Below are 144,179 nucleotides of genomic sequence, written 5' to 3' on the forward strand. Positions count from 1 at the left end.
GCAATCTGAAAGGTGGGTGCAGAGGACTCCCAGCAGTGGACAGAGACATGGGGGTGGGTGCATATGACAACCAGCAGTGGCCTGCAATCTGAGGGGTGGGTGCAGAGGACTCCCTGCAGTGGACAGAGACATGGGGTGGGTGCATATGACAACCAACAGTGGCCTGCAATCTGAGGGGTGGGTGCAGAGGACTCACAGCAGTGGACAGAGACATGGGGTGGGTGCATATGACAACCAGCAGTGACCTGCAATCTGAGGGGTGGGTGCAGAGGACTCCCAGCAGTGGACAGAGACATGGGGGTGGGTGCATATGACAACCAACAGTGCCCTGCAATCTGAGGGGTGGGTGCAGAGGACTCCCAGCAGTGGACAGAGACATGGGGGTGGGTGCATATGACAACCAGAAGTGGCCTGCAAACTGAGGGGTGGGTGAAGAGGACTCCCAGCAGTCAGTGGACAGAGACATGAGGGTGGGTGCATATGACAACCAACAGTGGCCTGCAATCTGAGGGGTGGGTGCAGAGGACTCCCAGCAGTGGACAGAGACATGGGGGTGGGCGCATATGACAACCAGCAGTGGCCTGCAATCTGAGGGGTGGGTGCAGAGGACTCCCAGAAATGGACAGAGACATAGGGTGGGTGCATATTACAACCAACAGTGGCCTGCAATCTGAGGGGTGGGTGCAGAGTACTCCCAGCAGTGGACAGAGACATGGGGGTGGGTGCATATGACAAACAACAGTGGTCTGCAATCAGAGGGGTGGGTGCAGAGGACTCCCAGCAGTGGACAGAGATATGGGGGTGGGTGCAGAGGACTCCCAGCAGTGGACAGAGATATGAGGGGTGGGTGCATATGACAACAAGCAGTGGCCTGCAATCTGAGGGATGGGTGCAGAGGACTCCCAGCAGTGGACAGAGACATGGGGGTGGGTGCATATGACAACCAGCAGTGGCCTGAAATCTGAAGGGTGGGTGCAGAGGACTCCCAGCAGTGGACAGAGATATGGGGGTGGGTGCAGAGGACTCCCAGCAGTGGACAGAGACATGGGGGTGGGTGCAGTGGACTCCCAGCAGTGGACAGAGACATGGGGGTGGGTGCAGAGGACTCCCAGCCGTGGCCTGCAATCTGAGGGGTGGGTGCAGAGGACTCCCAGCAGTGGACGGAGACATGGGGGTGGGTGCATATGACAACCAGCAGTGGCCTGCAATCTGAGGGGTGGGTGCAGAGGACTCCCAGCAGTGGACAGAGACATGGGGGTGGGTGCAGAGGACTCCCAGCCATAGACAGAGACATGGGGGGGTGCATATGACAACCAGCAGTGGCCTGCAATCTGAGGGGTGGGTGCAGAGGACTCCCAGCAGTGGACAGAAACATGGGGGTGGGTGCATATGACAACCAACAGTGGTCTGCAATCAGAGGGGTGGGTGCAGAGGACTCCCAGCAGTGGACAGAGACATGGGGGTGGGTGCATATGACAACCAGAAGTGGCCTGCAAACTGAGGGGTGGGTGAAGAGGACTCCCAGCAGTCAGTGGACAGAGACATGAGGGTGGGTGCATATGACAACCAACAGTGGCCTGCAATCTGAGGGGTGGGTGCAGAGGACTCCCAGCAGTGGACAGAGACATGGGGTGGGCGCATATGACAACCAGCAGTGGCCTGCAATCTGAGGGGTGGGTGCAGAGGACTCCCAGAAATGGACAGAGACATGGGGGTGGGTGCATATGACAACCAGCAGTGGCCTGCAATCTGAGGGGTGGGTGCAGAGGACTCCCAGCAGTGGACAGAGATATGGGGGTGGGTGCAGAGGACTCCCAGCAGTGGACAGAGACATGGGGGTCGGTGCAGAGGACTCCCAGCAGTGGACAGAGACATGGGGTGGGTGCATATGACAACCAGCAGTGGCCTGCAATCTGAAAGGTGGGTGCAGAGGACTCCCAGCAGTGGACAGAGACATGGGGGTGGGTGCATATGACAACCAGCAGTGGCCTGCAATCTGAGGGGTGGGTGCAGAGGACTCCCTGCAGTGGACAGAGACATGGGGTGGGTGCATATGACAACCAACAGTGGCCTGCAATCTGAGGGGTGGGTGCAGAGGACTCACAGCAGTGGACAGAGACATGGGGTGGGTGCATATGACAACCAGCAGTGACCTGCAATCTGAGGGGTGGGTGCAGAGGACTCCCAGCAGTGGACAGAGACATGGGGGTGGGTGCATATGACAACCAACAGTGCCCTGCAATCTGAGGGGTGGGTGCAGAGGACTCCCAGCAGTGGACAGAGACATGGGGGTGGGTGCATATGACAACCAGAAGTGGCCTGCAAACTGAGGGGTGGGTGAAGAGGACTCCCAGCAGTCAGTGGACAGAGACATGAGGGTGGGTGCATATGACAACCAACAGTGGCCTGCAATCTGAGGGGTGGGTGCAGAGGACTCCCAGCAGTGGACAGAGACATGGGGGTGGGCGCATATGACAACCAGCAGTGGCCTGCAATCTGAGGGGTGGGTGCAGAGGACTCCCAGAAATGGACAGAGACATAGGGTGGGTGCATATTACAACCAACAGTGGCCTGCAATCTGAGGGGTGGGTGCAGAGTACTCCCAGCAGTGGACAGAGACATGGGGGTGGGTGCATATGACAACCAACAGTGGTCTGCAATCAGAGGGGTGGGTGCAGAGGACTCCCAGCAGTGGACAGAGACATGGGGGTGGGTGCATATGACAACCAGAAGTGGCCTGCAAACTGAGGGGTGGGTGAAAAGGACTCCCAGCAGTCAGTGGACAGAGACATGAGGGTGGGTGCATATGACAACCAACAGTGGCCTGCAATCTGAGGGGTGGGTGCAGAGGACTCCCAGCAGTGGACAGAGACATGGGGGGTGGGCGCATATGACAACCAGCAGTGGCCTGCAATCTGAGGGGTGGGTGCAGAGGACTCCCAGAAATGGACAGAGACATAGGGTGGGTGCATATTACAACCAACAGTGGCCTGCAATCTGAGGGGTGGGTGCAGAGTACTCCAAGCAGTGGACAGAGACATGGGGGTGGGTGCATATGACAACCAGCAGTGGCCTGCAATCTGAGGGGTGGGTGCAGAGGACTCCCAGCAGTGGACAGAGATATGGGGGTGGGTGCAGAGGACTCCCAGCAGTGGACAGAGACATGGGGGTGGGTGCAGAGGACTCCCAGCAGTGGACAGAGACATGGGGTGGGTGCATATGACAACCAGCAGTGGCCTGCAATCTGAAAGGTGGGTGCAGAGGACTCCAGCAGTGGACAGAGACATGGGGGTGGGTGCATATGACAACCAGCAGTGGCCTGCAATCTGAGGGGTGGGTGCAGAGGACTCCCAGCAGTGGACAGAGACATGGGGTGGGTGCATATGACAACCAACAGTGGCCTGCAATCTGAGGGGTGGGTGCAGAGGACTCCCAGCAGTGGACAGAGACATGGGGTGGGTGCATATGACAACCAGCAGTGACCTGCAATCTGAGGGGTCGGTGCAGAGGACTCCCAGCAGTGGACAGAGACATGGGGTGGGTGCATATGACAACCAGCAGTGACCTGCAATCTTAGGGGTGGGTGCAGAGGACTCCCAGCAGTGGAAAGAGACATGGGAGTGGGTGCATATGACAACCAACAGTGCCCTGCAATCTGAGGGTTGGGTGCAGAGGACTCCCAGCAGTGGACAGAGACATGGGGGTGGGTGCATAGGACAACCAGCAGTGGCCTGCCATCTGAGGGGTGGGTGAAGAGGACTCCCAGCAGTCAGTGGACAGAGACATGAGGGTGGGTGCATATGACAACCAACAGTGGCCTGCAATCTGAGGGGTGGGTGCAGAGGACTCCCAGCAGTGGACAGAGACATGGGGGTGGGCGCATATGACAACCAGCAGTGGCCTGCAATCTGAGGGGTGGGTGCAGAGGACTCCCAGAAATGGACAGAGACATAGGGTGGGTGCATATTACAACCAACAGTGGCCTGCAATCTGAGGGGTGGGTGCAGAGTACTCCCAGCAGTGGACAGAGACAATGGGGGGTGGGTGCATATGACAACCAGCAGTGGCCTGCAATCTGAGGGGATGGTGCAGAGGACTCCCAGCAGTGGACAGAGATATGGGGGTGGGTGCAGAGGACTCCCAGCAGTGGACAGAGACATGGGGTGGGTGCATATGACAACCAGCAGTGGCCTGCAATCTGAAAGGTGGGTGCAGAGGACTCCCAGCAGTGGACAGAGACATGGGGGTGGGTGCATATGACAACCAGCAGTGGCCTGCAATCTGAGGGGTGGGTGCAGAGGACTCCCAGCAGTGGACAGAGACATGGGGTGGGTGCATATGACAACCAGCAGTGACCTGCAATCTGAGGGGTGGGTGCAGAGGACTCCCAGCAGTGGACAGAGACATGGGGGTGGGTGCATATGACAACCAACAGTGCCCTGCAATCTGAGGGGTGGGTGCAGAGGACTCCCAGCAGTGGACAGAGACATGGGGGTGGGTGCATAGGACAACCAGCAGTGGCCTGCAATCTGAGGGGTGGGTGAAGAGGACTCCCAGCAGTCAGTGGACAGAGACGTGAGGGTGGGTGCATATGACAACCAACAGTGGCCTGCAATCTGAGGGGTGGGTGCAGAGGACTCCCAGCAGTGGACAGAGACATGGGGGTGGGCGCATATGACAACCAGCAGTGGCCTGCAATCTGAGGGGTGGGTGCAGAGGACTCCCAGCAGTGGACAGAGATATGGGGGTGGGTGCAGAGGACTCCCAGCAGTGGACAGAGACATGGGGGTCGGTGCAGAGGACTCCCAGCAGTGGACAGAGACATGGGGTGGGTGCATATGACAACCAGCAGTGGCCTGCAATCTGAAAGGTGGGTGCAGAGGACTCCCAGCAGTGGACAGAGACATGGGGGTGGGTGCATATGACAACCAGCAGTGGCCTGCAATCTGAGGGGTGGGTGCAGAGGACTCCCTGCAGTGGACAGAGACATGGGGTGGGTGCATATGACAACCAACAGTGGCCTGCAATCTGAGGGGTGGGTGCAGAGGACTCACAGCAGTGGACAGAGACATGGGGTGGGTGCATATGACAACCAGCAGTGACCTGCAATCTGAGGGGTGGGTGCAGAGGACTCCCAGCAGTGGACAGAGACATGGGGGTGGGTGCATATGACAACCAACAGTGCCCTGCAATCTGAGGGGTGGGTGCAGAGGACTCCCAGCAGTGGACAGAGACATGGGGGTGGGTGCATATGACAACCAGAAGTGGCCTGCAAACTGAGGGGTGGGTGAAGAGGACTCCCAGCAGTCAGTGGACAGAGACATGAGGGTGGGTGCATATGACAACCAACAGTGGCCTGCAATCTGAGGGGTGGGTGCAGAGGACTCCCAGCAGTGGACAGAGACATGGGGGTGGGCGCATATGACAACCAGCAGTGGCCTGCAATCTGAGGGGTGGGTGCAGAGGACTCCCAGAAATGGACAGAGACATAGGGTGGGTGCATATTACAACCAACAGTGGCCTGCAATCTGAGGGGTGGGTGCAGAGTACTCCCAGCAGTGGACAGAGACATGGGGGTGGGTGCATATGACAACCAACAGTGGTCTGCAATCAGAGGGGTGGGTGCAGAGGACTCCCAGCAGTGGACAGAGACATGGGGGTGGGTGCATATGACAACCAGAAGTGGCCTGCAAACTGAGGGGTGGGTGAAAAGGACTCCCAGCAGTCAGTGGACAGAGACATGAGGGTGGGTGCATATGACAACCAACAGTGGCCTGCAATCTGAGGGGTGGGTGCAGAGGACTCCCAGCAGTGGACAGAGACATGGGGGGTGGGCGCATATGACAACCAGCAGTGGCCTGCAATCTGAGGGGTGGGTGCAGAGGACTCCCAGAAATGGACAGAGACATAGGGTGGGTGCATATTACAACCAACAGTGGCCTGCAATCTGAGGGGTGGGTGCAGAGTACTCCAAGCAGTGGACAGAGACATGGGGGTGGGTGCATATGACAACCAGCAGTGGCCTGCAATCTGAGGGGTGGGTGCAGAGGACTCCCAGCAGTGGACAGAGATATGGGGGTGGGTGCAGAGGACTCCCAGCAGTGGACAGAGACATGGGGGTGGGTGCAGAGGACTCCCAGCAGTGGACAGAGACATGGGGTGGGTGCATATGACAACCAGCAGTGGCCTGCAATCTGAAAGGTGGGTGCAGAGGACTCCAGCAGTGGACAGAGACATGGGGGTGGGTGCATATGACAACCAGCAGTGGCCTGCAATCTGAGGGGTGGGTGCAGAGGACTCCCAGCAGTGGACAGAGACATGGGGTGGGTGCATATGACAACCAACAGTGGCCTGCAATCTGAGGGGTGGGTGCAGAGGACTCCCAGCAGTGGACAGAGACATGGGGTGGGTGCATATGACAACCAGCAGTGACCTGCAATCTGAGGGGTCGGTGCAGAGGACTCCCAGCAGTGGACAGAGACATGGGGTGGGTGCATATGACAACCAGCAGTGACCTGCAATCTTAGGGGTGGGTGCAGAGGACTCCCAGCAGTGGACAGAGACATGGGAGTGGGTGCATATGACAACCAACAGTGCCCTGCAATCTGAGGGTTGGGTGCAGAGGACTCCCAGCAGTGGACAGAGACATGGGGGTGGGTGCATAGGACAACCAGCAGTGGCCTGCCATCTGAGGGGTGGGTGAAGAGGACTCCCAGCAGTCAGTGGACAGAGACATGAGGGTGGGTGCATATGACAACCAACAGTGGCCTGCAATCTGAGGGGTGGGTGCAGAGGACTCCCAGCAGTGGACAGAGACATGGGGGTGGGCGCATATGACAACCAGTAGTGGCCTGCAATCTGAGGGGTGGGTGCAGAGGACTCCCAGAAATGGACAGAGACATAGGGTGGGTGCATATTACAACCAACAGTGGCCTGCAATCTGAGGGGTGGGTGCAGAGTACTCCCAGCAGTGGACAGAGACAATGGGGGGTGGGTGCATATGACAACCAGCAGTGGCCTGCAATCTGAGGGGATGGTGCAGAGGACTCCCAGCAGTGGACAGAGATATGGGGGTGGGTGCAGAGGACTCCCAGCAGTGGACAGAGACATGGGGTGGGTGCATATGACAACCAGCAGTGGCCTGCAATCTGAAAGGTGGGTGCAGAGGACTCCCAGCAGTGGACAGAGACATGGGGGTGGGTGCATATGACAACCAGCAGTGGCCTGCAATCTGAGGGGTGGGTGCAGAGGACTCCCAGCAGTGGACAGAGACATGGGGTGGGTGCATATGACAACCAGCAGTGACCTGCAATCTGAGGGGTGGGTGCAGAGGACTCCCAGCAGTGGACAGAGACATGGGGGTGGGTGCATATGACAACCAACAGTGCCCTGCAATCTGAGGGGTGGGTGCAGAGGACTCCCAGCAGTGGACAGAGACATGGGGGTGGGTGCATAGGACAACCAGCAGTGGCCTGCAATCTGAGGGGTGGGTGAAGAGGACTCCCAGCAGTCAGTGGACAGAGACGTGAGGGTGGGTGCATATGACAACCAACAGTGGCCTGCAATCTGAGGGGTGGGTGCAGAGGACTCCCAGCAGTGGACAGAGACATGGGGGTGGGCGCATATGACAACCAGCAGTGGCCTGCAATCTGAGGGGTGGGTGCAGAGGACTCCCAGCAGTGGACAGAGATATGGGGGTGGGTGCAGAGGACTCCCAGCAGTGGACAGAGACATGGGGGTCGGTGCAGAGGACTCCCAGCAGTGGACAGAGACATGGGGTGGGTGCATATGACAACCAGCAGTGGCCTGCAATCTGAAAGGTGGGTGCAGAGGACTCCCAGCAGTGGACAGAGACATGGGGGTGGGTGCATATGACAACCAGCAGTGGCCTGCAATCTGAGGGGTGGGTGCAGAGGACTCCCTGCAGTGGACAGAGACATGGGGTGGGTGCATATGACAACCAACAGTGGCCTGCAATCTGAGGGGTGGGTGCAGAGGACTCACAGCAGTGGACAGAGACATGGGGTGGGTGCATATGACAACCAGCAGTGACCTGCAATCTGAGGGGTGGGTGCAGAGGACTCCCAGCAGTGGACAGAGACATGGGGGTGGGTGCATATGACAACCAACAGTGCCCTGCAATCTGAGGGGTGGGTGCAGAGGACTCCCAGCAGTGGACAGAGACATGGGGGTGGGTGCATATGACAACCAGAAGTGGCCTGCAAACTGAGGGGTGGGTGAAGAGGACTCCCAGCAGTCAGTGGACAGAGACAAGAGGGTGGGTGCATATGACAACCAACAGTGGCCTGCAATCTGAGGGGTGGGTGCAGAGGACTCCCAGCAGTGGACAGAGACATGGGGGTGGGCGCATATGACAACCAGCAGTGGCCTGCAATCTGAGGGGTGGGTGCAGAGGACTCCCAGAAATGGACAGAGACATAGGGTGGGTGCATATTACAACCAACAGTGGCCTGCAATCTGAGGGGTGGGTGCAGAGTACTCCCAGCAGAGGACAGAGACATGGGGGTGGGTGCATATGACAACCAACAGTGGTCTGCAATCAGAGGGGTGGGTGCAGAGGACTCCCAGCAGTGGACAGAGACATGGGGGTGGGTGCATATGACAACCAGAAGTGGCCTGCAAACTGAGGGGTGGGTGAAAAGGACTCCCAGCAGTCAGTGGACAGAGACATGAGGGTGGGTGCATATGACAACCAACAGTGGCCTGCAATCTGAGGGGTGGGTGCAGAGGACTCCCAGTAGTGGACAGAGACATGGGGGTGGGCGCATATGACAACCAGCAGTGGCCTGCAATCTGAGGGGTGGGTGCAGAGGACTCCCAGAAATGGACAGAGACATAGGGTGGGTGCATATTACAACCAACAGTGGCCTGCAATCTGAGGGGTGGGTGCAGAGTACTCCAAGCAGTGGACAGAGACATGGGGGTGGGTGCATATGACAACCAGCAGTGGCCTGCAATCTGAGGGGTGGGTGCAGAGGACTCCCAGCAGTGGACAGAGATATGGGGGTGGGTGCAGAGGACTCCCAGCAGTGGACAGAGACATGGGGGTGGGTGCAGAGGACTCCCAGCAGTGGACAGAGACATGGGGTGGGTGCATATGACAACCAGCAGTGGCCTGCAATCTGAAAGGTGGGTGCAGAGGACTCCAGCAGTGGACAGAGACATGGGGGTGGGTGCATATGACAACCAGCAGTGGCCTGCAATCTGAGGGGTGGGTGCAGAGGACTCCCAGCAGTGGACAGAGACATGGGGTGGGTGCATATGACAACCAACAGTGGCCTGCAATCTGAGGGGTGGGTGCAGAGGACTCCCAGCAGTGGACAGAGACATGGGGTGGGTGCATATGACAACCAGCAGTGACCTGCAATCTGAGGGGTCGGTGCAGAGGACTCCCAGCAGTGGACAGAGACATGGGGTGGGTGCATATGACAACCAGCAGTGACCTGCAATCTTAGGGGTGGGTGCAGAGGACTCCCAGCAGTGGACAGAGACATGGGAGTGGGTGCATATGACAACCAACAGTGCCCTGCAATCTGAGGGTTGGGTGCAGAGGACTCCCAGCAGTGGACAGAGACATGGGGGTGGGTGCATAGGACAACCAGCAGTGGCCTGCCATCTGAGGGGTGGGTGAAGAGGACTCCCAGCAGTCAGTGGACAGAGACATGAGGGTGGGTGCATATGACAACCAACAGTGGCCTGCAATCTGAGGGGTGGGTGCAGAGGACTCCCAGCAGTGGACAGAGACATGGGGGTGGGCGCATATGACAACCAGCAGTGGCCTGCAATCTGAGGGGTGGGTGCAGAGGACTCCCAGAAATGGACAGAGACATAGGGTGGGTGCATATTACAACCAACAGTGGCCTGCAATCTGAGGGGTGGGTGCAGAGTACTCCCAGCAGTGGACAGAGACAATGGGGGGTGGGTGCATATGACAACCAGCAGTGGCCTGCAATCTGAGGGGATGGTGCAGAGGACTCCCAGCAGTGGACAGAGATATGGGGGTGGGTGCAGAGGACTCCCAGCAGTGGACAGAGACATGGGGTGGGTGCAGAGGACTCCCAGCAGTGGACAGAGACATGGGGTGGGTGCATATGACAACCAGCAGTGGCCTGCAATCTGAAAGGTGGGTGCAGAGGACTCCCAGCAGTGGACAGAGACATGGGGGTGGGTGCATATGACAACCAGCAGTGGCCTGCAATCTGAGGGGTGGGTGCAGAGGACTCCCAGCAGTGGACAGAGACATGGGGTGGGTGCATATGACAACCAGCAGTGACCTGCAATCTGAGGGGTGGGTGCAGAGGACTCCCAGCAGTGGACAGAGACATGGGGGTGGGTGCATATGACAACCAACAGTGCCCTGCAATCTGAGGGGTGGGTGCAGAGGACTCCCAGCAGTGGACAGAGACATGGGGGTGGGTGCATAGGACAACCAGCAGTGGCCTGCAATCTGAGGGGTGGGTGAAGAGGACTCCCAGCAGTCAGTGGACAGAGACGTGAGGGTGGGTGCATATGACAACCAACAGTGGCCTGCAATCTGAGGGGTGGGTGCAGAGGACTCCCAGCAGTGGACAGAGACATGGGGGTGGGCGCATATGACAACCAGCAGTGGCCTGCAATCTGAGGGGTGGGTGCAGAGGACTCCCAGAAATGGACAGAGACATAGGGTGGGTGCATATTACAACCAACAGTGGCCTGCAATCTGAGGGGTGGGTGCAGAGTACTCCCAGCAGTGGACAGAGACAATGGGGGGTGGGTGCATATGACAACCAGCAGTGGCCTGCAATCTGAGGGGTGGGTGCAGAGGACTCCCAGCAGTGGACAGAGATATGGGGGTGGGTGCAGAGGACTCCCAGCAGTGGACAGAGACATGGGGTGGGTGCATATGACAACCAGCAGTGGCCTGCAATCTGAAAGGTGGGTGCAGAGGACTCCCAGCAGTGGACAGAGACATGGGGGTGGGTGCATATGACAACCAGCAGTGGCCTGCAATCTGAGGGGTGGGTGCAGAGGACTCCCAGCAGTGGACAGAGACATGGGGTGGGTGCATATGACAACCAGCAGTGACCTGCAATCTGAGGGGTGGGTGCAGAGGACTCCCAGCAGTGGACAGAGACATGGGGGTGGGTGCATATGACAACCAACAGTGCCCTGCAATCTGAGGGGTGGGTGCAGAGGACTCCCAGCAGTGGACAGAGACATGGGGGTGGGTGCATAGGACAACCAGCAGTGGCCTGCAATCTGAGGGGTGGGTGAAGAGGACTCCCAGCAGTCAGTGGACAGAGACGTGAGGGTGGGTGCATATGACAACCAACAGTGGCCTGCAATCTGAGGGGTGGGTGCAGAGGACTCCCAGCAGTGGACAGAGACATGGGGGTGGGCGCATATGACAACCAGCAGTGGCCTGCAATCTGAGGGGTGGGTGCAGAGGACTCCCAGCAGTGGACAGAGATATGGGGGTGGGTGCAGAGGACTCCCAGCAGTGGACAGAGACATGGGGGTCGGTGCAGAGGACTCCCAGCAGTGGACAGAGACATGGGGTGGGTGCATATGACAACCAGCAGTGGCCTGCAATCTGAAAGGTGGGTGCAGAGGACTCCCAGCAGTGGACAGAGACATGGGGGTGGGTGCATATGACAACCAGCAGTGGCCTGCAATCTGAGGGGTGGGTGCAGAGGACTCCCTGCAGTGGACAGAGACATGGGGTGGGTGCATATCACAACCAACAGTGGCCTGCAATCTGAGGGGTGGGTGCAGAGGACTCACAGCAGTGGACAGAGACATGGGGTGGGTGCATATGACAACCAGCAGTGACCTGCAATCTGAGGGGTGGGTGCAGAGGACTCCCAGCAGTGGACAGAGACATGGGGGTGGGTGCATATGACAACCAACAGTGCCCTGCAATCTGAGGGGTGGGTGCAGAGGACTCCCAGCAGTGGACAGAGACATGGGGGTGGGTGCATATGACAACCAGAAGTGGCCTGCAAACTGAGGGGTGGGTGAAGAGGACTCCCAGCAGTCAGTGGACAGAGACAAGAGGGTGGGTGCATATGACAACCAACAGTGGCCTGCAATCTGAGGGGTGGGTGCAGAGGACTCCCAGCAGTGGACAGAGACATGGGGGTGGGCGCATATGACAACCAGCAGTGGCCTGCAATCTGAGGGGTGGGTGCAGAGGACTCCCAGAAATGGACAGAGACATAGGGTGGGTGCATATTACAACCAACAGTGGCCTGCAATCTGAGGGGTGGGTGCAGAGTACTCCCAGCAGAGGACAGAGACATGGGGGTGGGTGCATATGACAACCAACAGTGGTCTGCAATCAGAGGGGTGGGTGCAGAGGACTCCCAGCAGTGGACAGAGACATGGGGGTGGGTGCATATGACAACCAGAAGTGGCCTGCAAACTGAGGGGTGGGTGAAAAGGACTCCCAGCAGTCAGTGGACAGAGACATGAGGGTGGGTGCATATGACAACCAACAGTGGCCTGCAATCTGAGGGGTGGGTGCAGAGGACTCCCAGTAGTGGACAGAGACATGGGGGTGGGCGCATATGACAACCAGCAGTGGCCTGCAATCTGAGGGGTGGGTGCAGAGGACTCCCAGAAATGGACAGAGACATAGGGTGGGTGCATATTACAACCAACAGTGGCCTGCAATCTGAGGGGTGGGTGCAGAGTACTCCAAGCAGTGGACAGAGACATGGGGGTGGGTGCATATGACAACCAGCTGTGGCCTGCAATCTGAGGGGTGGGTGCAGAGGACTCCCAGCAGTGGACAGAGATATGGGGGTGGGTGCAGAGGACTCCCAGCAGTGGACAGAGACATGGGGGTGGGTGCAGAGGACTCCCAGCAGTGGACAGAGACATGGGGTGGGTGCATATGACAACCAGCAGTGGCCTGCAATCTGAAAGGTGGGAGCAGAGGAATACAGCAGTGGACAGAGACATGGGGGTGGGTGCATATGACAACCAGCAGTGGCCTGCAATCTGAGGGGTGGGTGCAGAGGACTCCCAGCAGTGGACAGAGACATGGGGTGGGTGCATATGACAACCAACAGTGGCCTGCAATCTGAGGGGTGGGTGCAGAGGACTCCCAGCAGTGGACAGAGACATGGGGTGGGTGCATATGACAACCAGCAGTGACCTGCAATCTGAGGGGTCGGTGCAGAGGACTCCCAGCAGTGGACAGAGACATGGGGTGGGTGCATATGACAACCAGCAGTGACCTGCAATCTTAGGGGTGGGTGCAGAGGACTCCCAGCAGTGGACAGAGACATGGGAGTGGGTGCATATGACAACCAACAGTGCCCTGCAATCTGAGGGTTGGGTGCAGAGGACTCCCAGCAGTGGACAGAGACATGGGGGTGGGTGCATAGGACAACCAGCAGTGGCCTGCCATCTGAGGGGTGGGTGAAGAGGACTCCCAGCAGTCAGTGGACAGAGACATGAGGGTGGGTGCATATGACAACCAACAGTGGCCTGCAATCTGAGGGGTGGGTGCAGAGGACTCCCAGCAGTGGACAGAGACATGGGGGTGGGCGCATATGACAACCAGCAGTGGCCTGCAATCTGAGGGGTGGGTGCAGAGGACTCCCAGAAATGGACAGAGACATAGGGTGGGTGCATATTACAACCAACAGTGGCCTGCAATCTGAGGGGTGGGTGCAGAGTACTCCCAGCAGTGGACAGAGACAATGGGGGGTGGGTGCATATGACAACCAGCAGTGGCCTGCAATCTGAGGGGATGGTGCAGAGGACTCCCAGCAGTGGACAGAGATATGGGGGTGGGTGCAGAGGACTCCCAGCAGTGGACAGAGACATGGGGTGGGTGCAGAGGACTCCCAGCAGTGGACAGAGACATGGGGTGGGTGCATATGACAACCAGCAGTGGCCTGCAATCTGAAAGGTGGGTGCAGAGGACTCCCAGCAGTGGACAGAGACATGGGGGTGGGTGCATATGACAACCAGCAGTGGCCTGCAATCTGAGGGGTGGGTGCAGAGGACTCCCAGCAGTGGACAGAGACATGGGGTGGGTGCATATGACAACCAGCAGTGACCTGCAATCTGAGGGGTGGGTGCAGAGGACTCCCAGCAGTGGACAGAGACATGGGGGTGGGTGCATATGACAACCAACAGTGCCCTGCAATCTGAGGGGTGGGTGCAGAGGACTCCCAGCAGTGGACAGAGACATGGGGGTGGGTGCATAGGACAACCAGCAGTGGCCTGCAATCTGAGGGGTGGGTGAAGAGGACTCCCAGCAGTCAGTGGACAGAGACGTGAGGGTGGGTGCATATGACAACCAACAGTGGCCTGCAATCTGAGGGGTGGGTGCAGAGGACTCCCAGCAGTGGACAGAGACATGGGGGTGGGCGCATATGACAACCAGCAGTGGCCTGCAATCTGAGGGGTGGGTGCAGAGGACTCCCAGAAATGGACAGAGACATAGGGTGGGTGCATATTACAACCAACAGTGGCCTGCAATCTGAGGGGTGGGTGCAGAGTACTCCCAGCAGTGGACAGAGACAATGGGGGGTGGGTGCATATGACAACCAGCAGTGGCCTGCAATCTGAGGGGTGGGTGCAGAGGACTCCCAGCAGTGGACAGAGATATGGGGGGGGGTGCAGAGGACTCCCAGCAGTGGACAGAGACATGGGGTGGGTGCAGAGGACTCCCAGCAGTGGACAGAGACATGGGGTGGGTGCATATGACAACCAGCAGTGGCCTGCAATCTGAAAGGTGGGTGCAGAGGACTCCCAGCAGTGGACAGAGACATGGGGGTGGGTGCATATGACAACCAGCAGTGGCCTGCAATCTGAGGGGTGGGTGCAGAGGACTCCCAGCAGTGGACAGAGACATGGGGTGGGTGCATATGACAACCAGCAGTGGCCTGCAATCTGAGGGGTGGGTGCAGAGGACTCCCATCAGTGGACAGAGACATGGGGGTGGGTGCATATGACAACCAACAGTGGCCTGCAATCTGAGGGGTGGGTGCAGAGGACTCCCAGCAGTGGACAGAGACATGGGGGTGGGTGCATAGGACAACCAGCAGTGGCCTGAAATCTCTGGGGTGGGTGCAGAGGACTCCCAGCAGTGGACTGAGACATGGGGTGGGTGCATATTACAACCAACAGTGGCCTGCAATCTGAGGGGTGGGTGCAGAGTACTCCCAGCAGTGGACAGAGACATGGGGGTGGGTGCATATGACAACCAGCAGTGGCCTGCAATCTGAGGGGTGGGTGCAGAGGACTCCTAGCAGTGGACAGAGATATGGGGTTGGGTGCAGAGGACTCCCAGCAGTGGACAGAGACATGGGGGTGGGTGCAGAGGACTCCCAGCAGTTGACAGAGACATGAGGGTGGGTGCATATGACAACCAACAGTGGCCTGCAATCTGAGGGGAGGGTGCAGAGGACTCCCAGCAGTGGACAGAGACATGGGGGTTGGCGCATATGACAACCAGCAGTGACCTGCAATCTGAGAGGTGGTTGCAGAGGACTCCCAGCAGTGGACAGAGACATGCTGGTGGGTCCATATGACAACCAGCAGTGGCCTGCAATCTGAGGGGTGGGTGCAGAGGACTCCCAGCAGTGGACAGAGATATGGGGGGTGTACATCATTATCATATGACCACACCTACATGGTCGTGTGTACGCATCCCTAACTTTGGACTATGATGACAGTGCTATAACAACACATCACTGACAGCAGTGTCCAACTCCCAGGAGGATGGATGTCTTTCACCCACTGCATGACACACCACATGTGGGTGTGAGGACGAATAACACATGCATACCCACACATGGCGGATGCAGCACAATACACACCCTGATATCATGCCACAAGACTGTATAGTCATGTAACTGCCTACAAAACTAAGATAGCCAAAGGGAACACACACTGTCACGCACATCCCAGGACTGATAGGAATGTCCAGGTGCTGGTCCAGCCACCAAGATGTTGTCTCACATGGAATAGGGTGGAATTCCCCTAGACACAATGCCCACAATTGTGAGTCAGGTACCCAAATACCCTGCATAACAAGTACCATTTGTGTGATAGGCTGTGATTACACACATGCATAGTGCTGAAAAGGGTGAATTTGTCCCTGAAGGCATTTCGACATACTCAAAACACAAGTACAGTGATTAGCAAGGATGGCACAGACGATTCAGCAGGAGACATCGGTGAGCAGGGATGGCCATTGTTGAAGGCATCTGTCACCAACAAAGGAAATGTTGACACAGGTCAGCACAACAATTGTGCAACTGTTTGCAAGGAAGATGTCAGGTGCCACAGAGGAAGGAACACTCCTTGGGAGAATGTCACAAAACACACACTACCAATGATTCTTTGCAGAGACATTGTGATGGCACACACGATACCATGGTCCACCTCATGACCATCATACAAAAACATTTCTCAGAACCCTAACACATTACCAGAACACCAACTCCAGGAGCCTCATCACCAACATCAAGTACCTGAAATGCAATAGTGTTGAAAGTAAGAATAAAGGCTTTATTCAGCACAATTTTTTTTTTTTTTAAAATAGGCTATTTACAGAGGCCATTGGCCAGTCCATACGTAAAGTCCAAGGGGGGACGTAGTGGACCGCGTCTACCCCTAGCTTGCCTGCACAAATGAACCTCCAGGTTCGTCGGCCGGGGAGGCATCATCTGTGGCAGTACCAGGCACCGCAGGGACAGGAGGGGGAAGAGTAGGTGTGGTGGGTGCAGGGGTGGATGTCTCCACCACAGGGGGTGGGGCAGCGCCGAAGGTGGAGGCGAGCTCGGTGCTGCACACCGCTGCCAGTACGTCCATCCGAACCCCTGCACCTGAGGATTCCCCAGGGTCAAGGGAGGGTGTGGTGGGCGAGGGATGGGGTGCAGCACTCCTGGGGGAGGGCGTTGATGTGGTGGGGGACTCAACTCCCGTGCCCGGGGACTTCCTCGCCCGCTTGTGTGGTGGTGGCTCAGTGGGGGCGAGGTCCAGCCCACCCAGAAAGATCTGCTTGGGTGAGCATTTGTCAGGGGAGCCAAGGTGAGTGGTTTTGGAGGGACAGGGTTGTGAGGACTGCGGACTGTGACTGTGGCTGCGTGTATGTCGTCTGTCCCCAGACCCTGGGGTTATGCCTACATCCCACTGAGTGCGCGTGCCAGGAGGTGTGCGCTTTGCCTTACTTGGGGGTGTGCTGCCTGTGTCTGGTGGGGTGCGTGATCGTGACTGTCTGGGTGTGCGTTGGACAGGTATGGGAGAGGGAAGTGTGGATGGGTCTGGGGTAGGGGGGGATGGAGCGCTGCAGGAGAGTAACTGCTGCCATCAGGGAAGAGTCCATGGACCGCAGAATCCTGCGTTGGTCAGACATCGTTGCTGACATGCCCTCCATGAACGACACCATCTGTGTAAGCAGTTTAGTGATGCCATAGAGGACATTCAGCACCGATGCCTGCCCAACCTGCAACTGCCACAGTATGTCCACGGACTCTTCACTGAGGGCAGCAGGGGTGACAGGGGAAGGGGGTGCGGTGCCTGGGCCGAAGGAGACATGGTGGGCCTCTGCACGGATAGAAGGGATGGGAGCAATTGGGAGGGCAGAGATGGTAATGGAGGAGTCGGGGACAGATGTGGTGTTGCAGCCTCCGCCTCCTCGAGGAGGTCAGCATCGGACCCGTCGGCGTCGTAGCTGGTATCGCCTCCAGACTGGTCCTTGGACTGACTCCCCTCGCCCTCCGTGCCACTGGCTCCTTCTGACTCTACAGCACTGGTGGTACTGTCACTGGGTCCCTCCTCCAGGTCCGTGCAGGTGTCTCCTTCGGTTTCCAATGATGATGCTGTGAGCAAGGAGAAGAAACAGAAATGCATCAGTCACCTGTACACATCTGACACATGAGCACAAAAACAATAGGTCACAGTGCATATCAGGCAATGCTTCATGAGTAACAGCTAGATTACTCCGCACATATGTAAGCCCTGTGCTGCCCAGTTGGTAGACCCACTATGCCACTTGGACACAAGGAAAAAAAGAACACACCAGGCCACAACTTGAATGAGAAATACACTGGGAAGCTAGTGTCTGTGAACAGGTGAGCACAGCAATACAATGAAGTCATGCCACCTCTTGATTACTCTGAAAGAAACAGTAGTGGTGCACCCAACGTAAACTAACACACCTCACTACTCAAGGTGTCACCACACTCAGAGACCTGTAAGTACTTTGGAACACAAAACGAAACAATTTTGTTACCTTGGAACTGACAATACTTTACACAATCAACATGTATTGAATGTGGCAATTCGCCATTTCGTGAAAAGAACACTCATGTGCCTGCATGAAAGATGTCTCCCAAGGAAGTGCACACAAAACTACATTGGCACACGTTAGTTTGTATCACCAACAACAAAGGAGTTTCACAAACTCAAGACCACTCTGCGAACATGTATATGGAGAATCTGCAACACCATTTAATTCGAACACTGGCTACTTTGAAAAGTTGCCAGCGTGTTCCATGAAAGTGGAAATGTTGTTTGTTGTGCACTTCCTTGGGAGACATCTTTCATGCAGGCACATTAGTGTTCTTAACACAAATCATCAAATTACCACATTTAAAACATGAAGAACTGTCAACAAGTGCTGTGAGTGCCAAGGTACAAACATTTTTGACTAACAACTTGAATTATGTCAGTTGTCACATGGCCATCCGTTACCTGATGACACAGTTAGCTACACATATGACCCACTGCCTGTCATGTAGAGTGGCCCACATGTCCAAACCCAGGACAATGCATAAGCTAATGGGCCTGCAATTGTGTTGTAAAAAAACATAGCTGTACTGTGGAGACACCCTCATGGCAAGCCAGAATGTCCACACAGATGTCAGCACACAAAGACCAAACTGCATTGCATCTGAACCACACACATATGCCAAAAATGTATGAACAGTAATCATGTTTTTACAAAAATGACACAGGCTGCAAAGCACGAACATTAAGCACTGCACAGTGATTCTTTGTACAGCAAATTCTCACACACAGGTCAGACCTGGCAAGGAGAAATCAGGGGTGCCCATGTAGGCCTCTTCCGCACCCCCCCCCCCCCATATCTGAGTCAATGTGATTGATACAGATCAAGAAGTGACACCTCTTAATCAGGGTTTCAAAAACTGTGCAGCAACAATTGCTAAATTGACCCAACATCACCTCGTGGGGCTGGCAACACATATTTGAGACAAACAACCATCAACAGATTGTTGTGAATAGCCACACAGGCACTGCCCAGTGTGAGTATGCACAAGCCAAATGGTGTATCCCTGTCCAGTGGACACATGTAGCACACATTGGAAAAATACAAACTAGGCCAGGAAACAATGCCACAAAGGCAGACCTATGCAGAACCCACAGAGAATGTGCACAGTGTTGGATGACACACATGATTAGGAGGCCAGGGTGTCTCAGGGGATTGTAGTGGGCACACTGCTCCGTGTTCCTGGAATGAGCTGACTGTACCATGAGCAACCGTCATGGCACTTTGCATATCTCCCACTCATGCACATCATGTCTGAGGCCACAACATTTGTCATGCATGGTGCAAGGGTGTTCAGTTGAAACCTCACACTCCTATGTTGAGACTCATCATCAGTGCCAACAAATATGGCCCCCCAACATAGTGAACAGGTCATGGCACAGGCAAGGTACCAACACATGTCTCAGACCACCCTCCCACATGATGCGGAAAGCAATGTGCACTTTGATTTTCTGACACCCTAGATGAGCATGTGCAAATGTGATTACACACAGACCAGGGGTCACATGTCAAGGAGGGGAAGGGATGAAAAAGAGCACCAGGTGACATTGGGGAACAGAAAATGCACTGCACATATAAACTATGGGAGTTTATGCAGGCTACAGAGCACTTCCAAAAGCTGGTGACACATACACAACAAACAGCCATGTATCTCCCCCATCCTTGCTGCAGTCTCTCCTGTAACTGCCTATCGAGGTCAAGGAAGATCACCGCCAGGACACGGGTCATGTGGAGGGTCAGGCGTCGGCACGCGCCATGGGGGCGAGGAGGGTCGAGCCCCAGCTGGACCCGGGCGATCCGCCGGGTCCAGCACCGGATGTCCTGCCACTGTTTTCGGACCTGTGTTAGGCGCCGACTGTGATCCCCCGCCGATCTCACGGCCCTGACGATGTCCTGCCAGATCCCCATCTTCTCGTAGGCAGTTACCTGTCAGGATGACAAAGTGAGACAACATCACTACACCTGCTCCATGTCCCAGAGACACACATTTGAACATCTTTGATATGTTGAACAGGGCATAGGATGCTGACAGGAATTTCATCATTCTCATTGAGAAATTGGCCTGTGTGCAAGCCCCACTGCACTACATGGCATTGAAAGTCAACAGGTGGCATAAGGGGTGCGACACACTCACTGATCATGGAACACACTGTGCAGCACATGCAACAGCAGGCTGATGGACAGCACGTGCCAAGCAGTCACATGTCCCACTCCACTGATGCACCCTCAGCAGACTAGACAGACACACCCAGGCACAGATCACTCGCCTGTTAGTGACAACAGTGGATTCAACCCTCACTCTGCACATGTGCCACTTGCCTGTGGGATGTCACAGGTGTTGTGCTAGCTCTGCTAGTCAGACACACAGCACGGCTTACTTGTCACATCAGATGGGTAGAGCTGTTGCCTCCTCCATGCAGCTGTGGTGCAACACTTCACATAGACACTCACCCACATGACAAGGAACATTCACACACATCAATGTCCATGAGGTCGTACACATCATTTGGACACTCTCACCACAGGTCCACTCAACTCATACACATCTGTGGGTACAGTCACCTGTCACACCGGGGGGACCACTAAAACACCTCAGGACAATAGTAAAAAACCACCAAGGATTTACCAGGCTGAATGTGTCATGTACTATGCAGTGAATGTCACAGTAAGCACAATGCAAGTGAGGAGTGCACACAGGAACTACCTCATGCTCTGCATGAGAGACATAAGCATGTCTCCCCCCGGGACCCACTCTAAACAACTGTGCATGTCTGTCACACCTGGACACAATGCCAGAAGTGACAGTCACACAACAGGTGCATAGGGAAAGGTAGTGGAGTCGGCACTCACCTGCTCCCCTGGTCTCCCATACAGCTTGGGGTACTGTGGGAGGAGGACGTCCAGCAACGCCTCATTCTCCTCTAGGGTGAATGGCTGGGCCCTCTCCACAGTACGCGACATGGTCCAGAGGAAGCAGAGACAGCAGCAGTGTGGTCGACTGGAAAGTTGTGCTGGCAAGTGCCCTCTCATGGGTTCTGGCTGCCTTATATCTGTCTTGCTGAGGCATTAATTTAGAGGAGTACATAGTGATTGGTCAGACTCATTCGCATCATAAGTTTACTCCAATCCCTTTAAACATACAACAATGACATGGATTGCATTGTTAAAATTTTGAGCATCATGTCAAGTCAACAACCACTTTGCAACATTGTATTATTTGGCCAACTGACTGTTCCAGGACACCTGATGGACAAATGAAAACTCTGTATCCATGACAACCAGCATGCATTTTGGGCCTAATACTTGTCCCCTATGTAATTTTGAAATCCACACACATGTACGGTGCGTTTCACACGTACCCGTACGGCACCAGTAGGACAGTGATACGGACCGTACACACGCAATGAATGCGGGTGTACGGTGCGTTTCACACGTACCCCTACGGCACCAGTGCAATAGTGATACAGACCGTACACACGCAATGAATGCAGGTGTACAGTGCGTTTCACACGTACCCGTACGGCACCAGTAGAACAGTTATACGGACAGTACACACGCAATGAATGCGGGTGTACGGTGCGTTTCACACGTACCCGTACGGCACCTGTAGAACAGTGATACCGACCGTAGACACGCAATCAATGCGGGTGTACGGTGCGTTTCACATGTACCCCTACGGCACCAGTACAATAGGGATACGGACCATACACACGCAATGAATGCGGGTGTACGGTGCGTTTCACACGTACCCCTACGGAACCAGTACAATAGTGATACGGGCCATACACGCGCAATGAATGTGGGTATACGGTGCGTTTCACACGTACCCCTACGGCACCAGTTGAATAGTGATACGGACCGTACACATGCAATGAATGCGGGTGTACGGTGTGTTTCACACATACCCGTACGGCACCAGTAGAACAGTGATACGGACTGTACACACACAATGAATGGAGGGCTACGAGTCGCACAAGGTTGTCCATCAAGTACTTGCCATCGAATACTTTCATGTGCAGTCCCTAGGTGTGTTGGCCAGAGATATTGCACAGCTCATCTCATCTAGTTGCACAATTGATGTGTGATGACCTATGTACACATGTCATGTGTGATGGGGCACTATGTGGCACACATCACCTTGCCACTTGCCACATGTGTGTCTGTAGTCCAACTGGGTCATGCACAGCAGCAGAGGGATAGCACAGTCATCACCACCCGCACCTGTCTCCTGATGCCAGGGACAGGGACACTCTATCAACTGACATGTCAGATCAGCGTGCCCCTATGTGACTATGTCAGGTGTGTGTCATGTGTTCCCATGAGCTTGCTGTTAGTGTTCTGTCAACTGCATCTGCTGTTGGTGCATCCAACATGGGTCTGTGTGGAGATGGGCATGGCACACATCTACGCACACCATGCCACATGTGGATTCCCACGGCTGTAGGGTCTGAGTGCATTGGACATCATATTTTCCCAGGCATACATGGCTGCGTCGACTGAATGGCTGTGTTTATTTGTTGTCACGTGTACCTCTTCATCGCAATGTGTTTCATATGTACATTTAACATTCCATGTGACCTGTGTGTGTGCCTTGCAGTCAACTGTCTGGATGAGATGACATCCTTCCAATGCAGCTATGTGGATGTGTGTCACTCCGGTGATATCTCTGGCTGTTCACTCAGACTTGCCCCCAGCTCATTTCAGGGCATGTCATGTAGACTTGACAATCAACAGGTGTATCTGGCTTTTCGTAGGAGTGCCAGCAAGCTGGCATATGTGTCCTGGATGTATTGCACACACTAGACTCCATAGTTACCTGATGTTTAGTAGCAGTTTAGCATGTGCTATGTTCATTGACATTGATGTTGGCAGACTCTCAATCTTCATTATTCCTATCAATGTCTTGCAGGGCACCGCCTGTCCCAAGACCAATGCCAGACTTGGCTCCCATGAGGGATCGTGCCTGCATCCAACGTTACAGATTCATTCGACAGTTGATTGAGGACTTGACTGACAAGCTGGCACCACACCTCCAACCGCGACACAGGTATCCTACTGCGCTGACCCCCAAGATGAAGGTGATGGCAGCCCGATATTTTTTTGCCACAGGTACGTTTCAATTGACCAGAGCTGATGTTGGTGGGATGTCACAGACAATGTTCAGTCGTGTTCTGCGTGATGTTTTGGCAGCCATGTTGGAGCACCTTGATGAATTCATCAAATTTCCTACTCCTGAGGAGTTGACAGATGTCAAGGGTGAGTTATATGCCCTGGGAGGGATTCTCCATGTCATTGGGTCCATTGATGGGACACATGTGGCTTTGGTACCACCACAGGCACAGGAGCAAGCCTATCGCAAACGTAAGCATTACCACTCAATAAATGCACTTGTGGTGTGTCTTGCTAACATGCTGATTTGCCATGTCTGTGCACGTTTTCCAGGATCAGCACATGATGCCTACATCATGAGGCGTAGCAGGGTGCCACAAATGCTGCTGCGGCTGCACAAGGAATGAGCATGTCTTGTTGGTGGGTATACTCTGTTTGTCCTGTGTGTTGCGGTATCTTTGGCTCTTACGGCATCTCCTGACCCACTTATTTACATGATGTTTCCATGTAGGGGACTCTGGATATCCCAATGTGCCATGGCTAATGACACCTCTCCGCAACCCAAAACAGCTGCAGATCACCGGTACAACAATGCACACGGGCAGACCAGGCGAGTGATTGAGAGGATGTTTGGCCTCCCGAAGAGCCGATTCCGGTGCCTTGACAAGACAGGTAGGTCCCTCCCATGTGCACCGGAGAAGGTGTGCAAAATCTTCATTGTGTGCTGCATGCTGCACAACATGGCCGTTGAGAGGGCAGTGCCACTCATCCTTGATCCTGATGAGCAGCAACATCCACCCGTGGAGGATCCAGGGCTTGGTCACGAGGCAAGTGATGAGGAGGAGGAGGATGATATCCGGAGTCAGCTCATACGCAACTTCTTCTCATAATGGTGAGTCACTGGGTATGAGTGTGCAAGCTTGTAGCATTGAGTGGCGTGTGTTGCAATGAGTGTGTCCAACTGACTGAATGCAAATTGACTTTGATGTGTGTACTGATGTGTCACTCGAGTGATGATGTCATGCCACACAGTTTTGCTGAGAGACTTTCTTTGAAATTTGCATGTGTCCAACATTGTTCATGTTTCGTAACTGACCATGTGTGCGGCGAGATTTGTTTTAGGTGACTTCTTGTGTGTCTGTCATTCCAAGGTTTTTGCGCCTGTTGTCTGCTTGTGTCATCTTTGTCCTCCTGCTATTCCTCATGAGGATTGCAACGTGTGCTGAATCAGCGTTCCATGCACGCACATGTGGACATGTCAGTTTGGGTAAGGGTTGCAGCAAGGCTTTTTGGTGGTGGTACGGGTTGGGAATGTGTGGGGACTGCTTCTGTGCATGTTGTGGTACCATGCATACATGTCTTCTCACCATGGAGCATATAACATGTAGCATCACTCCCCTGACATGATAGTCACCCTTCTTGACAGTCATCTGTAGTGGAGTGTGGAATCTGATGAAGGCATCAATGTGCGTAAATCTTGCCTCTGAAACATTGCGGATGCTACGGGTGGACATAGTGTGGGACATCACAACAACAGGCTCTATGGTGAATTGCAGCCTCTCCGTGTGCAGCAGGATGTGTTTGGCTCATCCCCTTAACTTGTGTGCCAGTTCATTGGGATTTACAACATCCGTGTTGTGAAGGGGGGGTCCAGCGTATGTCCCACATGTCCTGTCAACTGACCTGTGAGTCTGTTCGTATGGATGCATTTCCCTTTGTGTGAGTTTGTGCAATAAAGGTGTTCAGCACAATCCAAAGTGCCTCATCTCTGTCACTGCAGATCTCTTGCCAGTTTGCATGCGTCATCTATGGGATAATTGTCAAAGATTGAGCATATGAGTGTATGTGTACTTCGGCAACATGCATGCATTTATTCATGGCTAATAATCTCTATTGTGCATGAAGTACCTTGGTGTGTATGTATTTGTGCAGGTTGCTCCCCACAACGGGACGTCAATGCCTGCTGACAGTGTGTCTCCTGTGCTCAGCTCCGCATTTTGTTGCCTGATCCTGTGGCTGTCATTTTTGTTGATTCTTCATACATTTTCTCGGAGTGACCCATGAGTAACCTGACACTCCTTCCTTTACATACACCTGTTGCACTGTGCCTTTCTGACCTCCTTGTCTCTGTGTGCTACTTTTTGCCTAGTTTCTCACCCCTTCCGCCTGCTGCATCCTCACCTGCGGCACCACCCCACCGAGTGCCCTGATTCTGAAACCCACACGCCTCCAAAATGTTCCTCCCTTCCCCCCTCTACCCATTCTTAATGCAGCCAGCAGCTTGTCTGTGCCACTGTTGCGCCAACGCCGTGCCAAAGGCAGGACCATCTGCGCCTGCAACGTGCACAGTGCACGACCCTCTGGTCCTTGCATGACCCACGTCACACAACAGGCTCATGCTACAGCCACCCTCCAAGCAATGTCCACCAGACAAGCAACCGCCTGCTATCAGGCAACCCCTAAGTGCACACACAACACCTTTGCATGCTGAGTGTGCTACTCCAACTGCCTACACAGCGCTGCCCCACCTACCAGACCCTGTCAGAACAACCAGGTCATGTGCCTCCTACTCCACACCCGCTCTGTCCACCAGCACGCCATTGGACTCTGTTAACTCCTCAACACAACAGCCCCACACATCACCTTCATGACAGTAACCTGGATAAAAGCATCCTCAGCACACAACTTATTCATTTCCATCTCTGACGGACACAAGATCACCCGCAGGGATGGCACCAACAATCCCGGCGGATGACTTGCAATTTATTCACAAGTACACCCTCAGAGTCACAAATCCGGTTTTGCACCAACCCCCTGGCAACCCTCAGAGTAACTCTCATCTACAGATCTCCAGGCCTACATCCACAAATCCGCAAAGCCATCAACACGTACATCTGCATGCACACCCTCACCTCCACAGGCTACATGTGGCTGGGGGCCAGTAACTTCTTGCTGGAGGAGAACCAAACCACCATCCATCATTGGTCCATCAACATTTGCATCCACGTCTCCGACAAGCAACACACTGCCCCACACCCTGCTACCGATCCCCCAAAGATGCTTGATGTAAGTCACCACAGACAAGCTGTGTGGGACACTCGAACCAACACCCCCGCCACACCCTGCAACCTCACACACTGGATCAGCAACTGATCCAACAATCTTGCCACATTGACAGACTTTCCTGTGAAGCACAACAACAGTTAAGCCACCTGGGACAAGGCAGACCTACTGGACTCATACAGATCTAGCCCGACTCTTGTGCAAACCTTGCAACACAAAGAACCATCAGTTACCTTACAGCCCTGGAAAACGCCACACACAGCCATCACCATATCATCAGCAAGGACAAGTAGAGATCCTTCAGATAGGGCAGAGGCACCAAAACACACGACACAAAGGAGCTCATCAGCATTATGAGTGGACTGACAGCAGCTCTCCATCCAAAAGACACCCCACCCTTGTAAGGCAGATCAAATCCCTTGCAACTTTCTACCACTGCAAGCTCATGGACATACACGACAGCCTTGGCACACAGAGGCAGACAGCACTATTATCCGTGGGAAAAACCCCCTCAGGTTCTGGACTCCCGTCAGCAGCAAATACACCACCTGGCTCATGTGCACCATCCACTCTGGCTCTCCATCAGGCCCCTTCCCACACAACATCTCAACCACATCATTCCCCATCCTTGAATCCCACGTCCAGCACGTCATGAATGTCTCCTTTGAGTTTGCCACATTCCATGGGAGCTGGAGGCATGCAGAGACCCAGGCCCTTCTTACACAACGGACGGCCGTACCACAGGAACTCCTGGAACATCACCCTGCTTCCCCACCCAGCAAATGTCATCAGGAAGACACTCAATGAGCAACTGACAAACTTCCTCCACGCAAACAGCTCCAGGCAACCGGCACCAGACCATCTTCCACAGTAATCACACCACTGCAACCGTCATAATTGCCACCACCAACGACAACTTTGCCCTGCTTAACAATGGTGAGACCACCCCCCTTGACGTCTCAACGGCATTCTACACCATGTGCTACCACACTGTCAGCTCACACATCTAAAACACTGGTATCCAGAGGAGGGCCCAGGATTAAATCAACAAGTAGATCACCAGCAAGGCCCAGGGAGTCGGCATCCACCCTTTCGCATGTGGTACACAGGGGTCATCTGGCCCATGCCCCAGGGCTCATCTCTCAGCGTGACGATCTTCAATGTCTCCAGGACCCCCCTCTCCATCATCACATGCGCACACGTCCTCATCATCATCACGTATGCCATTGACACCCAGCTGCTCCTCACCCTCACCAAAGACCCAGCCATTGCCAGATCCAACCTTCCAGAAGGCATGAGATCCATTGACGAATGGCTGAACATCAGCCACCTGAGGTTGGACAGGACTGAGGTCATCATCTGAGGATTGTTCCCTTATGGCTGGGTCAACTTCTTGTGTCCCACCGGCCTGGGCACCGCACCAGCACCCAGTGGCCACGCACGCAAGCTGGTGTTCATCATGGACTCATCGCTCACAATTACCATGCAACTCAACACCATCTGTACCTCATGCTGCAACACCCTCCGCATGCTGCAAATGATCCACAGATAGATCCACTCCAAGGCAAGACAGACCATCCCCCAGGTCCACGACACCAGCAGGGTCAACTACAGCAACGCCCTCTACGGAGGGATGACAGCAACACTGCAGGAGAACTTGTCCACGTCCAGGGTGCATCCGCACACCTCATTTTCAACATCCCCAGCCACATCACTGTCCACCTGAGATAGCTACAATGGCTCACTGTCTGCTGCAGTCCACAACCCCAGACCCAAAACCGACCTTGGACGTCTGTCATCCAACACCCCGTTGGCCCAACTGTGTGCAGACAACCTTGCCCTGGCCACCATTCATCACATCCACAGAACAACTGCATGCAGGAGATAGTTCTACCACCTCGCCAAACAGACCTGGGACTCCCTCCCCGGGCACCTCCACATGACCCATGACCTCTGCGCCTTCATGATACTGTTCCAAATTGGTCTGTCCGAGCAGTATTGCAAGCCCCCCCTCAGCAGCTTGAGGCCATTACGGGTGAGTATTGGGCTCCATGTCTGTATTTGATGATACATTGTGACCCATGTGTGTTCTCGACCGGACTCAGATCGCAGTTTATGGATGGCTGGAGTTAGTTCCACACTTAGGCATACTTTGACATATCCCCACACTTATGTTTTGGACTCATGCGAAATGACTGCAACATCAAATTTTTTTTATTTTTTATTATAGGTCTGGGGCATGATTTGTGCAAGAAAAAGGTGCAATACAGGGACCATAGAATCCAAAGTTCCCAGGGGGAGATGGGACCCTTGGCATTTGCAAGCAGCAGAGTCCAGACCACAGTGTTTGGCATCATTGGTCAAACTGTGACCAGCAAGTCCATGTGGCAGAGAATGTCAGTCAATGAGGTGATGCTGTTGCACATGAAGGCAAGGTGCCAGGCCAGGTGACCTAGGAGATGTGGATGTGTCGCTGCCTCTCATGGTCTTTTCCGTGGATGACCCACCTTCCTCGGGGGACCCTCAGATGCAGGCTTTGACGATGCTTGGGACGCTCCGTCGGACAAATCCTCCTCCTCCTCCCTCCCTGTGGCTGGTGGTGGTCTTCGCCTGGTGTCACAGGGAGGGTTGCCCATGTTATCTGCGATCCGACAGAGTGAATGGCTTATGTCCCTTTGCACCGCCAGGAGCTCAGCCAGTCTTGCCTCCATCCGTCCTTGGTGTTCTTGTTGTCTGGTGTGTTGCTCGGCCTGTTGGTTCTTCATCTCTGTGATGGTCACCTTTATCTCTGTGAGTGTCCCAACTACCTGGCTGATCTCCATGGTGTCACGCCGGTATGCCATGATGTTGTGTATGTGTGACATACTGGTCTCTGCATCTGGCTGGTCAGGTTCTCGCCTCTGCCTGCCTCCACTCCCACCACCCCTGCCCACACGAGCCTGGCCTGCCATTGTGGGCACATCGGGTCTACGGGACCCCTGAGGGATGGCAGTGGTGATGTTGTCTGCCTTCTCCTGGTTGCCCGGCGAACCTTGTCCATCCTGGTCAGACTGGCTCAGTTGTTTACTGCGGGCAGGGCTCCTCGGTGTCTCCTGGGATGTGGCAGGAATGGGGGTGGTGGTTGGCACAGATGTTCCTGAACCAGGTGCTGCAGGGGCTTGGACACCAGAGGGAGCAGGTCGGTTGGGGTCATCCGTGGAGTGTTGGGAGGCGTCGCTGCCAGTGGGATCAGGTTCCTCCCGAGCCTGGGACTGTGATTCTTCTCCCCCATTGTTGGGGGGAGATTCCTCACGTTGCCCTGTGTGTGAGAGACAGACAATGTTAATGCTGTTTTATGCAACATCCATGTTTCATACACATTCTAGTTGGCACTGCTCCTCCAGGTAGTTGTATGTGCCTAGCATTCTCCTCAATGTTCACTTGTGGATGGGTATGTGCGGGGGACAGATTGATATGTGTTCCTGAGTCTTTGACTTGTTGATTTTTGGCTTGGAAGCTTCTTCGGCTATGTATTGGTCTTGTTGTGTTACATGTCCATTGTGACAGTGGGTAAATCCATTGCCTGTCCTGGGGGTGTCTGCTTGTGTAAGGGGTGTGTGTGACAGGGCCTGCTGGTGGGTGTAGTGTGATTTGGCACTGGGGCTCCCAGGTGATGTAGTTGTCTCCCCATGGAGCATGCTGCCATGACAGTGAGTGTGAGTTCCTGTCCTAAATATCTGACCTTGTTGTCTTGGTGTTTGTGTTTTCACTGGTCACAGGAGGGCCTTGTGCTGCCTACACCAGGGCCCAGTGTCAGCTATCTTGTCAGTAGTTTCACAGTCCCTGTGCATTGAGCATGGTGCATGGGTATGTACCTGGGCCATATGGGATGAGGGCAATTGTGTCTTGGAGTTCAACAATGCGTTTTGTGATACCCACCCTCCCAGCATACCGGACATCCATTCTTTGGTTATTGCTTTGTGTAGCATGGGACATAGCATGGCCTTGCTTTCTCAATGGGGCATACACATGTTAGTGGCATTACCTTTGTTTTTGACTGTGGTTCAGGCCAGTGAGTGTTTGGAGGTAGTTGCGTGCATTTTGTGTAGTTGGGGTGTGGCTGCCATTACCCCCATGTTACATAAGTTGTTTGTGTACTCACCAGGCACTGGAACTCCTTGAAGTCCATGTACTCTGACCGGCGGAAGCAGGGCCATCACCTTCTCCTCCCAGGGATGGAAATGTACTGGTCTGCGGGGCACGCCACCTCCAGTGATGTTGCTCTGGGCGTAGTCATCATTCATTTTTCGCTTGATTGCCCTCTGCAGATTGTACCACCTGGCTTGGCATTCAGTCCTGGTCCTTCTGATGGGTGCAACAGCATTCACCCTATTGACGATCCTCTGCCACAGGCGTGATTTTTTGGCTATGCTGGTCTGTCTGACCAATGTTCCAAACAGCTGTAGCTCGACTCTGATGACTTCATTGACAAGGATCTCCAGCTCCTCCCTTGTGAACTTTGGATTCTTGTTTGTGGGCATGGTGTGGGGTGAGGGTGTGGATGGTTGTGGGTGTGTGGGTCTGAATGTGAAGTTGTTTGTCTAAATGTGAAGAGGGGGTATAAGTGAAGGAGGTTGTGTGAAGGTGTATATGTTAAGGTGGATGGGTGCAGCTGTTGGTGTGTGCTCTCTAGCTGCAGTGAATCTGTTGCAAAGGCTCATGGTTTGTGTGTGTGGGCCCTTTTTATTGGTCCATTTGTGGGTGGGCATCAGTTTGAATTTTTGGTGGGTGTGTTATAAGGGGTGGTTGTGAGTTTGGCCCGCTGTTTGCCTATTTGGATGTGGCCAGGTCAGCCACTTCCATGTTTTGTGCACTGTAGACGTGTTTTGTGGTGTTGTGCAAGTCGAATAGACCCTCCTTGTGCTGTTTTACATTGCCCATGTACGGTGCGTACATACGCGATGTTGTTGTGAGGTGCGTACATACGCAATGTTGGGGTACGCAACGTACATACGCGATGATGTTGTTGTAAGGTGTGTACATACGCGATGTTGGCGTACGCACCATACATACGCGATGTTGGGGTACGCAGCGTGCATACACGATGATGTTGTTGTAAGGTGTGTACATACGCAATGTTGTTGTGAGGTGCGTACATACTCGATGTTGGGGTACGCACCGTACATACGCGATGATGTTGTTGTAAGGTGTGTACATTCGCAATGTTGGCGTACGCACCGTACATACGCGATGTTGGGGTACGCACCGTACATACGCGATGATGTTGTTGTAAGGTGTGTACATACGCAATGTTTTTGTGAGGTGCGTACATACGTGATGTTGGGGTACGCACCGTACATACACGAAGATGTTGTTGTAAGGTGTGTACATACGCGATGTTGTTGTAAGGTGCATACATACGCGATGTTGGCGTAGCACCGCACATGTGCGATGTTGTTGTTAAGTGCGTACATACGCGATGTTGTTGTAAGGTGCGTACATATGCGATGTTGAGGTACGCACCGTACATATGCGATGTTGTTGTAAGGTGCGTACATATGCATGGGGGGGCCTGTACGACTCGCACCCCGGGAACTACTTTTCCCGGGATATGAGTCGTACAAAGTTTGCTTCGTAGCGGGTAAAGTCATTCCCCGTGTACGGGACGTTTTCCGTACAAATACTAAATTGGAAAGCCAGTCCGGATCGTACTTGTACGGTCGGACTGTATTTTTAGGATTCGTACGGAAAAGTGTCCGGGTCCGTCTCGTACAACTTTTCCCGATCCAATTTGTACGGATCGGGCAGATCCGTATGTATTTTTCCCGTACGAATCGTACTTCACGGGTGGGACGGGACTTGTATGATTCGTACGGGAAAAATTACGGATACAATATGTACGGAAAAAAAAAATACAGGATCGGAATCGACCCCATAGTGTTAGGGTCCATATGTGCACCAAACACAGAACAAACAATATTCTGACACATACTATCCGGAATACTCTCCCGCTGGTGTGACATACCTTGACTGCTAGTTGAATACTTCAATGTAGTGCTAGACACAAAACAAGACAGATCATTCCCCCCACTACAACAAACTGCTGCCACATCGAATTCTAGGGCCTTAAAGAGTGACTAAACCATTGGCGCCTCATCGATATTTGGAGAACACTGAACCCACAGACACGTCTCTACTCCTATTACTCCCATCCACATGTTCTACATGTCAGTATAGACCGTTTCATGGGGAATAAAACACTCTTTGCAGACTGCATTTGCACAGACTATCTAGGCCACACACACTCAGACCATAACCCCCACAGACTTAAACTGCAAGGGGAGTAAATAGAACAAACCACTCGCTTATGGAGGTTACAACCCACAGCTTTGGAAGACCCCTTTCAGAGATTCATTAGGAACAGTATACAAAAAGGGGGACTGGGGGCTTTTTTCACCAGGTCGAGCATACAAGCCCAGCAATCAATAAATACAAAAAAGGGTATGAAGCTCCCCAAAGGAGATAACAGGTTGTGTGTCTAGACACAGAGGGAGAGGGGGAATCCCTCTTTTCGGAAATAGGACCCTCACACACCCAGCCAGCTACGTGTCATGCTTCATCATTGGGTCTGCTCCTCCTCGGGTCGGCGCTGCAATACCCGATGCAAAAACCAAAGGAAATGATGGACGGAGTGTTGAACATTGCAAACACTCACCCCCAGTCAACTGATCTGGGTTTAATCCATCACCGTTCTTTAGCCCACTCTGCCACTCCAGTTCAGACACGGCCATATGCAAATCAGTCTGACCCTGTGCCTCAAGGGAACAGTCCAGCCCGAACTGCCAAGCCATGTCTTCCCTGGACCGGAAACAAGCTTCCTAGGACCGGTTTCTGGCATTTCAGCCGTCTTCAGCCAGGCTTGCTTGAATCCAGTGGCAAAGTAAGCAAGGGACTCACGCCTGAGCATACCCTGCCAACTTACGGCGAACAAAGCAAAAACCAAAGGAAATAATGGACTGCTAGAGGTTAAGGCGACCATACAAGTGTTTGCAGTGGGCAATGCACCCGGCCCGGACAGGCTTACAGCCGAATATTATAAAACATACCAAACAGTTTTAGCCCCACATCTGCTGTCGCTGTATAATAGCTCACAGGAGGCTGCTATTCCTCCAGAGATGCTTCGTGAATTGTTTCTCACTGCCTAAGCCAGATAGAGACCCTGAATCACTTGGCTATTATCGTCTGCTAGAAATACTGAACATGAACTACAAGATACTGGCCAAAATATTAGCGAACAGACTGGCCCCAATAGTACCACAACTAGTCCACATAGATAAAAATTGTTTTGTATCAGCCCGCTGCACGTCAGGGAACCTAAGGCATTTCTTTCAAGTCACTACTCGAGGCAATGCTGGCTGCACTCAGGCTGCCTGGTGCTCAACCTAGAGAAAACATCTGACACGCTACAGTAGAACTTTTAATTTGCCCCCCTCAACAGGTACGGGCTGGGAACATACTTCCTGGGCCTTGTTCAATTATTATATACCGAACAGGTCCTTTACGTGTCTGAATCAATCCCAATTAGATGTGGTACCATGCAAGTTGTTCACTCTCCCCATTTACATAGCCATCGAACCATTGGCCGAAACTCCATGTAAAACGAAAGAGGAGTGGGGTATACTTCTAGGAGATGGCACACATGCAGTCTCCCTGTATGCGGACGACCTGCTAATATACCTCCAAGACATCTGAGAGCCATGTGAAGCAATAGAGAGGGCCCCTTGGGAATTCGCTTCCCTGTCACCACTGTGACTGAACTGGTAAAAGTCATGCCTATACCGATTTACTGAGAAAACCACCGACCCAACATTAGTGGTCAACGACACACAGGTACATTGGCAACAGTTGGCATTCCACTACCTAGGAATCCGAATCTACCATCAACCGGAAGATCTCTTAGAAGGGAACCTCACACATGCCATAACTGCAGTCAGGTCACAGATGTCATTCTGAGGTACCCTTTCGCTGGCCACTATGGGTGAATTGCGCTCCTGGAAATGGTGGTACATTTTTCGAATCTGCCCCTATATGTTAAACCCTCAATCTTCTGCTCGCTTGAACAAGAAATGCAACACTTTTTATGGCATGGCTCACGTAGTAGGGTCGCATTAGCTAAGCTCTACTTCCCAATAGACCAGGGAGGACTGGCCATACCCAAATGGAACACTACTATTTAGCGGTGCAATTACAATAGGTAGCCCAATGGGCCAGTAACCTGTGCTTAACAGATACCACTACACACCAACCAGGACATACCCATCCCCAAATCATAACCCTGTTTCACTCTGGCAGGAGAGGAGCAGAACCTACCCAACTGATGCTGGCAGTTGCTTATAGCTGTGTTCATCGCAGCTTGTGGCCCACAAAAGCCGTTGTCCCATATGTGCCTTCCCTAACAATACTTGGAACACCCAGACAACATCGCACAATCACTATCACAGAACTCACTTCCTGGGAGCATGCAGAAATACAAACTCTGTGAGATCTGTATCATGACAAGTAGCTCCTACCTTTTGACACACTAGCTGAGGAACAAGAACTACCACGAGGCCAATTCTTATTGCACGCCTCCTTGATACACACACTGTGGACTTTATTGGGAGATATAGCCCAAGAACCCACAACACACCTTACAATTCAATACTTGCATATAATGGGTACTGGTAGACATCTCACAAACTGGCTCTCAGAATCATTACGGGCACATGCAAAGTACCCATTGGTATCACTGAGGCAACATTGGTAAGCTGATCTGCACAGACAAAGCACAGAGCGTGAATGGACGACCATCCTTGAGGGACCAACACACATTCCGAGGAATGCCAGGTTCCGCATAATTCAGTATATTACAAAACAAACAGTGTACATGACACCTGCTAAGATTAACAAATATTTTGGTCTCACTGATGCCCACTGGCCTAGATGTAGACTGGTGGACCTGCACTGCCCTCAGCACTTACTGGGTAACAGTCACAATATACTTATCGCAATGCACTGGCTGTACTGTGGAATGCACTTGGGAGGTTTGTCCCTTGGGCCTATACTAAAGATCCCAAAAACACAGTGACATCCCGATTTATAGATCTCAGGTTAATTGTAGCCAAGCGTCTAATTACCAGGTGCTGCAAAAGACAGCTTGGTTTCAGTCACTAGTGTGCTGGGCGCAGATGGAAATCATAGCACTTCAAAGAGAAGGCACCCTACCCCCTAACTCCCTCCTGCCAATCCCTACCACACCCTACATCCTGCATGTAGCGTATGAACAGTAACCCTGGGCGTAGTTTCCGTAGTAATGCTACGCTACGCTGTTCAAAGTGCACTTCGCACTACGCAAGCTAAGCGAGCTGCGTAGTGCGGTAGGGAAAATGCTGTTTGCAATGATTGCACAGTACCGGATGCTTGTCCGCACTGTGCAATCATTGCAAACAGCATCTTGCACAGTGCATGCAGTCATTTTCTGCCGCTCTAGTAGATTTGTACTCGAGCGGCAGCTTTCTCAACGCGGACTGGTAGTTTCTCATTGCGAGCGCTTGCGAGCATACGCAACCACTTGCACTGAGAAACCTGACCTCCCAACTTTGAGAATCTCTCCGGGAGGTTTATTTTCCACGCTCGCGATCGGCAACTGAACGTGTGTTTTCCGACTGACGCGTACAGCGGTACGAGCACGCAAGCACGATGCGAGAAACACAAAATTGACGACCGAATCGTTTCCAGGTCCGAACCGCTCCGTACGTCTCATCCGTAAGCAAACCGTGCTGTGCAATGGAGGTGATTTCTGACCGAGCCAGTACGATGCCCGATTCGGACAGCCGGATCAATTCGGAGCCTCCGACAAGTAAACGCTCTGGGAAGCGTACTTCGGGGGTCCACGCCGGCCACCCTTCACCCGTAGCCTTACGAGTCAATCACAGGTCCCCCCTACACGTGCATGTGCGGTGCGGGTGGCACCGACGCGTCCACACTACAGAGGGGGCCCTTTTGCGCAACATACCTTTTTCGACAATGGGAGCCTATGTATGTGTCTTACAACAGGCTCCCATTAACTTCAATGGGGCTCCGAGCGACCCGTGTCTGTCAGAGCTTGTTCGCACCGTACTTGTGCACTCGGAGCCCTGGAGCACAAGGCGGTCGGAAAGCCCTCTGGATCCGAGTCGGACGGTGGCTATTCCCAGCAAGATCGGAATCAACCCCTTAATGTGTATATATTTATTTCCTGAAATACATATGTGTACATGCTTGTTAATGATGCATGTCAAAGTCATACACAAATTTAAACAAAAACAAATGGGGGCAGGGAACCAGTTCATGTTTGGTGTCTTTGGAATAGTAATGAAAATTCTAACTACAAACCCATTTAAACTGGTTCACTGATAGAATATCGATGTAAGAAACATCGATATTCTAAAGATCGACTGCAAAAATATTGACTGTAAAAAAACTCCAATACCTTAACATGTAATAACAAAAATATAGAATCCAAAAAATTGAGATAAAAAATAAATATGTAAAAAATATCAATTAAAAAATATATATAAGATAATTAGTATAATATACATTTTAACTAAATGCAACAAATAAACTTAATTTTAAAAATATAAACACACAAACAAAACTTATATACATATACATATATTTACTTAAAATGTATTTATTAACTATTATCTTTATTTAATTTTTAAACTTTAAAATTATTTACAAATAATACATATATATACAGTGCTTGGAATGGAAAAATAGAAGTGCAGGTACTCTGTAGCAGAGTACCTGCTTGTTTCTGAGACATGGCGGTACTCTCCAATCAAAAGTGTAGCATTTCACTTGAGAAGTGCCGGTACTCTCCATCTCAAAATAAAAAAGTGCCGGTACTCAGTACCGGACAGTACTGGCCCATTTAAAGCACTGTATATATATATATATACATAATTCAAACGTTGGATCTTCCCCACGAGCAGAATTTTTTTTCTCTCTGGGGCTCTTTGCGAGCTGAAAACTTTGCATGAATGTCAGCGCGCATCCATCTGAGGACTGATTAGCATACTTCATCTCCCATAAAGCATCGTAATTCATTCAGATTTGTCCAATTCATGGCGAACTATATTAGCTGAACTACGAGATGAAGATGCCATGCGCTCTGTGTCTGCAGTGCCCCAGTAAGAAGAGGTAAACTCGAAACATGTTGGGAATGTGGACTATGCATGATTAACCGGTGAATGAGACTGCCTGTACCTTTAATTAAAGCTTTTTGGGGATAAAGCTCACCTGTGTCCGAGTGCAATTCAAACGTTGGATCTTCCCCACGAGCAGAACATTTTTTAGCGGCCGTCCTGCCGCTAAATTGCACCACCCCAAGAAGAGGGGGCCACGAGTCTCTGAATAAGGGGCTCAATATGTGGGGCATTGGTGTTGGATTTAGGGCAGCCAAGCTCTCTGGGGCTCTTTGCGAGCTGAAAACTTTGCATGAATGTCAGCGCGCATCCATCTGAGGACTGATTAGCATACTTCATCTCCCATAAAGCTTCGTAATTCATTCAGAGTCGTCCAATTCATGGCGAACGATATTAGCTGAACTACGAGATGAAGATGCCATGCGCTCTGTGTCTGCAGTGCCCCAGGAAGAAGAGGTAAACTCGAAACATGTTGGGAATGTGGACTATGCATAATTAACCGGTGAATGAGACTGCCTGTACCTTTAATTAAAGCTTTTTGGGGATAAAGCTCACCTGTGTCCGAGTGCAATTCAAACGTTGGATCTTCCCCACGAGCAGAACATTTTTTAGCGGCCGTCCTGCCGCTGAATTGCACCACCCCAAGAAGATGGGGGCCACGAGTCTCTGAATAAGGGGCTCAAGGTGTGGGGCATTGGTGTTGGATTTAGGGCAGTCAAGCTCTCTGGGGCACTTTGCGAGCTGAAAACTTTGCATGAATGTCAGCGCGCATTCATCTGAGGACTGATTAGCATACTTCATCTCCCATAAAGCATCATAATTCATTCAGAGTCGTCCAATTCATGGCGAACGATATTAGCTGAACTACGAGATGAAGATGCCATGCGCTCTGTGTCTGCAGTGCCCCAGGAAGAAGAGGTAAACTCGAAACATGTTGGGAATGTGGACTATGCATAATTAACCGGTGAATGAGACTGCCTGTACCTTTAATTAAGGCTTTTTGGGGATAAAGCTCACCTGTGTCCGAGTGCAATTCAAACGTTGGATCTTCCCCACGAGCAGAACATTTTTTAGCGGCCGTCCTGCCGCTGAATTGCACCACCCCAAGAAGAGGGGGCCACGAGTCTCTGAATAAGGGGCTCAATGTGTGGGGCATTGGTGTTGGATTTAGTGCAGCCAAACTCTCTCGGGCTCTTTACGAGCTGAAAACTTTGCATAATTGTCAGCGCGCATCCATCTGAGGACTGATTAGCATACTTCATCTCCCATAAAGCATCGTAATTCATTCAGAGTCGTCCAATTCTTGGCAAACGATATTAGCTGAACTACAAGATGAAGATGCCATGCGCTCTGTGTCTGCAGTGCCCCAGGAAGAAGAGGTAAACTCGAAACATGTTGGGAATGTGGACTATGCATAATTAACCGGTGAATGAGACTGCCTGTACCTTTAATTAAAGCTTTTTGGGGATAAAGCTCACCTGTGTCCGAGTGGAATTCAAACGTTGGATCTTCCCCACGAGCATTTCATTTTTTAGCGGCCGTCCTGCCGCTGAATTGCACCACCCCAAGAAGAGGGGGCCACGAGTCTCTGAATAAGGGGCTCAATGTGTGGGGCATTGGTGTTGGATTTAGGACAGCCAAGCTCTCTGGGGCTCTTTGCGAGCTGAAAACTTTGCATGAATGTCAGCGCGCATCCATCTGAGGACTGATTAGCATACTTCATCTCCCATAAAGCTTCGTAATTCATTCAGAGTCGTCCAATTCATGGCGAACGATATTAGCTGAACTACGAGATGAAGATGCCATGCGCTCTGTGTCTGCAGTGCCCCAGGAAGAAGAGGTAAACTCGAAACATGTTGGGAATGTGGACTATGCATAATTAACCGGTGAATGAGACTGCCTGTACCTTTAATTAAAGCTTTTTGGGGATAAAGCTCACCTGTGTCCGAGTGCAATTCAAACGTTGGATCTTCCCCACGAGCAGAACATTTTTTAGCGGCCGTCCTGCCGCTGAATTGCACCACCCCAAGAAGAGGGCGCCACGAGTCTCTGAATAAGGGGCTCAATGTGTGGGGCATTGGTGTTGGATTTAGGGCAGCCAAGCTCTCTGGGGCTCTTTGCGAGCTGAAAACTTTGCATGAATGTCAGCGCGCATCCATCTGAGGACTGATTTGCATACTTCATCTCCCATAAAGCATCGTAATTCATTCAGAGTTGTCCAATTCATGGCGAACTATATTAGCTGAACTACGAGATGAAGATGCCATGCGCTCTGTGTCTGCAGTGCCCCAGGAAGAAGAGGTAAACTCGAAACATGTTGGGAATGTGGACTATGCATAATTAACCGGTGAATGAGACTGCCTGTACCTTTAATTAAAGCTTTTTGGGGATAAAGCTCACTGTGTCCGAGTGCAATTCAAACGTTGGATCTTCCCCACGAGCAGAACATTTTTTAGCGGCCGTCCTGCCGCTGAATTGCATCACCCCAAGAAGAGGGGGCCACGAGTCTCTGAATAAGGGGCTCAATATGTGGGGCATTGGTGTTGGATTTAGGGCAGCCATGCTCTCTGGGGATCTTTGCGAGCTGAAAACTTTGCATGAATGTCAGCGCGCATCCATCTGAGGACTGATTAGTATACTTCATCTCCCATAAAGCTTCGTAATTCATTCAGAGTCGTCCAATTCATGGCGAACGATATTAGCTGAACTACAAGATGAAGATGCCATGCGCTCTGTGTCTGCAGTGCCCCAGGAAGAAGAGGTAAACTCGAAACATGTTGGGAATGTGGACTATGCATAATTAACCAGTGAATGAGACTGCCTGTACCTTTAATTAAAGCTTTTTGGGGATAAAGCTCACCTGTGTCCGAGTGTAATTCAAACGTTGGATCTTCCCCATGAGCAGAACATTTTTTAGCAGCCGTCCTGCCGCTGAATTGCACCACCCCAAGAAGAGGGCGCCACGAGTCTCTGAATAAGGGGCTCAATGTGTGGGGCATTGGTGTTGGATTTAGGGCAGCCAAGCTCTCTGGGTCTCTTTGCGAGCTGAAAACTTTGCATGAATGTCAGCGCGCATCCATCTGAGGACTGATTAGCATACTTCATCTCCCATAAAGCATCGTAATTCATTCAGAGTTGTCCAATTCATGGCGAACTATATTAGCTGAACTACGAGATGAAGATGCCATGCGCTCTGTGTCTGCAGTGCCCCAGGAAGAAGAGCTAAACTCGAAACATGTTGGGAATGTGGACTATGCATAATTAACCGGTGAATGAGACTGCCTGTACCTTTAATTAAAGCTTTTTGGGGATAAAGCTCACCTGTGTCCGGGTGCAATTCAAACGTTGGATCTTCCCCACGAGCAGAACATTTTTTAGCGGCCGTCCTGCCGCTGAATTGCACCACCCCAAGAAGATGGGGGCCACGAGTCTCTGAATAAGGGGCTCAATATGTGGGGCATTGGTGTTGGATTTAGGGCAGCCATGCTCTCTGGGGATCTTTGCGAGCTGAAAACTTTGCATGAATGTCAGCGCGCATCCATCTGAGGACTGATTAGTATACTTCATCTCCCATAAAGCTTCGTAATTCATTCAGAGTCGTCCAATTCATGGCGAACGATATTAGCTGAACTACAAGATGAAGATGCCATGCGCTCTGTGTCTGCAGTGCCCCAGGAAGAAGAGGTAAACTCGAAACATGTTGGGAATGTGGACTATGCATAATTAACCAGTGAATGAGACTGCCTGTACCTTTAATTAAAGCTTTTTGGGGATAAAGCTCACCTGTGTCCGAGTGTAATTCAAACGTTGGATCTTCCCCATGAGCAGAAAATTTTTTAGCAGCCGTCCTGCCGCTGAATTGCACCACCCCAAGAAGAGGGCGCCACGAGTCTCTGAATAAGGGGCTCAATGTGTGGGGCATTGGTGTTGGATTTAGGGCAGCCAAGCTCTCTGGGTCTCTTTGCGAGCTGAAAACTTTGCATGAATGTCAGCGCGCATCCATCTGAGGACTGATTAGCATACTTCATCTCCCATAAAGCATCGTAATTCATTCAGAGTTGTCCAATTCATGGCGAACTATATTAGCTGAACTACGAGATGAAGATGCCATGCGCTCTGTGTCTGCAGTGCCCCAGGAAGAAGAGCTAAACTCGAAACATGTTGGGAATGTGGACTATGCATAATTAACCGGTGAATGAGACTGCCTGTACCTTTAATTAAAGCTTTTTGGGGATAAAGCTCACCTGTGTCCGGGTGCAATTCAAACGTTGGATCTTCCCCATGAGCAGAACATTTTTTAGCGGCCGTCCTGCCACTGAATTGCACCACCCCAAGAAGATGGGGGCCACGAGTCTCTGAATAAGGGGCTCAATGTGTGGGGCATTGGTGTTGGATTTAGGGCAGCCAAGCTCTCTGGGGCTCTTTGCGAGCAGAAAACTTTGCATGAATGTAAGCGCGCATCCATCTGAGGACTGATTAGCATACTTCATCTCCCATACTTTCATAAAGCATCGTAATTCATTCAGAGTCGTCCAATTCATTCAGAGTCGTCCAATTCATGGCGAACGATATTAGCTGAACTACGAGATGAAGATGCCATGCGCTCTGTGTCTGCAGTGCCCCAGGAAGAAGAGGTAAACTCGAAACATGTTGGGAATGTGGACTATGCATAATTAACCAGTGAATGAGACTGCCTGTACCTTTAATTAAAGCTTTTTGGGGATAAAGCTCACCTGTGTCCGAGTGCAATTCAAACGTTGGATCTTCCCCACGAGCTGAACATTTTTTAGCGGCCGTCCTGCCGCTGAATTGCACCACACCAAGAAGATGGGGGCCACGAGTCTCTGAATAAGGGGCTCAAGGTGTGGGGCATTGGTGTTGGATTTAGGGCAGCCAAGCTCTCTGGGGCTCTTTGCGAGCTGAAAACTTTGCATGAATGTCAGCGCGCATTCATCTGAGGACTGATTAGCATACTTCATCTCCCATAAAGCATCATAATTCATTCAGAGTCGACCAATTCATGGCGAACGATATTAGCTGAACTACGAGATGAAGATGCCATGCGCTCTGTGTCTGCAGTGCCCCAGGAAGAAGAGGTAAACTCGAAACATGTTGGGAATGTGGACTATGCATAATTAACCGGTGAATGAGACTGCCTGTACCTTTAATTAAAGCTTTTTGGGGATAAAGCTCACCTGTGTCCGAGTGCAATTCAAAAGTTGGATCTTCCCCACGAGCAGAACATTTTTTAGCGGCCGTCCTGCCGCTGAATTGCACCACCCCAAGAAGAGGGGGCCACGAGTCTCTGAATAAGGGGCTCAATGTGTGGGGCATTGGTGTTGGATTTAGTGCAGCCAAACTCTCTCGGGCTCTTTGCGAGCTGAAAACTTTGCATGAATGTCAGCGCGCTTTCATCTGAGGACTGATTAGCATACTTCATCTTCCATAAAGCATCATAATTCATTCAGAGTCGTCCAATTTTTGGCGAACGGTATTAGCTGAACTACGAGATGAAGATGCCATGCACTCTGTGTCTGCAGTGCCCCAGGAAGAAGAGTTAAACTCGAAACATGTTGGGAATGTGGACTATGCATAATTAACAGGTGAATGAGACTGCCTGTACCTTGAATTAATGCTTTTTGGGGATAAAGCTCACCTGTGTCCGAGTGCAATTCAAACGTTGGATCTTCCCCATGAGCAGAACATATATATATTTATATATATCAATAACTTAAAATAGAAAAACTATCTATAATAAATACAAAAATTAAACTGTTAAAAAAAATTAAACATACTTTTCCCAATACAATAAGTGCAACATTAGGGAAAGTGTTAAGGGTAAAAATTACTATAGCCACACCAGTGAGTGCAAAAGTAGGGTAAGTGTTGAATAGCAGATGAAATAAATTTACTATTCCAAGTCCTGTGAGTACAACAATAGGGAAAATGTTAGATAGCGGAGGGTTAAAAATTACTAATCCCACTCCAATGAGTGCAACAATAGGGAAAAAGTTGGATAGCGGAGGGACAAAAATTACTATTCCCACTGCAAAGAGTACAACAGTAGGGATAGTGTTAGATAGTAGAGGGGTAAAATTTACTATTCCCACTGCAGTGAGTTCAAAAGTAGGGTAAGTGTTGGATAGCAAAGGAATTAAATTTACTATTCCAACTCCAGTGAGTGCAACAATAGGGAAAATTTTGGATAGCGGTGGGGTTAAACTTACTACAGTAGGAAATGTTTTGTATAGCAGAGGGGCAAAAATTAATATTCCCACTCCAAAGAGTGCAACAGTAGGGAAAATGTTGGATTGCGGAGGGGTAGAAATTACTATTCCCACTGCAATGAGTGCAACAGTAACGATAGTGTTAGATAGCGGAGGGGAAAAAATGACTATTCACACTCTCAAAGGTGCAAGAGTAGGAAAAGTGTTAGATAGCGGAGGGGTAAAAATTCCTATTCCCACTGCAGTGAGTGCAAAAGTAGGGTAAGTGTTGGATAGCGGAGGAATTACATTTACTATTCCAACTTCTATGAGTGCAACATATAAAAAGAACACATATAATAATATGAATTACATATAACAAAAACCTCAAAATAATATATAAAATAAATTAATAAATACATTTATAAACAATAATTATTTAAAAGTACCAAATATTAATAAACGAAAAAATGATTTAAAACATAAATGTATTTATTTTATTTCCTACCCTATAACACCACACCAATAACAAAACACTTCAACATTTTTTATTACATTTATTTCCATAATTAACATAATTAATAATCAATTTTAAAAAGTATTAATAAAAAAGAATAAACATTCATTGAGTACAAATGCTTTAACACTATAATATCCACAACACACACCTAAATTAAACTATAAAATAATAAAACACAATTAAATATTATTTTTAAAAGAAAAACTATTACTATCAACAACTAATAATTAAATATTTTAAAATGTATCTAATACCCACCTCTTACCCCTTTAAAACTAAGAACAACACGCAAAAAATAAACAATTACACAAAATAAATAACACATTTTTAACATTAATTAACAACTATTTAATAATTAATTAAACACCAAATGCTTAAGACCCTTTACTCCTATAAACCCCACAACACACACCTAAAATAATTACACAATTACCATAATTAATTACTAATTAATTAGTTGAGATTAATTAACAACAAATTATTAATTCATCAATTAAAAATAAATTACTTTCCACCCTTCCCACCCTTTACACCTATAAACACCACAACACACACCTAAAATTAATTACACAATTACCATAATTATTAACCATTTAACTAATTAAAAATGAATTAACAACCAAATATTAATTAATTAGTAATACATTACTTTACCCATTTAACACTATGACATCTCAATTAACCAAATAATACTACATTTAAATATTCAATAAATGTAATATAATTAAATTTCTTCCCACCCTATTCCCCTATAAACCCATAACCCATTACGGAACTAAAAATGCCAAAATCAAATAAAAAAGAATTGCTATTTGCTAAAAATGCAACACATATATTAGAAATACAAACAAATCTTATACAAACAAATTACATCACATACATATAAAATATATACTAAAATACATAACAAGTCGGCATTCGACCTTGTCCCCCGTATTAAATTATGGCTTACCTTACAAGAACTAGGGATGCCACCAGAACTCCTGTCTCTGATCATTAGATTGCATGAAGACAACAGCGCAAAAATCAGATCCGGTGGGCAGGTAGAAGTTACCGACTCATTTCTCATTATACACTAATGGAATAGTGGACTACATGAGTTCTACCCCTTCGGATGCCCCAGTATTGGCAGGCGATAAAATGCCAATATTAATGTTCGCCGATGACACGTTGATTTTATCCAAGCCCCTGAGTGGACTTCAAAAAGCCCTAAAAACATTTGAGGGATTTTGTCTACAGCGGGGCTTGGAGGTCAATGTGTCAAAGACTAAACTGATGGCATCTAATCCACATAGGGCCTACAAGGGGGGCATCAGAATGAACAATAGGACGTTAGAACAGGTCAAAGAGTTTACCTATCTACGGGTTAACTTCCAAGATAATATGAAGTGGGACCACCAGATAGATCTAGCATCCCTTAAACATAGGCAACTGTCGGGGGTTCTATACCTGGAACATTGCTCTTCACATACAAAGCCCATTAGCCCAGTTCTAGAAATTCATAACATGAAAGTCATCAGCTCAGCCCTCTATGGTTCGGAACTCTTGGGGTGCGAGAACCTATTAACTCTTACGTCTTCTGAAAATAGGTTCTTGAGAAAAATTACTAGATTACCACAGAGTAACCCAATGTGCCCATTATTATATGATCTGGGTGAGAAAACCGATTGCAGCGGTAGCAAAACTTCGACCTCTTCCCTATTGGCTGAGACTGTGGTCTACGCCGGAACTTGCAGGCTACGCAAAAGGTTTCTCAGAAATAATAAGAGCTGGCACTTTACACCGTATAAAATGTCTATGGGCGGTCAGAGATATATTGTCTAATATTGATATGACCTCCCTATGGTCAGGTCCTGAAAACTCAAGTTTTCCCACAAAGGAGGTTCTGAAGGCTAAGTATTGGGAATGGTCTCAGTATAATACTAACTGATTGAGTGAGCCATCCTCTTTAACTGGCTCTTTTTTGGAACATAAAGTTATTCCGAAGCTGGAGGTATATTGGGACCAAATTACTAAACCGCTAGACCGAAAACTGCGCTTTCAGTTTAGGGGAGGCACACTGCCAGTCAGAGCATTCACCGCCAGGTGGATTAAACCTACTGCAGCTACATGTCCGGTGTGTAAGGCTAGCAACAAATCTTTGGCTCATCTTCTTTTTGTTTGTGCTGGGTATGATGTTCCGCGCCGCGTTTGGTTGCTTCCAATCTGTAAGCTCTTGGGCACCAGGTGGGCTAGCGGAGAGGAAAGAATCTTGCGGACCGATACTTCAGCAACATTTGCTATAGCCATGGCAAAATTCTTAGGGTGGTCATGGATTTTAAGGTCCCACTCAATACGCCTAGATGAGGATAAACAATGATGTGTCCTAGTACAGCCAATTTCTTTTGATCCAAATGATTTTTTATTGTAGAAGGTGAAACATAATAAACTTTAAACCTACTTACAAAACTGTGTTGCGAATTGCACATAATTTTAAATGCTTTTTTATGTCTTTTTGTAAAGTGTTTTATGATAAGCTTAACTATACATTTTTAAATGTTAGGATTGTATGCCCTATCAATTAGTTATATGATATGTGATTCTAAAAATGGCCATAAAAAATGCGTGTATATATTTAAAAATATAAAAAAGGTTCTTTCCTATAATTAGTCCAAATGTATATGTTTTTCCCTTTGGCAGCTGTTTTATCTAATTAAATTTAATTGTTTTCTTGTCAATGCTTTTATGACTTAACTTGTCGAATAAAGCTGTTGAAAATGGAAATAACAACTATATTTTTGCAAATAATATTTCACACTTCGATATTTTTAACATCAATATTTCTGACTCATAATATTTTTAACTCGATATTTGTGTAGATCAATATTTTTTGTTCGATATTCTGTCTCTGCACCACTTAAACGTAAGTAGGTTGTGTCCTGCCTCCAGACAAAGGGCTGCATATACCCTGTAGCTAGTCTGTAGTACGAATCTGGTAGCAGGGCACCAGTGTACTTCAAAGGCTTGCCTTTGGAAGCTTCTCTCCACTTCAAAGGCACAACTAGGTATAAATACTGGACTTCAGACACCTACTCTTCAGTACACTTCTGGACCTGTGGATACTATGATTGGAACAAGGACTATTGTAATGCTGAAATAACTGCCACTCTGCTGGACTGCTGCTCTGTAGGATTGCTGCCCTGCTGTGCTGGTCTACCACCTCCTGCCTTCCTGCCTGGGTGAGAAGGATTGGGCTTGCATCTGTTTAACTTAGGACCCCAAGTGGTTCCAAGTACTAGTTGGCTGGTATCCTGACCTGAACCTCAGGGACAGAAGGATCCAACAACCTTGGACCCAGCTCCTGGGCTCTACCATTGTGAGACAACCCTGCCAAGTGGTGCCATCCCAGTCTTAGACTCTTGGAAGTGGACCTAAGGTGCTCTCTCAGCCTATGTGGGTCCATCAGAACAAATTCATGTCCTATGCTTTGTGGAGCAACCCTGATCCACTGAAAAGACCCACATAACAGCTCATCCGAACCGCTGCTGTTGGCCAAACTCTGCAACACAGCCTTGCAGCTCCTTGGAACCGATGCTTTAACCCTGGTATCACGTTGTACCATCAGTGCCGGACATTGACTCGAAAAGCCTCATTAAAAGTATCCTCGATGATGTTACAGACCCTTGCACCACAGCCTCACCACATATTGGAACCGATGCATCACTTTGGCTGAGCAATGCATCTTTGACGCGGATCCTTGCAATGCTCGCAGAACCAGGATTTAAGTTACTTTGTTCAGCGGGCCTGACTAGGTCCCTGTAGCTGGACTGCACTCCATAACAGCCTGCCTGAAAAATTGCGACTTTGTCCAGTCTGGTGCAACCAGAGATCCACAGTTGCAGCTTTGTGATTGTTGGTGCTATTGCCACTAAAATCTACCATATCTCACAAAAATTACATATCTGCAGGTCTACTGATTTTATTCTTGTAATTTTGGTCTTGTTTTATTTATTGAAGATTACTCTATTTATCTAACTTTTGCTATCCTTTTTGTGTGGTGCTTTTCACTTTGTGACTGTTGCACAAATACTTTACACATTGCCTCTAAATTAAGCCTGACTGCTCTCTGCCAAGCTTCCAGACGGCTGAGCATAGGTTCATTTAGGGTTGGCCTGGGCTCCACCCTGACAAGAAATGTGGTTGTTGCTTGACCAGGGCTCGCACCCAGTCAACCAACAACCCTAATTTCTTACAATACTGCATTGGTGGTTGTACGATAAGTCCAAATCACGTTCTATAGTGCATCTCCAATGGTAATTCTATTTTTGAGAGTCATTTGTATATATTCTTTTATTGTTCTGTTCACCATCTCCACCATTTAATGGCTCTCGATAATGAAGGGCAGTCCTCAAATGCTGAAGATTGATATTGTGAAGGAATTCTTTTTTGTATTCAGCTATATATTGGATTCTATAATTGGTTATCAGGAACTCAGAAGTGCCCCTGTAGATTAACCTGTCCATCAAAATATGTATGAGAATTTTAGTGGTGATCTTATTTCCTACATTGGTTACCATCCACTTTGAGTGATAATCTACAAAGAGAAATGAAATAAGGGTGGGTTGCATACTTTGAATTTGTGACTGTCAGGACAAAGGACAGGCTTAGATTTTGTGTTTGTTCATCTAGTCTAACCTGGGTTACCAATAGAAATCTCTGCCCAAAGTTTTGGTTAGGCTCCTTTCTAGATGACCCTTGTGCGCAAGTTCCGCTATTTTTTCCTGCACAGATTGTGTAGTATAATCTTATCAATCTTCCTCAACCTACTAAGCAACCAAGATGGTGACTGTATAAACCATTTACTCTTCTGTTATACCCCGTTGATCCACCAAATATCCTTGTACGCCGGTGACATCTTCCTACAACATTGCGCTGTAACTATTTTGCTCCTTTCCAGCTCGAAACGGCATTGAAGAGGGTATCTGCACTCGTTCGCTGTTCCACCCTTGTGGTGTGGCCTTATAGTGCTGTGGGGCAGATCTGAAGGACTCTGGCACCGGTCAGGGTGGACTGCTCAACGGGTACATGAAGGGGCTGCATTAGAGTGGATTTTGTCCGCCCCAGGGTGCCCAGGTGTGTTTGTAATGCCTTTTACGGCATGAGGAGGACCCGAGAGAGATATTGCATCCTGTTTGGAGCATGCTGCACAGGGGAGCTGCCGGACAGATATGAGGGCCTATGATGTCATTGTGGGTAGACTGATTACTGGATATACAAGGAAGCCACACCTGTTGTCTGTTCAGACCCAGAATGTCCAGGTGAACGGGTGAATGTACAGCATAGAGCCACCAGGCATTGCAACCACCAATATGCCCTTACTCTGAAACCTAGAAAAGGAGCAAACAGGAAATTGAAAGTTCCACCTTTCACTTATCAGCATAGCACAGTTGAGCACGGCGGCCTTGAGAAATTGATAGGGTTCACCAACAAGAGACTTAAGGAGAGTGCTGTAAATGATGTAACGGTGGCTGTAGCACCAAGACAATTACAGGCTACAGGAGAATGGTTGAGCGGTAACTAGTGATTGTGTTACACATAAATAACATAACGGGCACCACTTATTGCCTGCAGCGCCATTGTTTGTTTCTAAGAGCCTGTTCTGGCCTCTGCAATTGGTGAGGATGAGGTAGATCACAACCTAATTGAACATTTGAAATACAACTGAAATAGCGACCAGTGCACTGAATGGCCCTCATAAATCGGGGACTATTAGAAGAAAACTTTTGTATATGTAATACTGCCTTCTAGATCAGTGCAGTGTCCGTGGCATTTTATAAGTGTCATTTCCAAATAGGAATAGGTAGCCAAATCATGTTTGGTTTCTCTGTAATACAATTTAAAGTCCTAAATTATGGTGAAAGTAGATTTTTTATTGCAATTCTGAAAGTGCCACTTTTAGACAGTTGGAGTTTTCTTGCCTAAGCCATTTGGTGCTGGCAGTCCATCTCTGGGTCACATGGCTGGGTGTGGATGACAGCTGTGCTTTGTGTACTCCTCCTAGACAGCCACACACAATGGAGAGCTTAGGTGTCAGTGGATGGACCATCACTGGCAGGATGGGTGGGAGGAGCTGGTCCAAATCCCACCAACACCTAAATAGGCTGTGTCCTGTTTCCACATAAAGGGCTACATACCCCCTGTAGGTAGCCCGGAGCCGGGGCCAAGAAGGCAGGACCTCCGAGCACTTCAACGGTATGCCTCAAGAAGCTTCTCCCCACTTCAAAGGCACAATTGTGTATAAATGCTGGACCTCATACACCGACTCTTCAGTACACTTCTGGGCCTGTGGACCCTCTGCCGAGAAGAAGGACTGCTGTGCTGTACAAGGATTGATACTCTGCTGGACTGCTGTTCTAAAGGAACTGCTGACCTGCTGTGCTGGCCTGCTGTCTGCTACCCTCTTGCCTGGGGAAGAAGAACTGGACTTGCCACTTAAACTTCAACTCAGAGCGACACCAAGGGTTAGTCTGCTAGCCTTTTAATCTGAGCATCAGGGACATAAAAGGCTGCCCAACCAACTGCTGGACACAGCTTGAGAAAGTGTGTGACACCTAAGTGGCGCCTCTGAGGTCCTGGATCTTTGGTGTGGCTCACAGGTGCTGAAATTAGGTTTTGGGCTCAAACCGGCCTGTTTGAACCAAGATCATTTTGCTTGCACCAAAAACAGTACATGGCACTGCAACCAATCTTTTTGCACTGTAATATCGACCATTCCTGGGGGATTGCCAAAGTGAAGTACCAGCCAGCCTGTCCAAAACTGCTGGCCTGCACTTCTCTCCTCACCAACAGCCTCCTGCGATGCTCTCCTTGCTTCTCATTGCCCTCTCTTTGCAAACGGGACTCCTGGCCCAAACCTTAAGAAGGTAAAACTTCAGTTGGTCTAAAAAGGGCCCAGTTGAGCGTGACCAGATAGCTGTGTTTGGCGTTTTGAGCTTTTAGGCGCTATTTTATACTTAATTCTTTAACAAATCATAACCCCGGTTCTACTAATTGCTCTTGTTTTAGTTCTTAAATTCAGTTCTGTGTTTTTAAGCTGGTGTGGGATTATTTTTTGTTTGGTGTTCTCACTGTTTAACTGTTTGATCTGTTTCACAAATACTTTACATATTTCCTCCAAGTTAAGCTTAACTGCTCTGTGCCAAGTTATCAGGCGTTTGAGCACAAGTTAATTTGGGGTTTGCTTGTGCCTTCCCCTGACAAGGATTGTGGTTACTGCTTGACCAGTTCACACCCCAGTCATCCAGTAACCCAATTTCTCATATTCAAGTTTTGGTTGTATTTACAAAAGCAGCAACATCTTAATTGAACAATAAGCTTTATATGTTGCTGAGTAATAGACTAATACTCCATTTCAAAGCAATTAAACAGATGCATATACTGCTCATTTTATCATATGTAGTATCAATAGATGTTCAAAAACTCATCTCCTGCATTGCATTGTACTATGTATGTTCTAGAAAACATAATAAAAAGATTTTTAAATAATCAACATAATATTTACAAAGCCCTATTTATTTCTGACTTCCAGAACCCTTGTGTTTCATCTCCCAGTGTATGATATTTAAGATACCCTTTCACAACATAGGGGTCAACTCACAAAGTTAAACTTACATTTGAGTAAATCTACACGTTTGAGTATCTTTACTACTTTTGGCTTTTTATAAAATTACTCAAAAGTGTAGATTTGCAAATCTCCATCCCCTGAAACAGGAGGTGGAGCCAAATTTACAAGTGTAAGTTACCACAACCAAAAAGGAATAGTAATAAGTCCATCACCACACATGGTCATCCACTGATACTGCAACACCATCCATTGATTGGAGACAGGGACTTGAAATAAAACCCTATAGAATATAGTGTTGAATTATATATAAATGTAAAGTATATATAAATTAAGCTGAATGCTAAAAATATATATATATTATAAATAAAACGTATTTAATGGTAAAATATTTTAATTACCATTTTTAATTTAAACATGAATGTTACAATTGTTTATAAAAAACAAATTAAATGGATTATAATTCATTATAGCAAAACCAAAGGGGATGATGGACGGAGTGTTGAACATTGCAAGCACTCATCACCAGTCAACTGATCTGGGTTTAATCCATCATCATTCTTGAGCTCACTCCGCCACCCCTGTTCAGACATGGCCATATGCAGATCAGTCTGACCCTGTTCCTCACGGGAACAGTCCAGCCAGAACTGCCAAGCCATGTCTTCCTTGGACTGGAAACAAGCATCCTGGGACCGGTTTCTGGCTAATCAGCCGTCATCAGCCAGGCTAGCTTGTATCCAGTGGCAAAGTGAGCAAGGGACCCACGTCTGGGCATACCCTCCCAACTTAGAAAAAACCAAAGGTGATGATGGACGGAGTGTTGAACATTGCAAGCACTCACCCCCAGTCAACTGATCTGGGTTCAATCCATCATCATTCTATAGCTCACTCCGCCACCCCAGTTCAGACATGGCCATATGCAAATCAGTCTGACCCTGTACATCATGGGAACAGTCCACCCTGAACTGCCAGGCCATGTCTTCCCTGGACCGGAAACAAGCATCCTGGGACCAGTTTCTGGCTAATCAGCCATCATCAGCCAGGCTAGCTTGAATCCAGTGGCAAAGTGAGCAAGTGACCCACGTCTGGGCATACCCTGCCAACTTAGGGTGAACAAAGCAAAACCAAAGGGGATGATGGACGGAGTGTTGAACATTGCAAGCACTCACCCCCAGTCAACTGATCTGGGTTTAATCCATCATCATTCTTTAGCTCACTCCCCCACCCTAGTTCAGACATGGCCATATGCAAATCAATCTGACCCTGTGCCTCATGGGAACAGTCCAGCCCAAACTGCCAAGCTATGTCTTCCCTGGACTGGAAACAAGCATCCTGGGACCGGTTTCGGGTTCATAAACCTCATCAGCCAAGCTATCTTTAATCCAGTGGCAAAGTGAGCCATGCACCCACGTCTGGGCATACCCTGCCAACTTAGGGCGAACAAAGTGGACAGGGATTTCTGCCAGTCAGACAGGCTACCGGGCGGAAAAGGGCTTCTAAATGGTGGTGGTGTCTGCAAGATACCGCCATCCATATTAGGATGTGCGGCGGTGCAGAGCTTTCCATGGCGGAAAACCTGTTGCGGGCCCCCAAGGGTTGGCGGGGTTGGGGGTGCACTTGGGGGGTACCCATGGTCACCCCCTCCATTTGCATGCACAATGTGGCAGGCACCGCACGGTGCCTGCCACGTTGTACATGCAAATGCACAACATGAATATATTGCATTGTGGCGGTGCTGTTTACAGCACAGTCTGCCACAATGCAATATATGCGGGATGCCACTGCCACCGTGTCGGTGGCATCCTAATTTCCATGACGGGACCGCCGCACCTATGGCGGTCGTTCCCATTTCCCAGTATGGTGGCAGGCGGACAAAGTCTGCCCACCATCGTAATAGGCCCCTAAATCTTGATATTTTAGTTTAATTTATTATTCTTACAATAATAAAATTTTGTAAAAAAATAAGTTCATATTTATTTATTTTATTTTGAGGGTTTTATATAGGGCGAACAAGACTTGCGGGTATCAGAGCGCTTTACAAAGTAAATATAGGAAATACATAGGCAAATTGTAACTACCATAGAGTTCCATACAAATCCAGGGTCATATAGGTATGTAGGCAAATCGTAACATGCATCGAGTTCCATAAAAAACCAGGGTGGTATAGACACATATGAGCCTGGCTCAAGTGAATTTAGCCATGAGAAGAGATTTGACTTCTTTTTTAAATGATGCAATAGAAGGATTTAGTCTGGTTTCAGAGAGCAATGCATTCCAGATTCTGGGCCCCATCCCGAGAAGGTACAGTTGTATGTTTTCTTCTTGTTGAATCTTTGTGGTTTCAGTAAAAGATTACTGGCACTTCTAGAGGATCTGTTACCACATGAGAGCACCAATTTCTGAGCTAGATAGCAGGGAGTGTTATGATGAATGGCTCTATGCGTCAATCATGCAATTTTTAGATGAATTCCGGCTTCGAAGGGGAGCCAGTTTAGGGATCAGAGGTCTGGAGAGATGTGAGAGGTTTTTTTTGGAGCCGGTAATGAGTCTGGCTGCTGTCTTGATTGAAGCTTTTAGAGAGGCTGTTGAGGATCTGGGAAGGCCGCAAAGAGAGGCACTCCCATACTCCACTCTTGGAATAACTAGTGCTTGAACTGCCAGTTTAAAGTCCTCTTCGGGCTGGAAGGGTTTTAGTTTTCTCAAGGTGTTGATCTGAAAGTTTGCTCCTTTTGTTGCTGTGCTCATGTGTTTTTGCATATCTAGATTTCTGTCCAAAGTTACTCCCAGCGATTTCGCTGAGTCGATAATAAGAGGTAGGCAGTTGAGTGCTGTTAGTTGTTTCAGCCAGTCTTGAAATATGGTTACTTTGGAGGGAAGAGCGATTAGGAGGAATTCAGTTTTGAGGGTGTTTAGTTTTAGGTGGCTTTCGGCCAACCAGGTCTGAGTTTTGTCTAGCGTTGAATTAAGAGATCTGATGTCTTCTAGGGAATGTATCTTTAAGTATAGTTGTGTGTCATCTGCGTACATATGATATTGTACGTTAGAGGAGTTGAGGATTTCGGTGGGTGGTTCCATGAATGAATTGAAAGGTGTTGGGGAGAGGGGTGATCCTTGTGGGACTCCAAAAGTGACAGGGACGGGTTTGGATAGAGAGTGATCAACCTTGAATGTTTGCGAATGGTTTTGGAGGAACGAGGTGAACCAATTTAGAACGGACCCAGACAGTCCCATTCTGTGTTTCAGAAGGTTTAGCAGATTGTTGTGCTTGACGGTATCAAAGCCGAGGAAAGATCGAGCAGGATTAGCAAACAGGCTTCATTTTGGTCAAGGATTTGTAGTGCGTCATCTATTATGTGGGTAATGGCTGATTCAGTGCTGTGTCCTGCCCAGAAGCCGGATTGGTATTGGTTGAGAAGGTTGAAATAGCCTATGTGTTTGCCAAGCAGCGTGAGTACGCATTTTTCTCAGAGTTTGGCCAGGGTGGGAGAGAGGTATTTATTATCTTGGTCCTTAGAGGCAGTAGCAATGGGGTGAAGTCTTTTATGCAGTTTGGGGGAAGAGGGTCTGTGCAGTGATTGGCGGGATTCAACGTCGTGGATGCATTGTTTTTGAGGTCGAACTTTGGTGAACTCCGGGGTGAGATTCCTGGGAGGGGTTCTGAAGAGTCACTGTGTGTGACACTATGTGTTATTAGATCGTTGAGTAAGTCCTTCTTTATGTTTTCGGTCTTCAGAGTGAAGAAAAAGGCAAATGCTTCGCAATTGGGTGGTGGGCCTGAGTGAGCATGGGGAGGGTGAGTTGCATCCTTCGATTGTCTTTTGATTAGATCAAATAGTTTTTTGGGACGATTCTTGGCTTGAGCTAATTGATAGCTGAAGTAGTCTGCTTTTGATCGTCTGATCTTTCTGTAATAGGCATTTCTCTTTATTCTTAGTAGCTTGAGGTGTAGGCGGATGGAGCGTTCTATTAGTCTTATGGATCTGTCCTCATTGAGTCTTCCATCATACCAGGGTTTTGATTCTTTTATGGAGACTCACTTCAGCTGTAGGGGGGCGACTTTGTCTAATACCATGTTCATGGCGTGGAAGTAGTGATTGGTAAGATCTTGAACATCGGATAATCCTACTGGGGGAAGAAGGATGTTGGAGCTAGAGGTTGTGAGTATGTTAGCCTCAATATTTTTCAGATTCCTTTTCCATATTTTAGTTCTTGTGGGTTAAACACAGTTTAGTTTTACTGTTTCATTGCTGTAAAAGGTGATGACGTGATTGTCAGGACAATCACATGGGATGATCGAGTCAAGATGAATGGATTTGGCCTTAGAGATGATTAAATCTAGGATTGACCCTTTATCACGTGTGGAGCTGTTACAGATTTGGGTGAGGTCAAGGTCTGAAAGGAAGGTTTTGAGGCTCTTGAGTGCTGGATCCTTAGGGTCATTCCAGTGGAGATTGAGGTCTCCGAGAAATATTTGGGTGTTGTGTTGGCCGGTGTTAGTAGAAACAATGTCCATGAGATGTTCAACGAAGGTGAGGATGTCGCCTGGTGGATGATAGAGAGTGTGCAGGGAGCAGACTGGTTTGTTATTGCTTGTGATGTCTAAGCATAGGTATTCACACGAGGGGAATAGTGGAGATTGGGAACGGTTCACTGAGAGATTGTTCTGGTGTATGCAGGCAATACCGCCCCCTGGCTTATCGCTTCTATCTAGTTTGATGATCTCATGGTTTGGGGGTACCAGTATGTCCAGTATGGGCATAGAAGATTCAATTAACTAGGTTTTGGTCAGAATTAGAAGGTCAGGTTCCTGTGTGAGTATAAGGTCAGCAAAATCGGCTGAATGTCTTGAGGTGGATCTGCAATTTAGCAATATGCATTTAAGATGGGTCTTGATGGGGGTTGAGTGTGGTTCTTGTATAAGGGTGACTTGTTTAAGGTTGTTTTCGATTACCCCTCTGTGATTATGTCTCGTAAATCTATGCGTTTTGGAGGAGATAGTTTGGATTAGGAAAGGATTGTGGGAGTTGTCTGAGTGTACTCTGTTGGGGTGGTATGTGGGAGATCGTAGGAGCGTAGAAGGGAGAGTAAGTCTTTCTCTGATAGGGGATTGGTCCTTCGAATTGGGCGTGATGTGTTATTGAGGTGAGGGACTGCTCTCCACCTAGGGAGCGGTGGTTTCGGGGAATGTGCGTGTAGCTGTTGAATGAGTTTGGAGTGATTAGCGTGGATGTTTCTCTTGGTTTCTTGTTCATAACTATTGGTCAACGGTTGGTGACCGATTAAATCATATAAAGCTTCGAGGAAGACAAATTAAATCATATAAAGCTTGGAGGTCCTCTTTAACTTGCATCAAAGATAGTAAAATCTCGTCAAGTTTCGGGTCTGGTGTGGGTGAGAGCATGCTTAGTGATTGTGTTGTGGGTAAGGGGGGTGAACTAGTGTCCGGTAGGTAGTTTGAGTGGTCTGGGTCACTGTGTGGTATCCTGTCTGGTTGCGTATCCGGGGCAGGGGGGGAGGACTGGTGTAGGGTGTAGATGAACTGGTCGCACTGATTTGAGGAGTGTCTGGAACCGAGGGGGAGTAGGTTTTACGAGGGGAAGGCCTGGCGTTAGGGGGATGTATGTCCTTTCCACGGGTGACTGATGGCTCTGGAATGGGTGTGAGTGCAGGTAACGATATGGGAGGGGAAAGTCTTGTGAGGGAGTCGGAAGGGGAGTTGGAGGTAGCATTGGGATTGGGTGTAAATGTTGATGGTGTCATCGAGTGAGAGTGGCTAGATGGAGAGTCAGGGGGGAGTTCCGAGGTGTGATGGGGGTAGAAACTGCTTGTGAGGGAGAGTGAGGTTTAACAATTTTTTCCTTGAAGATGAGAAAGATGTTATCCAGCAAGTTTAAACTACGGTCCGAGAATTGCATGAGGATTATACCATTGTGAAAAATGGTGATTGTGGCTGCGGCTTTGTAGATTGGAGACGGGAGATAGAAATTGTAAAACCATGCGCTGTTTTCCTAGTGGAAGAGGTCACGAACAGGGCAAGGAAGGATATCCTCCATTGTGCTCTTCTTTTGGTGTAGAAAATAATGTTAGTGGTAATGTGTCCTTTATTTGTTGAGAAGTAGGGGTCTGAAATAGGGGTTTCGGGTGTGATCTTAACAAATTGTGTTTAAAGCGTTTGGCTGCTTTTTTTTAGAGGTTGGGGGGTAAATAATGGTGTATGTAATAGTTTATAGTTTAAAGAAACTACTAGAAACCTTTCACATGTAGGCTGAGGCCTCTGTCATTTGGATAGAGATCTCCATATGGTAAAGTATGGGGAAAAGTGTAAAAGGATATTACACTTTAAAAAAAAGAAAACAGAGTTTAGTTTAAAATAATAATGTTTAGAATACCAAACAGTTACAGAATCAATAACTTAATTTTAATAAAAAATTTAAAAATTTGAATAACTAAAATTAAATACAAATTGTTTTCAGAAGTTTAAATTATAAATACATTTCCAACCTAAAGTAACAATAAATATTTTATTACTCATTCTAAAATATGAAAATAAATTAATAGAATTAAATTATAGTTAATTTATTTTCAATATAAAAAAGGTTAATAAACTATGTTAGAGTGAAATAAAAAGACATGTATTTATATTTGTATCTAGTTGAAATGATTTAAATTAATTTTTATTATTTCCTATTGGGTTTTATTTTCAATCCCTCCCTTCATTTTTTGGGTACAACGGTGCTGCAGTATCTTTGGTTGTCCATTTGTGGTTCTAGAAATACTCAAACTCTGACCAGGAGTATATTTACAACTCAATTCAATTCAATATAACTTAATTTGAATGCCTGTTGTATCCATAAAAATGCAACAATAACATTACATCCAACTATTTACATTAAAAACCATAAACATACATAAATATGATGTAAGATGGATAAAGAACTTTAGAGATCCAGCTCCCTCAAAAGTACATAAAGTGCAAAATCATGCATCAGAGCTATACAATATTCATATATTCGTGGATCAACATGCTCCTACAGCAGCTTTCAAAAAGGCACCCAGCAAATTGTCTCAGCTTCTTCTTTCAGGTGAAGAGACAATTCATGTGCCTCTATTAAATGTCTAACTCATTGTTTCTTTAAAAAAGGGACCAGAAAATAGATTGTATAAGATAAAACCCACCAAAAACATAAAATGTGACATTGACTGTCCTGAATTGCCATCACGGGGACATAAGTGAAAAATCCACATTAATGTTAAAGTCCAGGCGGGAACATAACAGATATTTTGCTGTACCAACCCTATACTGAAATAGAAGGCTTTGTTCCCACCACCCTCTCACTCTAGTTAAGGTCATTGCCATGTTATCTGAGGGGGCGAGTAAGATGTAATTTGACGTGCTCTCCTTCACGGTTACCTTACGCAGTCTATTGGATCTGCTAGCAACTCTTTTTTATTAATATTTAAGTTGTTAAGTGGATCATCAAAAATCTGTTCAAGATTGACGGAGCATAATAGGGATCTTACACTAGCTAGCCATAGAATTTCAATTCCCTTCTCACAACTGACGCAATCCTTAATGATGTTCCTGGTTAAACAAGCATTTTCATTTTTCCAGATGGCAAGCTATAATAATGGAGGTTGGGACTTTATGTAATCCCCAATGTATGGATGCCTATTTCTCCATGTAAGTGGAAGACGAAATAGGAGCCATACGGGCCTTTCTGCAAAATCTGTTCCAATTGAACTGGGTTGCAATTCTGAAATCTCCTGATGCTAGTGCCATACGTGGCCGCAGGCAAACATTGAGTTTTATATATTTGCAATAAAGAAGGAAGAGCACCCCCACCCTTCGGTTGCGGTAAGAAAAGTAGTGCGAAAGTTGATTTTGCCTGCTTTGCGCATTCTGTGGGCCCCACGAGCCTGTGGCTCGACATGATATTTGCAAATTGGAAAAAGTACTAACTTGTAATAGCTTGTTTTATTGCCTGCAGAAATAGATGATAAGTGATGTTTCTTTGGGCCACAGGCCATAATAAAAGATTAGTTTAAATGTGTTTGTAAATTTAAGGTGGTCACAAAATCAACAAAGCCCTGTACCAGGTGTCATAGAGCGTTCGGTGTGCAAGCCAATGAAACTGCACCATCCGCATATGAAAGTGTAGGTATAGGGGAGTCAATGATCAAAGGAACGTCTGGGGTCATGTTCATTAAAAACAGGTGAAGGTTATTAGTATATAATATGAATAAAAGTGGTGCTAGTATTAAGTCTTGGTGGAGTTCGCTATACGGAAACTCCGCGAAGTGCAAAGAAAACCTCTAACACGCTACACAGAGCTCTGCGAGCAGTTAGATAAATTCCGTTTGCAGAGATTTTCAGTGCCAGGTGCTAGTCTGAACTGTGCAATCATCGCGAACAGCACCATGCACAGCGCAAGCGGGCGCTGCTTCATTTCTGCCGCTCGAATAGATTTTTACTTGAGCAGAAGCTTTCTCAAAGCGAACGGATGGTTTCTCAATGCGAGCGGTCCGCCAACTTGATGTTGATAATCGAAAACGAGGAAAAATCTTGACAGGAGGTGGATTTTCCTCCCTCACGCTCACCAACTTGATGGTAACGAATGCGAGCGAGGAAAAAAACTCTGCTTCGCTACGTGAAGCAGAGTTTTTCAGAACTCCGCGTAACACGGATTGTCGAAATCTCTGCAAACTCCGTGAGCGGAGCGGAGTTCACCACCCACACTTAGCTGGTGTGAAACCTTGCCTCACTCCTTACGAAACGTTTATTGGAGATGAAACCTCACCCTCTGTGGTGATTCTAACGTTGGCCTTCATGTGTGTGTGCAAATATGCGAGAAAATGCACTAATGCCTCATCCAGTCCCTCTGCCAAAAGGTTTCGTCCAAAGCTTAGACCGATGTACACAGTCAAAAGCTTGGGACAGATCCATGAATTCTAAAATAAATAAAATACGCTAGTGACTTACATGCAATTGTATATTTTGCTATCATCAGTGTCAAGTTTAAGCATTTTTCGACCGTGCCAATATTACTCCTAAACCCCTATTGACAGATATAAAACGGACAATGCTTCTACCCAGTCCTTAAAATGGTTGTATAAGATTCTACATAGAATCTTAGCCTTAGTGTCGATAAGGGAGATCGGTCTATAGCAACCTAGGGTCCTATTAGTATGGCGGGCAGAGGCACCACTGCAGTGCTGGCGGAAAATGCTCACGCCCGCCATATTAGAATGGCCAAACATAGCCCATTTTCCGTCCGTCACGGTGCGACGCGAACCGCCATCAAAGTGCGCCCGCCACCGCAGCGGTGGGAGCCAATGGAGACTCACAGCCGTGTGGAATGACATCCCGACGACTGTACAAATCAGGATGCCCCAAACAGCCAGTCGCACCGCAGTGGAGAAACCGCTCAACCAGAGACGGCAGAAGCACAACAGCAGAGCGCGAAACCAGATTCTCAGTCCCTTCCATCCGGTCCCGACCGCAATGGATCCAGACATCTTTCCGGTGTTGTACCTTATACATTACCAGCAAGTCATGGACTGCCGTAGATGATGCCGCAGGTACGCAAACACACCACTCTGCACACAACCACAACACACAACTCATGAGCTGATATACGGTTCCTGTCCACACCAGACACTCTGGTGGGGACAGGAACACATCTACAAGTGTACCCACACATGTCTCACCTGTCACAAAATCACCTCTCTGCATCCAGGTCACCCACCAACTGTGATTTTGATGCAATGTCCCGGTCACGTCACCGCAGCGGTGAAGACACAGAAAAACATGCGCACAATGTAGAAGGCAGGGCCAGTGCCAGGCATGGGCAGTGCACAAATATCATAGGGCCACACCTGCAGCCTCCACACACTAGGCCCCCCCAAACATGAAGGGACATGCCATGTGCTCTTGTGCTCCCCCATGTAAATAACCACCCAGCTAAACCCACACCCTGCACCACACACCAAATAACTAGGGAGACATCCTCAGCAGGTGGGGCTGCAGAGGACCACACAGCACAGAAACACAGGGCCAGGGCAACCCTCACCCCCCACCTACACCACACTCATGGCAACAAAACAAGTACAATCACAAAATGAGCACACATACATCATAGGAACAATCACTCAACTGAACACACAGCCTGTCAAGTCACACAGACATACCCCACACTGACACACAGCCACAAACTCAGACCAGATGTCAGCATCAATGGAGGACAACAAATAGGAAAGCTAAAGTGAGGTGCACACTTATGGAAGCCCAAGGAGCCAACCACTAAGCATGTGTACATCACATGCAAGATAAGGAACATATAACAACACCCTTAGCCCATCAAATCACACATGACCGGCACAGTGAGTAAAAGCAAACCACAGTCACCTCTGCGCAAAAACTCAGAGAGACAGCAAGGCAAACCATGTATAGGCCCAGGAATTAAAGGACATCTCTGGAGTCAAATAAAGAACAGCCACACACCTGCATCCAACTACTTGTCAGGTGTGTGTCTGCAGCACAACACACAGGGCCCATTGTTACACTCCATGGCTGTCAAACACAAGCAGGATCCTTCACACATCACCCCCCCCAACCTCACACCTGCAGCACACAACACCAGTGTCAAACACACAGAAGGCTGCCAACAATGTCCAGTCAATACACTGACAAACAATCACACTCCCTGGGGGGCATCCACAAACATCACACACACACTCATGGATGCCTGAACCAATGCTTGCACAAAAACAACAGCCAAACACAAAACTCAAAACCAACATACACAGATGTACAAGAAGACCAGACCTGACCTGTTTGAGCAAAACTGTAGAAAGGCAACATACCCCAACACAGACAAGAAGTGCATCATCCCAAAACAATCATGGACACAAACTGGGACCGATGGGCCTACAATTAAATCCAGACAGACATACCACACCACCCATCAAGATAACATGTTGTTAAAGTGTACTACATGCATGCACATGCACGATCCTGACAAATGACAGGTCACATATGGGAGGAGAAAAGCCCAAGGATGCACCCAAAACATTCCCAGGAACAAGAATAGCCCAAGTGCATATGACAGACACACATGTAAAGCACACTACACTGTAAACCCACATCTGAAGGAATCACAACACACTAACAAAACACACACACTGACCTGCAAATAGAACATCACACACAGAGCATCTGTCAGCTGCAAGAGACAACCCATCCCAAACACTGCACACATCAACATCAAACACACAACAGATGCACATGCCAATACATCACATTGCAAACACAGCAAGACATCAGGGGTGCACGCCAGGCAAGGACAAGGCAACATACACTCACAGCACTGCATGCACGACAAGCAGTGTGTGCACACCAAAAATACCAGTCACACACAGATATGAGTGCACAACATGAACCCACACAACGCTAATCAGCACAGCACACAGACAACATCACAGTCAGGAAGTGAAGCAGTACCTCAGCAAACACACATACAGCTAATCCAACACATACAGATGCACAAGTCTGGGACATCCAGGTGAAAACAACATGACCAGAGGCTTGTGCAGCACAAACAGTAGAACTTCATGAGAGCAACCATGGCTGAGAAACAAGACAAGAAAATCACATATAACCAATTGGGAAACTGTCCTGAGTGGCACATTGGTCCTGTGCACAGATCAGCACCACAAAGTATAGTGTAACAAATGAACTGATGGGGAGGCACACACACTGGCAACCCAAGGAGACAGCTGACATGGGAGTGAAGTGGTGTGTATGCCAGTAGTGAACAGGTGAGGAGTGCCCCATACAAAAATAGATGGTGTGCAGACTCACAATGGGTAGGCATCAGAAGCACAGATAGGGGATGGTATGACTCCACACCCCACATGCTATATGGAGAAAAAAAGCCCCAACTGACAGCAATACATTAGAAAACACACCCACAATGTCAGTGTGGCTGAGCAGGTCAAACTGTGTACAAACAGTATCAAGACACATGGCTGATCAACAAAACACAACACTGACTTGCCAGTCACATACTCTGCATACTCACATTTGGCACCAACAAGTAGGTGTCACCCAGAAGTACAAGGACACACCAACACACTGCACAGTGCACTACCTACAACTCCCACATGTGCACACAATCACCAGCACAGGGCTGAACAATCCAAACAACAGGCACTCAACTCCTGGGTGACACGTGTGCAGTTGACATTGCAGGGGCACACACTCACCAACACTACTGACAAAGTCAACCCCTTCACACTGCACACTTACTGACCACCCAAGTGCACACATTGAATTTGACCCATGTGACTATGATGCCTGGCCATCACTAGATGAGCATACACCAATACTGCTGTGCACACATCAAGAAAGATCACACAGACATGATGACCCTGGCCAGCCACCCTGCAAAACTGAGGATAGCATCCCAATTTGTGCTGCCAGTGCATACAAACATGACATGTGTAAAATATAGCTAACCTGACCAAAGATTGATCATGATACCAGTAGTTCATCATAAACCAACATCATTGCACCTCCAAGCCTTAGAGTCAAAAGGAACTCAAGTGCCTGTCACCTCTGTAAAACCCTGAAAAAATGTAACAAGCCATTGGCAATGTTGAAGTGGCATGTAGAGCATGCGTCACAGTAAACCATACCCACACAGAAAATGCTTTATTTAGCAAGGACACTGACAAAACAGGCAACAGGAGTAACTGTCTTTATTCACATAGTACACAGATAGGCACCAAAAGTAGACAAGAGCAAGGCCAGTGGCCAGCACAAAGTGCAGATGAGGTAAATGAGAAGCTGCACAGGGAATACTTTAACACAGCAAGGAGCAATAAGGCCAGTGGCCAGTACAACATGCAGATGAGGTACATGAGACGCTGCACAGGGAAGGGGCAAACAGCAAGGCCAGTGGCCAGTCCAAGGTGCAGAGAATGTCCATGAGAAGCTGCACAGGGAAGGGGCAAACAGCAAGGCCAGTGGCCAGTACAAGGTGCAGAGTAAATCCATGAGAAACTGCACAGAGAAGGGGCAAAAAGCAAGGCCAGTGGCCAGTCCAAGGTGCAGAGTAAGTACATGAGAAGCTGCACTGGGAATACTTTAACACAGCAAGGAGCAACAAAGCCAGTGGCCAGTACAAAGTGCAGATGAGGTACATGAGAAGCTGCACAGGGAAGGGGCAAACAGCAAGGCCAGTGGCCAGTCCAAGGTGCAGAGAAAGTCCATGAGAAGCTGCACAGGGAAGGGGCAAACAGCAAGGCCAGTGGCCAGTACAAGGTGCAGATTAAGTCCAAGAGAAACTGCACAGAGAAGGGGCAAAAAGCAAGGCCAGTGGCCAGTCCAAGGTGCAGAGTAAGTACATGAGAAGCTGCACTGGGAATACTTTAACACAGCAAGGAGCAACAAAGCCAGTGGCCAGTACAAAGTGCAGATGAGGTACATGAGAAGCTGCACAGGGAAGGGGCAAGCAGCAAAGCCAGTGGCCAGTCCAAGGTGCAGAGAAAGTCCATGAGAAGCTGCACAGGGAAGGGGCAAACAGCAAGGCCAGTGGCCAGTACAAGGTGCAGAGTAAGTCCATTAGGAACTGCACAGAGAAGGGGCAAACAGCAAGGCCAGTGGCCAGTCCAAGGTGCAGAGTAAGTACATGAGAAGCTGCACAGGGAAGGGGCAAACAGCAAAGCCAGTGGCCAGTCTAAGGTGCAGAGTAAGTACATGAGAAGCTGCACAGGGAATAGTTCAACACAGCAAGGAGCAACAAGGCCAGTGGCCAGTACAAAGTGCAGATGAGGTGCATGAGAGGCTGCACAGGGAATGTGTGAGACTGTAATCTGCCATGGTCAGCAAAACAGTTAGGGGGATGACAATGGCCAGTCCAGGCACTGCTGTGGGAGAGACAGGTGTGTGAGGGGATTTGGACTCAGACTTGGCTCAATCGGATTGGGAGGTGGCTGAGTGTCAGAGCAAGTTGGAGGACTGGACAGGGGAGAGAGAGGCCTAGCTGAGGTAGAGGCATCAGTGCCTTTCAAAGCCGGAGGGCTGCTTGGGCCAGGTGGCAAGGTGGCACAGGGAGGTGGAGTCATGCTGCCGTGAGACGCAGTGTGAGAGGGAGAATGTGGAGGGCTGACTTTCCACTTCATTGGGGACTCGCAATGGAGGTCTGTTGGTGGGAGGAGTGGTAGTTGTTGGGGCAACAACAGGCACATTCTCCAACAAAGCTGCACCAGGGGCAGACGGGGGCCCTCCCTCTGTGGACCTGCTTGATCCGGAGGTACGCTTGGCCTGGCTTTGATTTTTCTCCCCCATCACCTCTTGAACAGGTGAACCCCCTACACTGACCACCATCACCTGCTTCACAGGGCTCTGGATGGGAGTTGAGGTTGTGGGTGAATCTTCCTTAGCGGCCTTTTTCTGTGGGCCCTTAGCTGGCACCAGCTTCACAGCAGGAATGGGAACTGACTGCTTTTCTTTCCGAGACATTTTGGGGACAGGAGAGTCCTTGGCTGGGGATGCCTCTGAGACATGTGAGTCTGAGGCCTGCTTCTTGGCTTTACGCCCCTGAGTGTCGCCTGAAGGGCTTTTGCCTTTGCGCTCTGGGGTGACTTTGGTTTGTTGGGGGGATGGTGTCTGCGCTCTGCCCCGCTTGGGCTGCTGCAGTTGGGTGCTGCGTGTGCTGTATCGTGAGCCTGAGATCTGTGGTGTGTGGTCACCATCATCTGGTGCAGCCACTGGCATGGGTGTGGCCAAAGGGACTGGACCTGGACTCTGAGACGGTTCCAGCTGAATAATTGCTGTAACTGCGGAGGACAGAGACTGGACAGTCCGGTGAGGACCAGCCATGTCTAAGTGCATGCCCTGCATGAAAGCAACTACCTGTGCTAATTTTCTGTCGTGGTCTTGGAAGGCATTGATGAGAGTTGTCTGCCCCATACACAGCTGGCACAAAAGGTCCACAGCCTCAACAACGATGGCAGCAGGGGAGACTGGGGCAGGGGCAGCAGTGCCTAGGGTGAAAGACACTCTTCCCTTCTTACTGGTGCGAACACGGGCACCACTAGTGGAAGTAGTTGGGAGGATGGGCACTGGACGCTGTGGTAGAAGAGGATACAGAGTTACCGCTCCCTGTGCCCGCCAACATAGATGCGTCACCGCTGTCGTCAGATGACATAGAGGTTGGTGTCTATGGCTGTGATCCGTCAAGCAGACTTCTGTCCTCCTCCGAGGCGCTAGTCACATCAGTGTCACTGTGCTCATGTGTAGCAGTTGTGCTTGATGCATCACCACTGGTGTCAGTCCCCTGTCCTTCTGTGGCCACGGTAGATGCTGCAATAAATAGAGATGTTGGGTCAGTTTGGTGGCATTAACACAAACATCATATGCAAGCAAAGCACTAAATAAGATGATGATATACCCATGTCGCACACCACCCTGGGCAGTAACACTCACACACAGATGATACACACATCTGTTCCCATCCATGGGATGTCCCTAACTACACCAACATGTATGGAGAGGGGCATAATTGTGCCCCCAGCCGACTGCACAACTGGATTGCGCCTCTTTGGCTTTCAGTTCATGTTTTTCATCCATTTTTAATCCAATATTTAACCACGTAAACCATGCTTTATATGTTTTTCCTTTCATTCCACATTTTTAATCCACATGCGGGATTTTGTGCTATTTTCAAAATTTCTGATGTGAAAGCTGTGCCCATCCGGACCTCTTGCTTAAACACGACAAGTGCAGGAATTCATTCAAAGCAGCGTTTATTTTAAAAGACCAATGCATTTCGGGCCCCAAGTGCCCTTCATCAGGGTGCGCTAGAAATAACAATAAAACAAACATTCATTACCAACACAACAATGTTTAACATCTAACATCATTGCCATGAGTCAATGTACTATATGACATTAATTACGTCTCCCTCACTTTTTTCCTTCATTAAACCCCGTAAGGGAAACGGTTTAGATATTACCCCTGTCAACATGAAAAGCTAATTTTCCTCCTTACTAAATTCCCAACAATCCCTTCTATTCTATAAAAATTATTCACCCCTCTTCTGGATATGATGTGCATTTAAATGAACTATTTTGCTCATTCCCTACTTAGTATACTTAAACTGATCAACAAATACATTCATCATGCATGGGAGATTCAGACACAAATGCATGCAGGTATGAGTGTTGACCCAGTACCTGCCCATCACATACACATGCAGGATGCCAGCACAGAAAGCTGTGTGTAGACTGCCCACATCGTTTATCCAGTTTGTGGGTGGACAAGACATACATCACATTTTTTGTTTTGAGGCAGACTCACTGTGTCCAACACAGCGCAGCCCCCAATATCCTTGCCCTGTGAATGTCTCCATGTGTCATGTGTGGCACATTTAGGGACATGGTCTCACAATCTCACACCCTTCTTACAAGGCCTGTTGTGTGCAATCTACTTGCCCTGGAAGGTGGGTCAGATTGTAGTTGCATGCTGCATGCTCAACAACCTGGCCTTACGCAAGGAGATCCCCCTGGTCTTGGATGCTGATGAGCAGCCAAGGCCTCCGCCTTCAAACCAACCCTAGTCCAGTGACGAGGATAGTGGAGAGGAGGAAGGTGTTGACCTGCGTCAACAGCTCAACCGCTACTTTACTTGAAGGTGAGTGACAATGTACAACGGACCCATTGTCTGATGATGTCGCTGTTGTTGGCAAGGTGTATGTCAGCTTTGTGAGTGCAGCCAGTTGTTAACTCAGTGGTGGCTGACAATGTTTCTGTGACAGGGTAGTTCGGCACATCTACAGGATGTTTATGTCGGCACCGTTGCTCATTGTGATGTGTGCATAATGGAGTAGCTTGATGGGAAGTGTTATGTGATGTCTGTGATGCCTACCCCTGACTAGTGAATATTGTTCTGTTGTGTTTTCCTAGGTCACTTCAGCCTCTCCTTGCCTACATACATTCCATACTCCAGGTACATTGTAATCATGGTGAAGACTGCACATCCTGGAATAAACACGGAGCAGAAATAATGACATGTGTGTAAGGAGTATTTATTTATAATGGTGAAGGTGAGGGGGTGAATATTTACATTGAGGTGATTAGTGAAGCAGTGAGTTGTCAGTTATGGTACATGAGACAATCGAGTAGTCACCACATTGATGTGGTGACCCAGTCCAACAGACAGATGCCATCCACAAGGCAGTGTGGGTAAGGACAATCCAAAACAGCCAATGCAGTATTGAAGAGAGTTGCCATCATGGCTTGCTCCGTGACTGGCGTTTGGCAGGTGCTTTGCCGCAGGATACTCCCAGGGATTTCTTGGGATGGCCCCTTCGTCGTTTGGCAGGGGGGGACTCTGCTGCATGGCCAGTGGGGTCTGAGGACTTACCCCTCTCTGTGGCCGCAGGGGAGGAGCTCCTCTACTCTGAATCCCGGGAGTCAACATCCGAGAGTCCATGTTACGACGGTAGACTGGCTCTGCAGGTTGCTGGTGTTGTCCTCTGCAGTCAGTTCTTGGTCACCTGTGGGAGAGATGGGAAATGGTCATTGTAGTGCACTCCGCAAACTTTGTGTTAGATGTATATTATTCACTGTTTATACACCACACAGTTGACTAATCATCACATTGTTTGTATGCACACTACTGTGCCTCCTGACATGATGTTGAAGTACATGCAGTACTTGTCCATGGTGTGACGTGTCAAAACATTCCATGCGCCAAGTGCATATTTTGTGAATACAGAGACACGTTGCCATCTAACGACTAGCATAACGAAGAATTTATGTGAAGCCTCTTTGTCGATTACTCTGCCTGGCAGACGTTACATCTGAGCATGAACTGGCCATAGTTATCTCATGCATACCTTTGTCATGTCATGTGCAAATCTCGATTTTTACCACCGAACATGCTTTCTTTGTTTTCTTATGGTCCTTGCTGCTCTGGCCCCATGGCACTTACACATGGCATTCAGGGCTGTGCATGATTGTGCACAGCCTTTATTCTACACGTGAATTGGTGTGTCACACTTTGGTTGCTGTGACAGTTACATTTGCTTAGCTGTCTGCACACTGTAAGTGGCAATATGATCTGTGTGTATTTTTGTGTGATGAGAGGGCTGGGGTGTCATATGGCACCATGCTTTTTGAGAGGAATGGCTGGGTGCATGTACTGTCTACTTACCTGTACTGTTTTCACATTTGGGTGGAATCTGTGACACAACTCTCTGGAGTGCTCCATCCTGCTCAGGGGTGGGACAAGAGAGCATAAGGTGGCTACCTACCTGTTAGTGTGAAGTGAACAATACATTGGCTGACACATGCTTCGGGGTGTGTGTTTGAGTGCTCCCTCCTGCTCAGGGGTGGGACAGGGGTGCCTGGTGGGAGTTGTAGTGCAGGCCTCCCACCCCCAAAGAGCCCTCCCTGGGTAGATGGCTACCTACCTGCTAGTTGAGGATGAACCTTATATTGGCTTCCAACTGTTTCTGGGTGGGTGTGGAGTGCTACATCCTGCTCAGGTGTGGGACAGGGGGGCCTGGTGGGAGTTGTGGTACAGGCCTTCTACCCCCAAACAGCCCTCCCTGGGAGGATGGTTACCTACCTGTTAGTTTGAAGTGTACAATGCAATAGCTGAGACATGCATCTGGGTGGGAAGGATTGCTCCATCTTGATGAGCTGGTGAACAAGGGGGCATGGTGGGAGTAGTACTTCCCACCCACAAACACCACTCCCTATTAAGATGGCTACCTACCTGTTAGTTTGATGTGAGCAATGCAATCCCTGCCACATGCTTTGGGGTGGGCTGCCCCATCCTGCTCAGGGGTGGGACAAGAGAGCATAAGGTGGCTACCTACCTGTTAGTGTGAAGTGAACAATACATTGGCTGACACATGCTTCGGGGTGTGTGTTTGAGTGCTCCCTCCTGCTCAGGGGTGGGACAGGGGTGCCTGGTGGGAGTTGTAGTGCAGGCCTCCCACCCCCAAACAGCCCTCCCTGGGTAGATGGCTACCTACCTGCTAGTTGAGGATGAACCTTATATTGGCTTCCAACTGTTTCTGGGTGGGTGTGGAGTGCTACATCCTGCTCAGGTGTGGCACAGGGGGGCCTGGTGGGAGTTGTGGTACAGGCCTTCTACCCCCAAACAGCCCTCCCTGGGAGGATGGCTACCTACCTGTTAGTTTGAAGTGTACAATGCAATAGCTGACACATGCATCTGGGTGGGAGGGATTGCTCCATCTTGATGAGCTGGTGAACAAGGGGGCATGGTGGGAGTAGTACTACAGTCTTCCCACCCACAAACACCACTCCCTATTAAGATGGCTACCTACCTGTTAGTTTGATGTGAGCAATGCAATCCCTGCCACATGCTTCGGGGTGGGGTGCCCCATCCTGCTCAGGTGTGGGACAGGGGGCATGGTGGGAGTTGTTGGGCAGGCCTCCTACCCCCACACAGCCCTCCCTGGGAAGATGGCTACCTATCTGTTAGGTGAATGTGAACCATACAATGGCTGACGCATGCTTCTGGGTGGGGGGAGTGTTACATCCTGCTCAGGGGTGGGGCAAGGGGGCCTGTTTAGAGCTGTAGTGCTGGTTGCCTGGACACATACAACCCTGTATATGTTGGCTACCTTGGGGGTGATTCAGATGGAGTGAGTGTTACATCTGTGGGACATGTGTTGGATATTGTGGTGCATGTGAATGTTCTTGGGCCTTGCAGATGTAGCTTTGTAGTTGTGCTGGACAGTACATAGCAGTCTAATGGTCTACATGTGTTTGTACTTACCAACCTGCACTCCCACAGCTATTCCTGTGTGACTCTCTGGATGCAGTATGGCAAGCACCTTCTCCTCCCATGCAGTGAATGTTCTTAGTGGAATGGGAGGGCCACCGCCAGTCCTCTGAGCCAGCTCATGGTTCTTGCTCCTCTTCTTTTTGACATCACTCTTCGGGTCATGTCACTGCTTCATGATTTCCTATTTGTGGCACGGGGTGGTCCCTACTGCATTGACCTTGTCGACTATCCTTACCCACAGTTGATTTCTGGTGGCTAATGGTGTCTGTTGGACCAGGTTACCAAACACTTGTGGTTCTACCTTGATTATCTTATCTACCATAACTGTCAACTCACTCTCTGTGAATTTGGGCATTTTCTGTGGTGACATGGTATGTGATGTGCAAAGGGGTTAGAGGTGCAGGTGTGTAAGTGATGGGAGTGGGGGTGATGTGTAGGGTGTGTGATGTGCAGAGGGGTTAGAGGTGCAGGTGTGGAAGTGATGGTGGTGCTGTGTATGATATGAGTAGTGATAGTGTGTTGATTTGCCTCCCCTTTCAGCTGTGGTGTTTGTCCCTTCAGTTGTGGAGTATTGCAAAGGATTCTAGTCAGTGAAGGGGCTGGTTTTATGCTCAGCTATGTGGGTGTCAGGATGGGGTATTGCTGTCAGGTGTGTTGTGCGGGTTGTCCTGGGATATGTACTTTTTAAATTTGCCATGGGGTTTTGTCTTTGGGATGTGTTAGGTGTTTTTGGGGGCAGGATTAGTTTGCTGTGTGCACTTGGTGGCCTTGTGTTTTTTTTAAGTCGACCGCCATTTTTTTCACAGAGCGTCCGCAGCGATGGCTATGCTACAGACCTTCCGCTGGATCTCCCATTCATCACTGTTTGCGACCGTGGCGATTGGAAGCAGCGGAACGCACCGCTGTCACATCGGGGATATCCTAATTTTCCGTGCGGTGTCTCCACTGTCCTGGTGGCAGTTGGGGGTGTTTCCGCCATGAATCCGACTGACGCGGATGGATTTTAGCCTTTTCTGCCCGCTACGGGTGGTTTTTCGTTGCCTCATTCCGCTGCGGTCTGATTTTTTTGATGGGGGATCCTAATTGTACCGCCAGTCTGGCCACGGTACCAGCGGGCGGTGGATTTCCGCTAGCATGGCGGTCGGGTGGTTTTCCGACAGCCATCCTAAAGCACCCCTTAGTTAGGTGCGGTCTCCCTTTTTGTAAATTGCCATGATGATAGACATTGACCAAGATTCAGGTAGCGGGGTGTCCATCAAACCATTAAAAATTTTTAAAAAGATTTAAAAAGATATATTGGAAAACCATCGGTCGTGGAGCATTCCCACTCAGACTTTGAGCAATTGGTTCCTCCACTTCATCCATACAGACCGAAAAATCATTACAATGGCCCTTCACTTTTTCTGTACTTGGATCATCAACAAAAGCATAGATTTTCGAAAAGTGTGCTTCCCAAGTAGGACTAGCAATATGACAAGTTAATGGTGTTGCCAATTGTTTTGCTCTCCTTAGTGCAGATACCTCAATCCAAAACTTTGTCCAGGTGCAGGAGCCCTGCGGGAATAATTAGGCGCCTCCGGGCGCTTGTGGTATTGTTGGTGGCTTCCTGCCACAGGGAGAACTAGGGCCTGAAGTCCTGCCCCACGGCCAGCAACAAGCTTTCTATCAGGTGTCATTTATTTTGTCACTGTAGATTTATGGGGGTCAGAGGGAACTTCTTGGAGCTTTGAAGACATCAGTTCCTCTTTCTTTTGGATGGAGGGAAGTCAGGACCACCGATCCAGAGAATGCCCCTCAGAAAAAGACAAAAGGCTCAGGTAAGATTTTCTATAATGGTATGAAGGATACCAGGGTTGTGGATTGTAAGGAATTTTCACCAGTGCCTACCTGCCATCACATAGTGCTCCCATTACCAAGTGGGCACCACATTGAATACTTGTGTAGGGGGAATTAGTCTCAATTAAGCTTTAGGTTTGTGAAAACAACTAAAAAAGACACAACTTGGTCAAAGAAGCACAATATAGTATTCCTTAATGGAGTATGGAGAGCTTAGTGTTCTATTTCTCCCTGCTCCCTTCCCCTCCTCCAGTATACAAGCCCGTACCTGGGAAAGTCACGCTCCTGCCCTGCTCCTCCAGGAGCATGGCAGGGGAATTCATTGTGACATGGCCTCCTGGCTTCTCAACACCCTCTGGTTCTGTTCATGATGCTTCTGCCGCGACTTCCTCAGGACTCCACCCGACTCTCTGGTTCTCCGCCGTCCCCAGCTCAGCTACCAGACTCTCATTGTATCTGACTTCTTCAAGCTCTGTTGTTCAAACCTACTTCAGCAATGCATGGTTTTTCCATGGAAGCCACAGTGATCCATCGTCGCACTACCCTTTCTGCTCCCTCGAATCTGCTTCCTCTTTCTTGTCATTTTTGGCTGTAGTAATTTTACAAGTGCACTTTGTGATAAGTATGGGACTTTTTGTCAGGGGGTGCCAGTTACGTACTATTATTATTATTATTAATGGCATTTATTAAGCGCATGGTTGCACAAGGAACAGTGCGTCCCCGCGCTGACAATCCCACTAACATCTAACACGTACTAAGCCCTTCCTAAGTCTTCCTTTCACTCCTCCCAGTTTGGAGTAAATATTCCCCACTTTCCAGCCACTGCCCTCTGTCTCTCCCATATTTACCACTAAAATATATACTTAAATGTGCTGTGATTCCAGAGTCAGGCGAAAATCTCTTCACAGAAAAACATAAAAGAGGAACCTCCCTATGTTTGTTTGTAAATAGCATTTTGTAGTATAATAATTGTACTATTGTAGTACTACTAAATGTGCTACAAAATGCAATTTGTGACTAGGCCCCGTACTCTTTTACTTCCTGTGGGGTCTTCCTATTCTGCCCTGAGCCTTCTACTCGGAATGTTTTACGTTATGAACGCAGTCTTTACACCGTGATACGTTTACAATGCAGTCATTACATTGCAAGTCATTACAATGACTTGCGCTAGAGGCGCTGGACTTAGGAATAGTATGATTTACTATTCCATTCTAGCCTACTTAACAATAGGGTGGGTGTTGGAAGAGTAAATCATACTATTCTTTAGTGTATAGCACCATCCAATGCAAGTCATTGTAACAACTTGCGTTGTAATGGCCACGTTGTAAACGTATTGTGGTGTAAATACCACATTGTAATGGATGTCCCTTCTACTCTTATTCTCCTTATCCATAGATAGCCATTTTTAAAATCATGCCACCGTTGTCCACTTCTTCTTCTTTTTGCATTACTTTGTCAAGGAGTAGGCATGATAAACAATTAGCAACTACATTCCCAAGCACAAGGGGATACTCTAAAGTGAAACTGCAACCCTCTAATCTCAACACCCACATGGAAATCCTAAGTAAGAAGCCTTCAAACCCTTTAGTGATGAAGGTATGAATCAGAGACGTGGTAGTTATGTAGAACAAAAGCAGAGCCCAACAGAGGATAATAGAAAATATCTTGCATCCTAAAAACAAGTTAAATCCTCACACTGCTGAATAGTTGAATGTGAGCTCCCTTCAAAGACCTGGAGGTAAATACCACCATGGGCTCATTACCAGTGCTTAATTTGAGCCAAGGGTTTTCGGTGCTCGGCACTTGCACTTAATTGTCAACATCAATGCTTGTGACAGTCTGCCACATTGTGGTGCTGGCTGACTAATTTAGAGATGAGCACAAAAGCAATTGTTGATTAATTCAGTATAGACTGAAAATGACTGTTACCTGCTGCCCACGCCATTCTTATAACTTTGGGAGCCTGGAATAGTCTGAATTGCCATACTTGTAGGACTGTGATGGTTAGTATTTTTATTGGTACTATTAATTACAGTGCTGGCAGGGACAATGTGTGGTGCAAGCTGCACTGGTCTCCTGACGAGTGCTCTAGCACTTATTTCTTTACAAATTAAGCACTGCTCATTACAAGTTGGTCTACGTTTGTAGCAGAAACACTGTTGGGTGGAAGTAAGATTATGAGCCGGTATCTCTGCTGCAAAGTTCTGCCATTATGCGTTTTCTTCCCGAAATCAGGAATAACCTTTTGCACCCAGATTTACCATGTGTTTTTCCTAAATATTTTTCAGCATTTTGGTGAAAAGAGTGCTAATATTTAGTAACCATCAGCGGGACTGCAGGTGCCCCTCACATTTTAGGAAATTAATTTCTCCTGATTGGATTTTGTGTGTTTTCATGTCAATTTACTTATTAGAATCTGCTCTTTTATCTAAATTGATTTGGGATTTGTATTTTGCTGTATTTTCACTTGATTATTGGTTGTGTGCTGCATAAATACTTTATCCATTGCCTCCACATTCAGTTTGGCTACTTTTGTGCCATGCTATCAGAGTGTTACGTACAGGTTTATGTAGTGACCTTTGTGCTTTTAACTGAAAAGGATTCTGGTTATTATTTGATGTTCTCACCCACTTCAACTAATACTCCGATTTCTTACAGGCACTTAATAGCTTTCCTTAAATTAATACATTTATTAGGCACCCATTTACCGTGTAAGCACACAAAAAGCTATTTTAGTAATTTTTTTTACACATTGGGTTTCTGGTTGGCAGGGGTATGCATCCTATCCAAGCAGGAACCCCAATCCTGGTGAGGGTAAGTCGGATCCATACCATAAATTAACCTGTGCTCAACCACTCATAGCTTGGCACAGAGCAGGCAGACTTAAATTAAGAGGTGATGTGTAAAGTATTTGTGCAACAGTTCAAACAGTAGCACAGTGAAAACATCACAAAAATACTCTAAAATAGTTTAGAAAAATAGCTTATATTTTTATGATCAAAACAAGGCCATAACAACAAAAAGTATAGCCTGAGTTACGAATTTTTAAAGATTAAATGAAATTGTAGTGCCTAAAAGCTTAAACTGCCAACCGAGGCTATCCGGTCGTGCTAGACCAGAGTAAATCCAAAAGTTCCGGCTGACCGTGAGAGAGCAAGGGTTGGATACAGGGGCCAGCCTTCACCCACTGCAAAGTACCTTGGATGTGTCATTGACAGAGTCGAGATGCGGGAAGCAAGGAAATGATGCATTATCGTCAAACCGCTGGGTTGAAGGGGATGCATTGGCACTGTGCTGTGCAAAGTCAGAGATGCACCACAAACCAGAAAAGATGCGCCATGAAGCCTGCAATGCAATGTCCGTGGTCTGTGCCGCAGCAGCAATGTGTCGGCATTGAGAGAGATGTACCGGTTCTGATCGGAGCAATGCCGTTGATTCCTGGGTTCTGGCAGTTGCTGCACTTTCTATACACTTCCAAGGCCTGACGACTGGATTGGCATCACGTGGCAGGGCTGGACTTGTAGCAAGCAAAGTTCAGGTGCTGTTGCAGGTTGATGAAACAGCATCTGAACTTTGTCCCTGAGACTTAGAACAGTGGGCAAGCCAGCATGCCCTTGAAGTCTCTCTGGATTCAGTGAGACGGGTCCTGTGCTTCCTTAGCACGGGCACCAGGGCAGCACAGAAAAAAAGCAGTTTTTCCAGAACAGCAGTCCAGCAGAGTGGCAGTCATTGTAGCAGGACAGAAGTCCTTCCTCCTTGCAGTGTTCTTCACAGATCCAGTAAAGTACTGAAGTGGTAGGGTCAGGTGTCCTGTTCTTATACCCAGTGGTGCCTTTCAAGTGGGAATGACATCAAAGAATGGCTTTGAAGTGCACAGAGGTCCGCCCTCTCAGCTCTAGCACCAGACTCACTCCAGGGGAGTATGCAGCCCTTTGTTTGGGGACAGGGAACAGCCTATTCAGGTGTAAGTGTCAGTTCCTCCCTCCCATCCTACACAGGATGATCCATCAGGAAGTTGATGGCCTCTCATTCACACCTAAGCTCCCTTTGTGTGTGGCTGCCAAGAGGGAATGCACAAAGTCCAGCTGTCACCCACCCCAGACATGTATTGGAGACAGGCTGCAGGCACACAGAGCTAAGAGCAGAAAATCCCATCTTTCTAAAAGTGGCATTTTTAAAAGGGTATTGATAAATTTGACTTTACCTGTGAAAAGAGTGCATCATTATCATTCCAATTATATGAAATATGACAGATCTCAATCAGGCATTACATCTTACGAATAAGGAATTAGCCTATGAGAGGGGTAGGCCTCACAGTAGTGAAAAACAAATGTGGGTATTTTTCACTGCCAGGACATGCAGAACTTAAATGTAGATGTCCTACCTTTTGATTACCCAGCACCCTGCCCTATGGGTCAACTACTACTATTACTTATATGTAATAAAAAGGGAGCTTAAGGGGTTTTAAATGCCAAGTCGACGTGCCAATGTAAACTTCACACAAAGGCTCTGTACTTTTTGTGTGATGTAATGCTGTTTCTGACTAGTATGACTGGGATCCAGCTAATCAGGACCCCAGTCTCTCTGCATTCTCTCCTAAATAGTTATGGTACTTAGGTACATCCCAGATTGGATACTGGGGTACCCTTATCAGTCCCTAGTATGTGGTACTAAGGAAACCAGGGCATAGGTACCACAGAGGTCCCCCATAGGCTGAAGCATGTACTATGCCACCAATGGGAGACAATTCAAACTACCACTACAGGCCTGCCATTGCTGCCTGTGAAAGCTGGTGCTAGCACCACTTATGAAAGATATAGTTTTCCCTATTTCTAGGGTCACTGCACTTAAAACCTATAAATCACCCCTACAGCAGGCTGTTTCAATCCTGATGGCAGGGTGCTGGTTCTAAGTGTGAGGGTGCCCCTGCATGAGCAGGACACCCCTACAGCCTTCAGAGTCCATTCTCCCAGGTTGTAAATGAGGCAGTCATATAACATATAGAGGGGCACTGGATCATTACGTGATGACCATCTTGAAACTGGCTGTATCGAACCCTGTTGTGTTTGGTATCAAACATGTTGGAATCATATTTCCTTAGGGTACTTAAGGACTTACCTGAGAGTGGGTCCCTAGATTCGCCGTGGGACATGATTCAATTCAGACATCACTTCCGGGCACTCTAGACTTCACTGGACTTCGCTCTGGGCATCAAGGCTGCAACCGGGAAGACTTCTGCTGCTCCTGATCACTTCGCCCTGCTCGTCTGCTGCAACGTCTGTGCCTGTGCTCCATATAGGTACCCGTTCAGGGCTTGTGGGCATCCAAGCCACCTGAAGGAATCTCCCTTGAAGTAAAGGAGTCACTTCCCTACATCTGCAGGCACCGCAGCTCAGCTGACTGGTTAGCTGATACAAGGCTCCCACGGACTCCAAAAGGCTCAGCAACACACATGGTGGTTCTTCACAACCCTAGAGGTCTGTTCTGTCCTCTCATATCAGTATCCCTCGTCGGAGCCATAGGAACTGAAACCCTGTGCACCATGTCGACTTGCAGTTGCAAAGGCTTGTTGGCTTCTTTCCACCAAGATCTTCGGGCTCCAAGTAGCCCCAACCTCAAGCATCTCCAGTGACCAAGATCTTTGTCCTCATCAAATCACTTGCATCGTCGCCTGCATCTTTGGTAAGCTGCTTAGGGTCTTCTGCCACTCCAGTGCCTCGGGCCTGTAGGTCCCCTTGAGGGTCACCTTTGAATTCTTTTGGGCTCCCCTGATTGCATGGTGCTCCCGCCGGACACTGAATCTCAACTCTTGACATCCGACGTGGGAATCTTGTGTATGGCTCCTGGTCTTCCACATCTTTGCCTGGTCCACAGAGCTGCATTTTCAAGGTCACTGTCAGCTCCCCTGTAACACCTGACATCACTGGGCATTCGTCTTCCGTGCCTCGTGGTCACTCCTGAGTGGCATAGACTCTGCCCTCTCTGTTTGCAGGTTGTTCACATCTTGAATCCACCTTTGTGTTCCACCGAACACTTTCGCCTTCTCCAGTAGCCGTGGGCATCTTTCTGAAGTCCTCCATTGGGTTCAACGGTGCTTTCTGACACCACTTCACACCTATGCAGCCGGCTTCCCTGGTGCAAGTATCCTGTTTCTATTGCAAAGTATTGTGTGAATCTCCGGCTATGAGATATCTGAATGTGTTAGTGAGTGTCTTATAATAAATACATATTTTAATAAATACACTGTATGATACTTTTTCACTATACCTATAAGTTTATGTTCTGGTAAAACAAGCTGCTTTGCACTCCTTCTGGACTAAGCCTGAAGGCTGCTCTCCACAGCTACCACTGTGGGGCATATTATCAAGCCAGGCAGAAAACTGCCGCTAAAATGACGATAATGGGCTTGATAATATGCTCTATGGAATTCCAATTGAAGCCCATGTTAAATGTGAAGGACGTCTAACATGGGCTTCAATTGGAATTCCATAGAGCATATTATCAAGCCCATTATCACCGCTTTAGATGCAGTTTTCTGCCACTAATGCGGCGATAATTTTATCACCTGTCTTGATAACATGCCCCTTAGAGAGCTTTCTAAGGTTGTCTAAGACCACTAAAATCACCATAAGAGATGTCTGGGCTGTTGCAGGATGCCTACTTACATAAGAGTTCATCATATACCAGGCCAGCTTCTCACAGGCTCTGTATTGGCAGGCATGAGACATGTTTAAAGTGCTACTTATATCGATGGCACAATGAGTGCTGCAAGCCTAGTAGTTGCATTTAATGTACAGGCCCTGGACACATCGAGTACACTCTACTATGGACGCATAGGTAAATTAAATATGCCAATTTTGGCTGAGTCAAACAAACCATGTTTAGGGGAGAGAGCACATGTACTTTAGAACTGTTTGGCAGTGGTAAAGTACTCAGAGTCCTAAGACCAGCAAAAAGAATTCAGTGAAATCGGAGACAAGCAGACACAAGGTTTGGGAGAAAGCCACCTGAAGGCTGGTAGGTCTAAAAAATCCCAAATGCAATTCATGTTCACAACTAGTAATCATACTGAAAGTCTGGCATTGATTGTGTCCAAGGATGTAGCTTGGACACCCTTGTGACATGATGTAGAACATGACTCTTAGCATGATCCCTAAAACTGCTGCATCATCCTGCTTTGCTACTGAAACAGAGTGCCCTCCCTATATGTTTGTAAAATCAATTTTTGAGGTACAGTATCATAAAGAATTCTATGTTTACAGATGAAGATCTTTTTTCTGGAAACCACTGTGCAGGTGCAATAGTGGTTCAATGACAAATTAGAAAGCCTAGCAAGATCCTGAGAATGGTAAACTAAATGGGCACAAGCTACAATTCTCCTACAATCACCATCAACAAGGAAAAGTTTAAAAACGTTTGGGCTTACTAAAAATTATAACAGATTAGCAAGAAAGTTTGCCATGATTGTCAGTCCTTCTTTACGTCTGTGTGAAATTACTTTTTAGCTTGATTTTCTGTTGGAAATTTACCAAGTGACTCAGATAAGGAATGAAATAAGCAGGAAATGTCATGAGCATCCAAAGCCCCATCCATGCTAGGGTTTACTAGAAGGTAACCCGTTAAAGTTATGAGTTAATCTCCTTTAATACAAATGTTGGGAAACATTGTAAACTGTACTTAATGTTGCATGGTTCAGTTCTAGAATAATATTGTTTAGCCCTTATTCCACATAATTCCGGCTAGGGTATGCATGTGTACTTGTTGTTTAATGAAAACTGTACATGGTGTTATCCAAGGGGTATTTAATTTATGGGTTTTCACTTGCACGTGAACCTGCTTTGATTTTGCTGCAAGTTTCCCTCACATGTTTGAATTAAAGCTGACAACTGGAAAAAACACGTGAGCTGTACTCCGGAGCAGTTCCTCATTAATATTCCATGTGTTTAACTGAACCGCGTGAAACACGAGTCCTTGGAAGCCCGCACGAGCGGTAGAAGAGTATTTAAACTGCTCGCATCGTCACAACGTGCTTGGTCTCGTCAGTGGCAGCATCAGCACTTATCCGATTCTCCATCCCTGATCGGCGGCTTCCTGTGTTCCCTTGCGACTCTGCCGGTGAGATCTCTGGCGTCCTTGCACTCCCTTCCCAAGCCTCCTGTCATCTCCGGTGGCTTCCTCATTCTCCCGGCAGGCTTCCGTGACTGCTTCCGGCACAGTCTTCGTCTCTCCACAAACCGGATCTTCTTCCTCCTCTGAATTCTTCCGGTGACACGATCCTAAGGAAAAAAGAAAAATAAACAGATAAGTGGAACTTTCACAATTATCAACAAGCTTCGGTGAGTTCACTTTTGAAAGTATTTAACCGTGTAACAATAAGACTTGATAAAGCGCTAAATTCAATTATTCTTGAAGAAACTATCCAAGAGAAAGACTATGTTCAAAAGGGCGCTGGAGCACAAAGTTATAGCTAAATTAGGCTAAGAAATAGAGCCACGATAAAGAGACAATTAATCGCACAAGTAATTGAAATAACTTTTGTGGACTCAGCATTTGTTACAGAACTTTATTTACAGATATGCTAATGGTTTGAACGGTATAGCAAGTTATAACAACTTGCAGAATCTATCTAGCAGAGTGTATTCAGGGCTATTTGTTTATTGTTGTTTTCTTTTCACAGATAAAAACAACTGAAGAAGTAATACAGTTGTTCAAGTTACAAAATACAAACCTGAGAGAGTATTCCAGAGAACAAGTGTTTTTAGAACGTCTTAAGAAATCTATCGGAGGTCTGGAGAATTATCCTTCTAATCCAGTCCCTGCTAGAAGAAAGTGGTCCAGATCCCAAAGAGGTACCGCACTCTCCAGGAAGAGTCTCTCTCTCTCTTTCTCTCTTACTCCCATTCCCACTTTCCCCTTGGGGGGCTCTCTGAGTGGCAGAGTGTTAACTTACTTCTGGCGCTTGTGGAGTTCCCGAGAGGACTGGTGTTCGGTAGTCATCATCAAGACCAAGGAGAACAGGTGAGTGTTATCCTTGACAGAAGACCAAGCCCAAAAACTATGCTCTTTTTGACAACGACCAAACATGGAATATCCTGCGGGGAGATTACAACTCACACAGCTCACTGAAGTTATTAGGAGACTACAAGTAGAGATGCAGCAATTAAAACATGAAAATTATGTTCTCAAAGATGAACTAGCTAAGAGTAGAACAGGGTTCACGCCATGGAGAGAGCGAAAGGGTCCAGAGACACGTCCAATTTTGCCCCCCCCCAAGTGTAGTCCACAATCCTTGAATATGAGTTCACAGCAGCCTGAGCAAAATATACAAGTAACAGTGGTGTCTCCTACCCCAGTTCCTTTAGCAAACCCAGAATGGTTTACTGGAGATAGTTCCCGGTTTGCGGCTTTCATGAGCCAATACCAACTTCACTTACTCTGTAAACCCCACATTTTTTATTCTGATTCTGCAAAAACAGCGTTCGTGATTTCATACCTAGGTGGAGTAGCAGCTAATTGGGCTATTCCCCTGATAGATACTAATAATCCCCTTTTACAAAATTTCGAAAACTTTAAAGAAACTATGACACGTTTATTTGCCCGTCATGTTTTTGTGCAGTCCAGTGACAATGAGCTTTTAAACCTCCGTCAAGGCACTAAAGATCTCCTTACATATATCACTACGTTCAATCGACTCCTTGCTGAAACACGTTGGCCAGAGGAGAAACGTACCTCTTTGTTTTACAGAGGTCTAAAAGATGATTCTCTGGCACACATAGTTGAACTACCTGACGATTATGGGGAATTTGTTAATCTGGTTGTTAAGCTCGACCATCGGTTACGTGAGAGAAAGGGAGAAAGAACCAAAACTGACTTTCGTCCCTTAGTACTAAAATCAGAAATAAAAGATAAGGAACCCAAGGGTAGCAAACCAGAACCTATGCAAAGAGGTGGCGTGAGAGGTCCATTGTCTCTTGAAGATAAAGAAAGAATACGTAAAGAAAAATGATGTCTTTATTGCGGTAAGGCGGGGCATTTTGCCTAGGCCTGGGCAAAAATGTTGTTCCGTTCGCGAAAATTGCGATAATTTTACATTTTCGCATTCCGCGGAGAGCGCGAAAATGTCAAAATTTCCACTTTCCGCAGCTTGGCGATAATTTGTTTCTTGCTCGCGCTGTGAAATAATACATTCTCGCGCGATCGCCTTACCTGAATCCCTGCGCTCGCCGACAAGTTTTCTTGATCCGGTCGCGTTCTCCATGAGATGTTGGATTGTTTTTAGCCATTTGCGCTGTCTCGCGACAGTTCGTGCCCGCAGTGACGTCATGCATCGCACGATCACGTCTTTCTTCTCGCGATCATGCACCGCGAGACAACTCAAAACAAGATGGCCGCGCCCGCGAGCAACCACATGGGTAAGTTGGCGACCCGCAACCATGCAGAAAATCTCGCGAACATGCGGGGGAAAAAATTCCGCATCTTCGCGATATTTCCGCTTGTTTGCGATAATTTTAAACATTTTCGCGATAATTTGCGAAAGTGGATTTCGCAAATTCCGCCCACCCCTATTTGCCAAGGAATGCTCAGCAAAACCTCAAAATAAGAAAAACGTAGCTTTTTCACTACTAGAACACCTTGAATCTGGAAACTGTCTCGAAGAAAGCAGAGGTCGACTCTTCGAGAAAATGAATAAAAAAGATCTCAAAACATATATTAAACATTAATAAAAGCATACCTAGACACATGATGCTTTTAATGACAGTCATTATCCCGGTCCAACAAAGTCATATCTTGCCTATTTTAGTAGACTCCAGTGCAAGTGGAAATTTATTTGCTATCCGGTTAGCCCAAAAATTAGGAATTTCACAAGTACCAAAATCTGAACCAAAGCCTGTGAGAGCTGTAGATGGCTCTGCACTATCTTCAGGATTGATTCGATTTCATACTACCCCTTTGACCATAGTAAGTGAGAATGATCATACGGAACAGATAATCTTTGATTTGATTGATACGCCAACATTTGGAATAATTTTAGGGATACCTTGGCTAGGAAAGCATAACCCTAACAATGATTGGGTTCAAAGAACTGTGAGACTTGATTCAACCTTTTGTCGAAACAATTGCTACCAAGAAGCTCAAGATCCTATATATCCCTTACACTGTGCTTGCACTCAAGCTGAACTAGACATTTTACCCAATGACTATATTGGGTAAATGCAGACGTCTTTGATCCAGTCCAGGCTACTAAACTCCCACCCCATAGAGTTTACGACTGTAGGATTGACTTAATACCTGGGGCCCCTTTACCTTGTAGTCGCATGTATGCCCTTACGGAACCTGAAAACCAGTACTTGCGAAGTTACCTTGATGAGTACCTTGAAAAGGGGTTTATACGTCACTCCACTTCCCCTGTGTCATCTCCACTCTTTTTTGTAGCCAAAAAATCTGGAGATTTTAGGGCTTGCATAGCCTATCGCGCAGTTAACAAAGCCGCTATCAAGAATCGTTACCCTCTTCCTCTGATTCCTGTCCTCTTAGATCAAGTGAGGGGTTCAACAATATACAAGAACATTGATCTTCGGGCGCGTATCATTTGACACGCATCAAAGAGGGTGACAAATCAAAAACTGCGTTTCGCACAAAATTTGGATTATTCGAATATACTGTTATGCCGTTCGGGTTATGTAATGCCCCGGCAGCATTTCAGTATTTCATAAACTAAATTTTTCATGATCTCCTCGACGTCTGTGTGATAGTCTACATAGACGATATCCTTATTTTTTCCAAAAATAAAGAAGAACATGTGGTCCACGTAAAAACGGTGTTACAGAGATTAAGAGAAAATTCTCTTTATGCTAAACCCGGCAAATGTGTCTTTCATGTCCATTCGCTGGAGTTCTTGGGATACATCCGGTCACCTAACGGTGTGACTATGGATCCCAAGAAGGTCGACGCTATTCTTAATTGGCCCATCCCTACCTCAGTAAAGTATATTCAAAGGGTTTTAGATTTTGCAAATTTTTGGCGACAATTTATTGCCAACTTTTCCAGGATTATAGCTCCTATTACACAATTATTGAAAAAGGGGCAACTCTTTCTTTGGACTGATGAAGATAACATAGCATTTCTAGCTCTCAAAAAGGCTTTCACTACAGCTCCAGTACTATCTCATCCCAATCCTGACCAACCATTCTTTGTTGAAGCAGATGCTTCTCAAACTGCTGTAGGGGGAGTTTTGATGCAAAAAGACCCATAGACAGGTCATCTCTACCCATTGGCATACTACTCACGGAAACTCCTACCGGCAGAGCAAAACTATACCATAGCTGAGCGAGAACTACTGGCTATTAAGGACGTCTTTTCCGAATGGAGACATCATCTGCTAGGGGCAAAACATACAATAATCATCTTCTCTGACCATAAAAATCTACAATTTTTCACGTCTGTTAAGGCACTAACACCAAGACAGATGAGGTGGTTACACTTTTTTAGAGAATTCGATTTTCTCATTACTTATCGACCAGGTCTGAAACAATTATTATCAGACACCTTATCCCGATTAAATGAGAAAGATTCGAAAGACCCAAAAAGCCAAGTTCAAAATGTCATACCAGCAAACACATTGTGGCAGCAATTCAATCCAACACATTCCTAACTGAGGTAAAAGGTGAATTGCAAAAAATAAATCAGAACAATTGGAATTGTAAGACACACAATTCAATACAGGATGGATTCTTGTTCCACAAAAATAAATTATTCATCCAGTCAAAAGAAAAAAGAGAACAAATCATAATATGGCATTATGATTTCGGTCTAGCAGTCCATCCTGGCATCCCAAAAACTCTGAAACTATGTGAACAAAATTTTAGGTGGGATGGTTTGAGAAAGGATATTCAGGAATATATAAAAAAATGTCCCATTTGTGCCCGTAATAAATCTATGAACATAGCACCGGCTGTACTCTTGCAACCATTACCAATTCCATTGATTCCCTGGCACACTATCAGTGTAGACTTTATAACCGACCTTCCCGTCTCTAATAATTTTACTACTATAGTAGTTTTCGTTGATTTATTATCCAAAATGGGTCATTTCATCCCCCTAAAAAAGATACCAACATCAAACAATTTCTGTGGCATATTTATTCAACAAATTGTTAGATTACACAGCCTGCCTAGCAAAATTGTTTCAGACAGAGGCCCTCAATTCATAAAAAAAAATTGGAAAAAAGTTTGTGAGCAATTGGGAATAGAAGTGGTCTTCCATCCCCAGACGGATGGGCAGACCGAAAAAGTGAACCAATATGTAGAACAAACCTTACGATGTTTCACAACGACTTTAACCTCCAAATGGGACAAAGCTCTTCCCCTAGCTGAATTTTCTTATAATAACAGTATTCATTTGGCCTTGGGATGTTCACCATTCTATTTCTCTACTGGTTATCATCCCCATTGCATTCCTACAAAAAAAACAATCACCCAGACTTTAGTACCATCTGTATCTGAAAAGATAAAAGAGTTACAATTGATACAAAATCAAGCTAGAAAATGTTTGGCTTAAAACAAAATTAGAACTAAGGTACGGGCTGACAAGCATCGCTCTCCCAAACCTTCATACCAAATTTGTCTACTCACAACATTCGCCTAGACAGTCCAAGAAAATTACGCCCGCGATTTATAGGCCCATTTTCCATTCAGAAAATTAGAAATCCAGTAACTATGCAATTAAACTTACCTGCTGAATATGCAACTCATCCCGTATTTCATGTTTCATTGTTGAAACCTCACTATCCTGGAACCAGTAAGGATAATCCTCCTCTCCAATCATCATAGATAATCATCTAGAATACGAAGTTAATTGAATTATTGATGCCAAAAGAATAGATAAAAAACTTTTTTATCACATAGATTGGAAGGGGTACGATATAACAGAACGGTCCTGGTAACCAGCTTCGCATGTGAATACTCCCAGATTGATTAGACGTTTTCACTCCCTTCATCCTACTAAACCAAGGCCTGTGGGACGACCTTTGCGGGGGAGAACAGTCATGAGCATCCAAATCCCCATCCATGCTAGAGTTTCCTAGAAGGTAACCTGTTGAAGTAATGGGTTAATCTCCTTTAATACTAATGTTGGCAAACATTGTAAACTGTACTTAATGTTGCATGGTTCAGTTCTAGAATATTATTGTTTAGCCCTTATTCCACATAATTCCGGCTAGTGGGCTAGGGTATGCATGTGTACTCGTTGTTTAATGAAAACTATACATTGTGTTATCCTAGTGGTATTTAATTCATGGGTTTTCACTTGCACGTTAAGCTGCTCTGATTTCGCAGCAAGTTTCCCTCACATGTTTGAATTAAAGCTGACAACTGGGAAAAACACGTGAACTGTACTCCGGAGCAGCTGCTCATTAATATTCCACGTGTTTAACTGAACCACGTGAAACACGAGTCCTTGGAAGCCGGCATGAGCGGTAGAAGAGTATTTACACTGCCACAACGTGCTTGGTCTCGTCAATGGCAGTGGCAGCACTTACCCTATTCTCCGTCCCTGATCGGCGGGTTCCTGTGTTCCCTTCCGACTCTGCGCTGAGATCTCTGGCGGCCTTGCACTCCCTTCTCGAGCCTCCTGTCATCTCCGGTGGCTTCCTCATAACATATTATTGCTACCCCACTCAATGGTACTCATTTTATCAACCTAAGAAAGAATTAAAGGCTGAGTGGACCTGCCAGGATTCGAAGCTGTGACCATGATGTCAAACACAGGCCCCTACAGTGCACGCATTGGTCCACTGAGCCACTTGACGCTCTTATAAATACTAATTCTTGTTGGAGGAACCTTCTAACATGCTTTTAAAATAGAAGGGTATTAGGTGAACATAAGTGGCAATTGTGAGAAAGAACCTATTTTTGTGTGGTCACTCCCATTGTTTTGTGCACTTAAGCTGTTGGTTTTTTGAAACTACTAACCAGCCCCCAGTGCTGGTGCTCTGACCCCTGATACATGCAAAGTTGTCTAACACCCAATCAGCATATTTATCTTTCTTATAAAGCCCTAGTATGTGGTTTTAGAGAGTGGGTTTATGACTGGCAGAGGTATGAACCCTGTCCAAGCAGGAACAACAATCCTAGTCAGGGTAGGTCACAAACACACCATAAATGAACCTGTGCACACCATCTGGTAGCTTGGCAAAGAGCAGTCTGGCTTAACTCAGGAGGCAATGTGTAAAGTATTTGTGCAACACATCGAACAGTAACAAAAGTGAAAACACCACAAAGAGACTCCATACCAGTTCAGAACAAATAGAGCATCGTTTTATAAACACAACAAGACCAAAACAACAAAAATCCAATAATTAGAAGTTGAGAGATGAGTTTTTAAAGATTAAATGCAAAAATAAAGCTTTGTAGCAGTAAGCACTTAAAGAGTTAATTGGTCATGCTGGACCTGGACTGAGTCAAGAGTTCAAGCCAAACATGATGGAATGCTTGCCGGATCCAGGACCCACTCAGGGCCGGCTGAGCAAACGTACGTTGATGCTGGTTGAAAACAATGAGATGTGGGGTGCAGCCGAGCGATGCATCAGTGATCACCATGCAGTTGGGGTGATGCGCCAGGCTTCTCCACGCAATGGCAGTGATGCATCCGTTCTGTGATCAATGCGCTGGTTCTGAGGTGTGCTGGTTCCAAATGTTTTTCACTGGTTTCTCCACTCTGTAGAGGTGAGGCGACAACCTCTTCCACGCAGTGGGGGCGATGCATTGTTTCTGAAGCGGTGGTTCCGGAGGCGATGCAGCAGTTCAACGTGTGATGCATCGATCTGGTTCCTACAATAATGGCAATGCCTCAGTTATGATCAGTGTCAAATGGTGTTGATGCATGAGTTCTGGCAGTTGCAGCACTTTATACTCACTTCCAAGGGCCCAGGACTGGGTTGGCACCAATTGGCATTGCAAGCCTTATAGCAAGTAATGTATAGGCACTGCTTGTAGGTTGGGGTAGGTAAGTGTTTGATATTCCTGAGACTTCAGAACAAGAGACATGCCAACTAGCCCTTGGAGATACTTAGGTTCTGGGATGTAGGCTGTAGAGATATAGGTCTAGTGCTCCTCACACCCAAGCAAGAGGGTAACAAGCCAGCACAAAAAAGCAGTCCAGCAGAGTGGCAATCCCTCCAGCAGCAAAGCAGTCCTTCTTCCTTGTAGTATGACCTCAGTTCCGAAAGTCCTCTGAGTTGGTGGTGTCAGAGGTGCAGTACTTCTAACCAGTTGGGCCTTTGAAGTGGAGGAGCCTTCAAAGAGATGTGTTTGAAGTGCACAAGTCCTTGCCTTTCCTGCCTGTTTCTAGACTCATTACAGCAGGGGTATACAGCTGTTTATGTGGGGACAAGACACAGTCATTTTAGGTGTAAGTGTCAGCTCCTATCTTCCATCCTGCTCACTATGGCCCATCAGAAGCAGGGACCATCAGTAACACCTAAGCTTTTTTGTGTGGCTGTCTAGAGGGAATGCACAAAATCAGTTGTCACCCACCCCAGACATGTATTCAGAGAAAAGCAGAAGGCACCAACTAATTACAGTAAGAAAATGCCAACTTTCTAAAAGATTTAAAATCAAACTTCACCATAAGTTGCATTTATAAATTGTGATCCGAGGAACAGCAAATTTGGGGCTCCCATCTCTTTCCAATTAGAAATTACACTCATACAATTAAATAAGAAAATCTCAATGTTGTCCTGTGAGCCCGATAGTCTTTGCAGCAGTAAAAAATGAAATTAAGAGTATTTCTCTACCCTTACATATAAAACTTAAAATCTTCAAAAGTACATGTTCTACTTTTTAACCCCTTGCATGCCCGCCCCTTTCCCCGCCCAGTGCCGCGCTTTTTATTAGCGGGCGGAGTTCATGACGAGCTGGACTCGTCATGGGCACAGCGTCACCGCAGCCCATGACGAGTCCAGCTCGTCATGGGCACTGAAGGGGTTAAATGCACTGTCCTTACAGTGAGTAGCACCCACAACCTATTTTCACTTTAGCAAGGCTGTCTGTATAATAGAAAAACAATAGGAAGCGGGATTAAATATTATTTCTGCTATCTGTGAATGGGGACCAGATAGAAATGTGATTAAACCACACTTGTTAATAATTATTAAAATCCTAACTTAGGGCCTGATTACGATGCGGGCTGGAACAGCTCCGACCGTATGTCATATCTCTCCAGCCTGCATCATAATAGGCTGGTCAGATTCCTTTCCGACCGAGCCATTTAGATGGGTCCCTCGGAATCCCTCGAACGGCTCTTTCCCACTGCCTTTCTGTGCTGGCCTTTTCTAGACAAAAAGGCATTGGGAAACTGTCTTTAGGGGGCCCATAAGTGCAAGGCCACCAAATGGTGGCCTAGGGGACACCTACGGTGCCCCCCCTGTTGATCCCAGCACCTGGTGGCAGGCACCTTGAGGTGCTTGCCACTGAGTGCAGGGATGAACTGCACCCCTGCTCTTTGCTATGAGAGCATGCTTTCCATTTGGAGTGCATCCTCTCATAGCAAAGTATAGGAATTGGTTGCATCCTAATTCCTGGGCTGGAACCGATGACTGGAGGTCATTCGGTTCCAGTTCCAGAACGATGCAGGTCAGACTGCGGTCAGTCCGGCATCGTAATTGGCCCCTAGATGTTGAAGTCTGATTTTGAATACATATTAGAGAAAAGTAACTTTTGGAAAGTAACATTTTCTATGCCTGAAGCTGTTGGAGGGTAATGGCTTGGGTGTGGGCAGGTTGTTTTCTTTCCCTACAGGAAGAAAAATTGAGTGTGCCCAGTAACTTTATTTACTCCAAAGGGGCCTTCCCTGTCACATGCAAATGTGGGCTGACACCTGGAAAGACCTCAGCTTTTGTCCTCCCACTCAGGCTGGCAGCAAACTCAGTGAGGAAAAGCTGCCAAAAGATCTGATTCATAGTAACCAAGGTTTGAAGTGACCAACTTTAAAGGTACTGCTTATTACCCTTCCCAAACCTCTGGGTGGGCACACAGGCTCTGCATAAATGAAGAAGGGTTGTTCCATCTTGGATTTTGAGAGTGACAGACACTGTAGGGTTTTTCAGTAAGACAAACAGGTACTGCTGCAATAGTGGGTAAGGTTACCCTGGGACCTTCAATTTGATTGGTTAGAGAGAGGCCAGGGGCACTCCCACCCACTACCTTCTGGCAGACACCCTCTTAGGAACACTTTTTGGGCCTGCCACAAAAACAGAAGGGGACTGTTCCTGCAGTTTGTGACTTGAAAGGAGCCTTGAAATACTGGACGTTCTCCCTCTTGTACCAAGGACAAAGAAGTAGACTCCAAGGATCAGTTGGCCGACTTACTATGTACTACAGGTCTACCAAAAGCATCAAGAGGCCTTTTCCTGAAATTCTCAGCAGAGAAGTACCGATTGGATCTGGCCTGGACCATGCTGGTGGGCTCTGCTGGAGTGAGTCTTCATCTCCTACTACTGTTCCTGAGGCTCTAACTCAACTTCTTCTACCACCCCTAAAACCTGGAGCAAATTTTGGACATACAGACCTGCAGACCATGGGGACAAACATGGTCTAAGAAAGCAGGTTTTACCAGCCATGAGGTTCGCTGCAGCAACAGATTTGATTAAGCGGATCCTCTGCAAGATGATTTTCTGCCTTGTGGAACTCAGCATGGGATATTGTTGAGGCCTTGCCCTGGTGAAGGATTCTAAGTTCCAAAAAAGAGACTACAGTAATATTTATGAAAACTTGCACTGCCATAGTGTCATTTTGTGTGATGCTTCGACAGCACAAACTACAATATCATATTTATGAGGTCATGCAAAGCCACATTAAGTGTATGGAGTAAGGGAAGGTAGCGCAAATCACTGTGTTACCTTACTCTGCGCTAGGGAGGCAATCAATTGCATTGTGGTGGGTGTTCCAAAGCAACATCCATGCGTTGTGATGCTTCCCCAGATTTACAAAACCATGTAAACCTGGGGATGCACCCAAACTTACACCTCCCTGTAGTAGCACAACAATGAGAAATAACTTTATTTCTCATCCTTTTTTTACTCTTTTCATGTGTGCTGCATTTTCAGCACATATAGAAAGAGGAAAAAGCCTCCTAGGATTGTTTTTGTGCAGAAAGGTTCCCCTTCCTGCACAAAAACAATCCTGCTGGTAACACGGGCACCCTTGCACACTGGTGCAAGCATGCCTGGTTTGGCGCTAGACTGCCCTATGCCAAATCCCCATAAATGAGGCCATCAGTTCAAAGTAAACATTCTTGACTTCCAATGCCTATCGAACTTCATTTAGACTTCCTTGGATACAGGCTGTTGCCTAGCCCACTGAAGGATTTCAACTTCCGGAAAAAAGAATAAGTCCCAAGGTAAATCTCCCAATGGGTCATTTCTGAATACCTTATCCGACTGGTGCTTTGTCTTGGTTGGTGTAAAAGTGTGCCTAGGTCCCGAATACCACAACCTTTGACTAACATTGATGCTTTGTGATTTATGGCACTATATTTTCTTATATCTTTAGAACTTCATGTCCCTGGTTCTCTCATTATTGGAATTTTGCTATTTTGGTGTAATTTTGTTCAATACATTTTACTCTATTTTTATAAATTGGAGTGGTATTTTTATTGTGTTGTGATTTTGACTTTTTAACTGTTTGGGTACTTCTAAATGCTTTATACATTTTCTCTTATTTAATCATGTATGCTCCGTGACATGGGACCTGATTATGATGCCTGTCGGAAACCGTGGCGTAAGCCTGACCGCCCCACTGGTAGTCGGCGGTACCACTGCCCACATTACAAAGCGACTGCCTTCATGACGGTCACAATGAGTATATTGGGGTGTTTGCTGTGGGCTGCAGCACACGCCACATGACAAAATATACACATCTTACATATCCCTGCATCATGTGGCAGGCACCATGCAGTGCCTGCCACATGGTGCAGGGATATGGCACCATGCGGTGCCTGCCACATGATGCAGGGATATGTAGGGGGGCACCATAGCGGAGGCTCAGGAGAGAAGGGGGTCCTACTAGGGGTCCCCAAGTCACTTTCTGATTGCCTTTTCAAGGCAGGTTAACTGCCTTGAAAGGGCAGGCAGAAAGGGACATCCTAATCCCTACAACGATGCCTGAGTAGGCACCACCCCATTGTAGGGAATAGGAGTCCGACCACTGTAGTGATGGGATCCTTGATCCTGTCAGATGCGGCAGTCTTTCCTCCCGCCAGTCGTGATGTGACCACCTGCATCATAATGCAATGGCAGCGTTGTGATTGGCTGGGACGCCGACCGTACAGGCGTGAATGGGGAGGCCATTACTCCATGTAGGCTGCATGCAGCCTACATGGAGAAACCCCGTTAGGTGCCCCCCTCAATTGATCAGTGTCAAAATACCCTCATAAAGGTTCAGTACTTGTGGGCGGAGAGTCCTTTCCTGCTTCAACCATCATTTGAGCAGATAAGTGAACAGTGAGTATTGTTGAAATTTAATATTGAATAAAGCAATCCGTTTGTCGTCCCTACATTATTTGATGCATTAATTTATCCAAAGCTTAAATGCATTCCGGCAGGGACTTTGTAGTGTATTTTTCTCATGCACCAGTGGTCATCAGAGAAAAAAAATTCACTGTCACTCCGTTGGTTCATGTGAAGTAACCGTTTTTTAATAGATCATCATGTTTCCAATATAGCTCCAAATAGCCTGACCAACTTTCAACTGTGTTCTAGGCCCAATTGTTGCAACATTCAACATCTTAAAATGAGAGCTCCAAATTAAGTAAATCATAAAACAAGGAGGAAGTAGAAAATGGATGTAAATAAAAGATTAGAATATAGCAAAAGAATTTATAACAAATACTCAAAAGCAAACATTTGTATTTGTATTGGATCCAATTGCCTCACATTTTATTTAGGATCACTTATTCATTAAGAGCATCTCTCTGGCACTATTCGACTTAGAAATGGATGTATAATGGTTACACCATCAATTGGTTTTAGCCATCAGTTAGTTTTGTGAGGAGATGCACTCTGACCCCTACAAATAATTGTATTTACATCAATTTCTCCCAGTGGACAATTTTAAAGAGGCTATGTTGGGACATAAATGTGGTTAGCGCTCTGCAAGTTAAGTAAACCCATGGACTTGGTTTCATTGACTTCATTCATTGTCAAATCACCATAAATTCACCTAGAATATCCCGAAGGGTCAATAAACTACAGGGAAGGATGCATTAAAATGTACCTCATCAAAATCATCAAAGATCTCTTTTGTACTGTATTTGTAATTTAGAAAAAGACACTGGCTGGAAATTGATGATTTTTATTATTTTGTCTTTTTGTCTTAACCTGATTCATAGCCATACAACGTTCTTAATATTTTTGATTTACCTACTGAATTATATGTAGCCTTACTTTTTTATGGTCATTTCGCCGAATGACTATTTCAATGTCTCAAGTGCAGCATACTGCACATTTGAACATGATAGCATGCACCCTGGTAGATTTGGTCCATTAACAATAAAGAGGCACAATGCAGAACCCACCTTAGAAGAGACAAAAGTGCTCCCAGCAAATGGAGAGGCAGAGTACTACCGAGACTCTCGAAAGAACTAGAAGAGGGGTGTCAGCATCACATTGCGCACGTGAGACCGAGGTGTGGGTTTCAAAATACATCATCGCATCAACACTTTGAATACCAATACAACGAAGTAGGTTAATAGAATGTGTTAAACTGAGCTGCCTCAGAAGTACAATTCAAGGCATTGCTTTGTTGATGGAAAACCCAAAACTTGAAAATTGGAGTCTCAGTCATATGGAGGTATCCAGTCCCCCTGCAAATGTAATTTATGCTGCACATTAGCAACGTGTGAGTTTTCCACTGATTTCAGGAGTATTTTGTAACCACATTACGATACTACAGTGAAGTGTAGACCACCATGGCCTCTCCCACCCATCCCCATCACTCTGCAACACTGTAATAAACAGGGCAGACAAAGTGCATGGTGACAGGAGCCTGTGAGTTGAGATGAGTGTTGTAAATCAACAGCCCATAGAAATGTAGGCATAGTAAACCTTTCGTGAAAGACTTGTAAATGCATATGATATATTGCCTCCAACACCTTATACCGTTGGTGTACTCTACTACTCAGTTATTACTGAAATGATATTTACGTTGTTCTCAATAAACGTTTTTGATTAAGTGTATCTACTTTAAAAACTGAATGAGCATGGGCGTGGAAAAAAAGACCCTTTAGCTAGAATAAAAGTGAATGGTGTACTCTCAACAAGTAAGATTGGCTGCGGGGCACGCAAAGGCTGCCCCTTACCTCCTCTTTCATGTGCCTTGATCGTGGAGCCTATGGCTTGCACCACCACAGTATGCCGACCAGGCCCTACTAGTGATAAAAGACCCACATGGAAATCTCAAACCCATAATTCACATGATTATTCCATTATGAAGATGGCCAGAAATGCAGATTAGTTGGTCGAAATCTGGAATGTTTCAATCTACAAAGGATACCCCAGTGGCGGTGCGTCCATTAGGGCGTTGGGGCGTAGCCCCCCCGCCCGCAGCGGCGCCTGCAGCATCGGCGTCTTCTTTGAACTTAAGTAAACTGAATCAGTTTACTTAAGGTCAAAGAGGAGAACTGACAATCATGTCAGTCAGCATGACGTCACCCGCCCACCCGGGGGTGGGCGGTCCGACGTCATGTTGACTGACATGATTGTCAGACAGACCAGGCAGGGGCAACAGGCAGCAGCACAAGTGCGCATGATTGGGGAAGGTGAGCGAATTTTCGCTCCGTGCCCAGTCATGCGCACTTGTGTCTGCTCTGGCTGGCGCATGCCCATTAGGAGACCGAGGGTTGAGCAAAGGCTCAAACCTCGGTCTCCTAATGGACAGGCGGGCGAGCCGTAACCGTGCCCTAAGCCAATCCTGGCGCTGCTGGCAGTGCCAGGATTGGCTGAGAGCCTGACAGGGGCTGTACCGCTGTAGGCGCCAATGGACAGACCCGAGGCGGCGCGGACGTGCTCAGGAGTCAGACCTCAGGTAGGATAAGGTTTTTTTAAAATTTATTTACACCCCCCCATGTGCGATACCCCCCACGTGCGATACCCCCCACGCACAACACATACCCCCCCCGCCGCGAGCCGCAACTGGGTGCACGTAGTGATTGATGGTCGAGAAAACTCAACTCTACTTTTCTGCCTCAATTTAAATGGCTGTGGTACGCAGTTTGAAATGAATGTTAGCGAGTTTTCCTGTATTAAAATAGCGGCACTTTTCGCTCGTTCACACCTTTGTTTTGCTGAAGATAACAAGACCGAGAGTGGGCGTTAGTGGTCCTGTTCTGTCCTCCCAAAGTTCAGCCCCTCTCTTGGGAGCGCAGCGCGCTAAAGATAGAAGCCCAGCATGCATGGCTCCATCCAGGAACAATGGGCACCGACACGCGAACACACGACGTAAACTGTGTAGGTAGGGAGGAAATGGGCCTTTTTGGTATGTTTAGCTCCTTAGCCTCTCGGATGTGGCTGAGAGGACTCTGGCAGTTGGCACCGCTCGGTCTGAGCATTATCATTGCTTGCGGTGGGTTACTTGGTGTTTTAATCTCAAGGTTTCAGAGCTGGCCGAAATACAGAGAGCGTGTGTTTATTTATATTGCCCTCCCCCCCTGTCCAGCCACTGATTCCCACTGGTGAGTAAATGTTGGTGGTAACTATATGAAAGTCTATACTGATAGCACATATGCAAGAGTATGTTCAGTTACTGGCACACTGCTGTATATAACTGCCAGGTATAAGCAGTTTGTAATAGGCAGCGCAGCCCGATACACAACTCTACACACCATGGAGTGCAGACGGCGCTAGACCTACAATTCTGTGTCTATACTACTTAATAGCCCTTGCTGGGTATAACGTTCTTCTGGGTACACACACACAGGTCAGCCCTTTACACGCTGCCGGTGCACAGCGCTGGATACACACACCTGTGGTAACAATTACTAATTAATCAGGATATTAAACATCGCTCCTGCTCAGAGCCTCATACTTTGCTATAAATGACAGCGCTATATCAATAATCAGGAGTGCACGCACCTGGAGAGGCAGATGGACTGCGGTATTGTGTTTAAACAAAGCCTTCTGAGATTTGCTCTGCTTTATTTAATCCTGTTGGTGCTACTGGCGGCGGGCACTTTAAAAGCATAAATAGTTAAGCAATGCACATGGCTGGAAGTCATGAAGCGCTGCAGCTGACTGCTGCCTTAGCTATGATCCAAGCAGGATATCTATATTCGCTTTTATGATGTTGCACATGTAAATTAATTTTTGTCTGTTTCCTGTTTCACATAAGTTTATTTTTTTAAATAATTATTTTCCATAAAACCAACATTGGAATGACTGAATTTTTGCAGGACCGAATCAGAATGCTATAAGGATGTTATCATTTCCACTGTTGTTTTAATGCTTTGTCTATATGGCACATTATGGTCACCGTGAGCAACGTAATTGAAGGAATTCTCTGTATATTGTTAAAATTATTTAATTTTTTTAAAATAGTATCACAAATACCTAGACTGTAATAAATTAAACCTATTGAGTGCAGTGCAGCGAAGGGTGGGTGATGTCTGTGTGAGTGCAGGTTGAGCAGTGTGCCTGTGAGAGTCCAGGGTGAGTGATGTGGATGGGTGAATGCAGGCTTAGTGATGTCAGGGAAGGGTGAGTAATGGGTCTATGAGTGTAGGGTGAGAAGTGTGCCTATGTGAATGCAGGGAGAGTGATGTATCTGTGCAAGTGCAAAGAGACTTGTCTGGCTACTCCCAGAGTTGTGTTCGCCAAGCCACCTCCTTCACAAATTTGCTTTAGAATGCAACATTTGCCCCCCACTTTTTTCAATATTTTCTCGGGGGAGACCCCCTGAACCCCACCGTAGGTGGTTCAGGCTCGCTCGGCCGCCACAGTATTTACGCCCACCACTTTTCAAACTAACATGGCAAACGGACCCAGTTCGTTACTTGGGAAATAATATATCATAATGACATTCCAACTGTCCTACGTGTGAACTACGGACATTGCGTCAGTGCCATTAGTGTACTGCGTGATAAGTGGGCCAAACTACCCATGATGCTAGCGGCTGGATAGCTTTGATGAAGCTAGTAATCCTGACAGAACTATTATACCCTTTTAAGAATATTTCCATCCCCTTTATTATGGCATTCTCTACCCAACCGAAAACTCTTATGATAAAGTTGGCATGAGCAAGTGGCCAGCTGACAATTAGCTGGACTAAATTACAGTTGCCATGAAGGGGGTGTGGGGGGTTGCACTGCAGCCCCAAATTTTGACGGATATTCCTGGTTTCCCAAAACTGGATAAACAGTAGTAGGCATGGTCCTCACCATGATCTAGAGCGGGGATTGACCAATCCTGTACTGCTATAGGCAACTCTGCACCAAAAGGCAATTAAATCCACGTACGAGGCGCATGCTGTGAATTGTACAACCCGGACCTTGTCACGGCAGTCCTCGATATGTGACCTTTCAGTGGACTATTCCTTTCACACCTCACTTAAACCCTACCCACTGCTACAAATTGGGCATAAAACTACAGCGATGAAACAACTAATACAAAAAATTATACACGCAATGTGGGATTTATTTTTTTGCAGAAAAATGTAAGCCCTGTCGGGAGTATCTGTGGCAGTCTCCTAATTCTCTATTGAACACAATGGCATACGGAGAGGTGCGACCCTCTGTGAATATTCCTGTCATTCCCAGATGAACATATGGACTGGTCGCATCTGTCCTTCTTGGTAGTAAACCTTCAGACAGACAAGTTGAATACCAGCATCTACAGTGCAGTAATGGAACGGGTGGTGATGAACAACACACGTTCTAGATATCAATGGACCTAAGGTCTTCTGGTTGAAAAATCAGACGTCCAATGGACCTTTGGATGTCTATAGACGAGAGAAGTACCTCATAATTGGAAATGTGGGCTAATTCATTATAAATACTTGCACTGAGTATATTATACACTGTTGACATGGCAGGTAGGTATATATCTCAACACCAATTGCAAACAATACGCCGCTCCTAATACAGACTTTACACTCTTGGCATAGCACTGCCCCAAAGCAGCAGAATTCTGGAAACAGGTGATAAATGCAATGAATGACATTTTGGAGAGTTCTTTTATGATTGCCCCATTGGGTGCTTTATCAGGCTTTTTGAAAAATATTCCAGAACGAAAAAGGACAATGATGGCCACAACAGTATTGCTGGTATGGTGCAGGGTGGCAATGACTTTGGGAGGTGGACAGTATCCATATTTTAAAGCTAGCATAAAGACGGGTTGGCTACGACTGATGCCACTTTGGTTCCCCGCACGTCACCCTCTGGAGATTATGGTCCCTTCTATGAACTTATCTATCCCTCTTAATCAAACCATAGACGAGATAGTGAATTATGCTCATTTGTGATAAGCAGCCAATCTGACATGCGACAGTGATAACCTTGCTAATTGAATTGTATACATATCCATCTATCTTGATTAATGCCTATGAGTGGCACTTACCTCTGTTCTTTGGGATACTTGCTGTTTGTTAAGTTCTGCGGTGATGAAAAAATGCTTTGAAATTGGTTGCATATCGTTGGAAGATATCTGCAATGACAGATAAAAATAAAAGTAAAATAAAAACTAATTGTTATGACCTGGACAGGCCAATTTTGACCTGCATATATTCAAAGGTGTCCACGGAATTATTGGTAACTTGTTAAAATTTCACATCGAGCAGAGCTCAAGAATTCTACCACACACTGATAGTGTATTTCGCAATATTTTCATGTATTTGCCACATTTCAAGTAGGGACATTCTTCAAAGAATTTAGTGGGGAGGAGTCTGTAAGAATGACTGCCAATGGTGCCATGTAGTCAATGAAGAAGAGAGGTGAGAACACTGGTCCACTGTGATCGCCAAGAACAGTGTTCCGAGCATTACCTTATTTTTACTGTTTACTGGAAATGACCAGACTTAGAGTGTAAGTATGTTTGTCATCCCTATCTGGTGGTTCAATATAACCAGGGTGGATAGAATCCACCAGGTTGGTGAGAGATCAGAGAGGATGCAGGTGCAGCACTGAACCTACTCATACTCACGGCATATGCATAACAATGCAATGCATTCCTTTACTACCACACATGCCTTTACTATGCAGTTGTCTTTATCACACACGGTAATAGTACAAAAAGGTAAGTGAAAAAAAACAAAGGTTACAGGGGCGTAATAGTTAGGCTCAGATCTCCCTCATACAAAGCCAGAGAAATTCAGCAGTTATAGTTATCTGAGCTAACTACAACTTATTTCACCGCAATGCACTGCTTATGACCTCACATATTGCATCACTCATGACATGGTCAGTGATATCACTCATGACATCTCAAATACATTACTGATGAAATCTTCCAGCGAATGTGAGTGTTTAAAAAAAAATTATGATTGTTAAATATATATATATACCAAGGTGTGTTGGTGAATCATGGTGTGTATGAGCGCCTGTATGGATGATTCAGTGGGTGCTTGACTGTCTGTATATGTGAGTGATTAGGTGTCTCATGGAATGTATGGGTGAGTGACTGGTTGTGTGAATGAATATATCAGTCTGTCAGTTGGTATCTAAGTGGCTGTATGGGTGTGAGTGGGTATGTATGGGTGAGTGATTGGTTTATCTGAGTACCTGTATGGTTGTCTGATTGCCTGTGCTGGTGGGTGAGGGTGTGTGTGACTGACTGTATGAATGAGTTGGTGGTTAAGTCAGTGGCTGTATGGGTGAGTGTATGTGTGAGGGGCTGAATGGGTGAGCGAGTGTGTGTATGGCTGTGTGGGTAAGTATGTATATGTGTCAGTGATATATGGGTGAGTAACTGGGTATGTGAGAGGCAGCTGAAGTGAGTGATGGGGTATATGAGTGCCTGTATGGGTGAGTGAGTGAATGCGAGAGTGGCAGTATGGGTGGATGTGTGCTTATGTCAGTGACTGTATAGGTGAGTGAGTACGTTTTAGTATCTGAATGAGTTAGTGAGTGTGTGTGTGCATCTGTATGGGTGAGTACGTGGCTGTGTGATTGACTATGGGTGAGTGACTAGGTGTGTGAGTAGCTCTATGAGTGACTGAATCACTGTGTGAGTGGCTGTATGGGTGTATGAGTGGATATGTTAGTGCCTATATTAGTAAGTGAGTGGGTGTATGAGAGGCTGTATGGGTAAGTGAATGGATGTGTGTATAGATCTATGAATCAGTGAGTGGGTGTGTAAGTACTTATGTGGGTCTCTGAATGAGTTTGTGAATGGTTGTGTGGAATTGGTTGTATGAAAGGTTCTATGGGGGTGTGAGTGGGCTCATCAGTGATTCTGTGGATGATGTCATCAATGATGTAATTCGAGATGTTATCAATGATGTCATGAGTGATGTCACTGACCATGTCATGAGTGATGTAATATGTGAGGTCATAAGCAGTGCATTGTGGGGAGTGTGAGTTATAGTTAGCTCAGCTAACAATAACTGCTGAATGTAACTGGTTTTGATTGGGTGAAACCTGAGCCTAACTATAAGGTCCCAGTAACATTTGGTTGTATCAGTGAATTTCAAACATTTTTTAAATGCTAATTCCTAGCCATAACGTCCCTGTAACCTTAGGTTTTTTCAGTGAATGGCTATGTTCTTAACTAGTAATCATGTTTGCAGTGTGATGGAGAAAGGGGGTGAGGCCTCCAAACAGCTCTCAGCAATCTAGTTTTTCTGGGACTTACTGGAGGTAATGGAAGGGGTTCCTGACCCCCTTGGCCCTTAATCATCCAAGGGGACTTTATCTCTCAACCAGCAGTGCACCAGGAGGCATGTTTGCAGAGTGGTGGAAAAAGGAGATGTGGCCTCCGGCAATCTCTCAGCAATACCGCTTTGTGGGAGTTACTGGAGGTAACAGGAGGGGTATTGGCCCCAAAGGACTCTCCACAGTTAAGAGGACTTCAACCAGCAGTGCACCAGGAGGTGTGTTTGCAGAGTGGTGGAGAAAGGAGTTGTGGGCTCTGAAGCCCTCTCTGCAATCCCGCACTTTGGGAGTTACTGGAGGTAACAGGAGTGGTAGTTGACCCCCAAGGATACTCTGGAGCAATGGGGACTTCATTCCCCAATCAGCAGTGTACCAGGAGCTGTATTTGCAGAGTGATGGAGAAAGGTGGTGTGACCTCTAAAGTCCTCTCAGCAATCGCGCTCTGTGATACTTACTGTAACATTAGGAGGGATTGTTGGCCCCCAAGGACCCTCTGAAGCCAAGGGGACTTCATCCCCCAACCAGTTGTGCACCAGGAGACATGTTTGGTGAGTAGTGGAGAACGGGGGCTGGACCTCTGACCAGCTCTCAGCAATCCCACTGTGTGGGACTTACTGGTGGTAACAGGAGTGGTTTTTAGCCCCAATGATCCTCAGCATCCAAGAGGGCTTCAACCTCTAACCAGTAGTGTACAGGAGGTGTGTTTGCAGAGGTCTGGACAAAGGAGGAAGGGCCTCAGATGAAATAACAGGAATCATGCAGTGTGGGACATACTGGTGGTAACAGAAGAGGTTCTTGGGCCCCAAGGACCCTCAGCATCCAAGAGCACTTCACCCCCCAACCAGCAGTGCTCCAGGACGCATGTTTGCAGAGTGGTGGAGAAATGGGGCGGGCCTACGATGAGCTTTCAGCAATGGCACTGTGTGGGGCTCACTAGAGGTAACAGGAGGGGTTCTTGACCCCCAAGGATCCTCAGCCTCTAAGGGTATTTCATCCCCCAACCAGTAGTGCACCAGGAGGTATGTTTGCAGAGTGGTGGAGAAAGGGGGCTGGGCTTCCGATGAGCTCTCAGCAATCCCGCTGTGTGGGACTTACTGGTGGTAACAGGAGGGGCCTAAATATTTTTTATTAGCTGGCACCGCAATGCACTGCAAATTACCCCATATATTACATCACTCATGACATTGTCTCTGACATCATTGATAGTATCACTGCAACATTTGCTGTCAAAATTATTAATGAGAAAACTGTGCATGGTGGGGGCGTGATCTATAGTTACCTTAGGGCACGTGTCATAGTTTGTTGAGATAAGTAAAACTTTAACTGGCGAATTTCAGTGCTTTGGTGTGTGTAAGATTTGAACCTAACTATAATGTCCCTGTAACCTTTGTTTTTTTGTGTGAATTTCTAAGGTTTTTTTAATTCTATTTCCTAACTATAATTTCGCTGTAACCTTGGTTTTTTCATTGAAAATATACATATATAATCAAAGTTGGTTTATTAAGACATTCCAACAACACCAACACGTTTAGACCAAACAGTGTTTGTCATGGTTAGCAAGTCCTTCATATCTGTCAATTTTTATACTCCTGCCCATCCTGCATATTATGATGCACTCTGTGATCTATAGTTTTGAGACAAGAATGATACCAAAACAAAATATTCACAGTTAATAGTTAAGTTATAACTCGTGTTTGGCAAGATGATTTGAAATCGTATTTTAACTATAGCAGTGACTATGCAAGATAATTTCTTCTCAACAGTACATCCTTAACAATGTTTTCTTGTCTTTAAGGTATAATATTTAATTCTAGAAATTACATGTTCTTCTGCAGCTGTAATGGTCGACACCCATTTATAATATAGTGGCTACAAATATTACATTAAAGCAGTAACAGTTATCAACAGTTGACACAGCAATTGAATTGCTGGTTACATCCAAGCCTCAGTGGCTACCGGGTTCAGGCTTGCTTACCCAGAACCAAAATTACCAAAACATATTCTTGTAAATGTATATTTACTTTCTTATCATTGTTCAATTGACAAGGAATTTTGGTTCTTAGCCTGATAATGTATATTCCAATTGTCAGAGTTTGAGTGGTCTATCACTGCCCCTTTCACTCTTTATGACCTCTTCACTCCCATAGTATCCCGTGGTTTTCCAATCACAGACATCATGTCTCATATAATGTTTTGCAATGGCATAACTGGAGTCTTGGCTTTGTAGAACTCTTATGTGTTCTGAAATTCTCTTATTTTAGGGCGTAGTTGTATTTCCCACATATCTTAAGCCACATATTCACTCTATAATGTATTCTACATGATTCTTTGTTTAATAGTTATTATTCAACGATTACAATCCATGACCATTTTGGTTTTTTCCCCAATTCTAAAGGATGTACAGTTATTACATTTAACAAATTCATTTGTTTCCCTATCCAGCCATGTGTTTTTCGATCTTAAATAGAAATAACTTCTTACCAATATATCTTTCAAAGATACCAATTTCCTGTATGTAATCTGTGGTTTCTTTCCTAATCTCTCGCCATGTCAAGATCTGTATTGATTAGGTTTCGATGTTTTTTAAGATATTTTTGTTCTCTCGCGTTTCTTTAAAATCAGTCTTGTTTCATCATTGCCCGTAATTTCCAAAATGTGTTTCCTTTGTTAGATCAATATCTGAATGCAAGATCTTTGTTTAGCTCTTTCCAAACATTTCTTGGAATCCTTCCATTGGTATCCTCGTTTTTTAAATCCCTGTTTGACTTCGCCAAATTGATTGGTCACATCCTTGCCATTAGTACAATTTTGTCTGGCACACAAATATTGGGACAGTTCTGTCTGGCACACAAATATTCACCATGGGGTATGTTTTTAAAAAGAGATTTGGGAAGAAAACTGGTGCCAGTTAGTATACTGTTTGTTGCAGCTGGTTCTTTCAAAGGGATTTTTTCAATTCTTGCTCTTCTTGTTGTGCATGTGAACCTTACCCAACATTCATTCTCATTGAGATCATTGCTGCACCTCGCAAATTCATCTTGTGATCCTGTTCAGATGATAAATAGGTTGTCAGTATATCTTAACCACAATACAATGTTATCCAGGTGCATTTCGTTGCTTTTTTCCCAAGATAGCTCTTTTTCCCATCACTTCATGGTGAGATTTGCATAGTTGGAGGAAAAGGAAATTCCCATGGCTGTTCAACATTGTTGTTTGTACTTCTCGTGGGTAGAGATAAATATGTTTTAGGTAAGGCACATCTCAATTAGAGTTAATAGCATTTTCGAAAGTTGGAGTTCTCCTATGTTCCTTTGTTTAAGGAAGTATTCACATGTATTCAAACCTATTTCATGTTTTATAGACATATTCAAAGATATTACAACAATGGTCATCAGTAGATATTCACTTTGCCATGTTGTGTTTGCCTATATTCTTAAAAAGACACCAGTGCATCTTATATAGGAGCTTAGAGATCATACTATTGGAACCAAGTATAATCCACATAGATCTTTTCATACAGTGACTTATAGACAGACAGTATAGGTCTCCCAGGTGGATTAATTAGAGTTATGAGAATTTTGAAGAGGAAATATATTGTGGAAAAGATTGAATTTTCAGTCATCAGATATTTGCACTCATCTCCAATGATTCATTGTATACCATTCTTCCAGTTTCTGATAGATATGTAGCCACTCCATTAATAGGATTCTCTTGAATTCTTTTAGTTTTTGTCTCATAGCTTAATTGGCAATTGGCTTCGTTGATCTATTACTCTTTATCTAGAATCAATACATTTCTGCCCTTATCAGCTTGTTTGATTAGTAGTGAATCATTGTTCATAAGATTTTTTCCGGCTTTACGTAGGGCCAAGTTACCACGCTTATTTGGGTGCCTATGATATTTTGGAAATTTTGTGATTCTCGATTACTTGTGATAACTATGGGCCGGATGTATAAACACTTTTTCCGATCGCAAATGGGCTGATTCGCAGAATCGGCACGTTTGCGATTGCAAACATTTGTTTTGCAATGTATCAAACATTTGTAATTTCCAAAATGGGTAATCTCAATTATTTGCGATTACCAAAATTGCAAATGCAGTTAGGGAATCATAATTTGTGATTCCCTAACTGCAATTCTTGTAGCTATTGCAAATTGCGAATTGGCATTAAGGAATCGCAAATTACCACCAACTTCTAGTTGATGGTAGTTTGCAAATTCCTGGAAAAATGCACTTGTCTGCATTTTTCTAAGTGTCATGTGACACACATACATGCCCTTAGGGCGTGAATGTGTGCCACATGTGCACCCTTACCTTTTTTCGGGTGTATCAGGGTGGCCTTTTGGCCCCCCCATCACCCTTCAAAATGCATCCGCAATTTGCGAGAACCTATTTGGTACTCGTAAATTGAGAATATCTTCTCATTCATAACTAAGGGCCTCTGAATGTGAAGGTATTCCTTAATAGCGAATCGCAATTTGCAATTCGCTATTAATGAATATATAGGATTCGTAAATTTTTTGCAAAAACCTACATACATTGCATTTTGCGAATCTGTATTAGTGAATCGGTAAAATTCGCTATTATAGACTCGCAAACTTTAATCTTGATACATCTGGCCCTGTCACCAGTAAATTTCATGGAGTTTTTGAGGTTAAAACATTATGTTGTCATTGAAATGTTTACCTAACTATAATGTTACTTTAATCTTTGTTTTTTTTAGTTCATAAATATATATATATTTATATAGTTACCAGCTATCATCCAAATCTGAAGTGCTGGCTTTGACTGCAAAATTCAATGAAATGTTATGTGAGTGGAAGGACTTGGGACTATTGGAATGGGAGGAGTATTGCAGTTTAAGGTGTGAACATACAAAAACTCCACTATTATACCTACTTCCAAAACTGCATAAAAATCCAATCTCCCCACCAGGCAGGCCAATAGTGTCTTCCATAGGCTCACAATTGGAAATGACATCTAAATATATCGATTTATATTTTAGACCCTTTGTAATTGCCCTGCCTGCCTATTTGAGAGATACAATGCACTTCCTAAACATTATTAATGGTATGACATGGGAACACGACTTTTTTACTTGTTACATTAAATGTGACAAGTTTATATACATCTATTAAGCATGATCTTGGGATTCAAGCGATCCACCATTTTCTACGGGCCAGATCAATCACAACACTGATGCATACGGAAATGTTGATCGACATGGTACAATACTGTTTAACCAATAATTTCTTTTACTTTGATGGCAAGCTGTACAAGCAAACACAAGGCACGGCAATGGGCACCTGCTTTGCCCCCAGTTACGTAAATCTTTTCATGGGCTGGTGGGAGGAGCAGGTGTCTAGTTGCTATGATGTACATGGGGAACATATCGTAATATGGACCAGATTCATAGACGATATCTTTCTGATTTGGAAAGGTGATGAAGCAAGCGTCAAAACATTCATATCGTCATTTAATAACAACATCTGGAACATTGGACTTACATCACATATAAACAAAAATAGAATTGTTTTCCTTGATGTGGAGGTGTAAGTACAAGGTGATCAATTAGTTACCAAACTCCATAGAAAAGCGACGGCGGGTAATAGCCTGTTATACGCCTCAAGTGAACGTCCGTACAGCTTGATCCAAAGTGTACCCTATGGGGAACTTATACAAGCTAAAAGGAATAGCAGTACCCCTGAAGAATTTAGGAAAGAGAAATCAGTAATGTGTAAAAGATTTGCTGCCCGAGGGTATACCCAAAAAATAATTCTGAAAGCGGTTGAAAAAGTTGATGAACTTGAAAGATCTGAATAATTAAATCCTAAACAAGATGAGAGTGCTGGGGCGGAAAATCCAGTTAGATTTATAACTACTTACTTCAGCCAAGCATACAAAGTAAGAAAGATATTGAACCAAAACTGGCCTATTTTAAAAACAGATGCTGTTTTGGAAAAATGCTTGAATGAAACACCACAAATAATGTTTAGGAAAGGGAGATCCCTAAAAGATGAACTCAGTCGGAATACAGTAACATCTCAAGCACCAAATAAAAAAAAGCCAATGGGATTTGCATGTTGTATGCGGTGTAAGGCCTGTGTGGGCAGCAGCAACTGTGTAAATATAAGAGTACCTAACAGCAATAGAGTATTTGCGATCAAGGGGACCTTTGACTGCAATACGGAATATTGTGTGTACTGCCTAATTTGCCCTTGTACATTTTTTTACATAGGCAGTACAATACATAGAGCGAGGAAAGGAGCGTTAGAACACAAAAGGGCAATTTGCCACAATAATGAGCAGTACCCTGTGGCTCGCCATTTTAAAGCTTTCCATGGCCAGAATGACAAACTTTTGTCATATGTAATCTTAGATAAGGTAGTACCACAGGAAAGGGGAGGCGACAGAGAGCGCCAATTAAGAATTTTAGAATCAAAATACATCATAGATTTTGAAACTTTATATCCTGTGGGTTTGAACTCAAGAGTTAGCTGTGCACTTGGGCTAATCTGAAAAAAGTATTTTTTTATTCAAATAGGATAAGCAAAGGCACCAGCTGTGTGAAATCAGGAGATACATAAATTGTTTCCTCTGTACTTAATTGAGTGAATTGAAAATTGTTTTTAATTATATACAAGATTTTTAGATGGTTTTGTTATTTCTTACAACAAGTTATAATATTTTTTTCTCTGTTTGAAAATTGGACCATGCATTTATTGGAGAGAACTGTAACAAGACAAGACTACGACACAAGACGAAAAACAATTTCTTTTTCTGTGGAGATACGTTCCATGCACTCCAGGCTCTTATATGTTTTATGTAGATATGCCCACTTGGGCCAGACTTCAATGCGTAGTGTGAGACCTGAAATGACATAGACCGGGCCCACTGGGCGACACTCGACATGCTATATGAATAAAATCATGAAATGATTCCTTATATATGTCAAGATATGGGGGCAAAAGGACATTTGATTGCAGATGCGACATATTGCATAAATGAAATCATGGAATGAGTCCTTATATATGTCAAGCTATGGGGACAAAAGGATATTTGATTGTAGACAGTGTCAATCGAAATAGAGGTCACCGAAATTGAAAGGTGGTGCATAGATGTATCAACCATCAATAAGCGGTCGGGCTATAGTGCGCTGGAATAATGCATGAGATCTGCATATTTACTCTAAATTGGCGGAATTTGTTCGTATGTAATTAATTGCGATGAATTCGTATCTACACTTGGGCTGCTATCATTATAATGACAGCAGTGATGTAATGATGACTCATTAATGTACTGTATGCTTTGGTATTAATTTTGAAGCATGACATAGTAAGAAAAAGTATTTTATCGATTTGTGCATAGAAAAGTTTTTATCAAACCATGACTATGAAATCTTTGATTTATATTGAATACCAATTGTGATGAGATACCATTACAAAATGGCACCTACAAACATGTTACAAACAGTGACATGGTCCTCTTTCTTTGTTAATCACAAGAGTATGTAAACGGAAGTAGAACAATGCTTGCTTCACCGTGACCAAGCCGTAATTGGCGAAACGCGTCGGTAGGAAGCTTTCGTTTTTGCATTAAATAAGAATTAAGCATCTTGGAGTGTCCTGCGCTGTTATTTCTTGAAGGAGAAATTTTGTTGTTGGTAATTACTTGGGTAGCCGGTATCCACGCAGGACCGCTGCATGTTTGAAGCCCTGAACTACCGGACAAGCGTGCAGGATATTTAATATATATATATATCACTAAAAAAAAACATAGGTTTCACACATGTTATAGTTAGCTGTACATTTCACTCGTAAAAAACCAATGAAATTCCACGTTATAGTTAGATCAGGTAACCTATAACTTGCGTGCCCACAATGCACTGCTGATGACGTCACATATTACATCACTCATGACATGGTCAGTGACATCACTCATGACATCAATGATGACATCTGATATGACACATTGTGGATTGCGGTCGCGCAAGTTATAGTTACCTGATCTAACTATAACGTGGAATTTCATTGGTTTTTTACGAGTGAAATGGACAGCTAACTATAACATGTGTGAAACCTATGGTTTTTTAAGTGAATTTGCAAGGTTTTTTAAATGCTAATTCCTAACTATAACGTGTGTGAAACCTCTGGTTTTTTCAGTGAATTTCAAAGGTTTTTTAAATGCTAAGTTATGTATGTATTATTATATTTTTATATATTTATTTTACAATAAACTACGTATTAAAAATGTTAAAAAATATATATACATTTTTTTGGTTTTTCACCGTGCGCGCACGGTGCGCGCACCCCAGCGATTAAAAAAAAAAAAATTCAATGTTTTTTCTGCCTTCGGGGTCCTTCAGGGACCCCCTGACAAAGGCTAGGGGGTCAGGAACTCTCTACCCTGCCCCCTTTTCACGTTCGCCACCTTCCTTTTTCACTCTCGCACTGAAAACAAACAAAATGGCGGCCGACACTTCCTGATTTCGACCGATTCGAACGTTGACTAACATGTAACCACCAATCAGAATTACGCTCGCACACGTTAGGGTGCTCGCACGGTGCGCGGCTATAGATATGTATGTGCTTTTAACTGCAATTTTCTCAGGAACTACTGAACAGATTGACTCCATATATGCAAAAGGCACATCCCTGAGCTGAGGACTACCTCTCTGCCAAATTTCAAGTAATTCTGTTCAGCCGTTCGGGCTGTACCTTGGACTAAAGGTCCCTATGGAAAATTGCATGGGGAAAACGCGTTTTGGGACCCCCTTTTTTCTCAGCCCCCGCTTGACGAATCCCCCCGAGACTTTCAGGGTAGGGCGGAGCGGAGCGCCCCACCTATTTTGAAAATTTCGCGAGGATTCGTCAACTGGCGCCAAAGTTATTCCAAATAGAATGTTGCGGATTTCCTATGGAAACACGGTCCTAACTATAACTATCTACTGGCGACCGCCAGTAGATAATATATATATATATATATATATATATAAAGTTTTCAGCTCCAGTAAGCAAAACACGCACTCAGAAAGGTACAGCTCGTTGGCGATTTATTCACAAGGTTACCTTGTGAATAAATCGCCAACGAGCTGTACCTTTCTGAGTGCGTGTTTTGCTTACTGGAGCTGAAAACTTTATTGAATCTAAACTCGGCGGTGGGATTGGCCGAGTATAACACGCCACCTGACTATGGGAAATGGATCCCGGAAACGAATCCTGTTGTGAAATGATGAAATATATATATATATATATATATATATATTACCTACTGGCGGTCGCCAGTAGGTAGTTATAGTTAGGACCACGTTTCCATAGGAAAACCTCAACATTCTATTTTGAATAACTTTGGCGCCGGTCGACGAATCCTCGCGAATTTCTCAAAATAGGTGGGGCGCTCCGCTCCGCTCCTACCCTGAAAGTCTCGGGGGGATTCGTCAAGCGGGGGCTGAGATAAAAGGGGGGTCCCAAAACGCGTTTTTCCCATGCATTTTTCCATAGGACCTTTAGAACGAGCTACAGCCCGAACGGCTGAACAGAATTACTCAAAATTTGGCAGAGAGGTAGTCCCTAGGTCAAGGAAGTGCCTTTTGTAGGTTTGGTGTAAATCTGTTCAGTAGATTCTGAGAAAATAGCCTTTAAATCAATATATATATCTGAGCCCGCTTACGGTACGCTTACCGTACGCTTACGGTAAGCGTACGGTGGCGTGCGCGAGCGCGATTCTGATTGGCTCTTAGATCTTAGTAAACATTCGAATCGGCCGAAACCAGGAAGCGGCGGCCGCCATTTTGTGTATTTCACTCTGAAAAAAAAGAGTGAAAACAAGGAAAGGGGGCAATGAGGAGAGTTACAGACCCCCTTACATTTGTGAGGGGGTCAAAGAAGGACTGTAAAGTACAAAGAAAACATTTATTGATTTTAAAAAAAATCACGGGGTACGCGTACGGTAAGCTTACGGTAAGCGTACGGTAGAAAAAAAAAAAAAAAATATGAAAATCAGATTTAAGTGTTTAGATATTAGGGGGCTCTAAAAAGAGCCGTTGTGTTTATGAAATGATTTTTTAGTGGTACCTACAAGTAAGTACCGATGCAGAGTCTAAGGTTCAAGAGGAAGACTCTGTTCCCTTCATCATTGAAGTGCACACCATCTCCTCTATAAATGTCTTGCATGTCATAACGCAAGTTGTTGTGGTAAATGGCACCCATACCATAGTCACGGAGGAAAGCAGAAACAGATTTGTTGACGTGCTTTCTTGCTTTGTCATCGCACCGCATGCCCACCGTGCGCGCACGGCACTAACTGCGTAAAGTGGGCACGCGGTGCGCGAAGCGCACCGCGTGCTCACTGTGCGCGCACGGTGCGCGAAGCGCACCGTGCGCGCACGGAACGAACTGCGTTAAGTGGGCGCGCACGCCACGAATGGCGTAAAGTAACTTAGCATTTAAAAAACCGTACAAATTCACTGAAAAAACCATAGGTTTCACACACGTTATAGTTAGGAATTAGCATTTAAAAAACCTTGCAAATTCACTGAAAAAACCATAGGTTTCACACATGTTATAGTTAGCGGAAATTTTACTGATAAAAAACCAATGAAATTCCCCCGTTATAGTTAGTGCAGGCAACTATAACTCACGCGACCGCAATCTTCTGCTGATGACATATGTGTCTTTATGAAAAAAAAATATTTGTAATATATGTATAGCTAAAAATGTATGGAAGAAGACATGGGCAAATAAGTGTCTAAATACAGTATTAGCATCAGCAGAGGATTGCGGTCGCGTGAGTTATAGTTGCCTGCACTAACTATAACGGGGGAATTTCATTGGTTTTTTATCAGTAAAATTTCCGCTAACTATAACATGTGTGAAACCTATGGTTTTTTCAGTGAATATATATATATATATATATATATATATATATATATCAGCGTGCTTCCCTGTTTTCTTCGTTTCCGTTTAAAGAAGGCAAGAGTAGACCCAGATTCTTCCAAGTGATTTTTATTTTGCAATCACCATGTCGCCATGACGTGTTTCGGGCGTTAGAGATGGCCTTGATCACATAACCATAACATTTTATTTTTCATTTTTTCTTTCTTGAGGATGAAACTCACCCAAATCTCTTTTTGTCCTACCCCTAAACCCTAAATATTCCCGTAACCACCCTTTACCACTGCCCATCTTAAACCCTAAAATTGCCTTTAACTCCTGTTACCACTGCCCAGTCTTATACCCTAACATTACTCTTACCACCTTTACCACTACCAACAATGAAACCCTAAAAGTACCCTTACTACCCCTAAATCCTAAAATTATCCTTTCTACCCTACCACTACCCATCCCTAAAAAAAAATTGCCCTTTCCACCGTTTACCATTGCCCACACCAAACTCTAAAATAACCCTTACCACACTTTATCACAACTGTAAGAAATTGAGTTACTGATTGATGGGGGTGAAAACCTAAACAAGCAGGAACCACAATGAATGAAGTGTTGCACACCTCAACCAGTAACACAGTGAAAACACCCCACAAAACATCCCACACCAGTTTAGAAAAATAGAGTATTTTATAATAAATAAACCAAGACCAAAACAACAAAAATCCAATCAGTAGAACCAGAGATGTGCAGATTTAAATATTTCAGTTCAACTAGCGCCAAAAAGCACAAATTGCCAACTGTGGATATCTGGCCATGCCGAACCAGAACAAAGTCACAAGTTCAGACTGACCGTGATGAAGCATGGGCCTGCTACAGAGACCCAGTTAGGCCCACTTTACAAAGTACCTTAGGTCCTGGCTGTGGAATGTGGCAAGATCATGTGCCAAGGATGCATTGCGCAACCAAGGAGATGCTTCAGTTTTGGGGAGCTGTGGTGCTGCGAGGCGAGGTCCTGTGTCATCATCGAGAATCCCATCAACGAGGGCTTGTGATCCAAAGTCTGGTGTCAGGGATGTGTCACACAGTCAAGGCAATGCATATGTTCCAAGGAGCTGTGAGGTTGCAATGTGAGAAACTGCTCCATTATCGAGGCTGCCGTCAACAAGAGGTTTGCGACACCAGGGCCTGCATTGGGAAAGCGTCACACTGGCGGTTGTCAATGTGGTCGATGTAAAGTCCTTTGTGTCTGGAGCACACTTGCAGCAGAGGTGATGCATTGGGTCTGCTCGGGTTTGCGCTGCCTAGCAGAGGAGAGCCATTGATTATGCTGGGTTCACAGATGGGCTGGCAGAGCACCTTTGGCCACTTCCAAGGGTCTTGGCCTGGGGTGGCACCATTTGGCAGAGTAGGGCGCACAGATGGCAGGTCCAGGTACTGTTTTAAGATTTATGGAGCCTTCTGTCCCTGAGGCTCTAGTCAGGAGGCCAGCCAACTGGGTCTTGGAGTCACTTTAGGGTCCTGGATTAAACAGATTCAGGCCCAGTCCTTTCCATCCAAGCAAGAGGGCAGCAGGGAGCAAGTCAGCACAGCAGGGCAGTAGTTATCTCAGAGCAGCAGTCTAGTAGAGTGGCAGTCCTTTCAGAAGCACGCACAGCAGTCCTTCTTCCTGGGAGAGTATCCACAGGTCCAGAAGTGCACTGATGTGTTGGCATCTATATATGTATTTATACCCAGTTGTGCCCTTGAAGTGGGAGAAGCTTCTAGAGGTTTCCCTTTGAAGTCTCCAAGCTTCCTGCTTTCCCTGTCCAGACTACGGACTAACTACAGGGTATATGCAACCCTTTGTGTGGAGGCAGGACACAACCTATTCAAGTGTAAGGAAGGCTGTGCCCAGCTCCGTCCTCCTATCCTGCCAGTGATGTCCCATCCAGGCACACTTAAACTCTCTATTGTGTCTGGTTGTCTAGGAGGAATACACAAAGCCCAACTGTCAGCTACACCCAGTCATGTGATGTAGGGACAGGCTGCAGGCACTAAATGGCTAAGGCAGGAATGTCAACTTTACAAAAGTGGCATTTCCAAAATTGTAATTTCAATTCAACTGTACTTTAAAGGAGGTTTTTTATTACAATTCCAAAGAGACCAAACTTGAACTGTTAATCTGTTCCCATTTGGAAAGTACAGTTTACTAAATGGAATAAGGTAACTCAAATGTTGCCCTTTGGGAGAGGTAGGCCTTCCAGTAGTGATTAACAAATGTAAGAGTTTTTCGCTACCGGGACATGTAAAACTTAAAATTGCATGTCCTTGTTTTTAAATACACTGCACCCTGCCTTGACAGGTCAGGTTCTACCTTAAAGTGACTTAAATATATTGGCAAGCATTTACAATACAATAGGTCTCGCATTTACATGAGCTTGAGCTATTGATATTGTAAATGACAATGCTTTTTATTTATGTTTTGGTTTTTAAAACATAAATGAAAGGCATTGTTATTTACAATGCTAATGGCTTAACCCCTTGCATGCCCGCCCCTTTCCCCGCCCAGTGCCGCGCCTTCCATTAGCGGGCGGAGTTCATGACGAGCTGGACTCGTCATGGGCACAGCGCCACCGCAGCCCATGACGAGTCCAGCTCGTCATGGGCACTGAAGGGGTTAAACTCTAGCAAATACGCTACCTAAAGCATTTCAAATGCTTGTTTTTAAAAGCGCCCCAAGCCGCTTTTTCACTTGAATGGTGGGTACGCCCTTTCTTTAGAGGACCCTAATCTAAAGGAAGGTACTCAGCCGTCATTAAAGTGAAAGCAGGGTATGGGGTGTTTTTACAAAAAAAATGAGTATTTAAGTTGTCAAACAAATGTTTTCTCTTGTAATATCGCCCCATGCCACGCTTTGACTTTAATGGCGGCCACGCCCCTTTCTTTAGATGCGGCTCATGTAAAGAAAGGTGCGTCCGTCATTAAAATAAAATCTCGTATGAGGTGTTTTTAAAAATAAAAAGCATTTTTAGGCTTCATAGCACGTGCAGGGAGCACTTTTGGATGATAAAACGCAACGTCCATGATCAGGCGCCGCACTGTCATGAAAGAGGTCAGCGATAGCCTGTCATGCCTGCAAATGCAGCTACATTAAAGACATTAAAGAAAATAGTGCTCTAAGACTGTAGCTAAAACAGACTGTGGAACAACACAAGTAAAAATGAGGGACTAACAAGCCTATTAACGAATCAGAAGCAACCATTTAGAAAGGACAGTAGCAGGAGCCAACTGAAAAGATGGGCTGAGAGTGGGCGAAGCTTCAAGTCCATACCTGAATACAGTATGCCTCACAGAGCAGTGCATGTGCTGCCTAGGCTCGACCTAGAAAGGACGGTATATAAAATATATATCTCCCATCCTGGCGCAAACAATAATAAACATGCAGGGGGCCTGCAAAGCCCCCCTGCAGCCCCATGGACCACCACATCCATGGGGCTATTGTAATGGCAGTGCCTCACAGACCCTCTGAGCCCTGGGGACCACCACATCCCTGGGACAAAGAGTATTTTAAGAACTGGGAGGGGGGCCGCATGGCCCACCTCTGGGGCTGTTCTCTCTCCTGGGGATCGCCACCTCCCCAGGGCAGACCCTTCTTCAAGCCCCCTCCTGGAGCCATATATGATCCTGATGACTGCCACCTCCCAGGGCCAGCTCTTGATATATAGCTGTTTGCTATGGCTTGGCGGGAGCGAAATTGCTTCCGCCAAGCAATAGCAAACTGTAATCCGCTTTGAACAAGCAAGAGCATTTTGTTCTCGCTTTCTCAAATAAGGGCACAATTGCTTTTACACACAGAGAGCTGCAGCAATGAAGTTCCCGCAGGAGGCAGGAAGCCAACAGGGATCGCGGGGGCCTTCAGGCTCCCCCATGGTCCCCATCTTTCAGTGAGTAGGTGCTCTGACAGGGCACCCACATTGAAGAGTGGGCCCCAAGGAATGGGGTCCCCCGGGCTGAAATCGGTTTGGAATGGGGGGTGTGTCAGACCCCCTCCCAATATTTATTAACTTTTGTAATAAAAAAGGAGGCCAGGCCATTGGGGATGGGGTCCCTGGGGCTCAAATCAGCCAGAGAGGGGGTCTGCTAGACCCCCATTCATTACACTTTATTAAACATTTTTTTTTTATAAATGGCCGGACCCAGGGTGGTGAGGTTCCTGGAGCCAATATCAGGCCAGCGAGGGGGGCCATGTGGCTCCCCCCCTTAATTCTAAATAGGCCTAGTTCTGGGGGATGGGGTCCCTGGGGAAAAAATTGGCCCAAGGAAGGAAGGCCATACGGCCCGCTTCGAATAAAGAAAAACTTTAAAAAAATGAAAAGACTGCTCTGCAAACATCTCTCCTTGTGCACTGCTGGTTATGGGCTGAAGTCATCTTCGGTACAGAGGGTCCTTTGGAGCAAACAAGCCCTCCTGTTACCTCTAGTAAGTCTCACACAGCCTGATTGCTGAGAGGACATCAGAGGCCACGCCCCCTTTCTACACCACTCTGCAAACATGCCTCCTGGTGTACTGCTGGTTGGGGGATGAAGTCCCCTTGGTTCCAGGTGCCAACTACCCCTCCTGTCATCTGCAGTAAGTCTCACAGAGCAAGATTGCTGTAAGGACTTCAAAGGATATGCCCCTTTCTCCACCACTCTGTAAACGCGATCCCTAATGCACTACTGCCTGGGGGATGAAGTCCCCTTGGCTGCTAAGGAACCTCGGAGGCCAAGAGGCCATCCTGTAACCTCCAGTAAGTCCCATGCAGCAGGATTCATGAGAGCTGGTCGGAGGTACCACCCCCTTTCTCCACCACTCTGCAAATGCTACTTCCAGTTAAAAAGACATAGAAATTCACTTAAACAACCAAAGGTTATAGGAACGTTATAGTTAGGAAATAGAATTTGAGAAATCTTAGAAATGCACTGAAAAACCAAAGTTTATAGAGACATTATAGTTAGGAAATAGAATTTAAAAAACCTTAGGATTTCACTAATATAGTTAGGCTGAGATTTCACTTGTTTCTAAGCTAACTATAACTTATGCCCCCCAATGCACTGCTTTTGACCTCACTTAATACATCACTCATGACATGGTCAGTCACATCTCTAATGACATCTCAAATAGATAAAACCCAGATCTGTGACTGGGGTGAGTGTTTGAAAAGTTTCAACACTTTATCTATCAATTTATTTTGTAAGTATATATAGCAGCATTTTATTTTGTGATATTGCTATGTGCGCCCTAAGTTGTTAAGGGTATGCACAGACGTATGTACCTTGCTCGCTGTGATGGAGTGGGTGAAAATAATTTTTTTTAGTATACCCAATCCATTTATATTTGTCATATTAAAACGAATAAAGAACTAATCCTAATGAATATTAGGGTGTTGTGATTGAATTAACCAACCTAATTAACCAAGAGAATACACATGGGAATGCATTTGCATGGCTAAAATAATAAGTGAACTAAGTTTGTACGCATATTAAATGTATATGTTAGCTTAAGAAGTGTTAACGTGATTTGCGCTTATATAAACCAGCATTAACGGCTTTAAATGTTGCATATGGCCAGATAAATGCATACACATAAGGGTATTAGCAAGGGAATAACACTGTTTAATTCATTTCTATGTATTAATTACGATTTGTGTTTCTTTTTACTTAAGTTGACTATTTCGGCCTACTAAAAGATGGCTGCCGACTGAATCCTCACTAAAGTACATGACTTCATGCAATTAGCAATGGAGGAAGGCGCTTGCACTGACTACGTCGCAACCTTTCCTTGAAACTCCGAACCAGGTCCATGAAGACTACTCTGAGTGAGATGCCAATGTCCCTGAACATGGAGCTAATGTTGCCATCTGGGAACCAAAAGCCACCTATTCACAATAGACTGATACTTTCCTGACCTGGGAACAGCTTTTCCCATGCGCCTAGTTTATTCATCATCCGTATGTGAAATTTTGAAAATGTTTCTTAAAGTATTGGGACGGGGCTGAATTCAGCCAATCAACGGCCTGGAAATAAAGAAAATTATACTTGTATATGTACATTTTGGTATAAATATTAGTAGTCTAGAAAGGCTGTTGTTGGTCACCACCCCTAGAGCTTGAGACGCACCCTGATCGATGCTACTCTGTGCGACACTCCATGCTGACAGCAGAGGACGGGATGTTAGAAAACTGATGATCTTTCTGAGGACTGGTGCTGACTTAGAAAACGACAAATAGCCAGAATAGGTAAATATGACAAAAGATAATATGGCATTGTTAGGATTTAACCTGCAAATTAATTAGATAAAGAAAAAATCATTGTTTGAATAACTGTGTCGGGTGATTATTTTTGTAAAATGTATTGATTAATATGAGAGTTAATGTGTGTCTATCAAATACCAAATCAACTAAATGATCTATTCGACCTCCGGATGGAGGGACTGTTAGAGTAAGTCAATAGTTGTGTTTCCTCTATCCAAAGTGAATAGCTGCAGTTCGGGATCAAGATAATCTCTCCTCCGTTTGGCACAGATAGTTTAATGTGAATGGATGTTGGTGTTATGGGCCCCACCAGCGTGTGATGTGTGTATGTGTGCGCGACTGAGGAATCATTCCGTCCGTGGGAGCAGGAGGAGATTTTGTGTTCTGAACTGCACCAGCTGCACGATGGGATTCAAGCTAACCTGGATGATGAGGGATGATACCCCTAAACCTGTCCCCAGATGCCTGTTTCTGGTCCAGGGAAAACCTTGCCTCGAAGTTCGGGTTGACTTTTCCCGTGGGGAACAGGGTCAAGACTGATTTGCCTGTGGCTGGGTCTAAACTGGGGTGACTTGGGGCGCAAACTAATGGAGGATGTAACCCAGATCTGTGACTGAGGGCTGAGTGTTTGAAAAGTTTCAACACACTGTCTATCATTTTCTTTTGTAAATATATACAGCAGCACAGTTTTACATCTTGTGAATGTCTTAATACATCATAGATTGATAGTATATAAGAAATGGCAGCATTTGATTTGGAAGAGTTCCCAATTCCAGTTATGTGAAAAAGGAACGTATGTTCCACACTCTAATAATACAAAGCATGGCGTATTGCAGCCGATTTCTAAAAACATACAGAGTGGGCTTTGGCTGCACTAATAGGATTTTTACCATCACATTTCATTTTATTGGCTATTTGGTGTGTCATTCTACCTTCCAGGCTTCTAGTGGAATGCATGCTTAGTTTTTTGCATCTGAAAAGTTTACTCAGTCATCGCACTGTTTGTCACATTCAATTTCTTACTCCATGCATGCACACCACGAAGAAAGCAATCAATTTTTGCTGATTTTTCCAACAGTGTAAAGCCAATAGGGTAGGTATTAATACAGTTTGGGCATACATTCAGCATAGGAGAATGCCTGTGTTTATATAAAAGCCATGAAAGTCAGAAATATTGGCTTTGCCAATGATTGATTTACCTATAATTTTGCATTCAGTGACGCATTCTTTAAATTAAAAGAACGGAAATTAAATTGTTGAGCAAATAGAATTTTCCTCTGTTATTGCCACTTCCCAAATAAAAAGTCCTAATGGGCTATCGGCACATCTTGGCAGCTGCTCTTTAAAATATAATGTGCATCTACTTTTTGTCACTGTAATTTCCTCTTCTGCTGCTTGGCTTTGAATATTCCACAAATACGTGTGCTGTTGCTGAGCAACTGGAATTTCTTCATTAAGTGCGTGTTTAGCTTTAATGCGAGTACAAACATTTATCAATAGACAGAACAATAAAAAAAGCAATCCATATATGAAAGTGTGTGCTTTGAAGAATTCCATGTAGTCAGGTGCACGACATTCTTTGACGCCCAATTGAAGGGCATAATGTGGGCTGGTGCTTTCAGTCGGGGCCCACCAGCACTCATTTTTGGGGGACCTGGAATTATTTTTTTTCCCCAGAACAAGAGAGAGAAACGCAGATTCAGGGGAAAGAAGGAGAAAGAGAGCGAGAGAATGCAGGGAAGAACCTGCAAAACTGAGATAAAGGGGCAAGAAGTGTATGGCAGTATACGAGAGGCACGAAGAGGAAAAAAGCTGTTACATCATTGTTTTTTTTTTTTTTTAGAGTTTTTATAGCGCTCTAATCACCAATTGTCCATAGCAGGTTCTGTAGCAGGTGTGTGACTTCAGCCCTGGGCACTTACTTGCTAAGCCAGGTCTTCAGCTTCTTGTGAAAGTCAAGAAGAGAGGAGGAGGCTTTAATGTATTGTGGAAGGTTGTTCCAAGCTTTAGGTGGCAGGTACAAGAAGGCTCAGCCCCCTGCTCTAAAGTGCTTAATTTTTCAAAGAAAACGTGCCAGGGCCCACTGCGGCTTGCACGCCCCTGCCAGCACTGCCAGTGACAATATCAACCCCACTACTATCACACTTCTACAAGTGTGACAATCAAGATTAATTCAGGCCACCCAAATCTATAAGGATGGCTTGGGCAGCAGGTATTATTCATTTTTAATGTATATCAAATTGAATTATAAAACAACTGCTTATTTTAAAATGAGACAGATAGCACCACTAACATCATAATTGCCGGTGTTGACAATTAGGTGCTGCTCTGCTTTTGTGTAGGCACGGGGTGTGTACTAGTAAGGGATCAGCAGAGCAGAGGTCTCTGGCATGTTGGACAAGACGTCTTGTATACATACCAGAATGGCCTCGACCTAGTGGTCTTAGGATTTGATGAACTGGCAACGACAGTATCATTATCTATGCCATATCAGATGATGAATGCTTCTCAATCAATCAATCAATCAAACAACATTTGTAGAGTGCACTACATACCGGTGAGGGTCTCAAGGGGGGGGCCACTACTGATCGAACAGCCAGGTCTTGAGTAGCCTCCTGAAGGTCAGCGGGTCTTGGGTCTGTTGTAGGTTCAGTAGGAGGGTGTTCCAGGTCTTGGCGGCGAGGTAGAAGAAGGACCTCCTTCCGGTGGCTGTTCTTTGGATGCGTCGGACGGTGGCGAGTGCGAGGTCGGCGGAGCAGAGCTGGCGGTTGGGGGTGTAGAAGGAAAGTCATCTGTTGAGGTAGGCTGGGCCAGTCTTGTGGAGTGCCTCCTGTGCGTGGGTGAGGAGCTTCAAGGTGATCCTCTTGTTGACGGGCAGCCAGTGCAGGTTTCTCAGGTGGGGGGTGATGCAGCCGTGGCGTGGTACGTCGAGGATCAGTCATGCCGAGGCGTTTTGGATGCGTTGCAGTCGTTTGATGAGCTTGGTCAGGGCTCCCGTGTAGAGGATGTTTTGGTAGTCGAGTCTGCTGCTTCGAGGGCCTGGGTGACTGTCCTTCTTGTATCTGTCGGGATCCACCTGTAGATCTTGCGGAGCATGCGGAGGGTGTTCTGAGTAGTTTGTTTTGCCCACTGCAGAAACCTGATTTTGCTGGATGTCATCAAAAAGGAAAACATCTGTCTATAGCATTAAGGTCCTCTGTTGCAGAATTTGTAAATAGTTCAGCCATTTTTTTAAAGCCTTGAAGCCAAAGAGGTTTTTCTGTGAGTTACCTCCCCAAACTTGCACTCATATGGGGTGTTCTGACCCATTGGAACTCCATCTTCTTCATCACATTCCTTGCACACTTAAAGGTTTTGGTATTGACTGCCAGTAGGGAAGATGTTACTGTAAGAAACTGGAGTATTAAGTGAGGCTGGTGAGATCCCACCTCAAATAATAATCACCATCCTTGTCAGTGTGACCCAGGAAAAGTAATTAAATAAACCAGTGCTTAACTCTCTGGTAGCTTGGTACAAATGCAGTCAGGCCAACTTACAGGGAATATGTAAAGTATTTATGTGGTACTCAAACAGTACTAACGTGAAAACACAACACAAGAACAATCCCAAACCAATTTTTTAAAAAAAAGTAAAGTGTCATAAATTAAATGACCAAAAATCAACCAAAATCCAATAAGTAGAACTGGAGATAAGAAAAATTCACAAAACACCAAACACAGTTAAAAGTCTAAAGTTAAGGCTCACCATGATGAAGCACAGGTCAGATACAGGTAACAGGTTTGCCCTGGTGTAAAATCTTCCTACTGGTCCTACGGTCATCGATGAGCAGTTGGCGAGGTAAGCTGCAAGCTAGATCTAAAGCAGGGTCCAACAATGGAGGGTGGCTTAGCGGAGTTCTGGTACAGCCATCAACAACAGTGGTAAAAAGTCAAAAATGTGTGCCCAGGAAGGCCTCGATGTTGATGAGTGACTGCTTGGTGTTGGTCCATATGAAGCTCTCTACCTTCAGATGTAGAAATGCTTCTGGCAGTCAGATCTAAATCAATGGGACAAATCAGTTATTCAACTGCTAGTTTGGGATGGGGAGTACACTATACCACCAGCCAAGGGTTCAGGACATGGAGGTGCATCCCTTGGAGGTTAGGGATTACTCCAACAGCGACCAACGGCTAGGCCCAGGGAAGGGCAGGTTAGTTGGTACTGGTCTGCTAGGCAGTGCAGGAAAAGATCCTACGGAAGCTTGTTGTGTCCCTGTAGCACAATCAGGTCAGACAAATTTATCTTGGTATAACATCTGGGGCCCAGGGTTCAAGGCAAGCAGGTCCAGTTTTCCTTCAGGAATCAGCCAGAGGAGAAGTCCTTCTTCTGATCTTCACGGGCCCAATGATTCTTTTAAGAAGGTGTCTCTGAGGCCGACCTTTACACAGAGTGTCAGCTTGTTACTGGGAGGCAACCCTTTGTACGCTCCCTAAACGGTTCTGGTCAGTTGCTCTACCTTCACTGGGTTTGCTGGCAGCCTGACTAGAGAGACAAAGAGGAGGCAGGCATAGGGCTGTGCTCCCTTGCCACTATTTGAAGCCCTTTCCCTATTACCAGGACCCTCGGTCCATTATCTGGTAGCAAGAAACATATCACTCCAGTGGGGATGATGGACCTCTGCTAACTAGTGCTAAAGAGCTTGTGCCCTCTTTCTTAAAAGAAGGTAAAATTGGCTTATATGGGTTATACCCAAATCAACATGTTTAGTTTACTTGAAAATCCGTAGTAAAGTGGGACAACATATGACCAGGGCCTGTAAACTAAATGCTACTAGCGGGCCTGCAACACTGATTGTTCCATCCAGTTGCAGCCTATGTGTGCAGTTTTAATCTGCCATTTTGACCTGGTAAAATAAACCTTCCTTTTTAAAACATATAGGTAGGGGTAAGCCCTGGACAGCCCATAGGGCTATCTCTCCAATGGGATTGAGTTACCTAATTACATTTAATAAGCTGTAATTTCCATATGGGAGCAGAAAACCAGCTGGTGTATTTGTTATTGTTATTGTTATTGTTATTTGGATATTTATAAAGCGCAACATTCGCTCCGGAAGGAGCATCTTGGCGCTGAGCATGCGTATAGGGGATAAGCGGTGAAAAGATCTAGATGGCTGCTAGCACATAGGTATCTGATTGCTGATAGACCCAGGTCTTCAGTTGTTTCCTAAAGGGGCATTCAGACTCGATCAGTCTAAGATTTACAGGTAGATTATTCCAAGCTCTTGCTGCTAGGACTGTGAACGTTTTTCCGCCCCTAGTTTTGTATTTATGCCTCGGGATCTTAGCAAGATTGGCCCCTGAGGATCGCAGACATCGTACAGGATCATAGCGAATAAAACGTTTAACAAGGTATTTGGGACCTATATTTTTCAAAGATTTAAAAGCTGTGAGCAAGAGTTTGAAAAGAATTCTCTTATGCAGTGGCAACCAGTGCAGAGAATTTAATGCAGTTGAGGCTGAAGATTTCCTAGGGAGTTTTAACACTAACCGTGCCGCCGCGTGCTGTACACTTTGCAACTTCTTCAAAGTGGACTTTTTTACCCCTGCCATCAACCCATTGCAATAATCGAGTCGGGAGAGTATTAGTGCAACCACGACCGATTTCCTGGAGGCAAAGGGGAGGAAGTCAAAAAATTTCTTTAAAGATTTGAAAAGGCCAAAGCAGCAGCCAGCCGTGATCCTAACATGATCATCAAATGATAAGGTAGCATCAAATTGCACGCCTAGGTTGCGAGCAGAAGACACAGCACTGGGCGGGGCCTCAGAGTCTTTAGGCCACCAATCCCTCGGGCAGAAAGGTAGGTCCTGACCCAATGGTATAATTTCGGTTTTCCCACTGTTGCACTTCAAGTGGTTTTTGTTTAACCACTGAAATACCTCAGTGAGACAATTCCGAAAACGCAATTCTGTATCCGTGCGGTTTTTGTCTATGGAGACGACCAATTGAGTGTCGTCGGCATATGACGTAACAAGGATCCCGTGTGACTCTATCACAGCGAGGAGGGGTGCCATATAGATGTTAAAAAGAAGTGGACTTAATATGGATCCCTGCGGTACTCCGGATGTAATAGTTTTTTCGCTGGATAGGTAGTGACCCAAAGATACAGACTGGGACCTATTGGACAGGAAAGATTTGACCCATGCCAAAGCTGTATCTGTCACACCAATCTCTCGCAGCCTGTCATTCAAGATGACATGAGAGATGGTGTCAAAAGCTGCTGTTAGATCGAGCAGGATGAGGACGGCCTGCTTTCCCTCATCCTGCAGGAACTTGATGGAGTCAGAGAGTTCTACCAGAGCCGTTTCAGTGGAGTGGCCGGAGCGAAACCCAGATTGTTGGGGATGCAAGATGTTGTGGTTCTCCACAAATGCTTTTAGCTCCGAATGCACCATCCGTTCAGTGATCTTTCCTAGAACAGGCAGGAGTGAAATGGGGCACATATTGGTCAGATCCGTTGGCGATTTATTCTGCTTTTTCATAAGAGGTTTTACGATAGCCTTTTTCCATTCATTAGGCACAATCCCTAATTTTAAGGATGTGTTTATGATGGCATTGATGGTTGGATTCACTACCTCAACTAGATGATGTAGAATGCAGGGGGGACAGGAGTCAGTAGGTGCTCCAGATTTGCAAGCCAAGATCGCCTTGCGGGTCTGTTGGAGGGAGACCGGTTGGAAACTACCAAGGGAATGGCTATTTTCGGCTACATGTTTTTGGGGGCCTAAAGCAAGAGAAATCAAAGGAGGCGGGAAATCCTTTTGGATGTTTACAATTTTTTCCTCAAAGAAATCTGCAATTTGGTTGCACAAACTCTCAGAGGGCGGGATTTCGGGCTGGAGGGCTTTGGGGTGAGTAAAGGATTTAACTATGGAAAAAACAGTTTTTTGTTTCTGATGTGCATCGTTGATAGCTTTAGTGTAATAAACCTTTTTGGCAGTCTTTATGCTAGAGAGGTATAATTTCCTCTGTTGAACATAAAGGGCTCTTGAGACCTCATCATATGTTTTCCTCCACTTCCTTTCTCTTATTCTACAAAGTAAATGGCTCTCAGTTAAGGCCTGGGTGTACCATGGGGCACTTAACTTCCTTTTAGGACAGTTCCGGCGGTCGCCTTTAGGGTCAGAATTTTCTAAAATAATCTGATCCATCCAGACGTGAAAGTTACGAGAGTCAGCCGTGACGTCTCCTCTCAATTCAGGGGCCTGAGCCAATAACTGGGTATCCAGTTTGATACGATCAATCACTTTTCTCCAATTTACCGAGAGGGAAGATTGAGGGTGCTTTGTTGTTGATGGAGCTAGAACTTGTTTCTTGATGTCAAAGGGAATGAAACTATGGTCGGTCCAAATTTGCGGAATGGGGGGAGACATAGTCATGGTACTTAAGTTGGAACAAATACCATCAAGAGTGTGGCCCGCTAGGTGGGTGGGTGCAGTCACTAATTGGGCCAGTCCAAAAATATTTAGGGTATGGTGGAAGCAAATAGCATAAGGGTCTGTACCTGATTCCAGGTACAAATTCATATCTCCTAGTAGAGTAAAGTGTGGGTAGCGTAACATAAGTTACCCGAGCACTTAATCTAGGGAGTCTAGAAAGGGAGTAGCATTGCCTGGGGGGCGATAGATTAGACCTCCCGAAAAGGAGGTAGAGGCATTTAGTCTGATCGAAAAGCCAATACTCTCACCTCCTTTGAGGTGTCCCAGATCAAATGTATGACACGAAAATGACCTTTTGACAATGATTGCAACCCCCCCTCCTCGCCCGATTTGTCTGTCCCGCCTAAAGATGGTAAAATCCGGGGGAAGGGCAATAGCCAAATCAGGATTGGATGATTCGTTGAGCCATGTTTCAGTTATGAAAAGGGCGTCAAGACTATAACACATTATTAAATCGTGTATGTCCTGGCTGTGGCCACACAACGAGCGGGCATTAATAAGACCTCCCTTAAAGTTGTTGCCTCCTTGCATAGAGGGCACGGGAATTTTTAGCATTTCTAAAGGCATCGCGGGAGGAGTCCATTTACAATGAGAACATGAGAAAGGGCCCCGGAGATAGTCAGTAGGTGGACAACTCTTACACAGGGCATCCGTCTTAGGGCGTAATGCTAATAGGGCCTTATTGTCATACCTGATGGTGTGTGTCTGTTGCCTGGCATATCCTGCAGCTGGCGCAGTCCTGGCGCGGACGGGCGCAGACGGGCTTGGCTTAGGCGCGGCTTCGGCGCGCGTCCGGCGCGCCCGCTGCGCCAGCCCGCTGCGCCGTCTGGCCGGTTTGCACATTATATAGGGAGAAAGGAGGACGTGAGGACGGCGCGACTAGAGCGCTCCCCCAGCCTCACCAAAGATGGCGCCCACCGCCGCCGAGTATCGGCTGAAAAGCGGCTATACAAGGTGGAAGAAGGTGGAAAGATGGTAAGAGTGTCAGTGTGCCTGGCTTACAAATTCCCCTTAATGCTATTAAAAGCCCCCCAAAGATGCAAACATAACAATGTAAAAGCGTTTTAAAATACAATCAAGATCGTAGCAGATAGGGAAATTGTCACCACTTTAGGTAACGTGCAGCTCGCAGCCCCAGTTACCCTCACTAGGGAGAGCTCCGTAAGGCACCGAAATCACTGGCAAACCCTGTTAAATATTCCAGGAGGACGTGAGGACGGCGCGACTAGAGCGCTCCCCCAGCCTCACCAAAGATGGCGCCCACCGCCGCCGAGTATCGGCTGAAAAGCGGCTATACAAGGTGGAAGAAGGTGGAAAGATGGTAAGAGTGTCAGTGTGCCTGGCTTACAAATTCCCCTTAACGCTATTAAAAGCCCCCCAAAGATGCAAACATAACAATGTAAAAGCGTTTTAAAATACAATCAAGATCGTAGCAGATAGGGAAATTGTCACCACTTTAGGTAACGCGCAGCTCGCAGCCCCAGTTACCCTCACTAGGGAGAGCTCCGTAAGGCACCGAAATCACTGGCAAACCCTGTTAAATATTCCAGGAGGACGTGAGGACGGCGCGACTAGAGCGCTCCCCCAGCCTCACCAAAGATGGCGCCCACCGCCGCCGAGTATCGGCTGAAAAGCGGCTATACAAGGTGGAAGAAGGTGGAAAGATGGTAAGAGTGTCAGTGTGCCTGGCTTACAAATTCCCCTTAACGCTATTAAAAGCCCCCCAAAGATGCAAACATAACAATGTAAAAGCGTTTTAAAATACAATCAAGATCGTAGCAGATAGGGAAATTGTCACCACTTTAGGTAACGCGCAGCTCGCAGCCCCAGTTACCCTCACTAGGGAGAGCTCCGTATTTGACAAAGTAATGACAATTCCTAACTTATTGTGAAGTCTGAATTTAAAATTAAATTTGGAAAAGGACAGTTTCCAAGTTAACATTTTCCTGCCTTAGCCATTTAGTGCCTGTAGAGTGTCACTGGTCACGTGACTGGGTGTAGCTGACAGTTGGATTGTGTGCATTCTTCCTACATAGCGACGCACAATAGGTTTGCCTGGACCATCACTGGCAGGATGGGAATGGGGAGCTGGGCACAGCCCCACTTACTCTTGAATAGACTGTGTCCTACCTCCACACAAAGGGCTGCATACCCCCTCCAGTTAGTCTGCAGCCAGGAAAGAGAAGACAGGATGCTTGGGGACTTTGAAGGAAAACCTCTAGAAGCTTCTCTCAAACTTCAAAGGCACAACTGAGTATAAATACTTGATTTCAGACATCAACCCTCAGTAGTTGCCAGGAAGAAGGACTGATGTGTTGCTGAAAGGACTGCCACTCCCTGGACTACCACTCTAATGGAACTGCTGCTCTGCTGCTCTATTGCCTGGGTGAGGAGAAAACTGGACCTGCAACTTCACCCTTGAACCCAGGACACAAATGTGACTACAAGGGATAATCTGCTCACCTCCTGATCTGAGCCTCAGGGACATAAATAGCTCCCAACATCCTGCACAAGTCCCTGGATCCAGCTGAAGTGAGTTCATGATCCTCCCAGGGGTGCCCCTCCGGTCCTGGACACTTGGTGTGGCTCATTGAACTATACTGAACCTTTGAGCTCTTTGCAACCACAAATGGGCTTGTTCTCACCAAGACTCCACCGCTCCCACCCAAATTTAGAGCAAAGCTCCGGCAGCTGCCTGTTCGCGCTCCAGCATTGACTACTAGCAGTGACTGCCAAAACAAAGCTCCGATGACTCCTATCAGGTACAACTTCAGAATCTTCACGCTATCCCGGCAGCAGCCAACAATGCTCTTACTGCTCCTCATGGCCCCTTCCACTGCAAATTGAACTTTTGGTATGACTTTCAGAAGGTAAACTTCAGAGAGCCTAACCTGGCAACTGTATCCGGCCTGTGCTCCATTGTGGTTGGACTGAAAGTGTGACTTTAACCCGGACCAGCGAGACCAAATCTACGGGGTTGGCACTTTGTGCTTTTTAATTCTATTTTACATTTAAACCTTAAAAAATTAATAACTCTGGTTCTACTGATTGGATCTTTGTCAATTAGCATTGTTGTATTTATTAAACTGTGCTCTATTTTCTGAACTGGTGTAGAATCCTCTTGTGGTGTATTCTCACTGTGTTACTGTTTGGAGTGTTGTACAAATATTTTACACATTGTCTCTGAGTTCAGCCTGACTGCTCTGTGGCAAGCTACCGGACGGTTGAGCACAGGTTCATTTAGGGTTTGCTTGTGCCTTACCCTGACAAGGATGGTGGTTGCTGATTGCCCAGTGATCACCCCCAGTAAACCAGTAACCCAATTTCGTACAGGGGCCTTCAGGGTTCAGGTTACACTGAACATTTTCAGGAAAGCCTTTCACACACAGTCAGAAAATTACAAGTTTCTAAAAGTGTCATTTGCAAAATAAAATCTGACTTTTACCATTACGTTGGATTTTAAATTACTATTGATATGAGCCCATGAATCATATTCCTAGCAGCTCCCAAATTGAAATTAAGCACTATAAGAGGTTATAGTGTAACCCAGTGTTTTTCTACAGGAGGGCCAGCTTCACCATTGTGAAAAACTACTATGTACGTTTTTCGCGGCCAGGGCATTTAAAACTTAAGTACATATGTCCAACGTGTTAAATATCATGCACCTTGCCCTATGGACCTTTAGATCCTAGCTCAGGGGTGACCTATATATACTTAAAAGAAAGACTTAGGCCTGTCAAAAGTTTATTTTACCAGATCGAAATGGCAGTTTAAAACCACACAAACAGGATGGAAGGGCAGGCCATGAAACATGCAGTGTACAGTGCTACTTTAGTGGATAGCACAATGAGTGCTGTTGCCCACTTCTAGCATTACATTTACAGGCCCTAGGTACATGTATTACCACATACTCTGGACCTATAGGTAAATAATATTTGCCAATTAGGCGTATGCCAATCTTACCATGCTTAAAAGGGAGAGCACAAGCCCTTTACCACTGGTTAGGAAGTGTAAAGTGTGCAGAGCCCTATGGCCAACAAACACAGGTTCAGTTAAAGAAGGCAAAAATCTTGGGGAATGCCATGCAAAAGATGGTCACTTCCAACTGCTACCATGAGTCAAATCACTCCATTGTGCCACATGTAGCAGTAACACTTTATGGTGCCCAGTGTAATGAAACTGATGATTTTCTTGACAGCTGACTCCGTCTGTGAATAAACACTAAGCAGCAGGAAAATGAATCCCACCAAAAATATGTCTGTGCTGATGTTTTAGATATAGGCTGCCTACATTTATTCCCTGTTTATTACGCGAGGTCTCATAGCTGGATAGTGAAAAAAATATTTAAACAGGAACAAGAAAGACTGCAACATGTAGGGCAAAAAAGAATTCAAGAGGTCTATCTCTACGCAGTAGTGGTGACACAAGCAGCATCACTCTGATGCCATGCCAGCATAAATCACACACACATATATATATATATATATATATATATATATATATATATATATATATATTTATTTACCTAAATATACACAGTTACACACACACACACCTATATATATATGCTGTGCACTCCGTCATCAGCTTCCACATTTCAAGCTTCCATGTCAAGAGAAACGAAACAAACCACTCCAGCCAGAATTGTATGAAGTACTCCTTTATTGTTGGAACCTCACTCGGTCTTGGTCACATGACCAGCCGGCCATTTCCAGCAACTTTATAATTTGGCATGACTGCGTCATGGGCAGTGAACACATACTTCAAAACCAAAGGATTCTCTTATTTACTTACTATACGAGTGCAATACATGTCAATGCTATATTAATACATTTGTTTCATAGCGCTACAATTCGTTACATTGTTGCTGGATCGGTTGCAATTAACATTGCTTGAATGTTACATTGTTCCATATTCAAACCTGACTACAAGGGAGATCCATCTTAGGGCACAAGTGCCCAAATCACACCCTGGTTGATTCTCAGCAGACACAAATAATAAAATTACAGAAACTCATTTCAAGATTACCTTTAGGCATAGTCATGTGTTAACCAACACCTCATGATCTCTTGTTCCGTTCTTATCTTTCAATGCTCTTGTGGCCCATATTTCGAACATATTTCTATAGAATTCTTGTAGTGGATACATTCATCGTTTTTCAAAGACATCTCTATTATATATTGATGCACTTGCCTCAGCTTAAAATCCACATTATAGGCATCCAATTCCGATCTGAAAAAAATATCATTATGACCCTCTGTGTGTCATACGCCAAATGAAAAACAAACGCCTCTGGTCATTACTTCCACCAGCTCCGGAAACCTCCCTATTATTGATGCACTTTAAGCTCTTTGTACACTTTCATCCCTACTGGTGCTATGCATCCTGCTCCCAAAATCAAATTGGATTCGGACTTCCTTAGGTGTGCTACCCTATCACCACCCCTAGCATTCTTCGCTGCGGTATCTATTCGAAATAATTTTTCCTTCTTCCAATCTCCATTGTGGCTAGCATTAAAGTGCTTGCCAGTGCTATAGCTTTGGCCATCGTTTGTTATGACTTGCCAGTGTTCCAGAACGTGTTTTTTACTGGAAAAATGGTCAAGCCAATGTACCATTTCCCAAAAGGGCATGTAATGCCATAGACAACAAACTCTGCCTTGCATGTGACCAAATTTTATATGTTCCACTTTTTGTGTATCCGGGCTGGTGTGATCTCCTTTATGTTGTCACTATATTTACAGGCTTCACATTGGCCACAATGTTTGGACCCCCGTGTTTGGTTTATCCAATTGTCTTGCTTGAACAAAAGGTGACTATGGACTAATAAGTCATTCATTCTTTGAAAAGTGACAGCCGGATAAGTGCCTACCTTGTTTTTCAAAATAAGATCATGCACAAATACATCCCATCGTTTTCTCAGAATCTGCCTCAACTAAATCGATTTCTTAGTGTACTTAGTAATAAAACAAATGGGTTTATTTGTATTCCCCTGTTGTTTGACTGTAGGTCTAAATAGTGCCCCATCTTCTGGTTTCATCTGGTACTGGCTGCTGCCAAAGTTTTATTAGGTACTCTCTCACTTTCAACTTTTTTATAAATCTAAACACACACAGTAGTGGTCACCGCTCTGCAATAACATGAGCACAGGCTTTCAATAGGAACACCATTTTTTGTTTTGCTAATAACTTTCATGCATCACATAACTTTCCCAAAAAGTTCATCCTCTTAAGCTCTACCCTGGAAAAGTTTCGGGGTGTTCTGTTCTGTCAAGCATGAGCAGAGAAAATGGAGGGGGTCCAAAAACTCAATTTCCTTATACAATTTCCATAGAAAAGATTAATCAACAATACAGAAAAGCAGCTGAATGGCTTGGCGGAAAGCTAGGTCTTTAACCAAAAAGTGCACTTTTTGTGATATGGTGTAAATCATTTCACTAATTTTGAAGAAATAAGGTTAAACAAAATAGAGCTATATTGACAGTTGGTCTCTAAGAAGTCCCGCGGGACCTGAAAATAAAAATAAAAAATTGCTGCGATTGGCTCTTGCACTTGTTATCAGTTTGAAAGAAGAAGAAATGTTGTGCCTGCCATTTCAAGACATGGACACTCCGTCCATGTGTTCTGAACATGTTTTTAAAAATACAATATTAGGAGGCAGGGTAGGGCTACCCTGACCCCCTGGCCCTCGTAGGGGGTGGGTCCCATTAAAATTTAAGTTTACATTAAAAACCCTAAAAATACACTGAAAAAAACAAAAACTAAAGTGCCATTATAATTAGATAAGATAAGCCGACCATACTTTATGTTAAACAAAAGTTAAAGTGAGGTTATAGTTGGGTATGGGGCCTGACTGGCCAAGATGGGAGATGTATGAGAGCCAAGCTCCCCCTCCACCAAACCAATCCTGACCCATCCTGCTACGCCGGGCCAATATCTGGGCATGCGTCTGACCATACCTGCCCCAAATCCCTCCTGTGGTCATAGGATCAAGCCAGTGACAAACAGAGGCCTGGCTGCCACCCTGCGCCTTTCTGCTGGGCCCATACTGCAGCCTAAGATGCTGGCTGGGCTGGAGCACCACCATTGAGAGGAACAGGACTGGGGCTAAAGGGCCCAGAGGGAGAAAACACTGTGCAACTTTAATGGTCACAGAGAGCCAGCAGCGGCTGATGGGTGTGCCAGTAGCTGACTGCTACAAGGGCACAGAAGCGAGGTCATAGGTAGAGCGGCGCAGAACACTGAGGCTGGCCTGTTGCTGAGGGTGATGCTGCCTCTCCTCCCTGGATGGTAAGCGGGTTGCGCAGAAGGCATCCCCTGGGAGGAGATGCTCCCCCTGATGCTGTGGATGGGGGGCAGAAGATTAGATGACATGGTCCTGAGCACACCATACTGAGAGGTGGACTCGCCATAAGTGGAGATTCCTGACTGCTGGAGAGGGGCGAGGAGGCCTCTATTGGAGAAAAATTCTGAGGGGTAAGTAGATGCATCCTGCTGCTACCACAATGCTACAACTGGTGTGAGGCAGGGTGACTAATAAGCAAGTGTAAGTGGAAAGCTCGCCCTTCTCCCCCTACACTGGACCGAGCACAGGACCTCGGCAGGCCACAGAGCACGATGCAGTGCACAGTGTCAACAAGGAGCTCCACATTTGACTCCACTGAAGAATAGACCACCATCGACTTATCCGATTGATTCAAGGTGGGTTCTCTCCCTGCTACACACAATGGGTAAGCTCACTGCGAAGTCCCACCGAAATGGTGGCTTGCAGGAGAGCTCTTGGGTGGAGGTGGAGGCTGCTTCTTTTAAGTAAGTGACGCAGGGTATCCAGGGAGGGGTGCCCCCCAGAGACAATACTGATATGATTCTGTAGGCCATATGAAACTCTTGCCTAGCTCTTTTGAACTGAAAATGAATGCAATTCTCATTGATGTGGGCCTTTTGCAGGCAGATCACAGAGAAGTGGTATGCAGAGTCCTCCCTCGCCACTATATAACCATCTGTCACCATGCGCCAACTATAGGTGACAGAACTACAAGAGGAACTGTGAACACTATGAGGAACAGCGGGCAATGCTGAAGGTTGATCATGTCAGAATAACATTAGGATAGTGGGGCTCCCGGAGCGCGGTCAACACACCTCATTGGAACTATTCCTGGAGACTTGTTTGCTTAGAAATTTGCTCAAGAACACACAGTCTAAGTCCTTTATGGTTGGAAAGGGCTTTAATGGTGCCGGCGCAGACAACCCCGCCATGTGCTCCTCCGAGACCTATAGTTTCAAGGTTCCTTAATCACCATGAGTGAGATGCTATCCTGCAGAGAGCCTGCACTTACAGCCTGTGGGACTTTGAAGGTCACAAAATATATGTATTCCCTGACTACATGACAGAGTTGCAAAAGAAACTGCAACGTTTCCTGGTGGTCAATTGAGCACTGCACACCCTGGGATTGTCCTATGGACTTCTATACCCCACCAAACTACAAGTCATGTCTAACAAAAGGACAGCATTTTTCACAGCTCCTGATGAGGTTTGGACTTGACTAGTGAGAGAGGGCCACAATGCTTTTCTACTAGAAGACATGTAGACTAAAAACAAATTGGGAAGGAGACCTAATCGTAGGTCCAGTCACCTGACATGGACTTCCATGAAGGAAACAGCGGTGGAGAAAGGAGAGCCGCTCCTCACAGATTTTCACTTGAAGAAGAAAACAAGTGCCAAGCCGGATTCCATCAGCTTGGATGGGACTGAGGGTGGTTCAGAGACAACACTGTCGGATAGACAGCAGTTGCCAATGAGGGCCCCCTCAGTCACACCCAGGACAGTGGCTGAACTGATATGAGAACAATTTAATTCAGTGGTGCTAATGCCCTGTGCAGAAGACGGACTGCTGAAGGGAAGGTGTCCTGGGGTCACATTGTTTGTGCACAAGGTGGAAGAGAATGAGTGTACCTACACTGGATATGGAGATTATCAACCACACGCCACAACAGATATGCAATTTTTTAAAGGCTAATTTTATGTCATTGCTGTTGTCTAAAAAGGTTTTGGTTGAGGTGGTCAAGGCTTGCTTTTGCGCGGACCAGGGTACAAAGGATTCTGATATAAGATTCTCCTCTTTTAAGGGAACCCCCCCACACTTGTCTTATCCTGCACAGGTCAATTATACTGTAGGCATATTCCAAACACACACACACACACACACACACACACACACACACACAAAAGAACGACCAACCTCCAAACCCACTCAAAACAATGGCACATAAATATACCATTATTACCTGGAATGTTAGGGCACTGGGCACCCCAATGAAGCGCCATAGGGTGTATTGTTTTATGCACAGAAGGGATGCACACATCGCTTGTTGCAATGGACATATATGAAGGCCTTACAGCTGGTAAAACTGGGGAGGCAGTGAAGGGCCAGTTGTTTAGTGTGGTTTACTTCCCATTTGTCAGCTGTATGCTGATCTGTGTGGCATCAGCGGTCCTCTTTACAATACATAGATTGTCCAATAGACCTTGAGAGCAGGTTCACACTATTGATTTGGGCACTTGATGGGATAGACCTACCCACCGAACACCCAGCGGCTTCTGTTTCTTGACACACTTGTGCCACATCTTGTCAGCTCCTAGGATACCCACCGGATATTGGGAGGTAAATTTACCATAGTATTAGATTGCACCCAGGATCGTTCGCTGCCACCGCTCCCCTCAGGCCCAAGTATGCCACTTACAGATATGGGCTGAGAGGTGACAATTGTCTATCTGTGGTGGGAGGTTCATCTGGGACAAAGGGAATACTCACACTAATCTGGGTTACATGGGCTGCACACACGCATTGACTGGATTCTGGGGTCAATGACTCTTATTCTATGTGTACACAATGCTGAACACCTGTGTGAAACGGACTTGGACCACAATTTTCTTCTGTTATCACTGTCACTTGGAAGGATGCTGAGGGCTGTGCCGACATGACGGCTTAACCCAGAACCACTAATCAACCCTATTTCTGTCATGCAGTTGGTACAGCAATTGATAATTACTTTAAGGATAATGAGGGATCCTCTTCCCATACCAACCTGGAGCTCCCTTCAGGACCCAGTATGCCACTTACAGATATGGGGTGAGAGGTGACAACGGTCTATCTGTGGTGGGAGGTACATCTGGGACAAAGGGAATGCACACCCTACTTCGGATTACATGGGCTGCATGCATGCATTGACTGAATTCTGGGATCGATTACTCTATTCTATGTATACACAACCCTGAACACCTGTGTGGAACAGACTTTGGACCATAACTCTCTTCTGTTGTCACTGTCACTGGGAAGGCCACTGATGGCTATGCCGACATGGCGGCTTAAGCCAGAAGCACTAATCGACCCCAGTTCCGGCACACAATTGGGACAGCAATTCATGATTTCTTTAAGGATAATGAGGGCTTCTCTTCCCACACCAACCTGGAGTGGAACGCCTTTAAGGTGGTCATTCGTGGCCTCTAACAGAGTCAGGCAGATGCTGATGTATGAGGTCCTTGAGGTGGAAAGGCAACTACGTGTGCTAGAAATATCAGAAGTAAAGACTTCAACCGAGAGATGGTGACTATTGGTAGTGAACATGAGAAGCTCAGTCTATTCTCACTAAACAGATACCAAATGAGAATCGTGAAATTAAAGGATAAGCTAGAAGTAGAAACCAAATGGATCAGATAGTTTGCTCATAAATCAGTAAGGTTATAGAGTCCATCAGCCCACCCTTGTTGGCGGAGCTTCGTCATCTGGACTTCTAGGAGAGCAGGATCCACGGCCAGAGCCTTGAGCCACCAGGCCCTGCTGGAAACCAGATCCTGATGCTCCTAAATAAACTCTTACCCAGATGTATGTGCCAACTATGTGAACTCCAAGAAACGTGCAGTGCTCTAGTGCATGTGCTAATTAAAAATGACTACTGGGGCAAAAAAATCTTTATTTATTGTGAGATTGTCCAAGTGTCATATCTAAAATAACCTAATAGTCTTGAGATATATAGACTAATTCCTGGCTAAATAAAATTGTGGTCGACATGTTTCAGCCGGATTGGTCACTCGACCCGGCTTTCTTCAGGACCTCAACAAAAATTACATATAGCTACTGCAAAATGAACGCAAAATCGTGCAAGTGTATATATAGGACAGTGCTTATAAAGAATAATATTGTGTATGCTGGTCCGACCAGTCTGTGGCAATAGCCACCCTACCAGATAGACGGACCCAGTATTTGGAAGGTAAGAATCACCTCTTCTTTCCTGGAAAGAGAAGAGTCAAACCATCACAAACAAAATAGTTGCAAAAAATCACTATCTCAAAGAGTACCTGTTAATTAATGCCGATTGTGCACTAATTTTTAGATGAAAACCCCAAAAGGTGGTCACATTCATCAAATCGAAAAATGAGTTGTAACTATATTGGACTTACCCAGCTTTGTGTGGGAGAACAACCTCACCTCACCCGGCTAGCTGCTCGGAGGAAGAGGCACCGCTCTGTAAGTTGGTGGAGTAGAAACAGAAAAGTTTGCATACTGCTACCAATCTGACTGCATACTACACCATTATATCAAACATTTTAAAGACCCTAAGAAAGCCTGAAACCAGAAAAACACGCAACCCCTGATTGGTGCACTATTGCAGGAAAGATAAACCTAAATAAAACCTCAATTTTTTTAAAAAACGCTGAAAAAGTCTGATGTTAAAAAGTTCCCCAAATTGAAGAACTCCAAAGCCCAGAGACCCTCTGTATGTAAACCCTCATTGCTTGTTGCTAGAGATAGACACAAACGAGGTTCAGAACGAAGTTCAGAACAACAAAGCATTATATGAGGGATTTGTTAAGCATGTCAAAATAAGCCATCTATCTTCAAGTTAACAATAGACCAGAGGAAAACAGTCAATACTAGAGGCTCTCCTTTCTTACCTGTCCGTCGGTACTTCGAACCAGGCTGCGAGCAGTCTGGGAGGTGACGGCAGGCAGAAGGAGAGCTCTTTTTAAACCCGCCATGATTGGCGCGAAAAAACCTAATCTGTAACAGCTGCCCCTGTGAATCCCGTTAGTGGGCATGCGCCTGAAATTATTAGTGCGCAAACAGAAAACACTGGTTCTCACACATGCGCACAACGATAGTAAGTTCAATTCTCATTCATAACTGTGTGACTCGTCCTGCTCGAGAAAGAGCCACTAATCACTGGAACAACGGGATGACCGAGGTTAAAGAGAAAGTGCTGTATCCCGATCTAAGTATGAACTTCGTGATCGAGAGCTGATACAGCTCAATAGGAAGCAACTTAGGTCAATGATATTCAAGCGAGCTATCACAGAGTACAGCTGCCATGATTATGGCACAATTCAGTGTTAGGGCCATAGAGGTAATCTGGAGATCTAGGGGTCCCTAAATAGAGTACTGAACGATCTACTTCAACACCGCTTTATTCGAGGGGTACACAGACACCGGATAAGCGGTGTCCGTTCCAACACCGAAAAAAAGCAAAAATAACATACTGAAGTAGGTGGGCGTAGGTGTTTACAAAAAAGTGTGGATACTTAAGGGGAATCAATCGTGTTCCATGAAAGTAAAGACAAGAGTCTCACACCCATAGATGAAAGGTACAATTCAGTGTTAGGACCATAAAGGTAATCTGAAGGCCTGGGGGTCCCTAACTAGAATTGTGAACGATATACTTCCACAAAGCTTAAATCAAAGGGTACACAAACACCCTTTAAGCTGTGTGCGTCCCAAAACCGAAAAAGGCAAGTATCACGTACTCAGGTGGGTGGGCGTGGGTTTTTAAGCAGAGACTATGGATGCTTAATGATGAAATCAATCGTGTTCAATGAAAAATAAAAAATAATCTTGTGCCGAAAGATGAAAGGTAGACCTGTCGCAACCTTACTGCTGACGGGTTATACATAAGAATTGAGAAAAAATGATGAAACAGTAGTGAGTCATGTAGAGTAGAACTCAATCTCCAGAAATACACATAATGGTCCAGATAGGAACACAAAATATGTAATAGATCAATGGAAATGTGCAATTAGAAATGTCACGATGTTTTAATCAGCGACACAAGGATCAGCAAGGTTTCAAATCGAGGACCATGGAATGTTATCATTCAAACCTTGTGTGTCAGTTTTCATTTTGAAAATCCATTTCTGCTCTTTAAGGAACAGAAATCTGGACGTGTCTGTTACATGTGGAGGGATCAAGGGACGTTCTAGCACCAGCCATCGCAAATCATCGGCCTTGTGATTTTTAGCAAGAAAATGATCAGTTAGACAGGTGGACTGCTTTTTGCAACAAATAGTGCTTTTGTGCTCACTTATACGTAACTTAATCTTACGTGTAGTATGACCAATGTATTTGAGAGCACAGGGGCACGTTATCATATAAATCACACCGTCAGAGTTGCAGTTGGTATGGCGCTGTAAAATCCACGGACGATTAGTGCCAATATCTATTGATGTAGTTTTGGTCGTCTGGGGGCAAACACTGCATGTGCCACAGGGGTAGTGGCCTCGTACCGGACTCGATGCCCACAGAGTGTTGGCTTGACATGTGGACTGTGGCACGGGTCGTGTGTGGACCAAACTGTTCCGCAAACTCGGACCTTTCTTGAACGCAAACAGTGGGGGCGGGATGTTGTCTGATGCCACATTCAAGATCCGCCAATGTTTCTTCACTGTTTTCTGCAGTTGGTTAGATACTGTGCAGAAGGTCGTCACAAAAGTGAGCCTATCGTTGGTAGTCTTGTGAGTATTGTCATCTAGCAGAGCATCACGATCATTGTTCGATGCTCTCTTCCAGGCTTGGCATCCCAGACGCTTCGGATAATCACGCGCCCGTAGTTGGAGTGCAAGTTCACTGGTGTGTTTTTCAAAAAGGTATCAAGCCAACACTCTGTGGGCATCGAGTCCGGTACGAGGCCACTACCCCTGTGGCACATGCAGTGTTTGCCCCCAGACGACCAAAACTACATCAGTAGATATTGGCACTAGTCGTCCGTGGATTTTACAGCGCCATACCAACTGCAACTCTGACGGCGTGATTTAAATGATCACGTGCCCCTGTGCTCTCAAATACATTGGTTATACTACACGTAAGATTAAGTTACGTATAAGTGAGCACAAAAGCACTATTCGTTGCAAAAAGCAGTCCACCTGTCTAACTGATCATTTTCTTGCTAAAAATCACAAGGCCGATGATTTGCGATGGCTGGTGCTAGAACGTCCCTTGATCCCTCCACATGTAACAGACACGTCCAGATTTCTGTTCCTTAAAGAGCAGAAATGGATTTGCAAAATGAAAACTGACACACAAGGTTTGAATGATAACATTCCATGGTCCTCGATTTGAAACCTTGCTGGTCCTTGTGTCGCTGATTAAAACATCGTGACATTTCTAATTGCACATTTCCATTGATCTATTACATATTTTGTGTTCCTATCTGGACCATTATGTGTATTTCTGGAGATTGAGTTCTACTCTACATGACTCACTACTGTTTCATCATTTTTTCTCAATTCTTACGTATAACCCGTCAGCAGTAAGGTTGCGACAGGTCTACCTTTCATCTTTCGGCACAAGATTATTTTTTATTTTTCATTGAACACGATTGATTTCATCATTAAGCATCCATAGTCTCTGCTTAAAAACCCACGCCCACCCACCTGAGTACGTGATACTTGCCTTTTTCGGTTTTGGGACGCACACAACTTAAAGGGTGTTTGTGTACCCTTTGATTTAAGCTTTGTGGAAGTAGATTGTTCACAATTCTAGTTAGGAACCCCCAGGCCTTCAGATTACCTTTATGGTCCTAACACTGAATTGTGCCTTTCATCTATGGGTGTGAGACTCTTGTGTTTACTTTCATGGAACACGATTGATTCCCCTTAAGTATCCACACTTTTTTGTAAACACCTACGCCCACCACTTCAGTATGTTATTTTTGCTTTTTTTCGGTGTTGGGACGGACACCGCTTATACGGTGTCTGTGTACCCCTCGAATAAAGCTGTGTTGAAGTAGATCATTCACTACTATATTTAGGGACCCCTAGATCTCCAGATTACCTCTATGGCCCTAACACTGAATTGTGCCATAATCATGGCAGCTGTACTCTGTGATAGCTCGCTTGAATATCATTGACCTAAGTTGCTTCCTATTGAGCTGTATCAGCTCTCGATCACGAAGTTCATACTTAGATCGGGATACAGCACTTTCTCTTTAACCTCGGTCATCCCGTTGTTCCAGTGATTAGTGGCTCTTTCTCGAGCAGGACGAGTCACACAGTTATGAATGAGAATTGAACTTACTATCGTTGTGCGCATGTGTGAGAACCAGTGTTTTCTGTTTGCGCACTAATAATTTCAGGCGCATGTCCACTAACGGGATTCACAGGGGCAGCTGTTACAGATTAGGTTTTTTCGCGCCAATCATGGCGGGTTTAAAAAGAGCTCTCCTTCTGCCTGCCGTCACCTCCCAGACTGCTCGCAGCCTGGTTCGAAGTACCGACGGACAGGTAAGAAAGGAGAGCCTCTAGTATTGACTGTTTTCCTCTGGTCTATTGTTAACTTGAAGATAGATGGCTTATTTTGACATGCTTAACAAATCCCTCACATAATGCTTTGTTGTTCTGAACTTCGTTCTGAACCTCGTTTGTGTCTATCTCTAGCAACAAGCAATGAGGGTTTACATACAGAGGGCACTCTGGGCCTTGGAGTTCTTCAATTTGGGGAACTTTTTAACATCAGACTTTTTCAGCTTTTTTTTAAAAAAAAATTGAGGTTTCATTAAGGTTTATCTTTCCTGCAATAGTGCACCAATCAGGGGTTGCGTGTTTTTCTGGTTTCAGGCTTTCTTAGGGTCTTTAGAATGTTTGATATAATGGTGTAGTATGCAGTCAGATTGGTAGCAGTATGCAAACTTTTCTGTTTCTACTCCACCAACTTACAGAGCGGTGCCTCTTCCTCCGAGCAGCTAGCCGGGTGAGGTGAGTTTGTTCTCCCACACAAAGCTGGGTAAGTCCAATATAGTTACAACTCATTTTTCGATTTGATGAATGTGACCACCTTTTGGGGTTTTCATCTAAAAATTAGTGCACAATCGGCATTAATTAACAGGTACTCTTTGAGATAGTGAGTTTTTTGCAACTATTTTGTTTGTGATGGTTTGACTCTTCTCTTTCCAGGAAAGAAGAGGTGATTCTTACCTTCCAAATACTGGGTCCGTCTATCTGGTAGGGTGGCTATTGCCACAGACTGGTCGGACCAGCATACACAATATTATTCTTTATAAGCACTGTCCTATATATACACTTGCACGATTTTGTGTTCATTTTGCAGTAGCTATATGTAATTTTTGTTGAGGTCCTGAAGAAAGCCGGGTCGAGTGACCAATCCGGCTGAAACATGTCGACCACAATTTTATTTAGCCAGGAATTAGTCTATATATCTCAAGACTATTAGGTTATTTTAGATATGACACTTGGACAATCTCACAATAAATAAAGATTTTTTTGCCCCAGTAGTCATTTTTAATTAGCACATGCACTAGAGCACTGCACGTTTCTTGGAGTTCACATAGTTGGCACATACATCTGGGTAAGAGTTTATTTAGGAGCATCAGGATCTGGTTTCCAGCAGGGCCTGGTGGCTCAAGGCTGTGGCCGTGGATCCTGCTCTCCTAGAGGTCCAGATGACGAAGCTCCGCCAACAAGGGTGGGCTGATGGACTCTATAACCTTACTGATTTATGAGCAAACTATCTGATCCATTTGGTTTCTACTTCTAGCTTATCCTTTAATTTCACGATTCTCATTTGGTATCTGTTTAGTGAGAATAGACTGAGCTTCTCATGTTTGTTGTTAAGTCTTGTGAATGGGGATTGGAGATTGCTCAGTCTTTAATTATTTTCCCTATGACCCTTATTTACTATTGTTTGTTGACTATTGGTAGTGACCAAATCATACCAAACATAGATG

The 144,179-nt window shown here is 46.3% G+C and overlaps 1 protein-coding gene and 1 long non-coding RNA gene across 3 annotated transcripts; one reads left to right on the forward strand and one right to left on the reverse strand.

Annotated features, from left to right (window-relative positions):
• Window positions 1–64,766: 64,766 nt before the first annotated feature.
• LOC146810192 (uncharacterized) lies at window positions 64,767–81,870 on the reverse strand. 2 transcript variants are annotated; one of them, XM_085617179.1, is made up of 3 exons: window positions 78,807–81,870; window positions 69,453–69,585; window positions 64,767–67,391 (listed from the first exon to the last, which is right to left on the reverse strand). In XM_085617179.1, the coding sequence occupies exon 3, from the start codon at window positions 66,996–66,998 to the stop codon at window positions 66,084–66,086; it is 915 nt and encodes a 304-aa protein (XP_085473305.1). In that variant the 5' UTR covers window positions 66,999–67,391; window positions 69,453–69,585; window positions 78,807–81,870; the 3' UTR covers window positions 64,767–66,083. The 2 variants fall into 2 exon arrangements, with proteins under 2 accessions (XP_085473305.1, XP_085473304.1); XM_085617178.1 differs by lacking the exon at window positions 69,453–69,585 and having other exon boundaries at window positions 64,809–67,391; window positions 78,807–80,078.
• An 89-nt stretch (window positions 81,871–81,959) lies between these two features.
• Window positions 81,960–119,384, forward strand: LOC146810193 (uncharacterized). The gene is made up of 3 exons (XR_014965642.1): window positions 81,960–82,024; window positions 82,366–82,537; window positions 119,109–119,384. It is a non-coding gene; the product is annotated as an uncharacterized LOC146810193 (long non-coding RNA).
• Window positions 119,385–144,179: the final 24,795 nt, after the last annotated feature.

Source organism: Triturus cristatus, chromosome 7 (assembly GCF_964204655.1).
Source record: "Triturus cristatus chromosome 7, aTriCri1.1, whole genome shotgun sequence".
NCBI lineage: Eukaryota > Metazoa > Chordata > Amphibia > Caudata > Salamandridae > Triturus > Triturus cristatus.

Bases quoted from the DNA above. Each gene is read 5' to 3' on its own strand.
- LOC146810192 (XM_085617179.1), bottom strand. From the start codon at position 66,998: ATGGGGCAGACAACTCTCATCAATGCCTTCCAAGACCACGACAGAAAA.